This window comes from Sardina pilchardus, chromosome 11 (assembly GCF_963854185.1).
Source record: "Sardina pilchardus chromosome 11, fSarPil1.1, whole genome shotgun sequence".
NCBI lineage: Eukaryota > Metazoa > Chordata > Actinopteri > Clupeiformes > Clupeidae > Sardina > Sardina pilchardus.
In genome coordinates, this window is record NC_085004.1 from 21225972 (window position 1) to 21367721 (window position 141750).

Sequence of the window (141750 nt, forward strand, 5' to 3'; positions counted from 1 at the left end):
GAATATCTATGTCAAGATGTTTTGCCTATTCATGTAGTTCATGCCTGCAGAGGCATAAAAACAGAGTGGGGAAACACACAAAGCTACAACCAATCAGAATTAGGGGGTCTGCCTCAAGGACTATACAGATTTTTCATTAGCCATGTCTTTGACACTATCTCGATCTGTAAATGTAACAATGCAACATTTTGGTAAAACATGACAACGTTCAGAGCGTGGCCCTTTAAAGAGAAGTAAAATGGAGAAACATTCAAATAAAACACACCAGACCCTTCCTGTTTATTCACAGCCAGGGTAGATTACTCTAAGATTTGTTTTCATTGTGGTTTCCTTGTATGATGGTTTATGTTTTCTCTATTTTTGCATATAGATCCTGGACCACATAGAGACTGAGTTTGGTTCCTTGAATAAGACTGATACACATTTACCTAATTATGTTTTCTGTATTGATTGTCAAACCAATCTAACTTCTTTTACAAACAAGACATCTCAATCCAATTGCTTACATACAGTACTTTCCTGAACACATGCAGTACTGTATCTCACTCAGCTCATATTTTAAATAGACTAAACATTCCTTGTTATCACTTATTTTCTTGGCATTAAACTTCAAACTATTACTTGCTCTTCTGCTTTTTTAATTTGTAGTTGTTGGTGTTGGAGAAAGTGTGGAAGGAGGTCACAGCCCTGTGCATCTTTGTTTCTCTGCCAATTACACACAAATGTGTATTATTATGATTGTTGTTATTCTCTCTCTTTCTGATGGGCATGCTCTCCAACAGCACAGTGATCTGTTGGGTTCATACAATATTAACAGAACAGAAAACCCAGTTAAAGCAGTCCTTGATTAGAGTCTGACATTGATTTAAGACTAACAGAGCCCTCGACACCTGGGATGCCAATAGTGATAGATTGCAATTACAACTCTAAGCAGACAAATAGCTGTGCAAATAGACAATCATTATTGCTATCCAATGATTGTTGGCATATTTGTTAAAGAAAAAGGAAGTTACATGTATTTAATACTTGTATTTTCTTTTCTCTCTGTTATTTTCTCTGATGTTTTCACAGGGATTTTCTGGTAGCACACACAGCTCATCTACTCTTACACATGATGGCAGACTGATTATTGTTCTTGTTCTGTGACCGTGATTAATTGTATCATATAACAATTCTTCTCCGAATTATATATCTCCTCCTTTCACCTCTCCTGCCAGTAGGGGAATGGATAGCCGGTTTTGTATATTTAGTTGATGGGGTGTAACTAGACTTTTAGCTGGCCTGTGGCTTTGCTCTTGAAACCAGAGAGCACTCCGAGGTGGGGAGCGGTGGGGGGCAGAGGAAAGGCTAGATGAGGATTGTAAGCAGACCCTCAAAGCACTCTAGCTGAGAACGTTCTCAGGTTTTCTAATGCGTGACTGCCACATCCCATTACCGGTAACCCAAGTTGGAGGAAGAGGCCAGAGGATGTGAAGGAGGTTTGAACATGAAAAACAGCCATTAAAAAGTGATGGACTCCTGTCCCCATTCAATATTCAAGTGTATGTTTGCTTCACTGAACAGAACTTGTTCATGCTTTTTTTCAATGATCTTTATCTCTACATGTATGTCTATACCACCACCCTTTTAATATGACAAGTATAGGAAAAATACCCGCCATCACCTACAGCAAAGTGAATGCATACATACACACAGTTCACTGTCAGATGAGCTTCATGCATGCTATTTTAAGCATGAATACAGAGTCCACCCAGCAATGGCAACTTAAAAGACTGGTTGCTTCCCAGGAGCAAGCTGTTCAGATATCGTCATCCGTCTGGGAGATTACTTGTAATCCCTGGCTGATATGCATCAGGGATCAGGAATCAAGTGATTGCCATTCAACTATTACAAAACGTAGTATACATCTGTTGCCATTGTTCAACACTACACATGCGATACATGTGGCATACAATGCATAGTCAAAAAGGCACACAGTCTAATATTTTCTTCTCTGAAATAATGTTGTAGAGGTCTAAGCTAAGCATTGTGATTTTCATTTGTCTTTATCTTTTGATATTGTTGCAAATTCCCCCTCAAGTTGCATAGCTGTATACAAAGCTACAAAACAAAAAACAAAGAACAAATTTGTTTTTGCACTACATGCTGAAATAATGTTTAATTACAAAAAAGGCAGCAAAGTATGTGTGTATCTACGGATCACTGTGTCTACATTTGGCATCCTGTCCCACTGCTGCTCTCTCTCTCTCTCTCTCTCTCTCTCTCTCTCTCTCTTTCTCTCTCTGTGTCACACACACACACACACACACACACACACACACACACACACACACACACACACACACACACACACACACACACACACACACACACACATAATTCTCCAGATGACACATGCAGTAGTGGGTTTTTGGAGGACACGGGTGTTGGATAATCGTTTTTTATCCCTGACCGTTTGCAATGCGCGGATATGTCCCTCTCTCTGACTGACCCCGGACAGACAGAACCAATAACTTGGGGGATGCTGATGAAACAGGCAGATTAGTTTGATTTGATCACCATGTAGTCTGCGAACGCTGTAAACTGTCACAAAACAGGTGAAAACACGATACGTGCGTTAACCTGCCAATCTCTGGAGGAGTACTGTAGCCTTGACGCATACGGGTAAGTTACGCATCTTGTTGCACCTTCTTTCTTTTTACGACTTTAAAATGTTGCTCATATTCGTCTGACCTCATTGTCTATTAGGAATCCCAGAAGTGTGAAACAATGTTATTTCTAGCCGGACATGCAAAAGTGAATAGGATGTGTTCTTTTAAAGGGGCGCATATGAACCTGAACGATCGACCACGTCTAAGGCAGTGAGTAAATAGTTTAATAGGCCTACTTAAATATTCAGGAACAATGTAATGTTTCGCCTAGAGTGAACTGAAAGAATGTTGAGGAAATATCCCGGTAATTAATGCATCTTCAGGACAAAAGTTAAGCTACTATTCAATATTCATCATGGCGATGATTCGTTTGTGAAGTGGTGCCCTTCATGTCAAGACACTTGTTATAAAGATGCAACAACTTACATTTTACAGAGATATTTCCCCTAAGAGACACGTGACGTGAAAATGATTGTTCAGTATTTCCTAATTAAATTTCAACTTGCCTGTTATAAATACAGCAGGGTTGGTATGTAGCAATCAAAATCTCACCTTCCTGCTGAAATTCGGCCGTTTGCTTGGCGACATCCCACTTATTTTGAAAACATCAGAAAGGATCAGACAACAGAAATAGATGTCATCCGAGTTTATGAATTAACAGTCAGGATTGCTTTACCATGCCATTAGAGAAAGAGAGAAAGGCTGCCCTTTGTTGTTGTTTTTGAAAGTAAAAAATCAACATTATATCTTGAATTGAAGACCATTGCGTTTTATAATTATCTAAGTGACATAATTACTGCAATTGCATGATATTCATAACAGCTGAGGAAGCAAGGGATGGGGGCTTAGCTCTGGGGGATTGTTGCCCAATTGTTTTTTTCCGTACCTAATAGGATATGCTTTTGTTTTGCTGCAATGATTTGGAAATGCTGGATGTAAGTTGTTGTAGGAGAAACCATGTCGCGGGGCATGTGTTAAAACAGTCCTTGGCCTCTCCGTGGTACAGAATCCCTTAGTTTGGATGCTGCTGCTGAAATAACCTGCGAAGAGAATCACAAGGCAAGTCTGCTATATAATCTTTCAAGACATTCAGTAATGGTTTGCCTTCATTTCATGGCAAAACGTGTCAGTATTTTGTATATACACTTACAAAAGGGATTCTTGGGGTGCTACAGTATATAGAACCATGCAGGCTAGAACCCTGAGGGGTTCCTTTGATGGATCCTTCAATGGCTTAAAGAACCATTTAGGGTTGCCATATATAAAGCATGTTTTTTTTGTTCTATAGCACCTTTTTGAGTACCTTAAAGGATTGATTGAGAATTATTTTGAGTTTTGTTTGTTTGAATCTCCAAGATCAATAATGTTGTCCTTTATGGAGCTTTCACTTATCCTTGTGGTTGGTAAGAAGGATCTGTAATGTTGTTTCCACTCTTTAGTGTTGTCTGCAAGGGCACCATCCTGTCTTGGTGTCCTGGTCCAGAGCACAGATCTAGATCTCATCTGACTGAGGACACAGACGCAATCCCTCCACCGGCACCATGCCCATTATCAGCAATGCCAACCGGGACTTCAGCAACCTCTCCGTCAGCACAGACAACAGCAGCCTCGACCGCTTCTTCACCGAGATCCCAGAGACCGAGAGCGTCAAAGGGGTCTACTACAAGCGGGCCCAATTCCTCCGGGAGCCCAAGGCCCTGGGCAAAGTGGACCACGAGCAGCTGGCCCTCATCAACGTGGGGGGCGACCGCTACGCCTTCCCCTGGAGCACGCTGGAGGAGTTCCCGCTGACGCGGCTGGGCCAGCTGCGCTTCTGCCGCAGCCGCGGCGACATCTGCCGCCTGTGCGACGACTACGACGAGGCGCGGCGCGAGTACTTCTTCGACCGCAGCTCGGCGGCCTTCCGCGTCATCCTCAACTTCCTGGCGGCGGGCCGGCTGCGGCTGCTGCGCGAGGCCTGCGCCGTGTCGCTCTGGGACGAGCTCAACTACTGGGGCGTGGACCCGGGCCACATGGAGCGCTGCTGCCGCCGCCGCATGATGACCCACGTGGAGGAGACGGCCGAGCGCAAGCGGCGCGACGAGGAGCTGCGGCAGCGCCGGCAGGCCCTGGTGCAGCGCCCCCTAGAGGAGAAGGGCTGCCGCAAGGCGATGACCATGCTGCGGGACATGGTGGAGAACCCGGAGTCGGGCTGGCTGGGGAAGACCTTCGCCGTCTTCTCGATGGTGATGATCGCGGTGACCGTCATCAGCCTGTGCATCAGCACCATGCCGGACCTCAGAGAGGAGGAGAGGAAGGTGAGACAAGCAGCTGTTCAGTCATCACACTGCTGTTCACACACCAGATGTGTCAGCGATATTCAGAAACGTTGAGATGAGTGAAATGTCAGAATCCTTAAATTTGTTACGTTTTTGCATCTCTGAGCCATGCCTACATCAGTTAACTACTAACAACACTAATGGATTTTTTTCCTCTATCAAATTTGAGTCAAAATACAAGATCGGCCACCTACTTGATGTCAAATATCATTAATTAAAATGTTATTAATGGCAGGTTGTACTGCATGCTGTTCATGCCCTCATTGTTTTTAATGCCACCCTGTTTTTTTCTGTCTTGCATAGGGTGAGTGCTCTCAGAAATGTCAGCACATGTTTATAATTGAGACCATCTGTGTGGTTTGGTTCTCGCTCGAGTTTGTGCTCCGCTTCGTCCAAGCACGCAGCAAGCTGGCCTTTGCCCGCGGGCCGCTCAACATCATCGACATCGTGGCCATCCTCCCGTACTACATCTCCCTGATTGTGGACGAGCGAGACAAGACGGAGGACGAGGTGGTCGGCGGCGGCGGTGGGGGCGGGGGCGGCCGAGGCTACCTGGACAAGCTGAGCCTCCTCCTGCGCGTGCTGCGCGCCCTGCGGATCCTGTACGTGATGCGTCTGGCGCGCCACTCGCTGGGCCTGCAGACGCTGGGCCTGACCATGCAGCGGAGCACGCGCGAGTTCGGCCTGCTCCTGTGCTTCCTGTGCGTGGGCGTGGCGCTCTTCTCGCCGCTCGTGCACCTGGCCGAGAGCGAGCTGGGCACGGCGCCCACCACCTCCACGGCGGGCATGGGCGCCCAGAGCTTCACCAGCATCCCCGCCACCTACTGGTGGGCCATCATCTCCATGACGACGGTGGGCTACGGCGACATGGTGCCCAACAGCCTGCCCGGCCAGCTGGTGGCGTTCAGCAGCATCGTCAGCGGCATCCTCATCATGGCCTTCCCCGCCACCTCCATCTTCCACCGCTTCTCCCGCTCCTACCAGGAGCTCAAGCACGAGCACGAGCTCATGTACAAGGCCGAGCTGAAGGAGGAGCGCATCGCCAACCTGGCGGCCCTCGCCTTCGAGGAAGCGCTGAGAGTGGACGAGAGGTCTCTTCCGTTCCCGGAGCAGGTGTGCGAGGACAATGCTGTGGAGCACTGGGACAATGGGAAGGCCCCACATGAGTATCAGCCACTTAAACCAAGCTACGGAAATTGCTATTCTCACTTTTAATACACTCTCTGCTGTGTCTGCCACATTTTAGCATGTGATTTTATAACGTGCATGGCTTTGATAGAGATGTAGATTGATGGACATTTGTTGATAAACGAATGAGTATTCCAAGCTGACCTTTATCAATCTGACCCTTTTCATCGTAGTCGAGCTTAAGGTCTTGTGTTTGAGTGCAGAAATACTGTACTGTACAGAAATACTGTATTAACATCGATACAGCAGGTATACTCCTACTTTAGTATTGGTTGGTATTTGCAGAATGCAAATTGTCCATTGTTACTTCCGCTGCATTATTGCTTTCCATCACTGATTGGTGGAAAATAATTTAAAATTGGGCTGTTTTTTTATTATTGTTATTTGAGAATAATACACTTTGCATGTTTTTATTGCTTGTGTGTTTAAGATTTCAGAATGTATTTTCTGAATAAAATGAAACATAATAACAATGAACATAATGATGTATTAACTGTGAAGATGTCATCAATTTAGGCTAAAAGTTTAAAAACAGGTAAAAAAAAAAGCTTGATTTTCTTGCTTTTGGACAGTCTTCCCTAGTCATTTAAATAAGCACAGTGTTTTCAGAGATTACATCATCACTGATTCAAACTGTTGCATAAAGACAACAGTGAGCTATGTTGAACATTTTAGGACTGAGTGAAAAATTGTGGTTATGAAAAAGCCATGTAACACACTTCAAAAGAGTCCTTAAGACAGTAGAACGACAGTAGTGTGGAAAAGCTGAAATGTATTACATCGATATACGTCTCTCTCCACGCATGTCAGACTGTGTCATAGCAACATGGAAAGATGCAGAGCCTTCTAGATGCTTTTCCCTCTCAAGGGCCTGCCCTATGGTAACTGAAGGTGAAGCAGAGAAGGTCTCAAGTGTATATCTGTGCAGGAGCTTGTTTTTTATTTTAAATAAATGTTAAGTAGGACTCTTTTATGAAATATAGTTTCTGTGTGTGTTCTCAATATATGTTTTGAATGGTAATGTATCAGGGAACTCCAGTCTTTGATTAATAATATATTTTTTAAAGAATATGTCTTGGGCTGTACTCAGATAGGATAGTGAAGAGTGACAGGATACGAGTGGAAGGTGGGGTGGGATCGGGAAGTGACTGCGGGTCAGATTCAATCCCAGGTCCCCATGGGCACTTAGAATGGACTGTGGTACTGATGCTTACACCAAATCACCCCCATGTAAACACAATGTTTTGTTTATGGAAAGAGTCAATTTCAGTATCACAATAGATTGTTGGTATCTGGTATCAACAGCCAATCAAACCACGTCCCTCCCTTCTGTGCTCTTGAAGCACTGTGTGTGATTGGTCAGGATCGTATGGTCTGAGCCATTATGTCTGTTTCCACAGACCAGGACAGGACAAGTGTTTGAGAGGATAGGATGTCACCAAGAGCATATGCAATTTCATTTTACTTACAGAACAGAACTAAGGTAAAAAGTAAAAAAAAGTTTTACATCAGGGCATGTTATCTGGTGGGGCTTTCCCTGTGCCTGCATCGGTATTTTAGGGTTGGGCTCTGAGTTCTCCATGGTATCAGCATTAGGCCAATAGAAGTGGCCAAGCATATCAAAGCTGTGCACATAGAGGCTGTTTACCTGTGTTTGCACATTAAACAATCCATCTATGTCAACCAGCAGGTGTGGGTGTATATGGGCTGCAGAAAGGCCCCACACAGGCCAGGCCCCCCAGTAAGTGAGCTACACTGACACAGGAATGACGATTTAGAAGCTGCAGACAAAATACAGATGGATGAGAAAAGCAGAATAAGAAGACTGAAACTGGCAAAACAGGATGCAGTAGATTGACTTTATTCAAAAAGCATGGTTACATTGTCAGTAGTCCTTTACCTTCATCATGCGCATAGAAACACACTTCCTGATCAGGAAAAGACCGCTAACCAAACATGCTTGCGTATATACAGATATATTCCCCTTTTATTTTAGAAAATGCACATTTAATTATAGAATGTTACATAAAAGTATGAAGCCTTAATTCTTGTCCTTTTCCAGTTGCCTTATCTCACAAGTAAAATAGTGTTAAAGAAATCAGTTAAGGAGGACTTTTTAAAGTGGCTTCGAGACACATTTGTGAAACAAAAAAATCTAAGGCACCATTGTGAAATACAAAAAATAATTGCAGCCAATTGTATGTTCTTCAAAATAACACATGTAGTATAATCTTCGATCATTGATGCTGTTGTTTACTTCATAAATTATGTGTGACATGCATTATATTATATTACACTACATTGCATTTCAAGGTAATGCTGGCATATTTTAGTGTTCCAGGTATTTCCAAATGCAGAACATATAATATTGTTTTTTTTTTGCTTGATTGTAAAATACTATTGTGTGATTTGGATTTTAGATGGTAAACAAATGCTACCTCCTAATTTGTATTCCCAAATCCATGGAAATTAATGGATTGGTCTTTCAAAATTATAGTTTGGGTTGTGTCTGAGGCTGTGACAACCTGATTGCTATAAAATTAAATGTGTCTGGCCAGTACAGCAGGTGGAGTCATTGAGTAAAGTTGCATCAGTGCTTATCTTATAATGGACTAATTTAACTCACAGTATAGCTCATTAGTAAATGAGATGTAATGTAATAATAATGTAATGCACAAAACTATTCAAACAAATGTATAGAAACAACAAACAAATAAATAAAATAAAAAAATGACAAACAAATACATAGCACTGTTGCTATACTCTGAATTTGCGTAAAAAGCAAACAACAAAAAATGGTGCCATGACTGCAACACACTAAAGTGTAGATTAAATGAAAAAAATCAATACTGACTGAATTTCTGTCACAGAATATGTTCTCTATACATAAGTTGACAAGGCACATTATAGCATATCATAACTAGTTGAATACAAGCTCTTGAATACAAGAATACCAGAGGCAGATGAAAAATTCCATTCATCGAAAATCATAAAGTCTAAGTCAGCCATTACTAACGGGGAACAACACAAGTGCATGCCACAGGAACAGGAAGAAAGTCTACTTCAAAACAGTATCGCCTTCGCTTGGAGGGACTATGCTTTCTTTTCAACACCATCTGAGTTTGGAACACTGGAACGGAGTTGAGGCTTTTGTCCTCCAGTCCGTCGATAATGCACCCCTCATACTTACATTCAGCAAAATATATAAGAGATGGAAACCTGTCTTTGTCATAACACTGTCTGAAAATAAATATCAGGAAATTAATGCAGTTTGATCCAGCTTACACACCGGGAAGTCACCTATTATTAGCCCCAGGTGTAATTCTTACCTGTACAGCCAGGGGGAGATGGAGCGGTTGGCGTAGTCAGGGTGAGAGGGTACCCAATTATGAGGGGTTGGCCCACGACGCCAACCTTTCATCAAGTCATTCTCTCTTCTTGAAGTTAAACATTTAATCTTTGAACTGGATGTCTTCACCCAATGCAGTAGAGCAAGAAGCACCAAGAACTAGATGTAAAAAGTCCAAGTGTGGAAATGCGTTTAGAACAAAGATTAAATCGATAAAAATATCAACGGTTCCAAGTATGAGTCAGTAAAAGTTTTCATGTATCACTACAAAGGCTCATCTCAAAACAAACAAAATCTCCAACCCACCCTTTTCATCTCAGGTGTTTGAATGGTGTGACGTAGCAACCCCCTGAGGATGGAGACCTAGCGGTACAGCAGTGTGATGATTCTGTTTGATGATTGTCTGTCCCATCTTGTCCTCATCCTTGCATTTATAGTGGCACAACTACCCTGGGGAAATCCAAGGAAACACTTCTGTCAAGGAAGCGGAAATCTCATTGGTTACAAAAAAAAAAAAAAAAAAAAAAAGGTGAGCTCATCGAAAGAACAGCACCTGACTTGCAGGCCAGGTTGAAATACTACAGCTCTCTGGCACACATATGCAAATGACATGCAGGGGTGCAGCCAGATGACACAAATAACACTGCTACTAAGCACATGAGAAACATCATTGTGATTTAATGAATTGTTTGATTTAATGTCTAATAGTTTATGCAGAATGCAAAATGATCAGAAACACCTCCGACCATAGTCATATACACTCTCTAATAAAAACAATGATGCATTCTTTATATCCACCTTCCAGAACAAAAAAGCATCAGTAAGAAAGCCTATCTAGGCTATAAGTTAAAAATTAAGGGCTTTAACACATTCAGCTTTAAATTCAACCTTTAAACTTCCTCATAGGACCTGTTTACTATTCATGAGGTGGGCATGATTCTCCACCCACCTGTTTAGACATGTATATATATTTGGAGGCTTAATTTAGAAATTCCCACAGCATGAATCACTTGCTGAACAAGGTGAACCACACAAACCAGAACTCAAGTAGTAAAAGTAAGGGACAAGCAATTACACATTAACAATAGTACTTGTTTATCTAAGTACACTGAACAGAAAGGCAAACAATCGTGAAAAATGCAAACAGTGAAATGACGTTCACAGTAAAACAAACAACGTTTTAAGGTCAATGTAATGTGAGTAAAACAGAGTCATTATGACAAAAATGAACCACATGTGCATACAGTACATTTCTCTTTTTTTAGGTTCCAATTCAAGTTAAACTGAAGAAATTCAATACAGCAGATGAGAAAGGAATGACCTTACTAACACACAGTGTAAATGTAAGAACTCTACTGCAACTTATTGCACTGTGGATGACCATGTTAACTTAGATGAAAAGCAGAATGCAACAAGAAGGGATTTTGTGTGATTGAGTGTGCTTGTTTCATTTTGAGTTATGTCCCTTGTCACTGATTACACTACGGGAGAAAAAAAAAGGAAAAAAAAAAGCCTGAGTCCAAGCTCCTCCCTAGGCCATCTGTGGGTAAAATAAAAGCCAGCAGGAGCTATTTTAAAACCAGACTAGCGGCAAAATGCCTGGGATGCAGGGACAGTACCTGAGTAAACACTAGGCCTGCTAACACAAACACTGACAGCAAGGTGCATTCCGGCCCATTGTTGCCATGGAATGTGAAGAGGTATGCACTTTATAACCTTCTTATAAATACCTGGGAAATACTGAGAAATACACCTAGTGTGTTTTTATAAGAGGCCTTCCTGAACACATCTGATAAAAAAAAAAAGGAAGCATCTGGAATTACCTGTAAAGGTGTCCATGACCAAGCATTTTTGCCCCTCAACAGACTCTATCCCCCTGCATATGTGATATTCTTCCTTCTAACATTAGAGTTTTATTGTTAACACATAAAGCAATGGGGATAAGCCATTCACTTTTTGGAGGCCTGCCTTTTAATGCAAGGACAGATGAACCCACTGAACAGTTGTTTACGAGACAATCAGATCTGGTGGAAAGGGATGCCGGTTTTGGACAGGTGGTAAGGTGATGGAAACTGCTACGCCCTGTCTCGAGAAAAAAAATACTCTCTAATCTACATCTTGTATTGTTTGTCTTGTAGGTAATGCTGAGCACAGCAGGTAATAGAGCCTGTCCTGTTCACCCACACACATTGTTACACAATGTAGGAAGTAATGACGTCATGAGGTTCCCTGCTTGCTCCTGATACGGCGCTGAGCTCACACTACAGATACACCTACGACACACCCACCACTTTAGACAAGGCCCCTGAGGATGAGAAAGTTCTCGAAGGTTAACAAACGGAAGTTTAACAAACGGCTGCTGTGAGATGCACTTTCACTCACTGCAGTGCAGTACATACTGTTAAGACGGAAACAGTAAAGCTGAATAATTAGAGTAACATTTCAAAAATATCTTTTTAAAAAATCCACACACAAAATGCAAAACGCCACATATCTGCTGCAAAATGAAATACAGCATTTAAAATATTGTAAACATATGAAAAGCAAGCATTTTTCTCACATTGTTAACACTTTGTCATAATGGATACATCATGTACATACTGTTGCTCAAAACCTAAAGGTCTTTAGTCTTTCAGGAGCTTCTACATTATCAAGAGTAAAAGTAATCTGCAGATAGACTGTGATCCACACATGTAAGCAATATTGACACCAAAAATCTTGATTTTACCAAATGATTTGCTGTTATGAATACAGTTACAAAAAACAAAGCAAACTACAACCACCACCACATGTAGTTGGACAGAAACCAAACACATTTTTGAAAAGGCTGATTTTTCCAATGACATTACTGTATATGTGTGTGGCATGGTTTCATGATGCTCAAACACTTTTGACCATTACAATTAAACATTCCAGTGTGCAGAAATGCAGTAGGTGTGTGCCTGTTACTTATTCTACTGCTGTTGGCCGGTTGCACACTCTACCTTGACATAGCAGAGCAGATAGATATATAAATAGATAGATTTTTATTTATTTATATTTTTATTGAAGGGCAGCGATCCGCCTACACCCTTTACAATGGTCTTACAAGTCCAAAACAGCTCTAGGCTTGACCTCTCGTCCTGATTTTGTCTTGTAAGTGGTGGTCAGAGGTGCAAATTCTTTTGCGGTCTGTGAAGTAGGAGATGTGCTGTTGTGTGGAGTCTGTGGTGCGTTGTCCTCAGGATTCTTGTCAATGTGAGTGTGTTGTTCTTTAGTCATCTGTTTCTCCTGTATTCCTGTCCTCCTTCAGTTGATCGTATGTGATGGGAACGGTCATTTTCAGCCGTTCGGATAACTACTGCAGGTTTCCACTGACCTTGCTCTTGAAAGCGGATGTGTTGACCTTACTGTAGTGGTGACAGAGGTCTGGCTGACCTGTCGTAGTACGTTTCTGCTGGTGGACAAGCCTAGCATGACCTTCTCTCGAACTGACGACCTTCGGCTGAAGCTGCTGGTGGGTGCTGGAGACCCCACTGAATGCAACCGTCTACTCATGAGCAGTTGCCCAGCAAACATGCCCGTGTGGGACCACAATGGGCAATTGTGGGTTTACTGTGGGCAAGTGTGGGCAGGGCTAACCCACACTAATCCCAAACGGGCCCCTAATGGGGTAGCCCAGTGGTTCTCAAACTTTTTCTTTCATTCCCCACTTTGATCAAGGGGGCTTTCTCGAGCCCCACCTGTCCATCATCGCTCTATAGAAAGTATAGGTCAAGCTCAAAATTGTCACATTTATAACGTCACTTGCTAAATAGCCTATACATCAGTAGGCCTAACAAATAACAGTTAGGCTACTAAAGATAAATATCAGTTCAAAAATAGAGAAAATAAAAATCTAAATCAATAACGTCAGTTTTTGTCATTGACAAGGTGTCAATCCTTGCTTCAAAAAAAGCTGATTTCCAAAAATACAGCAAAAGGGCCAACTATATGCTACCATTGTGTTATAAATGAAGTTCAACACTCTCACAACCTCGTTCAAAATCTTATTCAGGTCAAGCCTCGACGCGAGCGCTTCCCTGAATGAAACAGTCCGTCTGTTGCGCATCGGGCACTATACCCTCTTTATCACGACGATAGTATTTCTTCACCTGCTATCGTCTGTGCGCCAACCGAGCAAAGTCCCTCACAGTTTTCCCATCTGATGTCCTGTTCTGCCAGGTAGACTAATTGTTGAGATCAATGTTGAATAGTTCATCTGCAGTGGCATACTCGCAGAATAAAATATCTTCGGCCGCTGTCAAGTCAACAAAGCGGACATAAGCAATAACTTTGGAACTGTCGGTGGCCTTGTCCACTTATGCAAGGCAAAACATGAGTGTTTGCGTTTGTCAAGCAGTTGTTCTTCGAGATCGCAGAACAGCAATTGTGTCGTCGGACAGATAGCCAAGATATCCTTCAATTTCACTGCGCTCGTCTCGAACATGAACGGTCTTTTTTGTTTCCGCTGCAATTAAAATTCCGACGTCAATAATTTTTTTCGGACTATGGTTCTAGGACAGACTAACATTTTCATCTGGTCAATGATAGGCCTACAAGAGTCTAGATTACCTTGTTTGTGTTTGTTTTGTGAGATGGAGGTGCATTCTCGTAATTATCAATAAAGGAAGACACAGGCTACAGATTAAAAAGACATCTCCGGTTTTTCACGTCAGCTCGCGCCCCACCTGGTATGTCTCTGCGCCCCACAGTTTGAGAAACGCTGGGGTAGCCCATGCGGGGCCCACAGGTGTTTCCCCCTTTGGGGTCCCACTTAGGGATCTCTGCGGGCAGGCCCACCGTGGGTTTGCCCACACTTTGCCCGCATTGGCCCCATAAGGGCAGCCCATGCGGGCCCCACATCTGTTTTGCCCTTTAGGGCCCCACTTAGGGATTTCAGCGACAGGCCCACTGTGGGTTTGCCTACACTTTGCCCGCATTGGCCCCATAAGGGCAGCCCATGCGGGCCCCACATCTGTTTTGCCCTTTAGGGCCCCACTTAGGGATTTCAGCGACAGGCCCACTGTGGGTTTGCCTACACTTTGCCCGCATTGGCCCCATAAGGGCAGCCCATGCGGGCCCAACAGCAGTTTTGCCCTTTGGGGCCCCACTTAGGGATTTCTGCGGGCAGGCCCACTGTGGGTTTGCCCACACTTTGCCCGCATTGGCCCCATAAGGGCAGCCCATGCGGGCCCCACATCTGTTTTGCCCTTTAGGGCCCCACTTAGGGATTTCTGCGGGCAGGCCCACTGTGGGTTTGCCCACACTTTGCACGCATTGGCCCCATAAGGGTAGCCCATGCGGGCCCACATCTGTTTTGCCCTCTAGGGCCCCACTTAGGGATTTGTGGGTTTGCCCACACTTTGCCCGCATTGGCCCCATAAGGGCAGCCCATGCGGGCCCCACATCTGTTTTGCCCTTTAGGGCCCCACTTAGGGATTTCTGCGGGCAGGCCCACTGTGGGTTTGCCCACACTTTGCACGCATTGGCCCCATAAGGGTAGCCCATGCGGGCCCCACATCTGTTTTGCCCTTTAGGGCCCCACTTAGGGATTTGTGGGTTTGCCCACACTTTGCCCGCATTGGCCCCATAAGGGCAGCCCATGCGGGCCCAACAGCTGTTTTGCCCTTTGGGGCCCCACTTAGGGATTTCTGCGGGCAAGCCCTCTGTGGGTTTGCCCACACTTTGCCCGCATTGGCCCCATAAGGGCAGCCCATGCGGGCCCCACAGCTGCTTTGCCCCACTTAGGGATTTCTGCGGTCAGGCCCACTGTGGGTTTGCCCACACTTTGCCCGCATTGGCCCCATAAGGGGAGCCCATGTGGGACCCACAGCTTCTTCCCTTAGGGTTCCCAGTAAACCCACACCAGTTTTGGTGGCTTTTCTACGGTTTACCCGCATTAGCCCCTGAAGGCCTAAAGCGCAGCCCATAGAAATCCCAATGTTGAATATCTGTGGGCAACTTATTGAAGACGCTGGCCGGAAAGAAGCTTATTTTCATACTGTGTGTGTACACTATATATATATAGAAAAAGAACATCAACCAACAACCAATCATTTCAGAATTTAAACAGTTCAAGCAATGTTGAATGCCCACACAGTAAGCCCACACAACCCCACAGTAAACCCACAGTAAGCCCATACTACCCCACACTACCCCACACTAAGCCCACAGTAAACCCACACTACCCCACAGTAAGCCCCACAGTAAGCCCACAGTAAGCCCACAGTAACCCACACTACCCCACACTATGCACACACTACCCCACACTAAGCCCACAGTAAACCCACACTACCCCACAATAAGCATACACTACCCCACAGTAAACCCACACAAGTGCGGGGGTAGTGGGGGATTTTGGGAGGGTATGGGAATATAAGGGCCCATAATGGGTCCCACTGGGGGCCCAATGAGCCAAATGTGGGCAAGCCCCACACTCTGCCCAAACTGTGGGTTTGCCCACAGGGGCCCCACCAGGGTACCTTAGTGTGGGGCCCACATGTGCCCCGCATTTCACAACGGTAATGGGGCCCACACGGGCATGTTTGCTGGGTGAGCAGGTGTTCTGAAACAGTCAACAAGAGTTTTGCAGTACTCAATAAGACTTACAGTAGGTAAGGATCTCTCGTCACATCTGGCCTTTTCCAACAGTGATATTACGATATGTACTGATTTCTCTGCGAGGCCATTGCTTTGTGGATAATGTGGACTGGAAGTTATGTGGGTAAACTCCCATTTGTCAGCCAAAATGTCAAACTCTCTGCATTTGTATTGAGGGCCGTTATCTGATACAACAGTCTCAGGTATGCCATGTCTAGTGAGCGCTGCTTTGTGGATAATGTGGACTGGAAGTTATGTGGGTAAACTCCCATTTGTCAGCCAAAATGTCAAACTCTCTGCATTTGTATTGAGGGTCGTTATCTGATACAACAGTCTCAGGTATGCCATGTCTAGTGAGGGCTGCTTTAAAGGTGATACAGAATGGAAACCATTTTTGTCTTGGTTTTGATTAATTAGGTTGTGCATAAACATCAAGATCCATCATGAACGTGAATCATGGTTGTGCACTCCTTCATATAAAAATCTTGAATATAGAAATAGACACACAAAAAAATGGGCGAAATAGAACAAAGCCTACTTGTGATGTCAAATATCGCAAATCCATTGAAGTTCAATTGGGATTGCCAAAGAGGGCGCCATTTAGTCAAAAGGACCATTTCAATACCCAGACTGTATGTAAGGTTTAAATTGGGCTTGTAAAATTGCAATTGAGTTTATGTTTTATGAATCAAAGTTGAATATATACTAGCCTATTTCATCAGAGAACACTGTACGATACTCGATTCATCCATTCTATGTCCTCTTCAAGTTTGTGTATTACAGCAGAGGCTGTTGTGCTGTGCAATTTATCAAGCTCAAAATACCTGCTGTAATAGTCCACTGTGATGATGTATTGTTCATTGTTCCAGGTGAACAAATCCGTAGCAACAGTCTGCCATGCCCGATCAGGAATCTTGTGGCTGATCATGGGCTCTTTGGTGTTGGAGGGTCTATGTTCGAGGCATGTGGAGCACTTTCCAACTGTTTCCTCAATGGGCCCTTTTCCACCGACAGAGAACCGGCTCCGTTCCCGTTCCCGTTCCCGAACCAACATTTGAACCGTTCGTCGTGTTTCCACCAAACAAAATCCGGTTCGGAACGTGGCACCTTGGTTCGGAAGTCGAACCAAAAAATAGTTGTTTTTTCCTGCGAACCGGAGTGGGCGTGTCATTGCGCAATTCAGAGGGGAGAAGGCTAAAAGCATGAGTTTTCCATCCATATCAACTGTTGCTATGAGTAAACAAAACGATTCAACTAGCATTGCACTGCTGACGTTGACTAGCATTTTAAATACCTAGTTTTTGCCCTTTTTATGGGACAACTGCTTGGGATCTGGGCTTTGGCTAAATCACCGGACCAATCACATTGTGTAAAGAGTCGGTGGATGGGCTTAACATAATGATGACTGACATGTGACCAGAGGTTGTGACCGTTAAGCATCCTGCTACTTGAAAACAAGAAGATGATTCGTTTAGCGCTATCCTATTGTGTGGAGAGGGAATTTGAAAGACAACTGTTTATCCCACCCCTCCAATTGAGCCCTCCCTACGGTGAGTTCCAGACCCTACATCTTGATGTGGGTCTGGCTGGTCAGGCTAGGATTCCAGTGGTTTGTGGTCATTTTCCACTGTGATGTGGTTGCCAGAAACGTACTGATGGAAGCATTTGCATCCGAACAAAATGGCATAAAGCTCCTTTTCAATTTGTGCTTAATTGACTTGATGCATATCCAATCAGTCTGCCGTCTTGTAACAAAACAGCACCCAGTCCATATTTACTGGCATCAACTGGTGGGGTGAGCTTTTTTCTGGGGTCAAAATAAGCTAAGACAGGACCTGGTTCACGTGTGATGAGCTCTTATCTTCTGAAATGCTTCTTCATGCTGTGTATCCCATGTGAACTCATTGGTCTCTTTTAACAGGTGACGAAGAGGCGCATTGATGCTGGCAAGACCTGGAACACATTTTGACAAATAGTCCACCATGCCTAAGATTGTCTCCAGCTCACCTTTGGTCCTTTGGTGCTTTCATCTCTTTGATAGTTGCATTCTTGGCTGGATCGGGCTTGAATCTATCTTTGGTGATGAGGTGCCCAAAGTAGCTGACCTCAGTGGCGCAGACAACACTCTTTTCGTGTTGAACTTCGCTCCTTTCTCTCTGGAACGTTGCAGCATGGCACGAAGGTTTTCATCATGCATCTTGTTCCTGCCATATAAACTGCTCACAAAAAGTAAGGAAACTTGACTTTGGCCCATTATATCTCCCCTTTAGTAATACCAACCAGTAAAGTGTTTCATATCATTTTTATCGTTGATTTGTCACCTTTACAATGAGGTATAGGTTGTAAGCATAGGGCAATCATGGAATGAGCAATACAGCCAAATGTCTGAGTAGTGCCAACCAAAAATGTGCCAAAATGGCCAGTAATAGGGTTCTGCTGCCAGACATCTCGTTTTTGGGCCACCAAGTGCTACCAGGTGAGTTTAGATACCGGGATGAGATTCTGGAGCCAGTGGCACTTCCATATCTCCAGAATATTGGACCAAATGCCATCCTCCAGGATGACAACGTTCGCCCCATAGAGCTGGGATCATCAGAGAGTACCTCCAGAATTTGGGGAGTGGAGAGGATGGAATGGTATGCCGTGACGTGAGTCCAGACCTCAACCCAATTGAACACTTGTGGGATCAGCTTGGGCTTGCTGGGCGTGCTGTACGTGCCAGAGTCACCAACAGAACCAGGTTGGCTGACAACAGATCCTTATCGAGGAATGGAATGCCATCCCACAGCAGAATGTAGCCAGGTTGGTGACCAGCATGAGAAGAAGGTGCCAAGCTGTTGGGGCTGCATATGGATCCTCTACATGCTACTGAGGACCCCGACACCGAGTATAAAATGAACGAATGTATGCCTAACATGTTTTGTTTTCCTCATTTCTGTGGGAGAGTGCAATCGTCAATGCTTGAAGTAACAAAGGTGAATTCCAACAGCATAACAGGCCATTTTGGCACATTTTTTGTTGGCACTACTTACACGTTTGCTTGTGTTGCTCATTCCATGGGAGCCCAATGCTTACAAGCTGTACCTCATTGTAAAGGTGACTAATAAACGATGAAAATGACATAAAACACTTAAGTGATTGGTATTATTAAAGTGGAGATATAATGGGCCAAAGTCAAGTTTACTTACTTTTTGTGGGCGGTTTATGAGAATGTCGTCTACAATCGCCATGACACTTCATAGATCTTCATAGGTCTCATTCACTTTATGCTGGAACTCATCCTGGGCAGATTTTACTCCAAAGGGTAACCGCAGGAATCTTTACCGTCCGAACACTGTATTGAAGGTTGTCAACTTGGAGGACTCTTCTGTAAGCTTTATAGCCCAGTAGCCTGACTTGGCATCCATGACACTAAAGTAGCATGCTCCAGCTAACCTGGATGTGATGTCATCGAGAGTTGGTAAGGTAAGGGGTAGTGTGGTCGTTTGATTACCTCGTTCAAATCTTTGAGATCAAGGCATATCCTCAGCTTGCCTGCATGTGTGGTTTTTCTGCTGCTACCATTGAGTTGACCCATTTGGTTGGTTTGGTGACTTTTGGTGATCTTCTGTAGCTCATCCCGCAGGCAATCACGTAAAGCAATGGGAACACGTCTTGGTGGGTGAACAACAGGCACCGCATTGGGGTCAATGTGAATGGTACATTCACCAGGGAAAAGTCCTATCCCTTTAAAAACATCTGCAAACTCCTCCATTACCCCGCATTCACACTGTCTCCGTCCGTCGACGGATCTCATTCACTTTGCATGGGGCGGACTCGAAATGCATTGTGGGTCCGTCCGTTGCCTCATCTCCGTTGCCTCCGTCAAGAAAGTTGAGAAATGTTCAACTTTTCAGGCAGCGACGGATCCGTCTGCCAATCAGATAGCGTGTATGCAAATACACATACGGCAGATCCAACCTCTGTGATCCGTTGACGGACGGAGACAGTGTGTACGCGGGGTTACAGACACTTCTTGTTCAGCAGACAGAGAGAGAACTAGAAAAGCACTCAGAGAGCGCAGGCCTCCGCCTGTATTGTTCTTCCTCAGTTGTCTAACTACAAGCTCTCTACCAGAGCCATAAAGCGGGCGCATTGATGTGTGAAGCATATTTTGTATTCTCAATCCCTTGGAAATACGTGTGGGAATGACATTAGCTGAGGCCCTGGTGTCCAATTTCACCCCGTTTTGATTTGGTCTCACTTTTTGCAAAAGCCTGCTCGGTCTCTTGAGAACTATTTCCCTCTGTTACTGCATCAGTGAACAACTCTTCACTGTCTATGTCTTCGTCTGGGTCTTACCACGGGGCGCTACTCTGAACCGGACGCCGACCCCACTCCTCCGTGACGGCCGACTTCTGGAATAGTGGGCCGCGAGACGAACCAACGAACGAACTCCTCTACGCACGCAAGTATTCCCTTAAGGGACGTAATTCATCCTGTAATCCGTTTTTGATGATCGTCATATTGCTGAGGTCTTCCTATTTACGTTTGCAGCGGGAGCCCACGGCCTGCTGATGAGAAGTCTGATCATCCGTCCACTTAACTACTCAACGAGGGGTTGCTGACTAGGAGCACATCACATGTTCCCGACAGGAAAGTCATTTTCTTCCTTACCTGCGGCTGGCACTGTTTAGTTAAGAAGCACGCATCAATACTGCTGAATTCCGGTATTTGTGTTTGTATCAAGGGAACTTTGCCAGGACTCGGGGATTCCCACCGTCAACGTCATTGACCACGCCCACGTGGGGAAACCCTCTCAAGCTGCACCGGGAGCCGTGGCTTTCAGTCTTTAAAGGGACACGTGGACATTAGGGGGGAAATATTTGATGAGTTTAATTTTGTACTGCTTTCTTGAATAATACGTGTCTTGTTATTTATTGTGACCTATTTGTTTGTGCCTGTTGTAGTGTTATATCTGTGAAAGTAAAATAAAATTGATATTTTAAAAAGAGGAATACTCGGTTGATCTCTGGTTCCTGGGATCATTTATGTGTTTGGTGTTTCTATCACATGGACTCCTTTACTTTGCTTGGAATGATATTTTGCAAAATGGTTCCACTTGTTGCATATCTTGCACTGTTTCCCTTTAGCTGGGCAGTTGTTTCACGTCATCATGAGCCTTCCACAGTATCCGCAGGTTTTAGCACGATTGCGGAAGTCGGCTGACTGGTGCGCATCTTTGAATTGTCCCTTTGTTCTCTCTTGGCACGCTCCCTAAGCACCTTTCTTGTGATACTGCTTGCCAATCGCATGAACCGGTATCCGCCGTTCATTCCGACATACCAGCACTCCGACATTAACGTCCAATTGTCGTAGTGGAGGCATGTCTCTTTATGGGAAAAAGTCCCACCACTCCGACATTTTTTTTTTTCATGGTCGCAGTGGCGGTATTTAACTTTTTTTTCAAACAACGTGCCATTCCGACATGAGGTCATTAATAGGCTATTAATGTCATAACTATATCCAATTGTGTAAAATAATAAAGATTCATATTTAAAATGTCATTGTGAAGACTTCTTGATATGGTTATTATGTGTCTGTTGCGTGCGCGACTCGGGGAGGTGCGCAGTTCTGTACATGGCAAGTTCTCATTATTCGCGGACTAAGTGGAGCTAAATTAAGTTATTATTTTGCTGTCACTTCGTCTGTTTTATGGCCTAGAAGGTTGTATTTGGTATCTGTGGATAGCTCTAGCTCTCCTCTTTTATCTGACATGCAAGCCATATATTTTTGACCACGGTTTCACTAGTAGGCTAAATCAGACGAAAGTAGCGGTAGCGGTAGCCGAAGCTATATGACATTCTTATTTGTTTGTCACTTCGTCTGTTTTTATAACACAAAAGGATCGATGTGTTTGGTATCAATGGAAAGCTCTGTTTCTTCTCTTTCATTTGATATGCGTGTCATGCCTGTGCGATGCCTGGTCCCGGAGTAATTCAAGCGAGAGCAGTGGCTGTGGGTGAACGCAGAGCAAGACTGTAAATATGATATACTTTGATTTAAATTCATGATTTTAATTTATTTTCATACTTGATCGTACAGACACGTGTCTAGTCTCGTTGGAAAGCCCCGGTTCTGCTCTTTCATGCAATATAGGTCTCATCTCGCTGTGGTCTAATCGCGGAGCAATGTAACAGAGAAGAATGGGTGTGTTTTTTGACGCACTTTGCGTCCGTCGGGCTCATAGGGTCCGTTAAATTGACTTGGAAAAAAATAGGATTTGTAAACTGTCGGAATGGGGGTACTAAAATGTGTCGGATTGGCAGCATGTCGAAATAGCAGCATGTCGAAATAGAGGCATGTCTAAATGGAAGCATGTCGTAGTGGTGGCATGTCTGAGTGGCAGCATGTAACCGCATGAACCGTCTGTTCCTGTGAACTGTTACTGCTATCTTATTGTCTTAAGTTGCAAGTTTGTGCTTTTTCATAAGACCTAGCAATGCCTATGCTTTATCAAGCGTCAACTCAGATCCAATGTTAAAGGGATATTCCGCCATTTTTGGAAATACGCTCATTTTCCACCTCCCCTCGAGCAAAACAATCGATATTTACCTTGTTCCCGTTCATCCAGCCATTCTGTGAGTCTGGCGATACAACTTTTAGCTTCAGCCTAGCATAGATCACTTAATCGGATTAGACCATTAGCTTCTCGCCTGCTAGCTTCATGTTTAAAAGTGACTAAGATTTCTGATAATTTTCCCATTTAAAACGTGTCTCCTCTCAAGTTAGAAAGTGCAATAAGACCAACTGAAAATGAAACCTGGCGTTTTTCTAGGCTGATTTGACATGGAACTACACTCTCATCTGGCGTAATAATCAAGGCAACTTGCAAACGTACCATAGGCGCAGTGATATCGTACGCAGCATCTGAAAATAGTCCCCATAGACATCAAGCAGTAGTAGTGCCAGTAGCTGCAAGTTGCCTTGATTATTACGCCAGATGAGAATGTAGTTCCATGTCAAATCAGCCTAGAAAAACGGCAGGGTTCATTTTCAGTTGGTCTTATTGCACTTTCTAACTTGAGAGGACACACGTTTTAAATGGGAAAATTACCAGAAATATTAGTCACTTTTAAACATGAAGCTAGCAGGCGAGAAGCTAATGGTCTAATCCGATTCAATGATCTATGCTAGGCTGAAGCTAAAGGTTGTATCGCCAGACTCACAGAATGGCTGGATGAACGGGAACAAGGTAAATATCGATTGTTTTGCTCGAGGGAAGGTGGAAAATGAGCGTATTTCCACAAATGGCGGAATATCCCTTTAAGCAGCTTTTCATGAACTTTAGGTGAATAAATGCCAAACACCCGATCCCTTATCCTCTCTCCACTGTTAGCATATCCAGTCCTTCACAAGCAGTCTCAATTGGACATTAGACTTTGGCATTACACATACTTCAAAAAGATCATCGATTTTAAAACTTTTGCTTCTGCCACCGTCAATGTCCATGAGTGATAGATATCTCTGCCTTTTTCTCCGACCCACAGAAGGAGATAGCTAGTCTGGTTTTCACCATACTAAGCCCAATCTTTTAAGATTGAACATTAGTTTGGGGAAGACGCGCTTTGATTCTACTGCAAAAGAGGCGTGATCAATGTGCATCGTTCAAATGACTCGGTATGAAATTGCCACGAGCGGAGTTGGTATATTAAACTTTTAGCCTACCAAAGCCGGTCAGTAGAATCGCAAACATGTCCTTCTGCTGTATGAACTGTTCCAGGGCACGTTTTTGTTCTGTTTTCAAAGAAAACTTGCCTTTAACATCTTCCAAAACAGAAGCGACAGCGGCCGCTGCTTTCGTTTTGTTGCTGCTTAAGTTTCGGTATCGTCATGTCACCGGCCAATAGCGTGCCAGGACTAGAGTATGGCCGTTTCTGATTGGAGCCAGAGATTCTGGCAATGAAACAGCGAAAGTAGATCTGGTAGTAGATGCTGGTATACAGCCTGAGCTGCCGGGCGAAATTCAAATTTCCCCCAAGTTCAGGCAGGGTTCACCCGGTATCCGCCGTTCATTCCGACATATCAGCATTCCGACATTGACGTCCAATTGTCGTAGTGGAAGTGGAGGCATGTCTCTTTATGGGAAAAAGTCCCACCACTCCGACATTTTTTTTTTCCATGGTCGCAGTGGCGGTACTTAACTTTTTTTTTAAACAACGTGCCATTCCGACATGAGGTCATTAATAGGCTATTAATGTCATAACTATCCAATTGTGTAAAATAATAACGATTCACATTTAAAATGTCATTGTGAAGACTTCTTGATATGGTTATGTACTGTTGCGTGCGCGACTCGGGGAAGTGAAAGCAGTTCTGTACATGGCAAGTTCTCATTATTCGCGGACTAAGTGGAGCTAAATTATGTTATTATTTTGCTGTCACTTCGTCTGTTTTATGGCCTAGAAGGTTGTATTTGGTATCTGTGGATAGCTCTAGCTCTCCTCTTTTATCTGACATGCAAGCCATATCTTTTTGACCACGGTTTCACGAGTAAATCAAACGAAAGAAGCGGTAGCCGAAGCTATATGACATTCTTATTTGTTTGTCACTTCGTCTGTTTTTATAACACAAAAGGATTGATGTGTTTGGTATCGATGGAAAGCTGTTTCCCCTCTTTCATTTGATATGTGTGTCATGTCTGTATGATGCCTGGTCCCGGAGTAATTCAAGCGAGAGCAGTGGCTGCGTGGGTGAACGCAGAGCAATATAGACTATAAATATGATACTTTGATTTAAATTCATGATTATATTTTATTTTCATACTTGATCGTACAGACATGTGTCTAGTCTCGTTGGAAAGCCCCGGTTCTGCCCTTTCATGCAATATAGGTCTCATCTCGCTGTGACTAATAATCGCAGAGCAATGTAACAGGTGTGTTTTTTGATGCACTTTGCGTCCGTCGGGCTCATAGGGTCCGTTAAATTGACTTGGAAAAAAATAGGATTTGTAAACTGTCGGAATGGGGGTACTAAAATGTGTCGGATTGGCAGCATGTCGAAATAGAGGCATGTCTAAATGGAAGCATGTCGTAGTGGTGGCATGTCTGAGTGGCAGCATGTAACCGGTTCACCCAGCCTAGGAGATAGCTGCACTTCTCGTCTTCTGGTTTCTTCTTATATGTGACCCTGCAAAGCGAAATCAGTCGCTTTGCGCACGATTCTATTGTGAAAAAATCCACAATAAACAAACCTCAGAGTTAAAATGTTGGATTTCACATTTTTGCATAATTCGACAGTATTCAGTCTGCAGTTTCATATCGTGAACTCATTTCATGGAAAAATATACGTTTTGACTGTTAAACCCAGTGAAGATTCAACACATTAGCAGTCATTCCCGTTGTCCACGCCACTTAAAAAGGTGATTTCTCCTCTTCTGGCATATTGTGAGGGGAGAACCATGTCAACTTTGGATGCAGTTATCTTAGCAATAGTTCGTGTAATATACCCTCGATATACATATCGTTGGTGTCAGGTTCGACTGGGGATCGAACTCGGGTCTCCTGCGAAGCAGGTGGAAGCTCTACCTCAGTGCCACAGGGTGGTGTGTTGGACTCAAATGCAGAGGCAGACACAAAACTTCAGTTCAAGGATTTTTACTTGAAAACACAGGCAGGGTATCCGACAGGGCAAACTCAAAATCCAGAAAAAAGGTTACGTCGAAAAAACAGTCGGAACAGGCTAATAGTCCAAAAAATCAGAAGGCAACTCTTAATCCAAGAAACAGAAAGGGTACAAGCCGTAACCGGCAATAGCGTAGAGACAAAAATACTCTCAGGGAAAAACTCACGGACACAGGAGTGTCAACTCAAGACTGAGCAATGAACTCAACATGACAGGGGGTTTAAATGGGCAATTTAACAAGACTCAGGTGAAACTAACAATCAATAATGAAAACATGTGACTTGAACTCATGACATGCATCAAAAGAAACACTGAGGACCTCACATGGCCAAAAAAGGAACAACAGTCACATAATTCATGACAGTTGGGAAGCTTAATTTATGGCCGTTCATGTGAGCACAATAACTTAATTTTGTATATGTTACCAAGGCGACTGGTTTCGCTTTGCACGGTCACACATGGGCCGGTAAACATCAATTCCACATGAAGTTTGAACTTGCGCCATGCTACAGGCAGGTTGCTAGCATCCCAATCCATATGGGGTGAAGGAACTCCAGCGACGTCCATTCTGTCCATTCTGTCCATGCACACACACACTGAGCATGCATTGCACATCATACACAAATTAAGTGCATTGATTGGCCAACAGAAAGCATTAATTAATGAGATCCTAATTTCCATCCAATGATATTCGATGTGAATATTACACGTGACATGACTGATATGATATAGATTTTCAGTCTTTTACATCTTTGGAATGGACAGATTCGATTGGAACCTTTTAATTCATGTTTTAACTGTAAATATGGGCATCAACCAAGCATCTACTTTGATCTTTCAGGGAGATCTAGTCTGGAACTAGCCTGGCTAGCGCCTACAACTTCTCAAATGAGATGTGGTCTGGCAACCAGACGTTCATTTTCTCGTATTTGAAAAAATGCCCAGATTCGTTCATTGAGCGGCACGGATGTCTATCAAATGCGTCTGTGCACAGCTCATCATGGTCTTGCTTTTTCCCATGTTCTGTGATTGGTCGCCAACATCAGGCGAAAATGTGGGTGTTAGTTTTCAGACTGCCTTAGCAGCGTGAATGAAATCACAGCACAAGGCAGGATGGGAACACCCAGGCTAGTCTGGAACACCATTAATAACCATATCCCTCAGACAGGAAAAAGGCGAATCAGCGACGAGAGGGGAAGGGGAAGACAAAACCAAAACTTATTGTGCTAACTGCTAACATAAGCTAACCTGACTTTCGCCAGATCCTGTAGTTCGCTGTCTGCTTCACACAAGGATCTGGGACTTCTCGATAGGAGATGTATTTATGAAGGCGGGTCCTTGTAAAACATCCTCAGCATGTGATTTGATAAACCACTTGCCTGTTATCTTGAATGACGTGCTAGGCTTCTTCAAGCTCTTGCCAAACCCGGTCGGAAGAAGAGTAAAAACATCCTTGCCACCAATAAATGTCTTCAAAACTATTCTCTGTTAATCTTTTAAAGAATGAATACTCGATAGATTCGACAAAACGGTTGAAATAGCAGAATCAATGTCAGCACAAGACTCCTCGCTGCGTGCCGCCATTGTTATTTGAATCAAACACTCGCTTCGGTGCTCCTGATTGGTTGATCATTTTTTGATCACTGGAACGAGTTTGGATTGCCCTCGCGTCCAGACCCTTGTGTGGAGCTCAGCGAAACGCCTCTGGTGGAGCATGGCGGAACTACAAGGGTCTGGCGAGAGTCAGGCTAAACATAAGCAGGGCACCTGAAAATGTCAAAGAATGCCGTTGAACAAATGCAGAAATGTATTTACAACCGGGGTGAACCAACATACATTGCTTCCTGACTGTTGATGCTGTCGATTTTTCAATTGTAAAGTTTGGGGCGAAGTACTAGGAAGGAGTAGGCTAGCAATCGAGAGTTACCAGACTCTATTCTCATCGTAATTAAGTTGGGTGGGGTCAGGCTAACTTTGAATAGCCATTCCCCAGGTCAACATACTTTCTTCTAGATATTAGGCACTCTCCTTAGAGTCAAGGAATTTAAAGTTTAAAAACCCTTTATTCAAGTCATAGGGTAGCCCGAAGTAAAAAACAGCAACCGGTTTCAGCCATCTTGGCCTTCATCAGGGCGTGGTCAAAGACAGGTGCCTGAGTAGCCCAGGTAAGTAAAGGTTTTAAGGCCTATTCGGACGGGATTAGTTTTATGGGGGGACGTACAGTAATGCAGGTTTATCATATGACCTCTGTAATATAAATGTCCAATTCGGACGGGACTAGACATCTCTGTCATTTTACTTGACATGGGAGGAGTAACCACGTTTACGTTCTGCCGTCACATCTTCGTCGCCGTGCACGTGATACTTTGCGTCAGGTACGTGCGCCATTTTCAGATTTGAAAGACTACACAAGTTGGTAAAACCAAGGGGGCAGGCATATTCCCGGAAGTAGAAACACGAAATGAGCTGGTGATCAACACTCTGCTAACTCCCTTGGACGGCCATATATTTCAGATTTTTTTGCGATCCCATAACTTCATGTAACATGTGCCCTTTGTCTCCCTTATAGCTTCTGTGTATTCTATATAGGGTATCGAAGGCAAAATTAATTCACTTCTTCCCCGTATATTACGTTGGTTTCCCGTAAAGAAGTATTTTAGCATGTCTGTTGTAGGGAAGCTAACGTTCGCCCGTAATGTTTGGATAAGAAGCTGAGTGAGCCTGCACGAAAACCATGACGGAGAGTCATTCGCAAGATCAGTGAAAATGCGTGTAGCCTACGGTAACCTACTGTTTGATATGGTAAAGCATTACCTAGAGGCAAGTACACATAATAATAATATTAAAAAACGAACGTTAACAATTTCAGAGGTTTTCGATCTATCAGACGAGTTACAGCAGGCTAACGTCACGAACTGAATACGAGTCTGCGCAGTACGACGGAAATTTTGTTTCAGCCCCCTTCCATTGAGAACAACGGAGTCTGTTTGTCCATTTCTTTTAGGTCTATGGGTAAAACTAGCAAACGTAGCTTTATGTTATGCCATACGTAGTTTGAAATGGCTAACAATATGAAGCTATTAGGCAAACTAGCTAGCGTCCTATTAGGAGCTGCACATCATGTTACGTTTTCATTCAGACTTTGGTGGAATTGTTTTCAAATCAGGATGTGACGAAATATTACAGACATCTTTACAGAGGGTCGCGTTCGCACGGGATTAATATTACCCAAGGTAATTTCTCCGGACCGTTTTACGGAAGGTAAAAGTGTCTGTAAATGTCACCGACATACTCCGTTATGTTTACTGACATGGCGCGTCCGGACGGGACTACATTACCTGGTAATTATTACTTTACCTGATGTCACCCCATAAAACTAATCCCGTCCGAATAGGCCTTTTAAGTCATAGGGTTTTAGTGCTATGATCAAGTAGCCAAGGCTTGACCTGACCTGCTTTGGAAAGTTAATACAGAGATATACATTGCACAAGACATATTGGCAACAGTCATACAAAATATACACAAAGCATTTACAGTATGTTTACATTTACAGTGTGTATGTTTGGAAAGACATTATAAGAAGGGTCTAAAATCTATTTCCTCGTTTAGACCAGAGTTATAGGTATTAAAATTATTGATTCAAAACGTCTCTCTTTGTAATAATCTGTTGAGGTGTTCACCTCCCCTAATGGGTTTCTCTATGTGTACTACGCCCTCTACTTTTAAAAGACTGTTATCTTTATTGTGGTGAGTAAAGAAGTGGCGTGCCATAGGATAATCTTCATTGTTAGTTCTAATGGCATAGTTCTGCCACTCTCTCTATGTTTTAATCTCCTTTCTGTAAAGCCAATATAGAAACAGTTGCATGGGCATGTAAGGCGATGTACTGTACTAGGCTACAAAAGATGTATTACAATTTATAAATTGGTTTATTTTATAAACACTGTTTGTCTTCAGGTCTCTAGACTATTTTCTTTGTAGTAGCCTATATTAACACAGTGATTACATGAGTTTTGTAGACATTTGTATGTCCTGAATGTTTTAGCCAATTGCCATTTTTAGACGGTAAGTATGTGAAAGCTTTTATAGTATAAAGTTGGAAGATTTTGAAAGTCTTATTGTGTAACAAGGAATTATGGCTGGTAGCTTCCTTATGTGGTATATAGGCTATGGTCATTGTTAAATCCAAGGGGTTGATTCTTTCTTTTAGTATTCTAAAGATAGCATATGATTTTATAGAAACCCATCAAATCATCTTTCTTTTAATTTGAGTTTAGCATATTTACTTGTTTTTCCCATGTTGAAAAATGACTAGATTTAGTTTCCGTGCCTTTATTTTCATAGTGAAAGAGGAAGTCATTACTGCTGAATCAATCAATCAAATCAAACAACCTTGATTTGTATAGCACCAGATTGTAATACAAGGTGCTTCACAGTGAGGTACTGATCTTAGAATAGAATAGAATATATACTTTTTTGATCCCGTGAGGGAAATTCGTGTCTCTGCATTTAACCCAATTGAACGGAATTAGTGAACACACACAGCACACAGTGAACACACAGTGAGGTGAATCACACACTAACCCGGAGCAGTGAGCTGCCTGCCCAACCAGCGACGCTCGGGGAGCAGTGAGGGGTTAGCTGCCTTGCTCAAGGGCACATCAGCCGTGAACTGATCGGGGATTGAACCGGCAACCCTCCGGTCACAAGCCCGAAACCCTAACCAGTAGGCCACGGCCGCCCCACTAAATCGAATTTAGTTTGCAACTGGTTTTGAGAAACACACCCCAGTTCAGTTGAGATCTCGTTCAATGTCATCGTCAAAGTGCAATGAACCAATGAGCCTAAAAATCTCCAAATCAAGACACTCTTTTATGATATGCGTCTGGTCTTGCAACCAAGATAGATAGATAGATAGATAGATTGATAGATGGATACTCTAGGGACATGTCGTTAAACAAAATAATGAACCTGGTATGGATTAAATGTATATCAATTCTTTCATATTGTTAAAATAAACTTTTTCTGAATGCTGAAATCTGAATGCCTGTTCCAGATTTTCTCTAGGCTTTAAAAATGTCTGCTGGTTTGTGTATTTAACACCAGCAGGTGGCACCATAACCATTTAACATTTAGGCCCCAAGTTTGGCAGCGAACCTATCTTTACTGTAAATGGAGTGCATCAGACAGTATTACAGTGCAATCTCAATGTTGTCATCTGTCTTATTATTTTTTTTCAAAGAATAGTGTAGCATTTCTTCTGCTCTTCCAAGCAATTCAGTTCTCGAAAACATGGTTGTAGCTTTTTTTTCGGACCAGTGTTAAATACCATATCACTTCACATCCGACCAGGCTGTTATTTTGTTAATCCAAAGCAATCCAAATCTTAGGCTAGAGCTAGAGCTACTGAATGGAAGAGAGTTTGAAGTTCGAAGAGAAATTACACAACAACTAGGCCTTCTGCCTACCCGCTTGAAGTTAGGGTTCTGTTGTTCTGTTTTAAAGCGATAATCCATCCATATTGCTTATTTGGAACTTGCAAAAAGCGGCAATTGTTATTAGCCTACATATACCAGCAAAATGGTGTATATTAGGATATTGGAAACAGAGGGTGGAAACAGGTGGAAAGTATCAAAATACATTTAGGCCTACTCAAGTTACTGTAAGTATTGAGTTATTTTGTGTATTTTGCATTTTATACAAAAGTAGTATAGTAGTATAGTTTTTAAATCGCTTTTTTAAATTTCACTTGATTACATTTTTAGTGAAATATTGTCTTTCGCTAGCCTGGCAAACCAAACTACACAGAAATGTATAGTCTGGGGTCGGACCATTCACAGAGTTGAAGCCTGTGGGTGGGATGAACAGTTGTCTTTCAAACTGCCTCTGCACGTAATAGGCCAGCCTTTGTGACCAATCGTAGCCGGTCGGCAAAACGGCAAATACATCCTTCTTTAAAACGAATGACTTAAGTGCTTCTTTCTGCTCAAACTTCAAAGAAAAGCCCAAGTCTAACTCTTCCAAAGCCGATTCAAACAAGCGCGCTTCGTTAGCCTCATCCATCTTTTGTTTTTGGCAAAAAATTTTTTGACTGTCAACTCAAAGTGTGAACTTATCAAGAAAGAGGCAAATAAATGTTACACAGCTCTGCAACAGGTATAGGACAATGATAGACTTAGCAGCCTTAACGTTAACTTGGAAAATCAAGGAGAAACAGCGAATCAAAAGTGAACAAAAACTAGCAGAAGAAGAACGTTAGAACGTTTAAAATCTAATTGTCGGAGTCGGCGCTGTTGTGTTTGAAAGACAAGTTAGAGGCGCCAAGACCCGCCTTACGTTGCTTCTGATTTTTTTATTTTGCGTGATGCCTTCTATGGTTGGTGAGATTTAGGCACAAAGGACTGATGGATTGGTTATTGCTGTCAGTCAATCAGAGCTCGAACTACGACAAGGCAATGACCAAAGTTTATCATCATGAAAAAAATATATATATAGTGCACTGAATAGGGAAGTATTTTGCGTGAGAAATGACTTGGCAGCCCTGGTTGTGCGATACGGTTATAAACCCAACTCGTTGAACGAGGACGCATGATCCAGCCCCCTGGCGTCTTATCGGAAGCTTAAGGTGAGCTAAGGCGGGCTCAAGGACTCCGTACACAGATAGAGCGTTCTGATTGGCCAGGCTGAACTCGAGCCTGGCGCAGGCTTGTCCTCAACGGTGCGACCCTAGACCATCCCGCTAGGCAAAAATATTTTTGGCCGCTAGGGTGCGTCTAGATTTCTAGGCTAGTCTTTCGCTACATCACTACTCCAATCCGTACTTAAAGGGACACTTCAGTCATGTTTTTGAATGGTTGTGCATCATTCCCTCAGTTTGCCTTGAGATGGGAGAAATACGGATTTCAATGAAACCCATGAATAGGACTTCCTGCTTTAAATGATGTAAAATGATTATTTGTACATCATTGAAAGCAGGAAGTCCAACATTGAAATCCGTATTTCTCCCATCTCAAGGCAAACTGAGGGAATGCTGCACAACCATTCAAAAACATGACTTGTTTTCTAAAGATACAAAGCTTAATGCTAATCGGTGAAGTGTCCCTTTAAGTAAAAAAGAAACAAAAAAGAGAAACAAACAACAAAAAAACCTAATCATGCCCAGAACCTCTAACTACTGTAAGGTGACAATGATCAATCAGCATGTATATATATACTTGAATAATATTTCATCAAAGTATCGGTACTTTTACTTGAGTACAATATGTTGGTACTTTTCCACCTCTGTGGAATTATAGGCTAAAGCGGGAGCACCAGCAAGCAGTTGGGATAGCCTACAGTACAAGACCTTTTATTCATTATTCTCATGAACTTGAACTGTCAGTTTGGTTAGATAGGCCTAGGCCTATTGAATTAATGATTGTCACACATGAAATTGAGATTAGAGATTAGTTTGAATAATGAGGTGAGACTTCATTGCACTCCAAATATTACTTTAATGATGCAATGACATAGGCCTGCAGTTTTGGAGACCCTGCCATTACATTTCAATTATAGGCTATTTACAGAGCGGTGTAGGCTACTACATGTGATCTCATTTTACAAATATAAATAAATAAAATAAGCACACTGTAGTATTAAGTAAAACCTAAGCATTATTTGGTCAATTGTCCTCACAATTTAGTGAAATATGCGCACAGTTTACATGTGTGCATGATTAAGTAAAATGAGCAAACGTTTTCTAAACACCAAAACTCAATCTTGCCATCTTGCATTATTATTATTATTATTATTATTAACTCCGCCAAGGAGGTTATGTTTTCATCAAGGTTTGTCTGTCTGTCTGTCTGTCTGTCTGTCTGTCTGTCTGTCTGTTTGCAAGATAACTCTAAAAGCTACAATTACATTTTCAGGGAAGGTTCGAAATGTCCCAAGGAAGAAACGATTAGTATTTTGTGAGTGATTCGTAACACCGTCTGGATCCAGGAGGGGGTTATGTTTTCGCTTGGCGGAGGTCTGCGCTCTCTCAGTGCTTTTCTAGTTCAAACTAATCTCTAATCTCAATTTCAGAGTTCCATAATATAGCCTACCCTGTCCTGCTTAGTGTTTCACGGATAGCAGAATCCCATTCTAACGATAAAGGGATGTTTGCATTTATTTGCTGATAGACAGGTCAGAATTGGCTAGCCTACTTCCTGTTATCGCTATCGCTCTGTTGCGAAACTCCTCCATTTCTGCTGGTTCAAGAACTGTCGTGAACTGATATCAGTGTTTGTATAAAAGAAAATTACTTGATACTGTAGCCAACTGGTCCTATATTTCGCGCTAATCAGACGCATAATGGGTTTTCAAAGTGGGTGTAACCAGAGAGGGTTAAAGCGGAGCTTAATCAAGGATCTTGTCAACAGCAGTTCGTTTGTTCGTTATTCTGTATTGACAAAAGGCGGAGTGCAGGTAGGCTACACGCAATGGTTTGCGTGTAGCCTAGTCTACAGGTCTTCGAATTTCACTGCATTCTTTGATTTACTAATCATATGCATATGCGACAAATAAACCTCCTGGTATCCTTGTAGGACGGGCGGTGGTGTTGTTCCGATAGGTCTACCGTGCATGTGGCTATTTCTTTAGTTGCCGACTTGCTTGCAAAATCTAAGCAGTTTACACTTAAGCAGAGTCACTCATATTACTAGTGTGCAAAAAATGCTAAAGTAATGCTAGGGCCAATTGCTGCTAAAGAAGTGGAAAAACTCCAGTGGCCATTGCCAGATCGCTAACGTGAGATACATGGATGAGGACAAATTTACTGAGAATTTTATTTGGCAAAGAACTGTACAACCATGTTACCTACTGGAGATGAGACGTTCAGGGTGACAGACTTGTAGGCTTACTTGAGGAACCATGATTTTAGCTGGGATATTTGCGTAGGTGTTTGCACTGACGTGGCGGTCTCGATGATGGGTCGGGTGACTCGGGTCAAATGCTTCTTAGCCAAAGTCAAGCAGAAGAAACGCTGAGAAACGCGTTTCACGGTGAGAGCGCCCTCCGGAGGTATTGAGCACTTCCGTTGTAGGAGCTGTACTTATAGCGTTTAGCGTTTTGCAGCGTTTCTCTATCTGTAGCGCATTTCATGAAGATGCAGCGTTTTGTGTTTTGCATCGTTTGTCTATCTGCAGCGCATTTCATGAAGATGCATTTGCCTTTGTGTCTTGCAGTGCATTTTTTTCATTTGGAATTTGCATCGTTTTGTATTTGAAACTGCTTTCTTTAACTGAGCGCGTTTGGCCCTTCTCGTAGATTGGAGTAGTGATGTAGCGAAGTAGGCTACTTCCCTAAATGCAATCAAGTAAAATTTAAAATACCGATTTTAAAAACTACTTAAGATGCAAAATACACAAAAAAACTAAATACAGTAAATTTCGTTACTTTCCACCTTTTTCCACCCTCTGTTTCCAATATCCTAATATACACCTATGCTGGTATATGTAACAATGTGCACACAATTGCCGCTTTTTGCAAGTTCCAAATAAGCTTATATGGATGGATTATCGCTTGATGGAAAACAGAACAACAGAACCCAAACTTAAATCGGGTAGGCAGAAGGCCTAGTTGTTGTGTAATTTCTCTTCGAACTTCAAACTCTCTTCCATTCAGTAGCTCTAGCTCTAGCCTAAGCTTTGGATTGCTTTGGATTAACAAAATAACAGCCTGGTCGGATGTGAAGTGGTAAAACTGGTCCGAAAAGCTACAACCATGTTTTCGAGAACTGAATTGCTTGGAAGAGCAGAAGAAATGCTACACTATTCTTTGAAAAAAAAAAAATAAGACCAGATGACAACATTGAGATTGCACTATAATACTGTCTGATGCACTCCATTTAAAGATAGGTTCGCTGCCAAACTTGGGGCCTAAATGTTAGATGGTTATGGTGCCACCTGCTGGTATTAAATACACAAACCAGCAGACATCTTTATAGAGAAAATCTGGAACAGGCATTCAGATTTCCGCATTCAGAAAAAGTTTATTTTAACAATATGAACGAATTGATATACATTTAATCCATACTGGGTTCATTATTTGGTTTATAGTCTTATGAGTTTAATGACATGCCTGTCTGATACTGCTGCAATTGTGTACCCTAGAGCTAAGCTAAGCATTATAGATTGTGCATTATGAGTTAGCATAAATAACTCATATAATTAAAAAATATAATTAAAATCAGTCAAAAACATAAATTCACATAGATATTCAGTGCTTTGGACATCAGTTCTGACAGACTAAGAGGGACAGACCAAGAGGGAAGTGTACATGAAATATTGTCTGTCAAGTTCTCCTGTCTGTCCCATGCCTTGAAAGTCTTCCTCTGGCCCAGCATGACAGAACTGTACTGATGACATTCCTTCTTATCAGTCTCAGCCTAAGCTTGCTCAGGCAAAGTCTTATGTGGAATGAACCACTGCAGCTACAGAAGGTGTCTAGGTCACACCTGTGGTATATAGGGCAATAACATCTCCCCTACATAAATGCTTTAGTCAAGTTCTACAAACAAACTATTTGCAGACTAGACATGGTTTGTACTTCTCGCAAATGCTCTGAGTAGCAATGCACTGATCACAAGAGTTTTTTTTTTTCAGTTACCTGTAAACCCCCAATCAGAAAAGTGGAATGTGCGATGTGTGGAACTTGTGGAACGTTTGGTTTGACTTAGACCTGTGTCTGTCTTGTTACTCTCCTGTGTACGTGAACCGGCATCAGGCATATCTATATCAGACTTCCTTTCACAATGCTTCTCACGCAAGTCGGTACCAGGGGCTGTATAAGAGCCGTGACCACAGCACTCAGGCATTCCCTCAGAGTGGCGAGTCGAGATTGCAGGATTACAGTCTGTTCCGGAAAGCACACAATGGGTGAGTCTGCCTTAAGTACAGCAGGGACTTCCTGTGTTTTTTGTTGTTAAGTACCAGGTTATAAGTGCATTTCAAAAATTATTTTTTTTTTAAAATCTATTCTACTTAACTATTTATGCATTATTTATTGATAATGCATCGACCAGGTTTAATCCAATCCAAATCACTGCTTGAATTTGTGCACAGTGCTATGTCTTCATAGCTCATAGTTCAGTTTCACTTTTTTTCTTCTGTTACTGTTTTTATACTAGCTAGCTGGTAAAGTGATTTATACATACAGTAGTTCACAAGTAGGATTGTCTGTAGGACTATCTTTCTCTTATTTGAGTGTGCACTTCATTACTGTTCTAAAGAAAGATAGTTTCTTCAAAAGCACATCAGATGTCTTCCAAAGATCCTCCAAAAATTATATAGTCTCAAATCAGTGTCCTGTGACTGGACTTGTCTTTAAGGATAATGTTGATGTACCTCTAACTGCTTTGGATACTCTGGATTGGGGAACCGCAGTCATATGCACATCTTATTTTCTCCATGCACTATTGCCGTTATATCCATGATATAGATCATGAACATTCTCCACTTCATATTACAGTATTACAATGTCTGCTACTGTACACGTCTACTTAAATCATGCTAATCATGTCTATCGAAACTGCAAAAATAGCGGCATTGTTACATGTGCACTGGAATGTATCTACAGAACAGACAAGTGCTTGGTTGGTTGTTTGTTTTCTTGTCCTCTTCTGGTTTGGTCACACTGTTTCTGTGTGTGTGTGTGCGCGCGCGTGTATGTGTGTGTGTGTGTGTTACAGCTGGCAAGTCTGTCTTGATAGTTTATGCACATCAGAGCCCCACTTCGTTCAACTCCGCTGCTCGTAATGTCGCTGAGGAAGCACTAAAGGAGCAGGGCTGCAAAGTACTGGTCTCAGACCTGTATGCCATGGACTTCCAGGCTTCTGCAACCAGAAACGATATCTCGGGTAGACACCATTCTAATTCATTATTGGCTAGATATGTATTGATAGATTATACAGTATATACGTACACATGGAGGCCTATATGTATAAATACTGTAGCACACTGAGATTACGCAATTTTGAATCCATTGTTAAGATGTTTGCTATCTGATACTGAGCCAGGTGATCTGAAGGAACCAGAGAACTTCAAGTATGGCGACGAAACAATGGCTGCTTGGCAAGAGGGTCGACTCTCTAAGGACATTACAGAAGAGCAACGCAAGGTGGAAGAGGCAGAGTTGATCATTTTTCAGGTTTGCTCTCTCTCTTTCTCTCTCTCTCTCTCTCTCTCTCTCTCTCTCTGGTGCATATATTGGTCTACAATGAAAGGACAACACTTCTATAGCAGTAGTTATTTGACCTGTCTGATTCCATGTGTCTTTGCAGTTTCCTCTCTATTGGTTCAGTGTCCCTGCCATCATGAAAGGTTGGATGGACAGAGTTTTGTCACAAGGATTTGCTTTTTCACTCCAAAACATGTACGACAATGGCATTTTTAAGGTACTTACTGAGAAAGCTTTTTTTTAGATATTTCTGGAATGTTAGCCCCAGATGCCAAAGGTGGTGGAGGAGGCATGTTTAGGCATGTTGTTTATCTTGACGTCCATAGCATTGAGTGATGTGATACTATCTTTAAAAACACTTGACTTGTTGTCTTATGGAAGTATGTTCTTGATTTACAAATGGTAAAGATGAACTTTGAACTGCATCTAATACTTGTTGGTGCGATGACATGTTTTTCAAGGACAAGAAGGCTGTGCTGTCTATTACTACCGGGGCCATGGAATCTATGTTTTTCTCTGATGGCATTAGTGGGGACATAAATGTAACGCTGTGGCCATTGCAGGTCAGTATTCTATCCAAGTTCCATATTGCTGCAGAAATTCCCCTATAAACATGATTGTCAGTTTCATTAGATCTCTGCAACCAAACAGAAATAGGATAAAGTTTAAACACATCAGTGGATATCGCCTTAGATTGTGTAGCCTACTTAAAGTCACCATGGCATTAGGACAAGACAAAAAAAAATCATGCTGTCATGTCTTTGTCTCTTCTAGAATGGAGTCCTTCACTTCTGTGGATTTAAAGTTCTTCAACCGCAGATCTTTTGGAGCATTGCACATACACCCCCCAACATAAGGACAGTCTTGTTGGATGCTTGGAGAGCTAGACTGAAGGGGATATGGGAAGAGAAACCACTGTCCTTCGCATCCTGTGCACTCTTTGATCTTAGCTTTCAAGGAGGGTTTCGCATGACCTCTGAGGCTAAGGAAAAACTTAGTGTTGCTCCTTATGGCCTCACAACAGGGCAACACATGGGCAAACCTCTTCCTCCTGATAACCAGACCAAATCAGAAAATGAGGCTGCAAAAAAAATATCCGATATTCTGACATAATATGACAATTAGACAAGGCATTCAGACCTACAAGTAAAAATCTATTGATGATTCTCCCACACACATCTGTGTGTGTGTGTGTGTGTGTGTGTGTGTGTGTGTGTGTGTGTGTGTGTGTGTGCGTGTGCGTGTGCGCGTGCGTGCGTGCGTGCGTGCGTTCGCACATCTTTTTAAAATATCACCAAAGTCTTGTATTCATTCTCTTTACTATTAAACATTTCATGTGATAGCTATGCTGAATTTAGTGATAAAGGATGAGCATTTGATATCCATTTGTCACTGAACGCGTTTCTATAAAAAATATTGTCATATCATACCATGGTTAGCCAGTAAGGCTACTCATTGAAATTGGTGAGGTGGTGATTGCTGACCACTTGTCGATGGTGTTGACTCATTTTGCATAAACATGCCTGTTTTGGTGAACAGTGATAAATAAAGAGTGATTTTAGACGACGTGTATTGCTTTCATTTCATTCGCCACCACCTAGTTTTAAGGTTTACATAATGCGTCTGAAGAAACGCCCTCCTACTTTTGGAGAATGGTATGCTCCTATTATGACGTATAATTCTGGGCTGAACTGTATCAAGGAGGCCTGTTTTGCTACCTTGTTTATGTCGACGTTCTTACTTTGTATCAAGTGAAGTAATATTAGGCCCGTTAGCTATTTAGACCTACGGGAATTTACTTTTTTTTATCCGAATATCGCGTCATAGAGGGAAAGCAGCAAAAATGAAATGGATGTTTAAAGAGGATCATTCTCTTGGTGAGCTCTGCACTAATTATAAATGATTGTTCAAATACATTTCTGGAGTATAAGATTTGGGCTGTAGCCTATATCCAAGATGTTAAAATAAATCATATGTGGGATTGGCAAGCATGTTTACGAGTGGGTTAGACCTTGACACAACATCTGACTGTTCCACCGTGAACTCTGGCTAACTGTAATAGCATTCAGCCATATAGCTGGACAGGGGGTTACATTATAATTTTAGCATGTGATTAGCGCCGTGTGCAACTTAAGTTTTCTTTATTCATGGACCTCTCGGGGTATAACAAATGTAAGATTATGAAAAATTAGTCTGGTGTTGACAAAACGCACGCCAAAAGCCCCACAACCTTTAATCTCTGATAGCCTAAACGAATGTTGTTTTGCTTGTAAGAGCACTCAGTTTTGGAGCCCTTATATAGGCTGTCATATCAGTGTGAAGCATAATTTAGCATAGGCCTAATTTAAACTGTCAGTCGACTCTTTTAGCCTACTTGAGTTAACTTAGAGGTTGAAATGAAAATCAAAACGATACTGTGCTTTACTAGGTTACTTTCGATTTGATAATGTCACCATGTTGTGATGTTGACACTGTGCGTAATCTTCTATTTTGAGGTCATTCCTTAAGGCACAGGCCTACAACTAACGCTTAAGTCTTATGATCCTTCCATTCCAAAAACAGTTTGTCAACTTTTAAAACGCTAAGTCATCATGTGTTGGCAACGACTTGCTACGGGCCTATCACATTGCCAAACAACAACAAACTTCAGTTTGGTTAAGCTATGTTTATGACTTCGGACTGCGGAGGGAGAGGTATGCCACCCAGTGGTTTAAGACCTACCTTGCTGAGTTTTGTTATTTGAGAATCAGTCAATCAAACTTAAGACAGCCTACATCAGCCTATATTAGCTTCAACCATATTCATACTGTCAATTCTAGTCAAATACACAAGACCTAACTCAGAGTTTTTGATAGGCCTACAATAACAAGTCAGCACATTTTACTTCTAGATCAGATGTGTTTTACACAGGACCAGGTCTCTAATAACCTGCTACCATTACTCCCTGTCTTTCCACAGAACATCGATGTGTAGAGTCAGCCAAAATTCGCAACAAATACCCTGACAGGGTTCCAGTGAGTATTTGGCCCACCCATTAGTACAAATAATTTGTTCTTGTATCTCCCCCACCATTTTGCGTGTTAAATATCCCGTACCCTGTTTTTCAGGTAATAGTCGAAAAAGTATCAGGATCTCAAATAGTGGATATTGATAAACGGAAGTACCTGGTTCCCTCTGACATTACAGTGGCTCAATTCATGTGGATCATTCGAAAACGAATCCAACTGCCATCAGAAAAAGCCATTTTCCTGTTTGTTGACAAGACAGTGCCTCAGTCCAGGTAAGACCTCAGTCTACACCAAAATAGCAAAAATAAAAGTTTTGTCACTTCTGGTGAGAGAATGTATCATTTTAAATATACCATGCACAAATTGTTGATAAGTATGGTCATTTGTCCTCTTGAACTCATTTGACAACATATGTTGTATTTTGTTTCAGCATAACAATGGGACAGTTGTATGAGAAGGAGAAAGACGAGGATGGTTTTTTATACGTGGCTTACAGCGGCGAGAACACTTTTGGCTTTTAAATCACCTTGGCTACACCCACAGACTCCCCCCATCACCCCTTCCTCCAACTCAATAATGATAAGCAAATGTGTTATGTGAAATGGATGACACAATGTGGTGACCATAAAGATAGAGAATGTGGATGCACCAGTTATTGCTGCCTCGTTTGTGTGTTTTGAATTTGTGCACATTGACATTCTGTTGTGTAGAGGTTTGAAAGAAGAGTGTTTTGTTTGTGTGTGTAAATAATTTGTATTTTTGGTTGGAAGTGCTTTTTATGTCTCATCAATGATGTAAAAATATTTTGTTTGATATTTTGTGGTCTTCATTTACTATAATATTTAACAGCAAAATATTTTATCTATAATGGATATATAATCAACCAATAAAGGTCTGTCAGATTATGTTGATCTATTGCTGTGGTCAGACTTCTGAACTGGAAATTATTACTTTTAGCAGCCCCGGTAAACATAAAGGTGCATTTCAAAAGGTAGAATATCATGAAAAAGTGAAACTTTCATATAATCTAGATTCATTACACATTTTTGTTTTCATTTTGATTATTCTAATCTTGATTATTGCAATTCACAGCATGGAACTCAAGAAATACAGTATCTCAGAATATTATAATAAAGAATTTATAACAGAGATGTTGACCTGAGAAGAGCTCTACTCAGCTAATTGTGCCAAAACACCAGCAATGGTTTCCTGGGCTTTTGATCTCTCAGTCTGGGCAGGGCAATGGACTTTTCCACAATATTGAAATTTGCTGAGATGCGCCTGTAAGAGGACAACTCCCATTCAAAGTGCAGAGTATATGCTGCGTTGGGCTGGGCCTTCTTTAAAATGTAGTGTACACTTAATGTGAGCTAGAATCTTCATCAAACACTGGGAGAAGGAATATTTCTTGGTGTAGGTAAATGAGGTGTAATATAGGCCTAAAGTTATTAAAATATTAAATAAACAATACATAAATAAATACACAAAGTCAATCTTTACATAAGCAAACAACAGGTAAATACATTAGGCCTATAGTTGCAGCAACAACTAACTGTGCAAAAGCCTACTTAAATGTGTTTTAAGTAATAATATAAAGGTGCAAAGATATGTCAGGTCTGAGTGATGAATGTTATTTTAAGGTGTTCCTGGTAACTGTGCCCTGAGGGAAGAAACTTCTTCTCTGTCTCTCAGTCCTGGTTCCTGAAGAAAGAAAAGGAGAAGTGGATTAAAACGCCTTTCTTGATTGATGGCCATCTCCACAGTATTTCTGTCACATGTATCTGTGACGAAGAATAGAATCATGTGATGTTATCAGAACTGAAAACATCATCAGACTCTTCTTGATCTGATTCACACATAAGATAATAATGATGGTCTTTTCAACTAGGCTTGGCCACTCTGTTTACGGACAGATACTTGGCTTTAGCCTGTGAGGTATTTTAAAGTAGGCTACTGTTTGAATAAAACGGGCCCGTCGGCAAATCCATTTTAAAACATGAATTAGGTCTTTAAGGTCTGTGTGTCGGTGAAATTGAGCGTGCACTCGCAGAAAACGTTTCTGCGCAATAGGTCATTTTGATGCGCCGGGCCGCACTACGCGTCACTTTCCAACAACGTATTCCCGTATTCGGATGCCTACCGTCTACCGTAGACGCCTATCGTAAATGTACCGTTAGCCAAATATTCAGCGGATCCATCCACCGGAAGTCTAACCACCATTTGTACAGAAGACCAGGCAGTAGTAATGGGACACTATGAATGAGCACACACATCGAGTCGCTCATTCCCGAGAACGCTGCATAGTAAGTAATTACTTTCTCCTACAAGGCCGTTATAAACATTGATTCCAACCTATTATGGCTAGTTTTACGACCTGGTGATACTCGTCATATAGGAGAGCATTGGCTGCTTCAATTGTTGCTCAGACAGGAGCCTTCATTCGAGGAGACGTTCCTCATTGTTCACCAAAATCTCCAACTACTTTCATTGATCCTCTATTTTTATGAAAATTGGAACTTGTTAGATAGGGATGAAATCATATAAATGCTGTGGACCTACTCAGGCAGCGTTGCCATAAGCTATAGCTTGCTCTTTGATGTTGCTGGCTAGCTGTTTGAAATTCTGCATTGCTTACCTCGCCCTTTTCATATAAACCGCGTGGATACTCATCCTGACGTCTTAGATTGTTGCCTGTGTAGGCTCATTTGTATGCATACTGAAAACAATGTTGCTTATTGTATGCCTTAAATGCAACAGTTTGTATTCGGTTGCATGTAGTTCTAAACTCTCAGATACAAATGTAGCCAACGGAGTCGACAAGTGTTACGTTGACATGGATACAGTAAAGCTGTACGCTGACCAAATACACCTTGAAAACACGCACAGTTTAAAGATATGAAGCCTCATTTCGGTGGTTCAGAATTTAGAAACAGTTCAGGATAACTATAGGCTACTTACAAATTGTAGCCTACAGCACACAGTAACATTAGATACTTTTTGTAGATAGATATTTAGATTATGATACCTGTTGCCAAGTTAATGTTTTACTTTTACCTCAGATACATAGTAGCAGACTTTTGCTGTTTTAAGAGACAATCTGATGGTCTAAAATTCCTTTTCAGGTGTGCAGCATTCACTTCATGAGCTGTTGATGTTGCAATGGTGCTGGACCTGGGTGATAATTGCATGGAGCAGACAGAGGGCATGGGTGCAGTCAGGAACAGCACCGATGGGATAGGTCCTGAGGCCCAGCCTGACAGAGCCAAACCCGTCAGGACCCGAGCTAGAACCAGCAGCATCGGCCAGAGGGACCGCCTCTCCCACAACGGGCTGCAGCTCAAGGCTTGCTCCGGTGCGGGCAGCTCCACAGACACCGACCACAAGGTCGGCGCCGGGGAGACTGTGGTTCGTCGGGGCACAGCGGAAGCCGCGCAGTCGACGGGTCGGAGAGCTAGTGGGCGGAGGCCCCTCAGTCTGGAAGTCACCCCACAACGGCTGAGGACCAGCCAGTCCACGGACAGGAAGATCCTGCAGCCACCATGGCGGAGTGGCGCCCCCTCTCCGCCCATGCGCAGCCTAACGAGCCCCAGCCTGGGGCCAGAGGGGGGCTGGATGCGCCGCAGCGAAAGCACCTGCACCATGAATGCCAGTGTGACCCCGAGGCCCAGCAAGGGGCGCATTCGGTCAGCCACCTCCCTGCCCCATATTGCCAAGCTAGGCCTCCTCAAACCAATGCCCTCGGCCCCCTCACCCAGGGTGCCCTGTCTACTGGTGGCCCTGCGGCCAATCAATCTGGAGCAGGAGCGCCAGACTTTTTTTGAGTCAGACTACCAGTACGAGCCCCAGTTTGAGTATGTCTCTCCAGAACCAGTGAGCGTCCTGGAAAAGTACAAGGAAGGTTCTGGTCTTTTCCTTTCCCAGGTGTGTTGCATCGAATATCAACATAATTAACAGGAACAGGAAAGAACAAAAACATGTAGTGCATGTGTCCTTGTGTGAGGAGAAAGAAATGCTATTTTTGTAATTATCTGTCCTTCTATTACAGGCTGTAGGCATCATGGAATGTGTTCTGAGGAAGTTTGGCACATATGAGGACTTTGAAGAAGTCACGGGGGGAAGTGTGCTTCCTAAAAGCCGAGTGTGGGCAGCAGCACGCAAATACTTGCAAAAGGAGAGCTGTGTGGGAGAGGTGGGTGTTTGTTTTTGTTTGTATTTTTTGCATGGAGATGTTTCTTTCTGTACTTTTCTCCTGTGACCCCTCATGTGTTCTGTCTCCCTCTAGGTGGTGGTGTGCCTCTCTGATGAGCTGCTGTCCCAAGCAGTGATGATGGTGGAGCGCTGTCGGCCAACACTGACCATTAACCTGCAGGGAGCTCGTCAGCATTGGCTGGAGGGAATGCTGAGGCATGAGATTGGTATGCTACGGCCTATGAGTAAAAATGACTTCATATCAGTAATAACAGTGTAATTATTGAACTATATAATGGTTGGCCATCGCCATGTCACCAAAACATGGTCAGAGGCCCTTTCCAAAACGAGTTATTTTGCCCTCTCTCTAGCCACTTTCACTCCGTCCGGTTATGCATTCAGGAGGAGGATGTAGCTTATTAAGGGCCACCCAAAACCAACTACTGTTAAGTGGTAGAGTGTTATAAACCCTCTCGTGTGTGTCAGCTAATGTGGCACGTCATTGAGGACATTTCATACTGTGTGTACCCCTGTAAACAAAGCCATGGTTCCGTCACAACCTGTTTCAGCTAGGGAGAGTGAAATTCGTCCCAAAGCTGAGCGCGGTATTATACCCTACGCCTATGCGCTAATCAAGGGAACTCGTGTACACTCCGTAACATAGGAGGAGTGGGGAGGGACTAGTTTCGGAAAAGCCTATTCTCTTGCAATGTATAATACATACAGTATATATCACACAGATAATATTGCAAGAAGACCATGTCTAATGTAGGCTACTATTGTAATAGAACTTACCCTATCTTAAGGCAATGAAAGAAATATGTTGGCAAGGCAGTTCTGTCACAAATATGCGGCATACAAATCTTTTCAGAAAAAAAATGCTAATTCACAGTTGTGTTAGGGTGGCATGTTTTATTTTAAAAGTATCATCATTTGCAGTTACTCAGATTTGTTAAGGAGGAAAGGTAGTGGAGTTCTATACTGTTACATAGTAATACCCAGTGTGAATTTCCCCTAAATATGGATCTCAGTCCCTGTGAATGCTTACTAGTAGGCGGGATACGTTTGAGCTTTATCCCCCTTAATCTGCTTAAGCCATCCTATAATTCCAGAAAAGTTATTGCAGTAAATTAGTGAAAGTGTGGTGTATATCCCCGGGTCTTTGTGCCACTCAGAGTATTAATGGTCTGTTGGAGGTGTTAAGATGGGTTCACTTCTAGGTCTTATTTATGCTTGGTACAATACGGATTATCTTTGTTAGGCACTCACTACTTGCGAGGTGTGAACAACAATCTCCAGCCTTGGAATAGTGCCGTGGGCAGGAAGAAGTTTGGCTTGAAGCCCGCCAACCCCACCGAGGAGGGCCTTGCCAGTTTACACAGCGTGTTGCTACGGAAACAGCCCTACCTGTGGCGTGCCGCTCTGCTCTACTACACGGTGCACCACGCCGCCAACATGAGCTTCAGTCAGCTCTTCAGCCACATAGCCCGCTTCGTCCAGAACCCTGCAGTGCGCTGGGAGTACTGCCTTCGTGCCAAGAGGGGACAAACTGATACCTCCAAACCAGGTCTGTGAACATGCCGTATGTTAGGTTAGCCTCCAGTTAATTTTCAAAATAAGCAACATGTGAGTTTAGTGATGAATTTACCGATTTAGTGTGTGCAGGAATTGAAGCCATAGCTTGTTTAAAATAACTGAGCCTTTTTAAAAGTACTGAACCAAGATGAAAGGTCAATTGAAGTCTTATCATGTGTTTTTTTTGTTTTCTACAGGCTGCTTCAGTAAGGATCAGGTATATCTTGATGGAATCCTCAGGATTTTGCGACATAGGAGAAACATTGACTTCAAGATGTTGACCTCTCTTGGCAAGGTCAGGCTCTCTGAATTAAAGTATTCTGACGGCATTATGCTGGCCTTGATTTGGTTGCTGATGCTTTTTAAAATGTCTTCACAGGTATCTTATGAGGACGTGGAGAGGCTCCGGCCACTGGCGGTCCTCCACAGGACCAGAATTCCTCACTTTATGCAGGATGAGGAGCGTTACCTTCAACACCTTGACTACATTGTTGAAGTCAATGAGCTGGATGACGCAGAGCTCCAAAATCTCGTACCTTAGGTCTTTTTCCAAGGCCTCAGAACCAAGGACTGTTGGTGATGACAGGGGCCAAGGTTTTTACAGAGGACCAGGATGCCTGGAACGGGGGCCATTAAACCAATATCTACATCTTCACTATAAACATACTATGATATCATAGATGTCATTAGAAGTAGCCTATTGGTTTCTGACTTACAGAGACTTACATGGCATTATCATATACCACTATATTATCATGTTTACGAACATTTACGAACTGTTGCAAGAAAAAGTTTCTAAAAACCTTCACAATTACCTATCCTATTGTTGATCAGACTGTTTATTACTGCATTTTAAATGAAAGAGATCATATCTTGGAAGAAATCCTGGTATGTCCAAAGGGTCCAGAAACTTTTTCTTACAATGACAATCCTAAACTCTCTTTAGGGTCATATCATTATCATATTACAGAGATAGTACTCCATAGCCAATCCATTTACTATAATTATGAGGGAACTATGATCAGCCTTACTTAAAACAAATGCACAACCTACTGGGCAAAGCCATCAGCAGTTTTTTTTATAATTGTCCATTTCTAAGTGATTCCATATCTCTAAATGGCACACGTGATAATGGAGTAAATTTAAGACCACGTGTAGAGAACACAATCACAATGCAGTGTTATTTCCTCTATGAAGTATTAAATTCGATTTTAAATGAGAATTTCTTGGGACCCAAGACTCAAAAGGAGTTAGAATCATGTCACTACCGTTAAGTCACATATCAACAGGTGGCCTTGTATTTGGGTCAGTGTACATCTAGTGTTGTATGAAAGCATGCCAATGTTGAACTAACATCAGTAGTTATTCATCTGTCAGATGGACCTTGTGCATATCTAAAGCAAGTTGGATAAAAAAAAAAGTGACTGAGCACACCCTTCGCTCTACACCTTTTCATGTACTCGCAAAGGCACTCCATTTAATGTATCTCCTGAAATGCCTGTCACGATATTGCTACCGCTTTGTCAACATTTCAAGATACTCATGTTCTACATATGTATGCAACTATTTATTTTATTTTATATTTATTTTCCGTGTGTACTTTGAAAACGAATGTTACTGGGTATTAGCTTTATATCTCCATTTTGAAGGAGTACATTGTTTCAAGCCTTAGTATTGTGAACAGAACTAAAGGGCACCAAGGATGACTCTTCACGACTAAAATTTAAATTTATTTTGCCACATAGAAAAGACGTGGCAGATGTTATCAAGATTGTCTCAAAACACCAACAAGTGCCATTGACTTGTGTCTCCTCGTGATATTTACAGTATACTGTAGCAGCAGCTGTACACGGCAGCCTTTTATATGTATTATACACTGAGTACAGTGTTCTGACCTCTTTCAAGGCATTAGATTTTACTTGATTCTGACTGTGCCGTGCACACCTATCTAGTATGCTGAAAGATAATCGAGAAAAAAAGAGAAAAAGACGGGACAGTTTACTTCTCAAGAGCAACCTTGGTGGACTTTAACATTGGCATATATACGTAGGTTGACTGTGACTCATCCAAGCAAGCCTGTTACTGCTGCAGCTAGGTGCAAAACAGCTATAAAAAAGCAAGTGCTTTCCATAGCTCCCTCATGGCTGTGATTTTGTTTTAGCTTATTTGTTTTTTGTAGTACCTGTTTGTAAATTGAAACGTACTGGGCTCAGGGGTAGAGAGCGAAATATCGTGTCATGTGCCTTAGGAAGGCGCAGGGCTTATTATGTAGTGGCTACATTTGTTTTAGTGCACTCAGACTTGTAAACACTTCTCTGTACTGTCATGTTACACACTGCACGAATATTGCACATTTTGTGTTTGATGTGATTAAGCTGGAAATCCCAGTGTATTTATTAAAAGACTACACCCAATTTGTCACCACCAGCACAGAGGCTCCTCATTCAAAGATGTCAAGAGTACACTCTCATACACTAGATTTGTTTTCTTTTGAGACCCAGTAGATTTCAGCTGTCACACGTAAACACAATGGAATCTCTGGAATTCACTGAAACTGTTCATGGTATGTTCTGTCATTTCACCAGACTCTCATTACACATGTATTTGGTATTGAACAACTTTTTTTCCCAGATTTTATTAGAGCACATTTTCAATTACTAGACCGACGAACTAAAATGAATGCAACTTGTTTAGGTTTGCTGCAACACTCCCATTGGATACCAAACCAATCCGAAACAGCAAGTCAATAAAAAAAGAAGAGAATGTGCATGTTTACCTTGCAGTATTTTGCTTTTGTTAAGCTAGCACGTTTTAACAATACAGAAAAAACGAGATATTTGACACTAAAAAGAGATAGGTCACATTCTCAGACTTCTAGGCAAAGGTAGAAATTGTTAATGCACACTTGCGAGACAAAATGAAACCACTGCAAGGTAAACATGTTTTTGGAGCCAAAAACAAGGTTTTACAAGGTTTCTTACCCCTGGTACCATGATTACCATATAAATACATTGTTATAGACATTTCATCAATAGTGTGACAAACATTACATAATGCACTTTAATATACTTCTTAAACATCATATATATGCAATGTCATTTTGGAGGCTTCTGTTGCTGTATAAATAATGGCATCCCTGCACTATAGTAATGTAATGAGGACATACATACAACAAATAAAATAAAATGTATTTATTCTCATTGATAGTAATTCTCAATCCAACCATAGCAGAAAAAAAAAATTCTCCATGCCACTCAACACTACAGCTTCGGATTCTGACCTCATATCAGCAGGTGAGAACCCCGTCCAGCAAAAACCCCATTGGCACTGCTAGGACCGATCCCTCTTGAGATACGCAGACCCAATGCAAGGGGGGAAAGAGCAGGCATTCTTTCCTCCGGTGTCTGCCAAGCTTATTTTAAAACTGGGAGGGGAGGGGGGAAACAAAAAGAGGGGAGCGCAGGTGGGATGGGGTTCAGTGTGTTCTTTTACAAAACGTTTTTTTTTCTTCTTTCTGTCTAACTAAAAATAAAAGGAGTGGTTGGAGAAGGAGGGGGAACTACTGTAGGTTGTACTGTTCCTGTTGGGGGTCTAGAGCAGCGGGTAAACAGTGTGTGTGTGTGTGTGTGTGTGTGTGTGTGTGTGTGTGTGTGAGAGAGTGAGTGTGTATGTGTATGTGTATGTGTAGGGGTGTGTGTGTGTGTGTGCAGAAGAGACGATTTGCCAGTGTATGCACATGTATGTTTGTGTGTCTTTGTTCGTTCTGTACATGTCCGTGTGCTGGATGACATTTTTGTTTTTTGTTTTTTTTTGTTCCAGTAAAACTGTCCTCCTGAGGGGCAGAGAACTCTGCCACCAAAAAAGCTTCAAGAGTTGAGGTAAAAACAAAAAAAGACGAAAAAAGAATCATAATAAACTGGGGTGTTTCCTGGGAAGAGAAAAGGAAGAGATATGCCAAACCATCTGGTGAGTATTGAAAACTGATGCACAAAAAAAAGTGAAAAATAGAGCAAGAGAGAAACCTTATGAAGCAACAGAAATGGTAATACCTGCTCATCATGTTGCGTTGGAGCTGCTTATTGCAAGAGTACTGTCTGTGTTGGAGAGAGACTGTCCCTTCAGCACAGGATCTGTTGGGAGAGACCAGAGGTCACATAGGATCACACTGGACTACACTGGACTTCACTGAGGTAATGTGGTAAATACACAGATCGTCAACCCATCCATCCATCCATTGATGGATTAATCAATTAATTTCGCACAACGTTATTTTGAGAAAATCAACAATAACAAACTTCAGGGTTAAAATGTTGAATTCCACGTTTTTGCATAATTCGACTGTATACAGTCTACAGTTGAACTGCATTTCACGGAAAAACATATGTTTGGACAGTTAAACCCGGCGAAGATTCAACACATTTGCGGTCATTCCCGTTGTGCACGCGCTGCTTAAAAAGGTGATTTCTCCTCTTCTGGCATATCGTGACAGGAGAACCATGTCAACTTTGGATGCGGTTATCTTAGCGATAGTTTGTGTAATACCCTCGATATACATATCGTTGGACAGCTTAGTTTATGGCCGTTCACAGGAGCACAATAACTTCATTTAGTACATTTTACCGAAACGACTGGTTCCGCTTTACAGGGTCACTTATATGAGAAATGCAGACAGGGAAGAGAGGACAGGCAGGGGGATACAATTGGATAGGATGACAGAATCTTACAGAAGTAAGGGTGCTCCATGGCTTCGGCAGCGGTCAGCCTCTGCTGATGGTCATAGCGCAGAAGCTTGTCCAAAAGGTCTAGGGCCTCTGGGCTCACCAGGTGCTGGTTCTCCGGCTGAACAAACTGCTCCCAGCGCTTGCGTGTCTGCCTGCACAAGAGCCACCAAAACAGCGAGCTGTCACCAACCAAAACATCTCATGGGGAAAATACTCAACCACATCCACGTCTGATTACACTAATGAATTAATTTAGTGTAAACTCACGAGCCTCTTACTTCCCTACAAGTCAGCCCTATGGATACTCACTGGCCCAGTAGATCCTTGAAACGGGTGTCCAGTTCAATGTGGTACTTTTGCAGGTAGTCATAGAGTTCCTCTGTTCCCAGGACCTTGGCTATACGGACAAGCTGCAAGAACAATGGCCCAGTCAAGCTAAACATGACACATTCCTCACATAACACCAGCCTCTGGGTGTGGAGGCTAAATGCCTCCCTTCAGCTCATCGGAGATAGCAAAGATAAATACCTGGTCATAGTTATCTTGTCCATGGAAAAAGGGCTCTTTCTGGAATATCATACTGGCCAGCATGCAGCCCAGGCTCCACATGTCCAAACTGTAGTCGTACATCTGTAAAGGGGAGAGCCAGACAACACTGGAGTAAGACAACACAGTCGGACAAATAATGCACTTAAGGCATTATCATCAACTGGACACAGAGACTACATGAATCTAAATGGATCAGCAACTGGCTGGAAGAGAGACACAGACAGAGGCTATTTCACCTGATAGTCCACCAGCAACTCTGGTCCCTTGTACGACCTGGACGCCACCCTGACATTGTACTCCTGAGCAGGGTGGTAGAACTCTGCCAGCCCCCAGTCAATGAGACGCAACTGTTGCCAACACACACACACACACACACACACACACACACACACACACACACACACACACACACACACACACACACACACACACACACACACACACACACACACACACACACACACACACACACACACACACACACACACACACACACACACACACACACGCTCAATAAGATGACAGCAAGACACCCTGAACGCACTGCCACACTAAGCCAGAGCAATAGCAATAGGGAACACGGTGAATGTTGCGCCCTGACCATCTGGTCTGTCAGGGCCTTTTTATGCTTTCCGAGGTTGAAAAATATAGTTTATATAGTTATGAATATAGTTATGAATAGTATAAAATAGAATACATATGCTAAATACAACAACACAAGAATGAATGAGCATAAGAGTGAGGGCATTTCTTGTTTCAGTGGCACAGTTACTGTTTGTTTGTTTGTTTGTTTGTTTGTAAGTAAACTCTGTTTAAGCAGATCAAATACCCAACACAGAGATCTGATACTACATGGTAACAATTACAATACCAAGGTGTCTCTTCACAGTGGAAAAGGAAATATTCTCTTATACGAGTTAGCAGACACACTGATGATTTTAGAAAATAACACTAGTGGGCACCTTTCTCATTTGGTGGTCTATCATCACATTGTGTGGCTTGACATCCCGATGCATGATCCCCATGCTGTGACAGTAGTCCAGAGCCTGTCAGAAACACACACACACACACACACACACACACACACACACACACACACACACACACACACACACACACACACACACACACACACACACACACACACACACACACACACACACACACACACACACACACACACACACACACACACACGTCATTCACAATGTGCTGGACTGGATGAAAAAACAAGTGTAGCATTTAAAGTCTTGGAGTCTAATCACCTTGAGCAGCTCATACAGGTAGAAACGTATATCAAAATCTGTTAGCCTCTGATACAGGTCCTACAAAGACAAAAAGGCAATTATTAACCATTAGGAACACTGACTTTTCTGAATTAATTCGATATATTCAGTCATCCATTAAAAAAGCCTTTACCTTAAAATCTGTGTTATTGATGCACTCAAAGACAAGTGCTGGTGTCCTCGACTGTAGGAAGAAGACATACGATTACAAGGGTTGTCATACATCGCAACTTTTCTTTCTGCAGTCTCAGTGGTGGCCTCAAATGGGTTAAAACGAATGGAATTGCACGAACAGCTGACTCCAATTACAATGCATAGTGAAATATAACCACTTGCTTCTTATTTCAACTGGGAAGCATAGGACAGACAATGGCTAAGAGGGCATACCACTGGATCCTTCACTGTGTCCACCAAACGAATTATGTTGGTGCCTCCTTTCAGATTTTCTAGGATTTTGATCTCACGTTTGATCTTCTTCTTCTTCACAGGCTGAGGGTGTTTAAATAGTCGGTTAGACACAGGAGACACTGAGGTAAATTCAGCAGTCAAGAAGATGGCCACCCATGTTAATAAGCAGTGATTGCAGCAAACAGTCATTAGGCTTTACCTTGAGGATTTTGACAACCACCCTCTCATTGCTGTTGACGTTGATGGCTTCAAAAACTTCGCTGTACTTCCCTCTGCCCAGTTTACGTACAAGCTGATAGTCATCCTGGTTGCTGAACGTTACAAGAACAAACAATACATCATATTAACTTCAACAGCATCATCTCACCAGGCAACACCCTGAGGGGGGAAAAAAACATTAAACAAGGCACCTCAATCACATCCAATAGCCTAAATATCAGAAGAGGTATATCGGTCCAAGACTAAGGCGGTGCCAAAACCTATTCCATATCATTAGCTGTGAAAAACAAATCAAGCTACACTTCAAGAACAGCTCATCCAGTTAGAGCTAAAAGATCCACGTCTATTTACTTCCTCCAGCACCATTTCCTACTTGCACATATTTAACCAAGGAGACTCCACTGTCACTCGTAGAGACTCCACTGTCTGACCATCAACATCTTTGAGCTTGTGACCGCTTTTTATTATCTCTAAGCTCAGGCTCAGTGAGAATGTATTATCTGGAAGTATCCCAGTGATGCAGCCTGTGGTGTTCCATGAGATTAGATTATAGGCATGTTTCCTTTAACATATGGCTTTGACCAATAAACTCACATTTTGAAGTTCAAAACATATATAGAAAGATATGCCTTTGACAACTGTGTCTCCCCTGATTTTATCTATGCATTAATAAACTTTGCTAGAACTTTCTATATGAGAGATGTCCATGAAAGATGTTTGTCTTATTAGAATAGGTCGCATAAACATCATTTTATCAGTAACTGAAATGCATTGCACAGAATCCAAAATATAACTGTCAGTCATAATAAATCTGATTTGGGAATATAATCACGCCTTGCTTGCAATAACCCGTGAGGCAAAGGTGCAACTGACATACTGTTAATTAACGTGATGTTATGTGATGGTGGGTGGTAATCATTTGAGGCGTGGCTGTGGAAAAAGCCTCTGCTGACCACTCGGTGCTGTGTGATTGACGGAAAGAGAAGGGGAGTGGGGGAAGCTTCACTTACAGTATTCACTGCTGACAGTATGCAGCCGTAGCCCATGTTGTAGGCTTACTGTTTAGCCAGCTATTGAGGGAATGTAGGATGCATTTTCGCACATCACTGGATGATTATGAATGACCATGGTCCCTATCAGTCAATCACATCTAATCCGATTGACATTCTGATTTCAACAAGCCACTAGAGCACTGATGGCAAAATCAAAAGACTGAATTCTTACCTCCAGCTTGGGACGTGAGCTTCATAGTCCCAGTACTCTTTGCTCTTCAGCTTGTTGACATCGGCATACACCCGTGCTTTGCTACCGGCCGCTGGACCGGGCATGGCGGGCTTCAACAATCGATCTGTCCGAGACCCCCCTACCGCAAGACTCTTATCTATAACCCGAAAAGCAGAACACCTACACTCTGGCGTCCGGACCTTGGCTGCTTCAGAGTAGGGGTTTCTCCTCACGACAAATTTCGTCCGTGGTTGGTGGCTGAACAGTGCTGGCCACCGCAAACTCTCATTAGAGCTAGCAGTGCGGATTGTCAGTACAACGATGAGCGAGTGTCCAAGCTTGCTGAACAGGCTGTTTGGCAGAATATGGAGAGCCAGTTTAAACGACGCGTCGGCGTAAGAGAGAAATAACGTTAATATGATGAGGTAGAAGTAAAATATATTGTGCAGCAGGGGTTCAATCGCGGATAAACTATGTATCCTCTGAAAATAATAAATAACTGGAGAATAGCCACAACGTGTGGGCAACGGAGTTTTCTGGTTTCCACTTATAACCTATACTAGCTTTACTAGCTAGCTAACTACATTAGTCAGCGACCCGCGATCCAGTGTGGGGGAATGCAAACGGAAGAGACTGGTTAGCGGGCACAGTGGACCTTAAGCTAGGAGTCGTAACGTTAAGGCCCGTTGCAACTAAATTATAACGAAGCTGTCACGCTAACTCACCAAAAAGACTAAATAAAACACGATATAATGCAAATCGAATAAACATTAATTACAAAGAATACTGACCGCACATATTGTCCATTGTGGCATGATCGTCCATTCGTAGACGAACAATAACGTTAAAACAAAATAGTGTAGAATAGCTTTTCGATAACAAGCTAACGCTAGCTAGCTAACTGGCCCTGTGTTTAAGGTAATGTTAGCTACGTACAAAGTCTTTCGCACGAAATACACCGATTCACGCCCAAAACACCAATTCCCTAACGGCGTGCTCAACTCTGCCAGGGGAACCCCTGGTATCGTTAAAATGAAGGGGTGTGGGGATCCCCTTATTGGAATCCCCTTCGGTTCATTCTTCAGTGCTACGAGTGTTTGCGGGGACAGCGTTAGCTAGCCAGCTAACTAAATCAGTGAGAGACTGGAACCAATATGTCCATGGAACCAGCAGCCAGCGTCATCAACGACAGATTTTTGGTTCCGGGTCTCAAAACGGCGAAATCCGTCGGTCTACTTGCTGATTAATTGACTTTAATGGTGCGCAACGAATTAATATGGCCCAAAAATCGCGTTTATTGCAAAATGTTTAACGTGTAATATGTAGCCTTCTGCAAACGGAAAATGAACTCGATGTGAACTTTATTAAGAACCAGTCTTGTCACATTGACACACCCACATTCCGTGACCAGGGCTACACAATGTTATCACTTCGCAAAACTGCTTCAGGCTACATATGCTGTGTAATACAGCAATAATGTTGTATTGTAATGATTAAGAAAAGTTTGAGTCTGACAGTCTGCTATTGTTGTGAATGTTAGCTACTATTTGTCTAGAAGCAATTTAATTTCATGGGCAAATCAGATTGCAACCATATGCAACTCGGTTCCGTTGCAGAACAGTCTCCGGATGCAACTAGGCTTCAATTTGCATGTGCCCTCGTTAATGGACAGACATACATTGATTTGGTCTCTCCACGTGATAAATCAGCATATCACAGCTCTTGATCGCATCATTGCTCCTGTGACTAGTGTGTCATTCTGGATCAATAACTACTACGATGCATTAGGCCTATGCATGCTTCATTGTAAGGCCAAGCTGATCGTTTAAGAATTAGGTTAGATTTTCTGCTGAAAACAGACGGTAAAAGAAAGGTTGAAACCCTAATTGTTTATTTTGTTTTATTATCTCCGAATTAAGAAAAGGCAACTGGAAGTGAGCAGATATTACAGTTATCATCCAGCAAGAGGTCGATCTAGCCCACAATAAACTGGAATTTTTTAAATGAGGCCTAATATTCAACAACATACACAGGTAGCCTATGTGACTTACAGGTGGTGACTGAGACTAGATGCAAAACCTGCAGGTCACAACAGCTTGTCAAGTAAGCAGAGATCTGGTAACATGTGAGACCCCATAATGATTTTTAATTGATTTCCACCCACACTGACAAGAATAGCCACAAACAAAGTCACTTATTTAGTAAATACTTCAAATATATAATATTATGTTCAAACAGCCTACTATTTGCTCTGAATACAGTCTGCTCTGATGAGATAAGCCTTATACCAGAGACGGTTGAAAAAGCATTTAAGGATCTTTGCTTATACTAATAGAATGAAACTGATGTTAAAGCACAGACAAGAAGAATTTATATTTACATGAAAAATGTTTTTATTTGTAAGTGCTAAGTACTTGATGATGGTTACATACAGTATATTGAAGATCACTTATACATTTCACTCACGTTACATGGCTACACAGTTTTCGAGAAAGTTAGAAAAGCTGTAACACGATGTTATGAAATCAAGTACGACCATGCTAGAGATTCCAATACTAGTGTTCGAGTGGCAACGGATCACATACAGTCCTTTGGCTTAAGCTCAGTCCCTAATAACTCAAAGCTCCTTTTACTCACAATCATTTATACATGTTTAGTCAGCTTATGAAAAAAACCTATTTTTTCTCCTTTTTTAAACACGTTACTAGACAGAAACACAAATATTGTCATTATACTCAAAAGAAAATCACAATCTTTTCTGAGCAGAGAGACAAGAAATACAGAAACATAAGCACTGTTACAAGTTTTTTTTTCTTCTTTAAAAAACTTTGAGCAGACGCCCCACTTGTATGCTTGCACACTTCAAGTATGCTTTTTCTATAAGATGCCTCGTGAACAGAGGGTACTCAGTAACATGTCTAAAGCTGTAAGTAGACCTGCGTTTAAAGACTGGTAGGAGGAAGAAACTATAGGGGCAGCAGAGATGATCCAGGATGAGCTGAGAGAAAGAGAGAGCGTAAAGTCATGCTTAACATTTTTTCAAATGAGAGAAAAAACAAACATAGAGAGCAGAAATTAAGTTTGCACAGTTCACAGCTGATATAACACAGATACTATGCAAATTCTACCACTGTCTGTGAAAGTTGTTATAACACATCTATTTACAGACATTTTTTGACAAGAACCCAGCTATTGCAGAACAGATGTGCTTATTTTATTCTGTCCTGGTTGGTTTGTCCAAGTGGCTTCAAATTTGCCACAAATAATCCCTTCTCAAAATTCAACAGGTACAAGGTGTCAAACATACCTATATGTGGTCCAATAAGTGAAACAGCAAAAACTGTTGAGGGAACAAACTGCTGAGTCAGTACTAAGTATCATATTTAACAATACTTGTGATGGAATACATTTAAGCACTTCCTAAAGCAACATGAACAATTTACAGGCATTTTTGGATGAATGTCTTTTACCTTTAGACTAGTATGCCATCTTTATCAATGATCAGGTGAGGACACCTCTTCATACATGTATTGTACATTCGTGCAAAGATATCCATTGGATTTGGGGATAGCATCATAGCACTGGATAGGTTACATGAAATAAATGTATCTTCACTTGTATCACAATGAAGGACACTGATGTCATTGTTCACAGGTAAAAAATAAGTCAACAATATATGATGAATACGATAAAATACACAAGTGCTTTCTATTCATTCTGTGTTCATGGCACTTGAAGATTCCGTAGCCCATACGTTGAACCTTCAGAATTTGGATAAGAGGCCAAGAAGTACTGCACATGTCACAGGAGATTACAGATAGTATGGCTGTCACACTGACAGCACAGTATGAAAAATGATTTTCTGCAATTCCACCAAAGTCTTACAGTTTGTGCTTAAGATATTTCCTTTGTGAAGAAACGACCAAAAAGGAGGGGGCAGGCATAAAACTTGGCCTGATAGAAGTGCATAAAACAAGAATATTGTATAATGAGGCAGTGTGTGAATACATGGCCGGTGTAACACTGTAATTCTAGATATCAAGGAAGTAAAGGTGCTACGTAAGTTTATGGGTTCATTTATTCTAAGACTGGTGTATACAGCCGTTACTGTATGCAGGGGGCCACAGGGTAGCCTCCACCTTCTGCAGTGTGCTGGACAGTGTGCTCCTGGAGTGCGCACAGGTCTCCAAAGCGCTCGCCACACCACACACATTTGAACTGGGCCTCTCTGGAGTGGACGCTGCCATGCTTGGCCAGGTGCTCGCGCTGCTTGAAGCCCTTGTCGCAGGTTGGGCATTTGAAGGGCTTCTCGCCCGTGTGGACGCGCCGGTGACGCTGCATCTCCGAGGAGTATTTGAAGCGCTTTTCGCAATCGGAACACTTGAGCGGCTTCTCGCGGGCCGGGTCGCAGTGGTGCTGCACGAACTCCGAGGACGACACGAAGCGGCGATCGCACAGCGAGCACTTCAGGGGCTTCTCCGTGCAGTGCGCGTTGTTCTGGTGGCGCTGCAGCGTCGAGGACTTCTTGTAGCCTTTGCCGCACACGTCGCACTTGTAGGGCTTCTCGGACGACGAGGCAGCCGCGCCGCACTTGTGCTTCAGCAACTCGCCCGACTGGCTGAAGCCCTTCTGACAGGCGGCGCACTTGAACAGGCTCTCGATGCCGTGCACGTGCTGGTGGTAGAGCAGGTGGGAGGGCTGCAGGAAGCCCTTGTCGCAGAGGTTGCACTTGAACGGCCGGTCGGCGGGGTTCTTGTGCGTGCGGCGGTGGCGGACCAGGGCGTACTGCTGCTTGAAGCTCATCTGACACTCCTCGCACTGGAACGGGCGGTCCTCCGAGTGGGTGCGCTCGTGCTGGCGCAGGTCGGACTGGCGCTTGAAGCCCTTGTCGCACGAGCTGCAGCGGAACGGGCGGTCGCCGGCAGGCTGGCACTGGTGGTGCAGCAGCTCGGACGACTCCTTGAAGTGCATCTCGCACAGGTTGCACTTGAACAGGTGCTCTCCGGAGTGGGAGTACATGTGACGCACCAGGTGCGAGCGGTGCTTGAAGGTCTTCTCGCACACGGCACACTTGTAGGGGCGCTCGGAGCTGTGCGTGCGCTGGTGGTGCTGCAGGTGGGAGGCCTGGCTGAAGCTCTTGTCGCAAACGGTACACTTGAAGGGCTTCTCGCCCGTGTGCACACGCTCGTGGCGCGAAAGTTCAGACAGGTGACGGAAGCTCTTGTGGCACACGGAGCACTTGTACGGTCGGTGAGGAGCGGAGCCGTCGTACGTGGAGGTGGACGATCCCTCGCCGGTGTTGGCGGAGGATGAGGAGCCGGGGTTCCCCGAGGAGCCCGGGCGGTACGTCTTCTCGCAGATGGAGCACTTCATGGGGTTGCTTCCGGTGTGTTCCGTGTGGTGCTGCGCCAGCGAGGTGAGCAGCGAGAACCCCATCTTGCACACGCCACACACAAACGGCTTCTGCTCCACCTGAATACACTGGTGCTCCAGGAGATCGGTCGCTTGCTGGAAGATCTTCATGCACTGGGTGCACTGGAAGGAGCGATCCTGGTTCACCATGCACTGGTGCTCGTGCGGGTTGGCCAGGTGTGAGATGTCGTGCCCGCAGGCGCCACACTTGTGGCTGCCCTCGCTGCCCACCTGCAGGGAGGGCTGCTGGGCTGCCACCGGGTGTGGCTGGGCGTGTTGGCTGTGCGGAGGCGGTGCCAGGGTAGGATCTGGTTGCAGGACTATCCCGTAGACGGCACTCCCCAGTGGGTTCTCTGCCCCGTGGGGGAGAGTGTGCACCACTGGGGGAGGCACTACAGCGTGCTGCTGCCAGGCCTCCGTCATCCTGCCGCTGCGCACGTATGGATTCAGTTTTGAAGATGAGAGAGGTGGACCGTGGATCATGAAAGTTGTCCCTGATGGGGGAGAGTGAGGACCAGGCCACCCGCAGAGCAACCTAAAGTATGACTGTCCAAGTGCACTGTGGTGTCAGAGCCACCTGTTTTATTTTTGGTACACCAACACCATGTGTAATTAATGTTAGGAACAAGATGTTCCACTAGTGCAGGTTGTGTCCTTCTTTACAGGCAAAACCCCTGTGAGGAAAAGGAAAGGTATAGGCTACTAAAACAGGATGTCTAATGTATAACAAAATGTCTTGTTTATTTAAAAAAAACTAAGTAATTGATTAATATTCAACTTGGCAATGAGGTGCTAAATGCACCCGTTTGAATTACAGAAATTGCACATGTCCATACAACCAAGTTTCACTACAGACGGCATGTCCAAATCTTCATGAATAATTAAATCACTGGACTAATTAACAGCCAATTTTTATTTTTGAGCGGCATGGCAACAATTTAGCAGCTGTTCTTGCCACACAGTCGAACTAGCCTACCTGGTTCTAAAAGCGGCAAGCCTTCATAGCAGTGGCATATTTTCATCTTGAGACAAACAATAGTGTCACCTTTTCGCCATGCATTCGCTCGAATACGTTTCATGAAGAAACAAATCATAACGTCGGTGTGCTAATGTTAACCAATGTCGAGACGAACCCAGGGTGCTGGCGAAACTGCAAAATTTCATTCAAATACGAGACGCTTGTCTGTTTTTGATGTTATTATGTGACCAGGTTATTGAAGCTTGACCAATTAGCCTTCAAGTATAAAGACTGGTTTCTCGAAAGCAAACTGATGAGCCGAACTATGGACACAACTGCACTGTATAGCCAAAAAAACATCCATATACGTCATTTTTTCATTCGCTGCACAGCAAGCTAGATACATTGTTTCGTCTGTTGCAGGAATGTCTAGGTGGTTTAAATAAATAGTTATTGTTACGATTGCCTACCTCTATCTCGCCGTTCGATGAACCATGGCAATTCGGTGAAATAGGATGTAAGTGGGCAAATACTATTTCTCCGAGGGCTTGCGGCCCTGATGGTGATCCGAATCCGTGGACCTGCCCCCGAACACGGCCACCCTGTATTCAGAATCTCAAAAAAATAATGCATTGCATTTTAGAATCCTATCCTCATATCGCAACGTTATATCGCCATGCATTTCTACTGAAATGGCTGTCCATAAATTACTGTACCTTCAAAGACGGGAATACTGAGGAGAATATTGTGCAAGTTTGCAGACGACGAGACGAGAGTCCATTGTGAATGCACTCACCGGAAACAGAACAGTGCCAGTTAACACATTCTTGAGATATTAAAATTACAGAACTACAATAGATCACTCGTATAGATGAAGTAATAAAACTGTATTTTGGGGATTTACAGTATTCTGTCATATTAAATGCACCCGTTAGCCATGTCTGTTTCCAAAACATCCAATTTAGGCTGCTCCTTGAGGTTTTTGTGCAAAAATGGTCGATGGAAGTATAGGGATACGTCTCGTTATTATCAACCACTGTCTTACAGTATCAGGTAGCCTAATTATCCCAAATAATTATTCAAGATTTGTTCCCCAAACGCACTTGGCTGATATGCAGGTTGTTTTGCCGCCAAATTCCATTGCATTGGCAACCAAGACAGAGAACACTAGACTATTGTCATATCAGTTAAGATAAATAATATTAATGTCGCCAACAGAGCTGACACAACTGAGGGCTATTGATGTGGTAAACCGTTCAGTAGACTACCTGACCGAGACTGGATGCATTAAGTGTCAGCACAGGTCATGTGACAAATGAGACACACATTAACTTCAAACATATTTATTAATTTTCCACATAACTTGGAAACAACCTCATAAATCATTGAGTAAGAAAAGGCATGCTTTGGCATGCAATGATTTCACAACATGATGATGTCACTGGGTGAGTAGTATAAAATATACAGTAGCAGTTTTATCATTCAGTAACTCAGATAATTTCAGTCAGGTTCCACTGAGAAACGTAAGCTGGCATTTTTACACTGTTGTCCCTATTGTCGCCTATGTTGCTGGATAGAGAGACAGGCAGAAATTCACACAGAGTAACACCAGAAGAAAACAGGCTTAACAAACATGCTGTAAAAATCTCCTCAGGCTCATCAGATTTAATAAGCCAACTCTAAAGTAAACAGCTTTTTCTAGTTTTATCAGTTCAAATATGTATTGGGATAGAGACAGATCGTTCCATGCCCCAGCCTATGACCTCAGAATGCCACCTAAACAAAGCCTGCTTGCTGGGATGATTTTTCAAGTAAAAAAGGCACTCAGCATTTTCAAAGATGTCTTGCAAACTGTTAAAAGATGCTAACTGTTGAGTAATATATAATATATTTTTTTTAAAGCAGTGGTCATAAGATAACAGTCTCAAACTTTACAGAGCGTGAGCCAGAATACTCCACCAGCAATGTTCCGTTGTGTGTATGAGAGATGTAGGATGGTGAGGTGGTGAAGTGTGTTTTCAGGGAGACTGGATATCCAGTGTGTGGATGTGGGTAGGGGTGTGTTGGGGCAGGAAGATATAGTGTCCACGGTGCGCCAGTGTTAGCTGTGAAGTGAGTACAACAAAATGTTTTGATGAGCTTGTGCTGACACATCATAATATCGATGATGACCCGGGGATTGTGTTGGGTGTGTGAACATAATGGATGTGCACTCACCCAAATACAACATACATCTATACATTTTTTTTCCCTTAGCAATGCAGAGTATGACGATGAAGCCCTTTCAGATACAGTAGATCATACTTCTTACACTTAATAAATTGGTGGTGTTGTTTTGCATGTGGTGTGTGGAGATATGGGGAAGCTATGGGTTCATGTAGTCTTGGCCTGGCTAAACAAAATCCTGTGCTATTTGCCCATGACCAGCTTACATGCGCTACAACGTCTTTGTACAAGGGACCATCTGACTATACTATTCTATCTTGCTGCTCAGCAGGCCTGAATCTCCTCTCAAAATTGATAAAGAATTTAAATAAATAAATAAATAAAAATAAATAAAACATTTCATTAAGAGAGTTAAAAGTTCAAATGAATAAGGTATAGGTCTAATATTTTAAAAACTAAATGTCTGTAGTTATCGCAAAGCTTAAACAATACCTTACATGGGCCTTTATATTGAGCTGAGAGGAAAACAAAGTTAGAATACTAAAACTAATGGAACGGTGACAGAAATACTTAAATACATCGGTGAGGATGTAGCACTTAGCCAATATGAATTTTGTCCAAAAAGTGGACTTAAACTAAAATAATGTGCAATTTATGATGGCAATGCTTATATCATTAATGCAGGCCATACATGATGTTAAATGAAGAAATGGATGAATAAAATGGCGACCCCGATGTTGAGTAAAATCACCATGACCACTAGAATGGAGCTGGAACCCTGCAGACAGAAAAGAGAGCATTTAGTCAGTTACTCATGAAGTCCAAACCAACAGTTAACAGAAATGAAGTTGTTCATTAAGTAACTGTATTTCCGTCTATTAGTAGCATTGCAAGTTGACAGATTATAGGTCTTGTAACAGGACTATGGATTAAAAAAATACAAAAAATGGACACATATAGGGCTTGCTAACAGGACTATGGATTAAAATAATGCATACAAAAATGGCATGTACTGAGTGAAAGGACTGCTTACTGAGTTTGATTTGATCAGGTTTAGATGCTCCCCCTCGTGTTCCAGTGTGATGGGGGATGATGTGAGGGGCGGGGAGAGGGTGAGGTCCCTGTGCAGCGGCCACTCCTCCAGGTCCACCCCTACATTCAGGCTGTCCAGCATTTGTACCGAGTCCATGGACCCTTCTCTGGCCGAGAGACCCCAGTCTTTGCTTTCGTGGTTCCTCAGCCTCAGTCTCTGTGAGTTGTGCCCTTTGAGGCCCGCACACTCGTTGCCTGAGCCCACGTGTTGCTGGGGGAAGGACTCTTGGGGCTGGAGCCTCATCTCCACCCTGTAGTCATCCGCCCTCTCTTCGTCTTGCACCAGCAGGTGGGAGCGGGAGGGGCTCCACTGGGTGGCGGTGTTCTCGGCGGCCCAGCCCACGGGGGAGCAGTCCCTATCCGGCTCGATGGGCTTGAAGTCAGACAAGGCGGGTTTGCCCACGACGTGATTGGACGTCGGCTGGCTCGGTTTGTGATTGGAGTAGACGTGGTCATGGGGTTTGCGATAGGAGGAGGGTGCATGCTGCTGCTCTCGAGGGTTGTAATTGGAAGGGATGTGATCTTTTGGCTTGTGTTGTGTGGATATGTACTCCTTTGGCTTGTGATTGGAAGAGGCGTGCTCGTGGTTCTTGTGATTGGGCAGACTGTGCCCCAAAGCCTTGTGATTGGAATAGATGTGCACCTGTGGTTTGGAAGAGTCACGCTCACAGGACTTGTGGTTGGAAGAGGAGTTTTCCCACTCCCGATGGTTGGGCGCCGAGTACTGCCTGGAGCGGTGGTTCGACGGTGCATGCTTCCAGGGCTTCTGGTTGGAGGGCTTGTGTTCCCACAACTTCTCGGAGGGCGAGTGCTCGATGGGCTTGTGATTGAAGGAGACGTTCTCCCGCGACTTGTGGTTGGCGTTGGTCTGCTCGTGGCCGTTCATGTGGCCCAGCTCGGCCTCCTCCAGCAGCGACGGCGTGGTCGAGCGACTGCTCTCCCCCTTGCTCCCTCTCCGGGTGGGGTACACGTCGGCCGACCAGCCGTTGCCTCCTCCTCCTCCGCCGCCGCCGCCCCTCAGGTGATCCACGCCCCCCCTCCCTTCCACCAGGACCTGGATCTCGGCCCCCCCTTGCTCGTCCACGGCGCTCTGGCGCATGAAGCAGGCGTTGCGGGCGCGGTGCGACGGCGGGCTGCAGGGCGGCGACGACGGGCTGCTCATCACGGGACTCCGGTCCGGCGTCAGGGCCGGCGGCGTGGTGTCCGGCGTGCAGAGCTCCGGGCTGTCCGTGCCGGTGGACATGACCTCCACGTCCTTCTCCTTCCTCTCCTGCCGCTTGGGCCGCTTGCACTCCAGCCCTGCGTACAGACAAGAGGCGACAAAAAAATGAGAAGGAGGGATGTTAGGTCAGAAAGCTACAATACTGCCGGGATGAGATAACAGCTTATGGATGACAATGGAGACTTATGAGCCAATTAAGCATTACTCCTACACTCAAGAGAGAGCTGAACGGGCTGACGTTACGGAGAGGAAGGAGCTACGCAGCCCCTCAAACCAGAGCTTTGTACACATGATATCACTGGCATTCTGTGGATGCATTTAATCAATTGTAAATCACACATTCAATTATAACCATCTACATGACATGCATTAACATGGCCACTTTGTAATTTGCCAAATTTCTGCCTTTTTGTGATACACCCGAATATGGACTGACCATTCCCATAGTGATTGAAGGAGGGGGAGAGTTCTTTGGCAATGACCCTGGCTAGACGGCATTCCTCCAGGGCTCTCTGTGCAACACCCTCGGCAGCCTCTGCTTTCCCTCTGGCATGGCTCATTCTGAAAAGACAAAACAATCAACATTTGTTTAAGTGCTTTGTACATGTGGTTAGAATCTAAAAATCAACTAGGGAGTTATTATTATTGTGTGTGTGTGTGTGTGTGTGTGCACAGAAATAACAATATGTGAATATCGAAACTTGCTTGAGCGTTACTCGTATCATAACACACTGTATATAGTCTCACAAGTTAGTGAGGCCTATTTTGCCCATTCTGCCCATTCAGCCCGTACCTGGACAGTGCTATTTCGGCCTTCTGCTTGGCGGTGTCTGCAGCCTTCTCCGCAGCCTCCACAGCACGGTCCACCTTCTCCCGGATCTTGCTGGCGCGCAGCGGGATGAGGTTCTTCCTCTTGCCACTTACCAGTGCGTTCTGCTTGTACTTGCCCTCCTCCTTGGTGCCGTCGGGGAAGGTGGTGCAGCCGTAGCCGTGACGTTTGTTGGCCAGCCACTCCCCCTCGTACCGCAGGCCGTCGGAGCGCCGGCACACCCCCCAGCCTGTCCGCCAGTCGTTCCTCCACTCGCCGGCGTAGGTCTCGGTCACCGTGGCGTCCACGCTGTTGCCCAGCTCGACCTCGCCCAGGCTGACGTTGGAGTTGATGTCGGAGGCGGCCGAGCTGACGGTGCTCATGCCGGCCTCGCTGCAGAAGGAGCTCTGCTTGCTCAGCTGGCTGGCCAGGGAGCTCTTGGACTCCGACCGCCGCAGCTTCAGGCCGCTGAGGATGGACTGCCGGAAGCGGCCCTTCCGTTTCCGCTGCCGGTCGGCGTCGCCGTGCGCCGACAGCACGAAGCCGCCGCGCCCGACGGGGCTCCCCGCCGTCCCACCCACCCCGCCGGCGCTGCCGTCCTCCAGCGACGGCCCCTCGCTGTGCTCCGAGCGCAGGGAGTTTATGGAGGTGCGCAGAGGGGAGAGAATGACAGCCGCCATGCCGTAAGGCACACTTTGTCGAACTCCGTATCCGTGACGCATCCCCCCCAGCCACTGGCCTTGGTACGTTCCTAGGAAGGAAAATAGTTTTCGAGAGAGAGAAAAAAAACTGTTGTTAAACAGAAAAAGAAATCTCAAAAGCATACTAGATTCAACAAGCATACAGTTATTGGAGACTGTAATTGCAGACGTTTCAGGCATTGGTTGTGTTTTTGGATTCTGGGCCCTTGTTTTTTCTGTTTTTACAATAATGAGCTTAACACAGACAGAGGTCTTTCTCTGTAGGGTTCCATTCCACATTCTTAGACACTAATAACACACATGTGTATGATGCATGTAATTGCAAGTGGTAAAAACAAGCTGTATAATTTAACCTGCACTTTGCCCCATAGGACTAGCCTAAATTGTATAGCCGTTTTAAGGTTGCAAGTTGTTACTGAAGGGCATTGCTCAATTCGATCCTTCTGTCCCTAGTAAAATATTTCGACCCAAATTGGTATAAAATAGGGTCCAATTTGAAAAATTCTTAAGTTTTCCAAGCTGTGGCCATGGAAAGTTTTTTTTTTTTTTTTCAACTAAGAATGAAATATACTAAATAGGCTACATTTCTTATTTACACATGAAATAATATAGTAAAAGCGTTATATTCTGGCATTGATTCTTATCACTGGCTTTCTACGTATTTTAGCAGCATTCCACACACGCCGCCGAAGCCTATTGAACAGTTCCGGCATCTAATTATCAAATTGACCCATGAACTGTCCTAGGTCCTGAAATTGAGGGAGGCACGTGGAATCACCATGGGAAGCGCCGATGTGTTGTAGACCTACAAATCGATTAGCGCAGTGATGAATAGGGCATCCGAAATAAATAATCGAAATGAGTGCAAGTCTCCCAATTAGCCAAACATATGGGCCGCCCGTGGAGTAGAACGTTTTTTTGTAGCGTTCTTTGCCGTGCGCAAAATCAGTGTTTTGCAGCTAAGAATCAGGCGTTTCCTCCCAAATCGAGTTGCGTTTAAGGGGGTTATGAATCAGCACGGCAACGAAACGAGGACTTGTTTTCGACACAGGCTACGGCCGGCGCTTCTCTTCACCGGTTAATGCAAAAAACCCACCTCTCCGACAATAATTATCAAACAACTATGGCAGCACCTAAGTCAGCAAAAGACACGAATATTGCCAGACGACCAATCAGAGCTCAGAACAGCATTCTCTGGTGACACGATGACCTGCCTGCTGTCTCTACGTTTCCATGGCAATTTACTGTACAGAGGCGTCTTCAGACCAATGCAGAGAAGCCGAGTAAGCTGATATGGTGGAAGGGTGAGATCCATTTTAGTCCAAGTTGGACAGGCATCTTATCACTGTCTCCCTGCATGCAGTACCGTTAGTCATTATATAAGGCCATACATGTAGAAAGCCTTTTGCTGCCTAAAGGTATACCTATAGTAGGCTTATTCATGAACAGACTGCAGTCTTATATAATTGCAAAAAGCAGTTCCCGATGAGTGTAATTCCTGTTGTATCTTAGCCTACAGTGACCCCAACAGTGAACCAGAGATGCTTGCCTCACAATGATTCACACATTGGCATGCCTTAAGGTTATGGGGTGTTTCAGTGCTAAACTTGCTCCATATATGTGTCTCCCTACTCTTTAGCAATACAAGATGATAGATGCTACTAAAAGACAGAGTCTGAACAAGCAGAAATGAGCAGAAAGGGTGTTTACTAAGGGGTTCATACTCACCTCCATCAGAGTATGTCTCAGTGCCATATCCATCTTGTAAACCATTGCTCCAGGTCCCCTCATACTTAGCTCCGCTGCTTGTGCTCTCCAGCTGCCCGTAGCGGCCTTTAAATCCTTGAGTCCACTCGCCCCTGTAGTCCCACCTGCCTTTGCTCTCCACGCCGATGCCGTGACGCTTGCCTTGCGCCCAGGTGCCTTGGTAACTGTTCCCGCTGGGCCAGGTGTACACCCCCAGGACCTCGAAGCCATGGCTCCAGGCCCCGGCATACTCCCCCTGGCCCTGCGGCCCCGTGCAGACCCCCCGCCCGTGGGCTTTACCCTGTTCCCACCCTCCACAGTACGACCCCCCATCATCAAAGTCAAACCTGCCTCCAGTGGACATGCATGAAACAGGTTTTGGCAAATCCTCAGAATGTCAAGGAAAACAGGTACTAATCAATAGAAGGTAGGCGTGGGGATAATGTGGTCGAGGTGAGATTAATTTTTTTGCTCCTTTTTTGGGGAAAGGCGTAGCTTTAAAAACAAACAAACCAAAAAAAAACAATAAAAATACAAAAAGAAAAAAATAAGAAATTAGGAAAGAGCTGTCTCAGATAAAAGCTGATGTAGAAAACTTCTCAGAGCATGTTCGTTATTGTCGTCTCCTCCTGGCTCCCTGAAAGAGAGGTAGGGCCTACTGTAACAGCGGCGCTGCTTCCGTCATTGGGCCCCTCCACCCGTGGGCATGCTGATCGTGAGCTTCTCGATCCCTCTCCACTCCACAGTCCCTCGGCTCCGCTCCCGTCTCCCTTGCTCTCGTTCTCGTTCTCTCTCTCGCTTGCTCTTCTCCGTTGCTCTCTCGCTTACACGCGTTGTGGAGATCTGTAGGCAAACAAGGCCTGTTTTTTTCCACAGCCTGAGATCCACACAGCAGCACTGATATGCTCAATCAGACATTACATCGCCCCCCTCGGCGTGCCGCACCGGCACACAAAAATGGAGAGATACAGGGGAAAGAATTGCACCACACCAGGCATTTAAAAAAAAAAATATCAATAGAGGTATATTTGTTATGAATATGTAGCATGCAGTGAAAAATAGGATCGGAGGCCAGCTCTGTGTACAAACCTTTACATCCAGGTCTGGAGCAGTGTTCCTTCCATTGCTTTGCTTTTTTTTCTGCCTTCCTCTCTCCTTCCTCTCCAAGCCCCTGCTGCGATCTGGAGGTGAAGCCTTTTCCCTTAGAAGATGCTGTGCCGGAGTCACAAATATCACCAATATTCCTCTCTTCAGCCTTTTGTATCTTCCCCTGTAGGGTTTTGTATATCCCAATCTTTGTATTTAACCCATATCCATCCTAGCCATATGATGCTCAGTGTCTAGATTCTGCTCAACACAGGACTGTTCCACCCCAGCCAATACCCCTCCCCCACACATGCTCCCTCTCCCTCTCTGCCTCTTAAAGAGATAGAAACTGAACCACTGGAAGCACAGTTTGCATTTGAGCTCCACTGCGTCCCTGTGGGTATATGCTGCTTTTCCTAATTACGTAGCCTAATTTCTCTCCATCCTCTCTGGTTTAAAAAGAAAAGAGAGATTGCAAAAATACGAGGGCAGGTATCAGGATTCTTTTGTTTATTTGATGCATTAAATCAGCCATTCTAAGCTCACTTTGGGGATGCATTGCTTTTTTCATTGGTGATTGTTTTTTGTATTTAGAATATTGCAATTTGTTTATAGCTTTTCCTTTGTATTTGGAACACATCAAGGGAAAATAGCCTTGTGATGTTTTCCATAAATCAGTATATTTTTGCTTCTGTATTTGTTTTTGATATTAACCACAAATTATAGTTTGTGATGTCATTCTACTTCAGGACGTTTTTTTTTTTATCATTTCACCTTATTTTAAAAATCTCAACAAGATCTAAAATCTAAATAAGTAGTAATCATAAACCTTATTCCCATGGTCTGACATTTTGTACAACAAATATTTTGAAACCTTTGATGTGCAAAAGTAATGTATGGTCTTTCAATGCATTCAACTGCATCAATTCATCTTAATTTAAATACGGTATATATATTAAAAAAAATGCCTTAAGTGTAGACAAGAGATGAAAAATGGTAGCATCTATTTTGTGTAGAGGTCTACATCAAAGCACGACTCAGCTGGTACTGGCCACGGACATGCTCAATTACATTAAGTAAAGAAAAAGTTATCAGATTTTTATAGAACAGTGTACTACATTAAATGGTGTTCCATCTTAACATATACTGCCAAGGTTCTTTGGCAGCATTAGCTATAGTGAAGGAAATTAATAAAAGAATCAAGAGGAAATCTAGTTCACGTAACTTTTATTTGAGGTTTTAGGTTTCATCTTTCAAGTCATTGGCAACATTGAACACTGCATGCACAAACATGTTAAATGGACCGTTCACAGACAAGAGCAAGAACTGGCAATGTATTAATCTGGAATGAATGCCATTTCCTCCTGCACACTGTTGTAACACATGTAATACAAGTGCAAGGAATGTCAACCCATGTTTGTAGTGACGGATCTCTATGTGAGAATGTCGTGAGCCTGATGCTCCACCAACACCGCCATGTTCTTCACGTCTCCACACCAGCTCTCCAGACGCTCGTGCATGCCCTTTATCTGCAAGCAGAACAACCACATTAACACATCACATCTTAAAGGGATATTCCGCCATTTTTGGAAATACGCTCATTTTCCACCTCCCCTCGAGCAAAACAATCGATATTTACCTTGTTCCCGTTCATCCAGCCATTCTGTGAGTCTGGCGATACAACTTTTAGCTTCAGCCTAGCATAGATCACTGAATCGGATTAGACCATTAGCTTCTCGCCTGCTAGCTTCATGTTTAAAAGTGACCAAGATTTCTGATAATTTTCCCATTTAAAACGTGTGTCCTCTCAAGTTAGAAAGTGCAATAAGACCAACTGAAAATGAAACCTGGCGTTTTTCTAGGCTGATTTGACATGGAACTACACTCCCATCTGGCGTAATAATCAAGGCAACTTGCAAACGTACCATAGGCGCAGTGATATCGTACGCAGCATCTGAAAATAGTCCCCATAGACATCAAGCAGTAGTAGTGCCAGTAGCTGCAAGTTGCCTTGATTATTACGCCAGATGAGAATGTAGTTCCATGTCAAATTAGCCTAGAAAAACGGCAGGGTTCATTTTCAGTTGGTCTTATTGCACTTTCTAACTTGAGAGGACACACGTTTTAAATGGGAAAATTACCAGAAATATTAGTCACTTTTAAACATGAAGCTAGCAGGCGAGAAGCTAATGGTCTAATCCAATTCAATGATCTATGCTAGGCTGAAGCTAAAAGTTGTATCGCCAGACTCACAGAATGGCTGGATGAACGGGAACAAGGTAAATATCGATTGTTTTGCTCGAGGGGGGGGTGGAAAATGAGCGTATTTCCAAAAATGGCGGAATATCCCTTTAACAAACCGTTTTCAGTGAGGTCAAGGCCCTATGGACATTGTATTATTATTATTATTATTATTATTATTATTATTAGGTCTACCATTTACATCTACTGATTTTGGTTCAAACATTTTTCTTTCCATTCAGTTCGACCCATCTCTGCCAAGATCTGGTCTCATTCTGGGATTCATTTCAACTACTCCTACATATATATTGAGTGGATAATGATAAAAAAGAAAAAGGATATATACGTCGTACATTTCTGACTTCGCATTCAAGAATAACTAACCACCATTTCTTTCTTCACAGCAAAATCTATACAGCATTACAAGTATGACACAAAATTACATATGCCTCTATGGAGAAAAAAAAATTAGACATATTTTAATTTTTATATTCATTTTCAGAAACAATTGATTAATGTAATGGAAAGCAGAATATGTTGTAAATTTTGTTATGGAAAAAATAAGAATTTGGCCGATAGTTGTACACCATTAACATATAGGGCTCAACTTTTATAACAGAATCTCCCTTCAATAACAGAAGTGCATGATCACAGGATGCAAAGTGTGGCCAGACCTAAGTCAGACGCACAGAGTGAGCAGAGCCAGGTTGTTTTAAATGCCGTATTACATCCATTCAACCAGGCAGTTATTTTCCCAGCATCAATGTAGCAATAACATTTTGAGCCAAACATATGTGATATTTCACATAGGAGTCACGTTGTGTTAAATGGGAGCACATTTGCAACCTCAAAGCATGGCAGTCTATGGAAAAGATACAGTGCCTATAGAAAGTCATCATACCCTTCTGAAAATAGTTACTTTTTTTGTCTTACAGCCTGAAATCAAAACCCATTTTAAAAACAATCTTTTTCAGTTTTATTCACAAATGTAGCTGCACAACATCAAAATAATGAAAAGAAAGTCAACAGTTCTGAACATTAATAAAAAATTAAAAACTAGAATAACAGGGTTGGAAAAGTCATCATACCCCTGACTTAATACTTTGTATAGCTTCCTTTTGCCTTCATTACAGCCCTCAATCTGTTTGGATATGTCTAATATAGCTTTGCACACCTAGATTGGGGAATATTTGCCCAATCTTCCGTGCAGAATTGTTAAAATTCAGTCAAATTCTGTAGGGAACGGCGATGGACTGCTCTCTTCAAGTCAATCCACAGATTTCTATAGGATTTAAGTCAAGGCTCTGACTTTGCCACTCAAGGCTAGTCACCATCCTATCCTTAAGCCACTACTTTGTTCTTTTGGCAGTATGTTTAGGATCATTGCCGTGTTGGAAGGCGAATGACCTGCCCATATTCAGCTGTCTAGCAGAGGGACGCAGGTTTTCCTCAATCATTTGGGTGTACTTGCTAGCATCCATTTTCCCTCCTATCCTGACCAATTGCCCAGTCCCCACTGAAGAGAAACATCCCCACAACATAATGTTGCCCCCACCATGCTTCACACTAGGTATGGTGTGTTTTGGGTGTGTTTGGGTGTGTATACTGTGTTTGGTAAGCGCCTGGAGCTCTGTCCAAAAAGTTCAATCTTGGTCTCCAAAAAGTTCAATCTTAGTCTCCAAAAAGTTCAATCTTAGTCTCATCTGACCATAAAAGCTTTTTCCACATGGTAGCAGAATATTCCAGATGTGTTTTTGCACTGAACTCCAAGCGCTATGTTTGGTGAAAACCAAACACAGTACACCACCCAAATTTTTTTATTTTTTATTAATTTTCAGAACGGTTGACTTTTTTTCCATTATTTTGATGTTGTGCAGCTAAATTTGTAAATAGAACTGCAAAAGATTGTTTTTAAAATGGGTTTTGATTGATTTCCTATGGAATTAAAATGACCTTAGGCTTACAGTAGGAGTTTGTCTCTGATTACTTCGATAGGCCAACTATTGTAGTATTCTATTCTTGTCTGGCATTGGTATAAATTGGAAAGACATGCAAAAAGAGATGAATGAATTTATTGACAACATAGAAAGTTTTGATACATAGGAAAATTGGTTTATCTACTGTGCCAGATTGATGTTTGTAGCCCAAACTACCACATTTGATCATTTGTGTTGACCATGGATTGAAATACTACACCACCACCTACAGATAGACCATGGTTGGAAATAATGTAGCCTAATTGATGTAGTCTATTTATTAGTAGTCTAGAGTGAACAAATAGTTAGGAGAGATATTACAAATGCATACCTGACTTAAGTTTTGGGTGTCAAGGTTGTTCCATTTTCAGCAAGCGATAACTCAATATACATTTGGAACTTGGATAAGGCATTTGTTTGCACATTCATAGATAAACTAGCAAAATGGTAAATCCTATATTGGAAATATTGGGGATTAATATAAGCGTCTAATAAAACAGGATCGGCAGTGAGGACTAGCCTACACAATAAGACCGGTCTAGGTTGCGTTCTCATGAACTTGACCGGATGTCAGTTTGCTTAAATATTTAACTAACAATCGTCATGCATGAGGTTGAAATCAGAGATAGCATACTTTGAATGGTGAAGTGAAACCTCTGAACTCCAAATATCAATTCAAGGACGGCAGAAAGACCCATTCTTATAATAAATCATATTTAAAAAAAATTATACGATACATAGATCACAATTTAATGCTTTTAAAGTCTCGCCCTCCTGGATATTCCATTATCAAACTTGGGCCCTCACTCAACCAGGGGAAAAAACAATCTAGAGTTTAAAGCTCTTTTACCTGATTCAGATCAAGGACTCTTGGCTGGACCCACGTCATCTGAACTTTTTGGTCTACCTCATCTATATTGCCTTTAATCAGTCCAACGGATAAAGCTTTCATCACCAGCAATTCAACCTGAGATCAAATACACAAATCATTCCATTATCAACAAAAAGAAAACTAAAACACAAATCATTCCATTATCAACAATAACAAGTGGAAGTATTACTCAGCCATTTACTTCATTGACTGGGAGTTTAGCACTCTGGGCGATCTCCTGAAAGGTGAGCTGCCGATTATTGGCTGGACGGGTAAAGGTCATCTGTGTCAGAGCAAAGAATGAATAATGGGTCATTTTGGAGTCGTAAAAAAAAGCAAATTATATATATTTTCCTTTCTTTGAAATGTGTTTACCTCCATCACACAAAGCAGTTGGATTTTCTGCATCAGCTTGGCTTCATGGGCTGCAAGGTCAGGCTAGAACAACCAGAAATTCCACTCTCCTTTAACTTTCAGAGAGAACTTTTAACAGGAATCGTTTAGTATGTTCGAACACACATTACTGTATGTATTATGATGATGATGTTTAATATTATGCATAAAATGCACATCCATGACATAAACGGAAACAGCCCCCTTAAAGATGACACAGACTGGATGAACAGTGTATTTTTACCTCTCTGATGTTAACACAGAAGGTGTGCAACTTCAGTGTGTCAAAAACACACTCAAATGCTATTTTACAAGCCAATTTACAACCCTGTAATTAGGCTGGGGAATAAAATGGCCCATTTTAGCAAATATCTAGAACCCTCTTGTGCTTATTTAGCACCCACATAAATAATTAAGAGAGCATTACACAGACCGTTCACAATAGGCTCCAGCAAGCTCTACCTGAATCTTTAACTGGGAGTGATAATGTAACATGTGGAAGGAGGTAGTGATCAGAGGGATGGTTTGCGTCACACTCTGTATTTGTGTTAAAAGTCTGTTTTTATTCAGATTGGCCCATTTTTTTGTGGCCATTTCAAAGTCCGGGATTTGCATATGAAAAAGGAAACATGCCACACACCAAAGTCTACTTATTCAACAAAGTAAAGGTAAGATTGGTTTTCTATTCCATTTCATTTTCATAAAGGGGGAAAGTTTGGCCAGTCACATACAGTAAGCCCCTAGTGGTCAGATTATATTAGTATACTTAAATTATACTTCCAATACAAGACATTGCTTGCAAGTATATATATATATATATATATATATATATATATATAAACACATTTCAACTTCTGAGTTTACTTAATGATTTTGCACTGCTGGTTTCTATTCTCCCTGTTATTAAACCAGGACACAAATGTGTTGGCTTGCCTGCAGCCTATTACAGCTTGGCTTGCATACTTGAATTAAGCGCACCATGGTAGATGCTGCTGCCATCAGCCAATCAGTCTGGTCCCCATGTAATTTCCCAGTGTTTCTAGCGAGATGACTCATGTGACATTTGCTGCTGAAATTACTGGCTCAAATTATGTTTCCTACTAATGTCCCCATGGGGAAACTTAGGCAATACATGTCTTTGTTGTTTTCATGTTGTTTATGCCATCTGTGCTCCCACCAAAAAAAAGGCAAAGCAAATCAAAGCGCTCAAAAATCAATGAGGAAAATAAAACAAGTCCAACTAGAGGCCCATATCAGACATCACCTGTTGGCCCCATGAGGATTTCAGTGCCTGGAACTTCTCGACATTGCCTCCATTGAAGGCATAGAGAGTGTCGATCAGCCACTGCTTGTCTGTCTTTCTCAGAGTCTCCAGTACAGGGTGCATGAGCTATTGAGACACAGATAATGATAAACAGTGAATAGGACGCCTTCCTTCAACAATAGAGTAAAGGGTGAATGTTTAGGATGTGAAAAGTACTTACAAGTTCTCCAAAGTTGTAAACACCTTCTCCTAAAAGTCCCGCAAGGCCAAGGGTGAATGCCCTCTCTTGTTTCTCTGTCTCTACAATAACAGAACATTATATGATTACACATTCAAAGCTCTAGTAAAGGCAACCATATAACCTGCTATACAGCCAACAAGTATTTATGAGGTAAATATTCACTCACTACACTTGTTTCATCACTTCATAATGTACAAAGATGAGTAAGGTTGATAAGCCTAAACAATTACGGTGTGGTCATTATGGACTTTAGAATAAATCTCAGAAATAAATATTACCTGGAATGTCTTTAATATCCACACAACCCAAGTATCGTAAAGCATCTCTGTAGTAGAGGGCGTGGTTCCCAACGAAGCGATAGTATTTGCTGGATAAATCATAGAAGCGCCCATGAACTGAAGTAACACCTGCCAAATTATTCAGCGTCTCCTCCACCTCCTCAACAAGTTTCTGTAAAGTTAGCAACAAAGCACACTGTGGTAAGACAGAATCACTTAATTAGAATCACACCAAATATAACTAAATGTCTGCGTACCTTTGTGGCAGGAAGATCATTGATTTCTAGTTTAAGGCTTCCGATGGAGGTCTTGCAGAGAATAACTGCCTCATCATTGCTCTTCACCTAATAAAGTGACCAAGAGACCAAAAAGTACAATGGCATGTATTAGGGCGGTGCAATGAATTAAATTAATTGATTAATCATGATCATGACTTCCATGAGAACATAATCTAAATGTAATGATTACTTTGGTACATTTAGTTTCATAACAATACTCTCCCTTTGCCTTGAGTTGCTTGAGTTTTTTCTGATGGATTATTTTTAAAATACAATTTAAACATTGTAAGTTCTGAAAATGGATGATGGTTCCAAAATCACTGAATAATCATGTTTCATATTTGCGATCTCTTAAAATATTGAACAAAGCAATCGTGATAATCAAACAGCCCTTGCATGTATTGCATGTTTGATGCTTTATCAACTCTCCATTTTCAGTGGGCCTGCCCTGAACTTTCCTCCATGCCAACAGTACCTTTTCTCTTGTCTTCTCAAGGAATGTTATGGCGTCTTTGGGATCTGAACAAAAGGTATTTCATTATAACATCAAGTCTTTCATTTGGCAACATGTGTGTTGTACTAACAATATGCAGTAAATATTAAATAATTACCTGATATTGGTCTAACAACATACAGAATTATTTCCATCAAGGAGAGTGGATTGATTCTGTAGATTTTCAAAATAGATCAAAGTGGATGTTAAAGGAGATGGCAATTTAGTTATATTTCAGCAATTATGGAAAACTGGTTGAGAGATTATTTTACCTGTGTTCAAAGTCACTCAAGAAGTTCTCATGGAGCTACAATAGTGTAAAAAAAGCAAGTCAAATACCAATGGCACACTACACCCAAAGTAGCAAAGTGTTGCCCACATCAGTTTCAGTTGAACTCGTGCGTTTACCTGAATGAGGCCATCACCCGTGCTAAAACAGGGTTCTTTCACAAAGTCGGTCAATTTTAGGGTCAACTGGTGCCACAACCTGTAAAATGGTTCAAAAGTTCAACATCTGACAGCAAACCATACTTAACCATATGAAAGAAGGTACAGTGAGATGTGCACATAGACATAACTCTGAAGACAAAAGGGGCAAGCGACCTAGACCAGTCACAATCATAACTTCACATGTAATGGGTTTGCATTGCTGCGGAGTCACAGTGTAGATAGTCGTGGCCAGCTAACAATATTCCCTTTCAGACTAGTTGGGGACAGGTGACCATAAGACCTGTGAACTAGGGAATGTGTCAACGTAACATCACTAACTTCGACTGAAGTTACTTGTAAGATGTGCTGAGTCTTTCTGGCTGGGGTAAAGCTATTCTTTAGCCCAAGCTAGTTACTTAATGTTAGCTAGCTAGCTAAGCTGACATGCTGACATTTCCAAGTTTGTTAGATAGGTAGTAGCTACCATGGTAAGCTCATCGGCACGGACATAGAGATAAAATAACGCTGAAGCCTCACTTTTTATTATACAGGTCCTCCAGTGAGTGCCATTCAGCCGCCATTTCGGGGGTTGAACTGATGCTCTGTTGTTGGTTGAGGTACCCTGCAACATCTTTCATCTTGAAAGCTAATCTAACAAAAAAAATGTCGCTAACTGAAATGCGTCGCTGCCAACTGGCTAACCAATTAGCTATCTGCGGTGGGTAGTTTCCAGTCTAAATTTGACTGAAACTTTTGTTCGTTCTCTCAGAATTAATACCACCGATTTTCTCTTTTTTCACTTGTGGTCCCTGTAGTGGTTGTTCGTTCCCCAAACTCTGCTAGCAACTCATGGCAGATGACGTTAAATAACCTTACCACGTAATCCGTAATATTTGAGCAGAATATTGTATAGTTTTTCTTTGGTATCTGACTTTTTAAGAGCAAATGATGGACTTTACGTATTGTATTCAAAATATATTATGTTGTAATTACATTCTATATTATAAACCACTCGTAATCAGAGGTTTTAATCGATATTCCTTTTTATGTAGTTTCTCCTCACCTTCTATTATAAACTTTACGGTCACCAACGTCAACCACGAGCGACCAATCATAGGTTGTTTATTTCTTGCGCATTGACCAGCATGTCCTCTCCGGGTTTGGGCCTCTGTGTACAGGCTTTGTAAGCATAAAGAGTTAGCTGAGAACTGCTCAATACCAGTATTTCTTGTACCTTCCTGTTTAGATGCGACTTGCATTTTAGAATATACTGCATTTTCCTCATGGCTTCCCCTGCAGTTCTCCAGTACAGGTTGTGTTTTTATCAACACATAATGAGGACATGTTCTACAGCCAAAGGTTAGTGTTTCTTTTCAGATCCAGTCACGTTAGGTTAGCTAGCAATGTGTCTGTGTTGCCGTTTAGTTGTAATAATAATGAAACGACATGCTGGATATTGAATATGAAGTTCATACTCAAGTGTCCTTCATTAGTTTAACTTTCATGTAAAACCATTGATGTGGAATATTATGCTCCCATCTTTCCAGAACACCAACCAACGCACCTGAGTTATGCACGAAGGAAACATAGTTGGTGTGTCATTCAACAAGAACGAAAAGCCATATCTTCAAATGCTATGCATTGCTGGTAAGTGATACTGGTAAGATGAAGTGCAGTGTTACACTTAATTAAACCTGAATAAAATAATTAAGCTTCGTTCTATTTTAACATCAGGAGACGTTTTTTCAATGGCCAGTCTCGAGGAATATTTGGGAAAAGTGGTGGTAGCTCCAAACAGCAAACTCTTGAGGACATTGCAAAAGGCATCAAAGAACATGAATACAAGAGGGTCGTGGTGATGGCAGGAGCAGGGATCAGCACACCCAGTGGCATTCCAGATTTCAGGTCTGTGCACACACCTGCATCCATGCCAAACCTCTCCATCATTTGTGTGAGATGAAGATTTAAAAAATGATCATAACATTATATACGTAGTTCCTTGAACCTGGACTAGAGGAAACAGTACCAGATTGAAATTTGCATTGTAGTTTTTCTCCTCCACAGATCTCCTGGCAGTGGTCTTTATGACAACCTTCAGCAGTACAACCTACCTTATGCAGAGGCTATTTTCGAAATCAACTACTTCCACCACAACCCGAAGCCCTTCTTTGCTCTAGCCAAAGAGTTGTACCCAGGAAACTATCGACCCAACCTAACCCACTATTTTGTTCGTCTTCTTCACGACAAGGGGCAGTTATTAAGGATGTACACCCAGAACATTGATGGATTAGAGCGAAGTAAGTCTCATTTTGCAAGTAATCATTGCTTTCCTTGATTATGTTTCAGATCTATGCGTGAACAGGCCACAAAATGCACTTTGCTAATATATATATTTTGTTTTTATTTCCATAATGTATAATAGATAAATTGTTTGTGTGTATTTCAATAACATTATATAAATACATAATTTGTGTGTGTTTCCACTTATTCAAGTTGCAGGCGTTCCTGCCAACATGCTGGTTGAGGCACATGGAACATTTGCCACTGCCACCTGCACTGTATGCAGACGAGATTATAAAGGTGAAGAACTGTATGTAAGTGACCTACATAACAAATAATGTTTTAATCATGTTTTCACATGTTTTTTATATATATATTTCTGTCATACAGAAGAGTCAAAGAAGTGATTTGTTTGCCATTAAATTGCGTGGGTCTGATTGAACAGGCAGATGTGATGAAAGGAGCCATCCCGAAGTGCCCCACCTGCAAGGGTGTGATCAAGCCTGATATTGTGTTCTTTGGGGAAGAGCTCCCCCAGAACTTCTTCATGTACCTCAGAGACTTCCCTATGGCTGATTTGCTTATCATTATGGGTACTTCCCTGGAGGTAAGCTGATGTAGAGTTTATGCAGAGTTAAGCTGATGCTGATGCAGAGTCCACAGTGTTGCACTAAAGGAGAAAGCCAGCAATTTTTCACGTATATCTCAGTTTCTCACAGTCACAGTGTCAAGTCAAGTTTATTTATATAGCACATTTCATACACAGAGGTCATTCAATGTGCTTTACATAAACAAAACCAAACAGTAGCAGATAAAAGCAAAGATGGGCAGCAGTCAAAGCGTGATTAAGAATGTCATAATAAAGCATAAAAATAAAGCATAAAACAAAGTAATTAAAAAGAAAGCATAAAAGACACAAGGTGGAATAATTAAAAGGCAGATACGGAGTATTGTCGGTATGAAAAAAACTCAGAAGAAACCGTTCTACCTAGCTCGAGTTGCTGCAGCTAACAGCTAAAACATCCAGGCTGCTTTAGCTGGTGGAACTAGCAGCTAGAGCTAGGTAAAAGTGATTGTTTTCAGGGGTTTTTTCCCCCAACTGGCAGTACTCAGTGACATTGAGAAATTGAGATCTATGTGAAGAATGGCTGGCTTGGGGTGTGTAAGAAAATATTCAGATCTCTCTCTCTCTCTCTCTCTCTCTCTCTCTCTCTCTCTCTCTCTCTCTCTCTCTCTCTCTCTCTCTCTCTCTCTCTCTCTCTCTCTATGTGTTTGTGTGAATACACACATTTCTTTAGCATACCTAACAAATGGGATTTTAACTGCTATTGTATGTGGTCCTATTGGATACATACCTGAAAATTGTCATACGACCTTTTCACCTTGGTTGTTAAATATGTGTTCCATTCTCAAGAAAGAAGGATGTTAGCCAGGTACCAACATGATTGTGGACCCCAAAAAAGACCTGGTAAAAACGTGCATTTCTATTCTATGACCTGCAGGTGGAGCCATTTGCCAGTCTGGCAGGTGCAGTGCGGGGCTCAGTGCCACGCCTGTTGGTCAATCGGGACCTGGTGGGTCCCTTTGCGTGGGGATCCCCACGGCCCAATGATGTGACGGAACTTGGAGATGTGGTTAGTGGGGTATCAAAGCTGGCGGATGCTGTGGGCTGGACAGAAGAGCTGAAAGCCCTCATTGCTGCTGAGACGAAAAAGGTGGACAATTGAAGTGTTCATGAGCAACATTACCTCACACTTACACACACACAAACACACACACACACACACGCTCAAAGAAAGTGATGCTTATGTTAGCAACTGGAAATAAATAACCATTTTAAATAACCAGTAAATCTTTTTAAGCCTTTTGCTGAGTATGATGTACCACTGAGTAAACCTTACTCAAGTCTCATAGATTTTACTGAATTATCTAAGAATAACACTTAAGCTGATGAGGCACAAAGCTATTTTTGAGTAATGTTCCTGAGTATTGCTGTTTGGCCACATTCCCGTTAATATGGGGTAACATTTTTGTACTGTAATCTGTAATGTAACTAATCATCAGTAGGCATATGTAATGATTATCCGAGTAGAACACATGGAACCAGTTGTGTGTTTGCCCCATATATCACACCTTCCTCTAATGATAAAGGGACAGGTCAGAGATCAGAGTAGTTACATTTTGCCCTGCAGTATGAATAAATAAATTATCCATGTGTCTATGTGCATTTTGCCATTCTCTCACAATACACCATATGCCCAAACTTGATTGGCAACAAGGCTGGCAATGTGAAATATCTCTCGTACAGTACCTAGAGCTAATTTGATTTTGTTTATTGCAATGCTCATTTCTTAATAGAAGCCAGATTTAATGCACAAGCATGGGTGGGTCAGCAGCTCAATGCTGAAAAGTGTCTATATAGTTTCACTTCCTTTAAATCAACGAATTGTCAACCTCGAGTCCATTTCCAATTGAGATAGGAAATTGGTTATTTGCTCCGTTCTAGAATAATTACAGAGCTCTGTATGAGCATTGATATGGTATAGTTGAATTATTATGAGGAATGGCTCGCTATGGCCACATGCACTAATTAGTCAACCTAGTTACGCTTGATGACATTTAAATGAGTAAACATAGGTTTCCTCTGCCTCTCTCACTGTGTAGTTGGTGATGCACGAAGCCCATTCACAGTGTTTGTTATGCTTTCAAATGAAGGCCCAATGTGTGCTATAAGAAGAGGAGGGACACATTTCTTTCAAATTTACAAAAGTAGTAAAAAAAAAAAAAATATCTTCCTTTTCCCTCCTTGGTAAGTACATGCACTGCTACTGAAATCTCAAATATAAATCGCCTTTTTTTGTTTTTTGTTTTCTCTATAAAGGAGAATGAAGAATGAGATGCTGGATGTTTCCTTTTCTGCTAACCAGTAGGCACCAGCCTAAACTCAGGATCCAATCACATGGTCTGTTTCACTGTAATATGCACACTACGGCACATCTGGGGATAGTGTACACTTATCCTCTTCTTTACTCTTCTTTTTATCTGTCTATATTGAGGTGGAATACACTGGGATGATATGAAGGCTCTCCCTAGCTACTGTAATAACTAATCTAAATCTTTCTCAAGGATCAAGCATGCTAGCTCATGGCACTCTTCCATGCACATATTTTGGAATGTTGGTTTGTGATTTAAGAAGCTTTGAAAGTATTTATGAACACACTTATGAGCTAGTGAGCTATGTGAGCATGTTCTAGTAAGTCACTATGAGGACTGTGAGGTGCAACTCCCTTTAAACAGTCATTTTATCGCTGAAAGTAAATGAAGGAAGATGCTTTCATTGTGGGTTGGAGTAGCCTACTTAGAGACTGTGCTGATCATCTCACTACAATGAGATCTATTTCTTTAATGTATGTTGAATTTCCTACATAATTTAAGGTGCTATAGGTTTTTTTTTTTTTTTAAACTCATTTCAAAAGGGTGCAAGATGCTCTTCATTAAGACACATTTCCCCCTTCAATCTTCTCTCTGTGTCCAGTGGCTAATTTCTTTTGCACAAATATGGTGCTGCACCAAAGCATTACTGGAGGTATGTTTGGGTGATGAAGCCTCTTGCCTTGTCGTCGTTATGCCCTGAAAAAAGTGTGATGCAATGTCTTGGCAGGCTTTGCTATATTAGAGTTTACTTCATCACACATTTTTAAACATTGTAATACTGGAGGATGGCGGACATTCCAGGCTTGCCAAACAAATAAAAACTCATATCTATTTTGGTCGTGTGTTTATGTAGTTTGTAGTGCAGGAAATGTGGAGAAGTTTGAGCACTCGTTTAGGATAAATAGTTCTGCTTGGTCATGAAGCCAAAATGCACGGCATAAGCTGACCCTTGTAGCGGTAGGACCTTGTGCTTCTCATGTCCACAGGGAGGAGCCGGAGAATATCACCGTGGAGACGATGCACTCCATTTCTCACATATTCCACCAAGCAAGGTGAAACTCAAACGTGTAATTTGCAGAGGTGATACATGATGACACGTGTAACACACTGGATTGACCCACAGCCTATCTCGTAGAGTACATGAGGCTTTTATCCAGCATGTATACTATTCATCTGAATACAAAAGGTGTTCCAGTGATTCTAAGGCAGGGTGAGGTGACCAGTTACATGTTTTATACTGTATGTTATGTTGAGATAAGAGAAGTCAGTTACAGTTCACCCAAGGTCAGAAAAAGCATTTCAAGGACATGGGGCATAGCCAGCAGTGAAATTAAACTTAAATTGGTACATGTAACTCTTAGCAAATCTTTTTAGAAATACAATGAAGACATCTTTATTATAAACAAATGTTTTAAATGCAGCTTTACAGCACATCCATGTCGTTTAACACTGTTGTCTTCATCACAGCCCATTAATTTTGTTGAACAACGCTGATAACTCCTCTGTCAGTCATCATACAAAGCTCAACCCACGTTGGATAAGCATTCCTACCTTTTTGGTGATCGGAAATTGGCATGAATGGGAAGGTCTTTAGACGGACCTGCAGAGCCAATTCAAATGTGCTGGTTCATTTGGGTTCACCCAGGCTACGTACATCAATTTAATTATCTGGGCAGAAAGAGACAGATGCTTTTATCTATTCTAGACAGAATGAGAGAGGTGAATTTATAAACAGCTTTTCCCTCATTCTGGTCTTTATTTTACGTGGACTTGTGGCTGAAACTGAAATAGCATACAGTCTCTAGTCTACAGGACATTGCGTGGGATGCAGAAGCACTGACCTCCACTTGATTAACCTTGACTTGCATTTTGAAATTCATCTATTTCATCTATTATTCAATAAAAAACTTGTGGCAGGTTCTCCCAAGCAGTCATTAAGAAGTGCACTTTCAACATATTAGGTTAAACCCAGTAGGCACAATTGCACTCAGTATTTCTGTCTCAGAGTGGTTAGGTAAATGAAAGCTATGAGTTCAGTTGGCCTGCTGGTTCTCTTATTCCAACAGGCAAATTCATGCTTTGATAAAGGACTGCTTTAGAGATCACAGAGGTTTTGATGAATATTGGTCTTCTATCTGCAAATCAAAATATTTTTCTTCTGTCCTTTTTATCCCAAACTTCAATGCTCAAACAAGGTGTCAGTGGTCTCTGTCTCTCATACCAGTTATTAGTCTAAGTTCATTGAAACATTATGATGAATGTATGAAATTGAAGAAAGGAATGTTCTAACAGAAAAGAACAGTTGGATTTATGGTCCAATTTATTAAACCATTCCATGGCACTGAATAAATAAACAATTTGTTCAGGTCATATTTGACTTCGTGTCTTCCAAAAGTTTTAGAATTTAAAGTTTAGGAAACAACAATGAAAAACAACTTAACTTGATTTTGTTTTCATTAAATCTTTCACAGGATCTTCATCAAGTACAGAACTGTTTACTGTTACCATTGTCAAGAACTGGCAGAGAGAAATATAAACTGCAGTTTTTTCCCCTACAGTTAATTATGTAACAAACTGTAGCATACTATCATGCAACTATACATAAATATAGTTTCATAGACCAGGCTGGTGATGGGATGGCAATGCATAATAGATTAAACAGTATGATGTGTTTTATATGAGCAGTTGAGTATTGAATATTATAGCAACATCCTATAGTCTGTGGTGTTTTATCTCTACTGTGAATACTTAAAAATACTTGTTTGGGTACAGCAGGAGCGTACACTGAAGAATCAAGTCATGTTCTTACAGCAAAACTAATAAATCACTATGAATCAGTTCTTATGTATAGTGTCCAGCGTCCATGTGTTGGCAACACTTTTCTGGTGCGTTTTCTTGTTTCGAGGGGAAAACATCATATTAATGGATAGTTTTCCACATAAAACGTGGATGAGCGAGAGAACAATAGGCACCTTTTAACAAACAAACTTACATTCTGCTGTCACAGACATAAAAAAATAGTAGCAAAGGTAGAATGGGTGACAGATCTGTACAAAAACTAAATATATTTATCACGTCATGCAGCACTTGGCCCACAATGGCCCATAGTATCACATAATGCAGTCACTTCATTTCAAGAATTCAATGACAATATGTGCGCCGTACAAAAGCAAAGGAGCAGAATAATCATCACACAGCTGGAAGATCTGGTCCACAGTGCTGCATAATGCAGTCACTGCAATTTCAAGGATGCGGAAACATTTTTGCGCCGTTCATCATTTCTCCATTCACCAACAGGTGAGCACAAACTTGCGGAAGAACTTCCTGAACTCTGTGTTGAACACTGTGTAGATGATGGGGTTGAGAGCGCTGTTGACGTACCCCAGCCAGGTGACAGTGCTCATCAGGTAAGGGGAGATATCACAGGACTCACACATGGCCCTGGTGGTGTGCACAACGAAGAAGGGCGTCCAGCAGAACAGGAACGCACCTAGAAACCAATCGAGGACGGGACAACAGGTATAAATGTTGGACAGGTCACAGGTACCAGATTTTGACATCTTTCTCAGAGTGACATTGCTAAAAAAAATACAACTAACTTCACGTTGCTCTACCGAACGACCCACAGGCATACCGTTTGTAAAAAGAAAGACTGACTGTGTATAAATGAGGTGGTAGTAGACATATCAGGCATTTAAAGGGTCACAGTCTAAGCCACTACCGCTGCTCATGTGACCACGTGCCACATTCCGACACAGACACAGCGAGCTCATCACCTGAGACCTGTTAGCACCTAATGAGATAGCCAGGAGGACAAATGCACACCCAAGCAAAGGTGTTGCCCAGGAGATTATCATGAGTAAGGACACACGCTTCTCTTTTAAAGATCTGAATCTGAATAAATAACCTAAAAAGCATCTATGCCACAGCATTCAGCATCTGATGTTGCAACACTTCCTTCCTGCTCTTCCTTAACAACAGCCAAGTGTTATACAAGCCAGTGTCTATAGTCAGAGAAGTGTTTGCACAAGCTACCACCATCTAATGTGTTTGATGAAGTAAAGCATAACAGCTCATGTGGACAGTCTGGCTCTTTACTTGGCTGTAAAGTTAATTACTATGCATCTAAATGTACTGTTCACTGTTATATCATGCCATGTTACATATTTTATGATGTCCAAGGTACACCTTGAAGATATTGCTGCTGCTGTGAAACTCCAGGCATCTACTCCACTTAAATATTCTGTTGGAACAAGCTCTTAAAATAAGCATGAGCACACTAGACAGTGAATGACAGAGTGAATGTGACATGGAAGGTGGTATTTTGAGGACAAATGATATGGCAACATCCTCTTGCAAGTTGCAACCCAACAACAGTTAGACTACCTGGTGTAAACCGAGTGTTAAGTAGATATATCTGATGATCCCCTAAGCTGTCACTGATCACTGTCTACTAGTGGGCAATGATACTTTCACTGTGATACTTTCTGTGGCATCATGATACGTTCACTGGATTTCACATGAGAGTCAGCATTGTTACTGATGTCTCTTAGTATCCATGTATTGAATCACCACGGGGCACAAGTTTATGGGGTTTTTTTGCTTGGTTTTTTTTTGTAAGAAAAATAATGTTCAGAAACATTACAGAAGTCAATTCTGTAATATAAATTCAGAAATGTGTGATAATTCTCTTAAGTTACACTGAAAAGTTCAAGTAACCCCCAAGCTTTGAAACGTCTGAAAGTGTAACATTAGATTACACGACTATACAAAGATTATGTGGTAATTGGATTTAAAGATTAAGCCTATAGTTAGCTATGTGTTTGGGCATTAGGACAAATGTGAGTGTCAGTGTTGTGTGTCACTTATGCACTTGTGTTCACTCTTGTCAATCTTTGGTTCTGTGCCCCTGCCTGACCTTACAGTATTTCACTAAAGCTCACTCACAGTTTATTGTGGACATATTGTCAGATAATTCAGCTACACTTAAAGTTTACAGTTTTACCATGCATTGCAATTTTACCATGCCGGGTCAACCAATGCTTTCTTTGGGAATGTCAGGTAGTGGAGAGAGGAATAACGTTTCTCTAAAAGAGAGTTACTATCGATATTGAATTCAAAACAGGCCCTTAAATTTAATTGAGCTATGAATGCATCAGGAGCCTACACTCCTTTTCATAGGCAGTCATCAGTCTAGTGTGTCCACAATCACATAGTCTCAGTCTAGTGTGTCCATGTATATGGTCTCAATCCACATACATCTCAGGTCACAATTAAAAATCCCACCTGTTCCATAGTATAGAAACCATACTTGCAATGATGCCTGAAGCCAACCATCTTCTTTTAACAACCTAACTTCTTAATCTACAAACTAGTAACTACTAAATAACAACCATATGAGTGAATCAGCCTTTACCTACCTACAATCACCGGCAGCACCTTCATTGCTTTCCGCTCACGCCCGTTCAGTTTGGCCCCCTTCTTCTTCCTGCGCGGCGAGGGGCTGTATGTGACGTCCGGGTACGACACTGTCTGAATGACACTGTTCCTGTACTTAAGGGGCAGCGGGAATTCTGGGGTGGTCGACTCTTCATTGTCCTCCATCCTCGCTTGGGCCAGGTCCTTCTCAATGACCCGGGGCAGGCGTGGTGGTTGCACCGGTTGAGGTTGAGACGGAGACCGAGGCTCCTGCTTCTGCAGCTGTGTGGCCGAAACTGAGGGCTTCTGGACAGTCGCCCGGGCCGCGGGCGCCTGTAGGGTCCGGCAGGTCTGGATGCTCTTGAGCAGCCGGGCCTTGCGGGCTTCCTCCCACTGGCGCAGGCCATAGAACATGCGGCAGTACAGCAGCAGCATGATGGGGCAGGGGATGAAGAAGGAACAGACGGACGAGTAGACCACGTAGTTGTCGTCCTCTAGTTTGCACTCCGACTGGTCGCGGTCAGGGACGTTGTTTATTCCAAAGAGAATGGGGGAGGCCACAGCAAAGGCCAGTAACCAGGTGCCGGAGAGAAGAATGATCTGCCTGTTGTCAACGTGCTTACGGTTGTAATGCAGAGGAACTGCAACAGCAATGAACCTGCCGAATGAAAAGTAGGCATTTTAAACACATCCACTGCAACAGCTCATGATATAGGAGGATAGACATGTTTAAACACAAATGTGTGTGTGTGTGTGTGTGTGTGTGTTGAAATTCCTACCTGTCCAGGCTGATGGCACACAGGTTGAATATGGAAGCCGTACACAGCATCACATCCATTGTCATCAGCCCATCACAAACCATCATGTTCAAGGACCAAATGCCGCCCTGAAACTGAGAGGAGCATTGAGTAACTCAATCAACTCAACAGATCAGACCAACTAATGCATCAGGCACCTGCTTTCCTATCTTATTCCTGAAATGTGTAATGTGCGAAACAGAGAACATTATTTAACTCCTTCGGAAAACCTACAGTACATAGCCTACAATAAAAGTTGCAATTTGGAAGGACCAGTAGTACCCTGTGCCAAAATTGAACATAAGGGGCAAACAATTGCCAAATGATGTGATATTACATTAGCCATCTCCCAAAGAAATGAAGGGCCATTTAAACTAGTTTAAACGTCACTTGACGGGTTACAGTAGAAACAGATAAGGCATACTGTATGACGCCTGTCCCACGGTTACTTGACCCAGTGAGATACTTATGTTGAGCCAGTGCCAAGTTACTGATCCTTTCATGGTGTCATCTCCAGTGATCTGAAAACCATGTCCTTAATCGAAAGGTTGTTTCATTTAGAGCAGAAATGTAGTATGAAATGTTGTACTGTTGTCTAACATTTTAAGGATGCTTACCTCAGAATAAACATACAGTGGCAAAACCAACACAGCCAGCATCAAGTCTGCAACAGCCAAACTGACAATAAAGTAGTTTGTTGTAGTTTTTAAAGCCTTTTCCGTGTAAACACTAAGGCACACAAGAGTATTTCCACCAATAATGACGATTATTAGCAGTATCCCAAATACAAGAACAGGAAAGTTATAATGAACGTCAGTATCCTGCGTGCTGCAGTTAGAATTTGTAACGTTAGTGAGCATCGCTGTTCTCTCCCTCGTATGGACCGATGACCACAAAAAAACTTTCATCCAAGATGCCAGGCAAGATGATCGAATAGTGAGGTCTCATCTATGTCTTACACGGTCATGGTGCATGTTTTGAATGTTTACTATTTGAAGTCCATTGCGTTCTCCAAGGAAAGTCAAAACACAGCCACCAAGATCTGCCTCCAGAAGCGCGTATCCGCATTGGCACCTTGGAACAATTAAGGGACCCACTGAGATGATATTCCTTAGAATGTAAAATCTCAGTGAGTCATGTCGGAGTCATATCAGGGAATAAACGATTAACTTGGCTGAAGTTTAAATCGGTGGCTGTGCGGTGTCCTGACTGGAAATGCCAGAGACCGATATTCCGAAACCGTTTCTTGCATTGTCAACTCAATTGTCTACAGTTTCGTAGAGAGCGATCTTGGTTCACAGTGCAAAAAGTAGCAAACATCAGAGTCCAACAGAGAGGCATATTCCGTCTTCGAGGTGTTCTCCCGGTGCTGCTAAACTGAAGTGTTTGGCCACTAGTCCTGCGCCGGCTGAGCGCTTTTAAGATATTAATCTCTCCATTACGTACGGCATTAGGCGGCAAGCCTGGGCTTTATGTGGGTCCGTTCGTCGCTCGAAAAGTAAACAATACGCCCATAGTATGAGAGATCACACTACTGGCCATTGCTGTGATGATAGTTACATGCAACAAATACATTTGAATACATAATTACCTTAGTTCCCAAGTTTAACCTGGAAGGAAGCTATGTTTTTGGTCACGTGATGGCAAGGCCAAAGGTAAGTTGTAAATGGATGTCAAGGAAAGAACATAAGATAGTCTGAACATGTTCTAGAATTTGTAGAAATTGTTATTCTAATTCAGAGTCTTGCTTTTTCCTTACTGCTGTTTAGCTGATTTGATTGATCCTACAACTTCAGGTCAGATGAAGAGAAAGCTTGTCCCAGCTGCTTGTTCCATAGTAAATATTTTAAACATCTCTGGTCCTCAGCCTTTTGCAATGACAGCCTTTCAGACTCGAGTGACTCATCTACTCTAACAACCTTTGTCTATATTTTATACTGCAGCACTTCGGTTTCTAATAGGCTACCTTTGTGATGGAATTTGTCATTTAGTATCAAACTATAGCATACATGATGTTAAGACCTAGGCTAAGGCTAGTTTTTTTCAAAAAACAAAAACAGGACATGTTATATCACCCAGAATCAGGAGGCTCTTTCAACTCAATGCTGGGGAATCAAGAAGGGACCATTTGAGATCACTCTGCTCCTTAGGCTGCACAGGCACAGCAACTGTCAGGCGCGCATCTGCCTGGGCCCTCATTTGAATTGTATTAGTCCCAATGTTGCTGGAGAAGCCAACAGATGCTCCCCCAGCCATCCTGCCTGGGGACCGGAGGGGGGCACGTGTCAAAAATGAATTGGTGATAGAATTTTAATCACATTCATGCCCAGGGTATGACCAGAACATTTTGTAGCATCTTGCAAAAATGCATGAAAGGATCTTACAATTGAATGTTCTTACAATTAAATGTTCTTTCACCCCTAATGTGGCATAAGTTGCATCACCAGAATGGTAGCAGAATTGAATTATTGAGTCATATGATTTCAGGCGAGTTGCTTGACATACATAGCTTCCATGTCAAACGGGCAGCCTTACTATTTCTATGGTGTACGGACAGCAAGAATTGGGCACCACCTCTCTCTCACACAGTTCACCCTCACCTCACCAATTATCTAGCCTACACCTCTAAGTCTGCTGTCCAGAGAAAACAGCACCACCCTCCCAATCCTCCACACCATTAACTATGATCCCATCATCAAATTACTGCTGCAGGTAGCAGCACTGAAAACATGAACTTGTATGGTGGAACCTGTGAACTCCACATTTATTGGATTTGGCACGACCTGGAAAATCTGGGATTACCCTCTATCAGGCGTAATCAACGGAATGGACTGAGCTGTGTCGTGGCCTAGTGGACAGCACGAACCCCGAGCAAATATTTTTACCAAGTTTGGAAACAAAAAATGCTAATTTTCCCAACTGCTAAAAAACAAGCCTTTGATAACTGTCTGTGCTGCATTTTTCTTGTCATTAAAGCCAAATGTGTTTGGAGGACTTTTGAACCCAGCAGGTTTCTGAGCGAGCAGGCCATCACTATTTGTTCAATGATGTGCCTATGGGAATCTCATTAGTCTATGCCTCGTTGGGTCTGATAATCCAGAATAATTAACATTTGTCTGCTGCTTGATGTTGTAATCAGTGTGTAAGTGACAGGGCACAGTTCACGGAACTGTTTACACAGGTAATCCTGCATAGTCAAAGTGCCCAGGCAGGCAATGTGCATGTTTCAAAGACTCCAATTTTGTTTTTACTTGAAAATGACCAGAAATTGCAGTTTAATGGAAACAAATTTGCTCATCCAACACAAATTGGAGACACTCAAAAACCTTAATGCTGCATTAACTTTCGTTCTTCATTTAGCAGACATTTTTATCCAGAAACGAACCAAATGAGGATTATAAGATGTTTTGCGAAGGAGACATCAGGGAGCAATAGATGCTACCATTGAAAAAAGACATGAGACTACCAGATGATGAGACTGAAGAAATTGATGTACTAATCCAAGTGTAGTCAGGCAAGATGGAGGTGGAAGAGGGAGAAGGAGGTAGAAAAAGAAATGGGAGAAACAACAGGATACGTGCTTTTTAGTTGAGTATTGGCTTCCTCTGGGAGGAGTTGGGTCTTCAAGAGCTTCTTGAAGATAGAGAGGAATGCCCCTGTTCTGGTATCACTTGGTTGTTTCCCCATTAGGAGACTACACATGAAAAAAGTCTGGATATGTATTTACTTTTATACATTGTAGTTACATACTTTATTATACCTTTTGACATGTCTATTTCTTAGGAAAGACTGTAGGGTGTGACTGGATAGGGTTGAGGTTGGATGAGGGTGGGGTGGGAGGTTAGGTGTTTTAACTAATACTATACTACTATGTTATATTACTTATTTTACACTTTTGTACAACCAAGATTTGAACTTGTTCAGAATTGTGTTTTTAAACGTGTGAATGGGCAGCAAGGTGTGTGTATGGGCAGCTGTTCCACATGATGTTCCTTTAGAAGAGCAAAGTGGTCGAGGGCGTTGCATAAACCTTTATGAGAGCATTTCAGTAAGTGGGAGCAGACCCAGCAATCACTTTGTAGGCGAGCATTACTTGAATTTGACGTGGGCGGCTAAGGGTAGTCAGTGGAGCTCAGTGAACAGTGGGGTATTGTGCCCTTTTGGTTGATTGAAAACCAGACGTGTTGGCACGTTCTTGACCATCTGTGGTAGTTTCACTGCAGGAGCCAGGAGGCCCATAAAGAGGGCGTGTGGCGAGTCGAGTAGGCCAGCCCAGATAGCCTCGCTCTGTATGGAGAGTGGGGTGGCGGGTCGGGTCGGGCATGGCCTGATTTTTCTGATATAGAACAGTGCAAAACGCTACTACTGGGCAACAGAGGTCAGCTGGACATTGATTATGACGTCCACGTTTCTTACAACCTTCCTACGAGGATAAGGAGTCAGTCTTGATGTTGATGCTGTGATGCTTAGAGCAGTTTAGTTTGGAGTGATGTTTCATCCATATGGAGACATGGAGGTATTATAAGAACTGGAGAGAGGGACTAAGTCCCGCCCCCATTCATTTCAATGGCCGATGCTAGGCTAGCTACTTCAGCCAAAAAAGTTTGAAATTGGCCGCAGCCATCTTTGAGAAAATGGCGTTCCATGGGTGTCCATTTCCGTCACCAGCTAGAATGAGCCAATTAGGCTCCACGTTACAACGAGACAACATAGGTACATCGTTGATGAAGATTGGAGAGTGAGAGAAGGTGTTCGTGAACGCGCTCCTATCGTTACAGGCGCAAATGTATTTAATTATTTGAGTTGGGATGGTGGTGGAGAAGTTTGCCCCTTGTCTCGAAATCCTATAGCCTAATGTGATATTCATATGTCATGATATAATAAACATGGCGAGTCAATATTGAGCAAGAATTCACTTAGCATACACATAAATATGATCCCCACAGTAAATGCTTTGAACTGACTGTAGCCTAGGATGTTATGTGCGCAATAGGCTGTCTACCCGACGAAAATGACTCATAGTAAGTAGACATGGGATGTAAACGTGTGGATACCAGATATGCTATTTGTGCTGCACCCAGTGTGAATTTGCAGTTTAAACCTACATTTGTAGACAGACGAAATGAAGCCAACGCATATTATAGGCTTACCGGTAGAAGCGCGCATCCATGTGTTATGTTTCGAGCAGCATGCATTTTAAGTCTGCTGTCACTGTCGGAAACTTTTACCGTTATCTACTGTAGGCTGTGACCCCCAACGCTGCGTTGTTATTAACTAGGCTACAGGTCTGCAGCTGAGCGTTTTAAAATAGTTTTCCTAGCCTAGCCTACACGACAGCGAGTAGGTTAATAATTGGGTTTAGTTAGAGAATTTCTTCACATTTCCTAGAATGTCTTATCATACCTTGCCAACTCATACATAGTCTAATGCAAATAATAGTAACCTATTAGAACGACATTTGCTTTTTTCTTTTATTCACAAAGCCTGGTATAATGATAATGCACAGGCATCAAGTATCGGTAACTTAATCCTAGTCGTCAGTCATTTTATTTATGTCTTCTAGAATGCGTTATCAACATGGACGCGCGAGGACGCTCGTGCCGAAATCGAAACTCGTGCATGAGCTGAGACAGCTCGTGCATGAGCTGTCTCGTGCATGCGCTGGTGCCAGATATGGTACAACCATGGAACGCCATTTTTTCAAAGATGTCGGCGGCCAAATGACATGCTAACTGGCTGAAGCTAACCCTCCAAATCCTGACCCCCTGTATGGAGACAATCCGAGATCCAGGCCAAGTCCATGGAGTTGTCAGCCGTTAATGACAGGTAAAGTTGGGTATCAGCTGATATGACATAGTACGCAAATATTCGGGCCCAGTACAGTGGTCTATATGATGTGAGTGAGATGTGGCTGTTTATCCCAGACAACAGAGTTGTTTCAGTGGTGTGGCGTTGATTCAAATGTATTTGTTTTGCATGTAATTATGATCACAGCAATAGCCAGTTGTGGAGGTCATTCTATGAGAGGAATCCTGTGCTTGATATCCACTTGATATCTTCAGTGACCAAATACTTGATATCTTCAGTGACCAAATGTTCTCATTTTTACCAAATACAGCCCATGGGTTGTGAGTAATGTAAAGAGGAAATGACTAAGCACTTTTTTATCGAGAATTAGTGAGAAGACCGCCGACTAGGATACATGTAAAGGATTCGCCCAAAGAGGAGAGTGACTTATGAGTCTGATGCCTTGCCAATTGGCTTTGATGGCTCAACCATGATACCATGACAATGCAAACATGTAAGTGGTATAGGTATATCCTCTGTAAGGGTTTAAACATACCCATGTTTTAGTTCAAGGTTCAAGGTTCAAGGTTCAAGATACTTTATTGCCATTTATGTAAAAAACATATTGGAATTTGTTTGGTTATGTTAGGTTAGGTTATGTTCAGGCTGGAAATTAATTTGGACAATACAGTGGGTATAGGAGACATGAACTCTGGATATAATAATGGTAAATACCAAGTGACGGATTTGAGTTATATAACTTACCATAATAATAATAAAAAACTATGCTGACGAATAATTTCCTCGAGATCATCAGCTCAGCGTTTCTCCTGCTCTCTGCCATTGTCGTGGCCTCTGGGTCAGATCCGGAGCAGCCAACTTGTACTTCTCTAATTAATAGACGCAACACTGGGATGGGATTCCTCTTGTCAGAAGCATTTAAAAGATATGAATGGGTAGCTCTGACAGTCATTGCGGGATGAGACCCAGCCTAACCCTGTTCCATTCAACCCGGCACTCGACAATCTCTTGCCATCTCTGTTTGGTCTTTTCACTGTATTGTGTGACTGCCTCAAGCATATTCACTGTTTAAATAATTTTCACTCATGTGCGTCGAAGAGCAATTAGACTTTCCTCGTGTTGACAGGAATGGCACAGAAAAGAACAATGTGTACATACGCTGCTGTGTGTTTTTTCCACATGACTTGGTTTTCATCTGGGATACCGTGATAACTTAATACCATGGGTAGTTTGGCTTTTTTATAAAACAGACAGATAGGAGCAGGCTCTACACTTTTTTGTAATTTCTATTGTTAGAGTCCTGGAATTTAATTTGTGACTTAGTAACGGAAAAACAAGACTGCCCTTCGCATGAACTGGTTCTCAGAATATCTGGAAGAATCATTTAATGCAACAAACAACCCTCTCTTGTTTTCTGTTTGCCCTTAATGTGGATTTTCTTTTTAGCCAATTCATGGGTTTCATCAGGTCCCTTTGCAAAGGTGTATTAATCAAGCACCATGCAGTCTGCATTGATAATCAAGGTGCTTGATTTTATACACCTGGGGACCTGAAAGGGACCTGATGAAACCCATGAATATCATATCAGATATAGTACAGATTCATTCTCCACAGTATTGCTCTCCTGTAATCACTGTAGTACACATTGCAAGCACGTTGGCAGTTGACTCTGAGAGTGTTAAGAGGGTGTGCACATATCACATATGCACATATCAGAGTCATACGTTCAGTTCTCAAAGATTTACATACTGTAAGTGTGATTTGGCTGTCTTTCTTGTGCATTTTGTTTAAACAGAAACACAAACAATAAAACCCTGACCATCTAGAAGATGTCAGTTATAGTATCAATGGCATGTCGGTCGGATTTTGCCCATAGCTTCCATCTAGTCCACTTAGCTTCCATCTAAACAAAATTACTGGAGACAAAAAGAAATGCTTGTGTATACTGAGTCTTTATGCTATGCCAGTGATGCGGCAAATCACATGACATGTAACCCAATTGTGTCTTCCTGCATATAGAGCAAGCCTGCACTATTCATGACCCAACACCTCTCATACAGTACAGTATATACTGTACCATTGCATCACTACCACCAGCAACAGAAAACTCAAAGTGGAATATCGCAGGATCGCAAATAGCTCACTCTTCAGCGAGCTATCAGTCTCTCACACCCGCAGAATCTTGTCTAATTAGGAGAGGGAACAGGTAGTACATTTCTTTGCTGTGACTTTTGTGTGTTTGGTTGCGTCACACAGCTGCATGGATCACACATACAGTCGTGAAATACAGTTTACACGTGATTAGGTGACAGCTGTTAAAACACTGCCATAAACTCAAACACACGCACACACACACACACACACACACACACACACACACACGTCACATTCACATCATGTAGAAGATAGAGACAAGATAGTGTGCAGTGTGTGCACGCTTCTCCTGAGCTACTTGTAAAGTTCAAGTCAGTGTTAAGTCGTGAGAAGGGGCAGCCTGTGACCTGGCAACACACACAGCGCGCACAAGAAGAATCTCAGTGAGCATTAAGCAGCTTGGAATTATAGGCTGGTCAGTGAGGAGTATTAACCTGGTCACTAAAGGCCTCTTCATTGTTTTCAAACTGTGGACTATGGTCACTGCTGTGCCTGACGTCACAGTCACAGCTGTTTTCACATTATTTTTTAGCATTTTTTTTGTCAGTGTGAAACATTCTTTGAAGACACACATATTGCATCAAAGGGAAGCCATCAAGACAAACACTAGAGGGCGCCCTATGAGTGCTAAATGAACTTTGGTTGCTTTTTGTTGAGTAATAAAAACAAACTGCCAACAAAAATCCTTAAATCCTTGGATATTAATGGTACAATCCCTTATGAAGCAATATGGTCCATAAATAAGAGGGTGCTACATTTTAGAATAAAACGTTCACAATCCTCAATTCTGGGATTTATTTGTGGCTCCCAAACTGTCAGTGCAGTGAATCACATGACACCACTGTCAAGGGGAGGAGGCCTACAACAGATGTTGTAATATGGATTGGAGATGGACCAGTGCTCACAAGATAAACACATTTAAGCTTTTCTCTCATTTAAACTTTTCTCTAAACACATGACTCAGTAGATCATAATGGACAGTTTACATCAATAACCTCTAAGTCTTAAGTCTAAGTTACTGTAAGTTCCATCAGAATAATATCAGAAAACCTGGTAGCCATTTTAAACATGTAAGTATACATTTTTGCCAAATGTTTGGAAATTCTCCCCTCTGCTGGTCATATGTGCTCATAACAACCTGTTCTCGTCATGCTATGGTAGGCCGACTGTACCTCCATGCTTGTCACATGGATAGATTTTTTAGTGCTCCCAATCCTAAAAACAGCCATTTATGATGTTAACTTATTTAACAGAATAGCAGCTCTTGAACATAAATAACATCTTTAAATTAGATTTCAGATTACAATTATTTAAAAAGCCAGTATGCATACAGGAGCAAAAGCTTTTCAAGTGCCAGACAAAGTTAAAAGAAAGGAACGTCTGCACATTGTGACTCCACAAAATGTGTCTTTTCATTTTCTTCAAGGGCAACTTTTCAGTTCCCCCAGGTCTGAAAAAATTGGCCTTCTAGAAAATAAAAAGACATATTTTGTGGAGTCACAGTGTGCAGACTGTTTAAGACTCTTACAATAAGACACTAATGAGAAATCAATACTAAATGGTATGATGCTCTAGACCTTACTGAGCCACAGAATAAGGCTTCTTGCAGATGTCAAGGGTACTAGCGGCTCCTATACAAATGCATGACATTAGCACGCATGTATGTGGCTGCACAATGTGTCTGCTTCATGTAGGACTGTGTCCCCTTGTTCCCACACTGAGTCTGTGTTTATGTGTGTCTGTGTCTGACTGTGTGCACGTGTGTGTGTGTGTGTGTGTGTGTGTGTGTGTGTGTGTGTGTGAAGAGAGAGAGAGAGAGAGACGGAGAGAGAGAGAAAGGGGGGATGGGCAGGAGCAGAGGGGGGAACCATGAGGCTGTACTTGTCTCATATACGTACAGTATCGGAGCAGCCTCACTCCAGGGGTGTGCTGATGGACAGAGAGGCACGGCAAAAGATTGGGAGGCACCGGCCAGACATGCTGGGATAACAAAGGATTCAGTGTGTCAGTGGAAACTGGCCTGTGGACACCTGTGGGGAAGCACATCCACCAGGCCAAACAGGCGTGTTAGCTGAGGGCTGACCCTACCCATGGGCAAAATCATTTTCGTGTTCTCCTTAGTACAGACGAGACTTGGCTTGACACACTAGGGTTTGACATACATATGGCATTATAGATGTCTCATAAATCAGCAATAGATTAGCATATAATACTTAGTCTGGCCATTACAGCCAAAATGTTAATGTTTCTCATTTGTAGTGCAGACACCTGTATCACCTGTGGGAATGAACTGTCCATCGCTGGGAGATGACATCATCACATAGGGACCAGGGAGAGACATTAATAAAACAACAAATCAAACAATTGGGCTTTTGGGATATTTATTCTATGACTAATTCTTTCATAACCACATCCCAATGGTCCCAGGGAGCCCACTAACAGATGGGCTGGAAACAATCTGGACTGATTTGAACAAAGAAACCACTTTCGTTTATACCTGGAACTGTGTACCATTTTTACATGCATGAAGTGACCTGCAAACACAAGCCAACAATTAATGTCCACAGGCAGAAAGAGACAGACCAGGTATCTGGGCAAGGGTCAATTTGGCACATTGTGTATTATATAACCCCTCCCCCTCAGTCTGAGGAAAATAAAGACATTATAATAATTCAGAGGACCTGTCCGTAGGGCTGCAGAAGCAGTATGATATATGAAACCAGTGGGATATGAAAACTGCCTCCTGCAGTTGTGACATTTCAAGCTTCATCAGAGGAAGACATTTTTTACTCAGCAAAACCACAAGAAATCCTTCCAATAACGCAGCTAAAGCGGGCACATTCCTCCCAAAGTTCCTTTGTAAGTGGAACGTGGACACTAATGCAGAATGACCCCTCAAAAACAGATGCAAGTATTTTAGTAGGAGGGAGCAGAGCTGTCCACTGCTGGCTAGCTCTTTAGGCAATATATGACCGTAAGATGAAGTCACAAACATTGCGACTGGAATCAACTCCCACTCATGAGGGAACACAGTCAGTGCTTTATGTGGAGAAGTACCAGCTGGTACCACGGCCTCCCCGTCCTCCATACTTTCATTTGTGTGGATCAGATTATTGGGGACATGGAACAGCACAAATATTACGGCAGATCGCTAAATGGCCTCCTCTGCTGCCTCCTGACAGTGTGCCTTCACAAACTTAGCCAGTCGCAAAAACGTAAGTACAGCTTTGACCGACTACTTCTCGTTGTTGACATGTACTGTAGCTGAGCTCTTGTGATCTGTCCTTTTCTTCCCCCCACTGTGCATGTAGTGTTGTCTGGTCAGCACAACACACATGAATGCTATTGTATGTTATATATCAATGTGGAGGCATTGTGTTGATGCTAAGCTCCATATCTTAATACTGTACGGATCTAAAGATAATCTCATAATTGGATTCCAAACCTACTGGAAAGAATAAACACTTATATGTTGGACATATGACAGATATTGGCATGACACATACAGTATGCGAGTATGTTCTGATCAACATTAAAAAACCCCTCTAAGGCCTGTGAATTTAAACTTTTTTGTCAGGGTTGATGAAATGAAGATGACTGTTGATGACTGTTTTCAACACTTATGTAAACTTTGCTGTGTTCTTTATTGCTCCAGTGTGCACGGTCCCCCCTGAGCCTGTGTCCATCAGGGAGAACAGCACAGTTGACACTTTCATCGCCACGGTCAACACCACAGAGCGGGACATCACGCTGACTCTCATGGACAACCCAGAGGAAGCCTTCGAACTGCGAGGGACAGACCTGATGGCCAAGAGAGGATTAGATTTTGAAGTAAAACTGATTTACTTTCAACAATGTTTGATGCTGTTGTTGTTGTTGTTTACTGTATGTTGTTACTGCTGTGTTTACATCGGGGGGAAACTATAAAGCTTACAAAATATTGGATATGAGTAACCAATAGAAATTAACTCCAGGTTTACTAGCTTTTCCTCTTTTGTCTAACTTCATTGATATATATTCTTACAGTTTCTGATTGTGTAAAAGTGTTAAAGCCTGTGTGAAGTCATGTAGAGTTTTCCACTCCATTTGACACCCATGTCAATAAAATAGATTGGTATTAAACTATGAAATATAAAATGTATGATTTAGGAGTTTGGGTTGAGTTTTCGTGTGAGGTAGGCTTATGTTTCCACAACTGTGTTCCACGACTCTTTCAGGCTCTACTAAGTGAAGATGCACTTACAGTCAGGATTAAATGCAACAAAACTGGCTTCAAAGCAGTAAGTCTAGTTCATTCCCACACACATATTGCAACATTGTAAGATTGTATTGTACATTGTAAGAAGTATCTATCTATCTATCTAACAGATACAGAAGGACATGCTAATAACCAGTATTATTATGGGATTTCTTCTCTTCAACAGGTTACCCTACCTCTTATAGTACAAATAGAGAACATCAATGATAATCCTCCAACCTTTGCCAAGGATGAATATGTCTTAGAGATTGATGAGGTGAGTACGTGAATCCTTCACATCTTAATCTCTGTAATGTTGTGTGTAGTTAAAATATGTATCTGCTTTTATGAATAAATATTATAGCGAATAAACTACTACATACTGTAACTACTACACCTTCACACATGTGACTTTCATAACTCTCTCACAGTTGATGCCAATAAATTCCAGTATTGGACTTATTGAGGCTTCGGATCTTGATTCAGATCTACTGTATTACTCTTTGGATCCATCCACGGTAAACATAATGATTATCTGGTGTTCACAGAATGTTAGTCCTACTGCAGTCACAGATTAACGAGGTGATAAATGTGTTTTACAGAGCAAATATTTCAGACTGCAAACAGAGAACTACCCTAAACTCTTGGTCCAAAAGATTGTGGAATATGATGTCATCCAGAAGATGACACTGATTTTATATGTCCAGGTACGTGCATCAAAATCTTCATGTGTAGTAGAGCAAATGATATGTCAATTACTGTCAATTAATTTGTTTTGTTATTGTAATAGGACACACCCATTCCTACAGAACCTGGTGAACCATCTTTTACAGCCACAACCACCATCTCAGTCAATGTGCGGGACATTGATAACCGTCCGCCTTGGTTCCAGCCGTGCACTAAGGCAACTATCGGCATCGCAAAACTCTGTTATAGCTCAGGATACAAGGGCAGAGTAAACTTAACTGAGAAACAAGTAAGTCTTTACATTAATTATACATTTAAGCCATGAATTCACTTATCATTGCGACCGGGAATAGCAGTATGTTCAAGAAGTAGTGGTATAATTGGTTCCTTTTTTTCCCCAAGGAAGGTCCTTTACAGTTGCAACCAGGACCAATATATGCAAAAGATGGAGATAAAAACAGAAATGAACAGATCAGTTACAAAATTCTGAAAGGTAACAAATTAAATAACTAAACCTGCCATAAAGTCTGTCTACTTGATGGCTGCCACAATGATGAATGTATTACTTTTCTCTGCAGGAAATGAGGACAGCATATTTCAAATTGACGAGAACACTGGAAACATAACAATGCTGAAGGCTGCTGACATTGCTGGCCCAATTACCTTGACAGTTCTGGTAAATTCTTAGCTTTAGCCGTCAAATCATTGTCAGGCCTCTTAAAAATGATATTCAAGCTGCTTCGTTACTTCAGGACAGCCCACTGTCACTAAAATAACTAACCACTTCAAAGCACCATTGGCTGGTGATGCTGACAGTGAGAGACAATGGACTGTGGTGGTTTGATAATGCTGTGGCGTTATATGTCGTTAATGCACAGGCCTCACAGGTGACCAATAGAGATCAGTTTGCGATCACCTCCGTCACCATTGAGGTGATGAAGAAGAGTCGGAATGCGCCGAGGTTTGAGAAGGAGCGTTACGAGGCCTACGTCTACACTACCTCTGGGCCAGAGAATATGGTGATGAGGGACAGGGCATCCAACAGACCCTTTAGAGTTAGAGCGCGCGATGAGGATTTCGCAACTGTAAGCATAAATATATTGCAATTATATTTCTTCCTCCAAACTTTTGCTCATCGTTATGCTGTGAAGGTGTTTGTTACACAACAAATGTCATTATAAGGAAATCTGAAGCAATGCTACACATTCTTTACTGTTGATTGATGTTGTTGATTCTGTCTGTTTGAGGGTACGAATCCTGACATACGATACGAGGTCCAGTACAGCAGCTATGTCAACGTGACCACAGATGGCTTTGTTCTCCTGAAGAAGGCAGTGAAAACAGACTCCTTTGCTCTGCAGGCAAGCGAGGAGTCTGACAGAGAACCCCCATGCATAACAAAAACAATGAAAATCCAAAAACAGTGTGAAACAATCTGCCAAAAACTTCCATCCTCTGATTTATTTATCTGCCCATCTGTTTGGCATTTCTCAGCTCCGTGCTGTGGACATCTCTACTGGGGAGTCAGGGACGGCCGCTCTGTCTGTACAAGTCATACCTGGTGAGATTAATACTTTTCAAAACTTTTAATAGAGAAAACAAGGTCAACATAAGGGCTTCTGTCAGAACACACTCACACACAATAACTCCCAGAAACACAAAGCTCGATGGTACTGACATTTTTGTCTTGTTGGTTGTCTGCTGAAGTGCCAGGTGTCCAGTCACCATCTGAAGGCTACAGGGCGGGAGACATGGCTTTGTTGGGCTTTGTCATGGCGGCTCTGCTTGTGATGTGCCTTATCGTCATCGGATTCCTCATCTCGCGCCTGAGAAAAGGGAACGCCAATGCGCTCAAGTTATCAGAGGTCAGCATCTTCTCATCCCAACTCTGTGAGTGAAGTTCTAGAATCACCCACTTTGACAGTCAGAACCCTTTAGACAGCCACAAATCTGCAATGATTTAGACAGTCACAAGTCTGCAATGATTCAAGATAAAAATGAGAAAGGGAATATTGTCTCCCAGGCTATCAAATATCTTATCAGTGACACCGAGTTTACAGTGATGCAAACAAAAAAAATTCTGTTCCATATGTCCAGTGTCTAGATCCATGCCTCAAGCTTACCCAACCCAGGAGGCGCCCGAGAGACAGCATGCAGTTCACCAATGACGGCTTCATGAACGAGGGAGGAGACCCCAATAGAGGGTTACCTCCGAGGAGACTCGTGGGCTCAGACCGTAGACCGGACTCTATAAAGACCGCCAGGGCCCGAGCGATGATCCGCGAGCGGCAGAAACCGCCATGTAGCTCCTGTGGCCATCACGTCCAGGCCAACCACGTCCACAATAGAGGCCCCGCGGCTCAAGCCAAAGCCCGGCCAGGGGGCGGGCAGGGAACGGAGCAGGTGAGGTCCATCCTCACCAAGGAGAAGAAGAGGGACGAGCGGCACAAGAGCGTCTGGTTCAAGGAGAGTGCCGACACCTCTGAGATCCAGGTGGAGATCATCCCGGACAACATAGGCCTCAAGCCCGAGGAGGATGCGCGGGACCTGGACGCAGACTCAGTGAACTCCGCTGCACCCGTGGAGAGCGAGATGGAGCTGGGAGACCTCACTGCTATGATTACGCAAGATCTGGGAGGCGCAGGGACCTCTGTTCCTGATAACAAGGAGGACGAGAATGGAGACAAACCTGACCAGTAGTGGATGCTAATTTACAGACACTCCAGTTCAAATATGACCCAAAAGGGAAGAAGTTTATGGGAGACACACAAAAAACAGATGCTCTTCTCTCATAGTATGTTGGTTATGATTCCCACTTTGGCTTCTAGGGAACTCTATGTCCACTGTTGCAAGTCTCTTTCTGCAAAACCGGTTGAATGCATCAGATAACTGTTCAAATGGTTCAGGTTAGATTGATCAGGTCTTTTTTCAGCTAATCATGGGCCAACAAAGGCTGGACTAAAGGCTCGTTCCCCATGGGCAAGCATGTGAAACTCATGTGTCTGCTGAGGGAGATTTAGGTGGCTTCTTAATTCAGCATTTTCAGTCAGGTGTGACAGAACAAAGTGAGGCCAGAAACATGCAAGACATGCAAAATACCAAAACATATGGGCCCGGTTTCTAGTGTATGGATTAAGCCTAATCCTAGACTAACACTTGTTTTCAGGGAAGATTATCACTGAAGTTCTCTTTTAGTCTAGGCCTAATTTAGTCTTTTAGTCTATAGGCCTAATTTTGAATCCATGTACAAGAAACCAGTCCATGAAAGCAAAAGATATGAGATGATCTGAAAGGTAAATAAGGTAACTTCTACATGTACAGTTTATTTGTAATTTTTATGGCACTTATTCATCTTAATTGGCAATGTATTTTTGTGCACTTTTTGACCACTCTATGCAAAAGTGTTTTAGGGTTAGGTACAGTGACAGTGTTCTTCATTTTTGTTATGTTTCAAGGCATTGTTAAATGATTTGCCATTTTTGAATGTATTTGACACATACTACTCTAACGCAGCTACCAAGTCATCTCAGTTTTATGGACATATTTTGATACTTCAACTTGTCAACCTTACTAAGCACATATTAAGCATTGGTTGTGTGTGTACTGTGTGTTTGTATTTTGTTCTTAAGGAATGTTACAGAAAGAATAACTTATTAAATTATTTTGAAATCAGGAACACATTTTGTTTTGCAGTAACTTCTATAATGATATGTTATGGACCTCTGATGTAAGCACTCCATAAGGAGTGTGGTGATTGGTTGCATCCATTATAGTGGCAAAACATATACGTATACTTTAAGGAAAGCCAGATCTTGCTTCTTGACATTTGGGTGTTCCTGCATTGTAAAAATACCCTGTTAAAGTAGATTTCATTACTGATCTTAAACAACTCATGAATCATCACTATTTGAAATGTCAAGCTTATGTGCATGAAACAATGTACAAATGATTAGATTCTTCACATTAAAAAATGATCAGAAATCTTTGGCAGAAAGTAAGGAAATTGCTAACTTTGTCAAAGCTCTGATCAAATGTCTTTGCTGTATTCTTCTGATGTCTGCAGCCACCACTCAGACTGTCAAAAGCAGTTAATTACTGCAGGGGCTTCAGTCTATGAGAAGAAAAATAATTGTATAATGTAAAATAATCAGCGTTAAACTAAAAACAAAGGTTATCTCATTTCAATATGACATGAGTTATTAAGACATTCTTCTCTAAATAATAATAATAATAATAATAATAATAATAATATCAAATATTGATAAATTAGCATAAAATAGATAAATAAATAAATGTCTCTACATTTCCTTCTACTACTAGTCAGACGAAATTAGATCTTCTGATGAGTTTTGGAGGAAAACTCCAGGAGGGATGGATCCCAAATCACAGGCGGTTATTGATCTGCTCTGTGAAACTGTTCGAGAGGCATCCAAATGCTGCGTCAATTTCAATCACATGTTTGGTATTTTAGATATACAGTGCATCAGGCCCTTTCAAGTTTTCCGCATTTGGTTATGTTTCAGACTCGTCTGGATTCAATTATTAAAAAATGGAATCAATTATCTTTTTTGCTCCAATACTCCACAAAAAAAACTGGTATTTTGAGTGTGTGTTTGAAATGCTATACATCTTGATTTAAGTCCACCTATGCTAAATGAATTAATTGGACATTATTAGAAGAGGCACACATCTGTCTAAGGACTCACAGTCGATGCTGTATGTCAGGAAGAAAACCAAGCCACAAGGTTGAGAGAACTGTCTGTAGACCTGCGAGACAGGATTGAGTCAAGACAGAGATCTGTGGAAGAAAGGATTAAAAGTGCCCAAGAGCATGGTAGCCTCCATCATGCACAAATGGTAAAGTTTGGAACAACCAACAGTGTTCCTAGATCTGGACACTCAGTCAAACTGAGTGATTCGGGACGAAGGGCCTTGGTCAGACACAGGTAACCAAGGACCCAAAGTATTAAGGGCAAACATCAGAGCAGCTCTGTTGGTTTCTTACACACACACCGTTGGGAGTTGTGGCCAAGTAGTTTAATCTTTGTTTCATCAGACCAGAGGATTTTAATAACTGACCTGATAAAGACAGATGTGTTCCTCTCCTAATAATGTCACAATGAATTCATGTAGGCCAGGTAGACTCCAATCAAGTTGGAGCATCTCAAGGACCATTGATAGAAGTAGGATGCACCAGAGCTCAATGTCAAGCACAACAAAGGGTCTAATTGAGAGGTTGAATATTAATAAAGCACAAATGTTAAGTTACATTTTATTGAAGACTTTTTATGGGTGCTGCCTGTGCCAATTAATTGTAGCATGTGTATTTTTGTTAAAATTATTCATTTTGTTTTCATTTGTTTGTTTCAATAGAGCATTTGCTAGTGACACCGCATGCATAGGCTGCTTTGTCAGTGATTTTGTGTTGTCTGCTTTGGTGCATTGTTGGTATTTGTTGTTAGAGAATCCATCATGAGTGTGAAGGGGGGTGAGCCAGACACCACTGTTGAACCTGTTGGAGATGTCGTGGACCTAGTTCAATGAAATGCCTATTAAGGAAAGTGCTAGGCTGGGTGAACCCTACCTGCCCGGCAGCTCAGACTGGAAACCTGCACATCTATCTCCCCTGCTTCCTGTCCACAACCTTTGGCTCCAATCACAAACTACCTTATCCAAGACCAAGAGATGCACCGGATCGTTGGTCTAATTGGTTACAGTAAATGACTATGAAAGCATACAGTCATTTGAACGATGCCCACTGATCATGCGTCTTGAGCAGTAGAAATAAAGCGCAGACTCCCCATACTAAAAAATATATCTTAAAATATTGAGCTTAGCATGGTGATAGCCAGACTAAAGTGCCTAATTCATAACCCCAGTGAAATGCTCTTGAAGGCTACCCTGTTTTGGCATTGGTGTTTTTGTTAGTGAATTGTGATTTGTTATTTTGGTTGCGACTTCTTGGTTGTAAATTGGTGGCTGTGCGATAGCTCAATGGTGTTTTTTGCCCCCAACCAACGGCACCTTCCAGGCAGCACAGCCTAAAAGGCACTACCTTTACCCTATTCCTAACCTTAACCCCCTCAACCCTCATCCTACCAAACTGAGGGGAGTAGTGCCTTGAAGGCAGCGCTGCCTGGAAGGCACCATTGAGGGCATATTATACCAAAGACCCTGTGTGATATCCCCTATAGCACAAGGAGTTTAACAGTAGGCCTATACTTGAAATATTTCACATTGTGAAACTAAGATAAGATGCCAACAGATTCTATTCTTTATACTCATCTTTTCCAGGGGTGCCAATAATGGAAGGTGCTACATTTCCATCCATTGGATAAGCAATTAGTTGACTGGTCTAAGGGTCCAAAGCCACCATGTTTTTCTCTTATCTAAAAGAGCTTAGGTTGGGTGAACCCTGCCTGCCTGACTTGCCAGCGAATTTGGATTTCGCCCGGCAGCTCAGGCTGGAAACCTGCTCATCTATCTCCCCTGCTTCCTGTCTACAACCTTTGGCTCCAATCACAAACTAGCTTATCCAAAAGATGCACCGGATCATTGGTCTGATTGGTTGAAGGACTATCCAAGCGTATAGAGTCAATTGATTAATGCCCATTGATCACACCTCTTGTGCATTAGAAATAAAGCGCAGATTCCCCATACTAATGTTCAATCTTAAAAGATTGAGCTTAGTATGGTGATAGCCAGAATAAAAAGAGCTCTCAACCATGTGTAGAATTTTCTCTTACCTATGAGAAAAGCAAAAACAATAAACAATTAGTGAACCCCAGAAATTAATGAGAACTCACAAGATAAGAACAAATGGGAGATATGAACAAAAGCAAGATGAAATCCCATTGTTTTATCTTCATCATTCATCAACCTTTCTGAAATTCAACACTGTGGACCAAGTCATCAAACTTCATAATGTCAGGACAACATTAAAATCACATGCCAATATGCCATGCAAGGATGACTTCAGAGGACAAAAGAACAGCTGGTCAGTGAGATATTCTGAAGACTGCATCCACATGCCAGACACCTATTTCATGCAACCAAAGCCTCCAGGTTGTGTTTGAAAAGCGTTAACAAGAAATGTGCTTTGAATATTGAAAGCATTTTTTTGTGTATTTTCTTTTCCTTAGGCATTCAGTCATCGAAATGAGAAATATTCTTATAATACTTTGCACTACAGTGCTTTTATGCATGCGATGCGGTATGACTGTTTAAACATGTACAGTAAGCCCATGGTCATGATTGAAATGACTTCCAACTGTACTGAATTTACAGGAATCTTCTTGACTCCATTGCAAAATTTCTCTATTATAAACAAGTAAAACAAAACAAAATATTAATCCTTCTTGCCCAACACTGATGTAAGCCACATGAGTAGAACTATAGTTATCTTTTCTCTATGCTTCAGGCTTTTTCTCCACTACTAGACCACATCACAGCAGACAGCTACTGGCAAGCTATTTGATCATATTGATAGTCATCATCTCAAATGTGTGCTAACTGCTAACTAAAAAAGCTCCAGGACAAGCATGATTCAATGCGGTGCACCTGCCTTGTGTTCAAGATTGACTTGTGGGATGATTTTTCGCTCATTATGGAACCAAAGGAAACGCCAGCTTCAAGGGAGGCTACTCACTCGCTTTCTTTCTCCGTATGCAAAGTCTGTGAACTACATACTCCATTCAACTATACATTCAACCACTTTGACTTTGAAGCTCCTGTTAAGGAGGATGCTCTTAGTGTTATGATGATGTTCCTGTCTATGTTTAGTATCACAGATGGCACTCATGGAGAGAAGCAAGGGAAGGCATATGCCACACTAAAAAGTGCCTTTTTCATCCTTTCATCATCTTTCAAGTTATGCCTGTACCGGATGCATAAATTCATCTTCTGACGGAGACTCACAAATTTTGTTATATAACCTACACACACATTTGAGTTTTCCTTATTGATGGTGCACTCTTAAAACAAACATATTTTCCCTATGGGTTAAAAAAAACATGCACGTTGTGTTGTTTTCAACCTAAGTTGTGTTATTTTCAACACGTATTGTGTAACAAATACAAAAAGGAAACAACTCAAACTGTCAAAGAAATCTTTATGTGGACACAGAGATGTGTTAAAAACAATGCAAGATGTGTTGTTTTCAACAAATTCATTTCAAGAGTATGCAAGCTTTAGAGTTCAGTTGAGAAAAGGTTTTCATTACTTCTTGATTGCCATCTTACTGTATGCAGGAATCACATGCGTTTGGCTGGTGGTTTGAAAGGTCATGGAACTGTGACTGTTTTATGTTGAACAGACATACATTGAACTTGTAAACCAATTTGTCTGCCCTGTGTCACTTAGCTGTCTGGCATCTCTCTGGGTGGCCCCTCTTACCTTCTCGCTTGTGTATAGAGTGGGACATCTGAAAGCGAAACCTGGACGAAGGCATGGCTCAGAGGGCGACCAAAGCTGTTGTGCATTCCTTGGCAGGAATAAAGTAGCAGGCAGGTGTTTACAATAGAAACATATACTGTACTTCTGAAATGCAAGCCTTGCCTGTTCTGCGAGTACCTTTGAATGAAAAACCTACCAAATGAATAAACGTAATGTTGGTTTGAGATGTTCACAATACAGCAGCCACCTTTTGGCCCAGAGAGAGAGGGAGTACGACAATATGACACCATTGCTTTATCATACATGGATCTACGATGTCCAGAAAATGTGTTGGCTCCCAGCCAGGTCCCTAACATCTGGGAAACTGTCCAAGGAGACTTCAAGGTGAGACATGATGCTGTTCTTCATCTTTAACATTGCATAGTCACAAGGAGAGCATGGCATACGACATACAACCAAGGGAGGCACCCGTAGGCTTTCTGACTTATCATATAACCATGGTAGCATAGCAACTAAAGTTTCATGGCGCTCTTTCATATAGCCATAACAAATGTGTGTATTTCTCACATTACTGGGTCAGGATACTGTCTGCCTGTCTGTCCCCATATACCTTCCTGCCTGTCAATCAAAAACCAACGCAGCAACATGTCAAACACACAAGAATTCTTTATTCTCAGTGTGACTGATCAATATTCAGAACCATATAATAATAGAAATGTCCATGTTCATCCACATCATTCTTGCCAAATTAATCACTAAGCAATAATTTAGATCAAAAGTTAACGAATACACTGCTGCATTACTTGAATTGCAATTATTCCAATCACTCCAACTGACTGAAATTATAATTGGTAGGGTACAAGATAGGCTTCTGTATGCGTCATGGAAACAATTAGTGTATAATGTGGTCACTGGTGTCTCCAACAGATACAGGACATGATGTCATAAAACTATGTATACAATTTACCCAGGAAGGCAATCAATGCCTATTTAATTTAGACAGCATATTTACATTTCAGTTGTATAACAGTCAAAAAATACATTTAAACTTGTGTACATTTCTTTGTCTACACAAGCACGCAACATGAAACAATATCATGATTACATCGTGATCTCAGTGGTATGACTTCTAAATCATTCTAAATCATATTTCACCACATTATGCAAAATGTCACAGTAAAATTACAAAAATAATCAACTGGTATGTACTATAGGTTGCTGTATGAATGATGCTTCCAGCACATTTCACATGTAAAGACAACATTACAGTCTTTGTACAGTCCTTCCTTTTGTTTTGTTTGTTCACAATCCTAAGGTGTGGCTTAGAATAAAACCTAATGACTTAATCCTTGAGTATTTCCAGGTCGTTCTACTTTTCTGTCCGTAAAACTGAGTTCCTCGGATGGTTGGTTGCATGCAAGAGAAAAGGATCGGTCAATGACAGAAAGTCTACAATTTTCGGTTTCCAGTACATTTAGCGCAATAATGCCTTGATGAACGTCTTCCTTCTCTGGTTTTGTTGCCGATGTGAATGCGCGTAATTTACAAGTCGATGCCATAACCGGTGAGGATATGCGCCAGAACAAATTCTTTAACATTTTTCTGAACTCGCGTCGCATTAAACAGTAAAGAACTGGGTTCAAACAACTGTTTGTATTGGCTAGGCAAATAGTAACGGGGAATACATACGTGTGCACAATGTAGTATGCTCTGTCCCAATGGGCAACATTTAGTTTTACCAAAACTCCCCAAAATGTTATTGCGTGGTTGGGCATCCAACAAAGAAAAAATGACAGAACCACAATTGTCACTGACTTCGTAACTCTAGAACGTCTTGCAGTATGGTTATTGTGCATACTTCTCCGGCGAATGAACCTTAAAAGCATCAAGTAACAAATTGACAATATGAGCATTGGCAAAACGAAAGCGATGAGAATTTTTTGAAGATGGTACAGTGCAAGCCAGCGCTGTCCATTTGGGAATTTGAGTAAACACAGCTTTTCCCCAGCAACGGTTCTTACCGTGGCAAAAATGGTTGTTGGTGCCGTGGCCACAGTGGCCAAGATCCATAATACCGCACTAACCCATTTCACAGAAAACATCCTATGCCGAGTGCGGTTTCTCAGTGCTGAGGCGACAGACCAGTAACGGGTGATGCTCATTGCAGTCAAGAAGAACACACTGGCATACATGTTCATAACAGTGACTGACAGAATAACTTTACACATGGCATCACCAAATGGCCAGCTAAAGTCCAAAGCAATGTCCACTGCCCAAAATGGCAATACGAGGACGAACTGAAAGTCAGTTACAGCTAAGTTAATGACAAAAAAGTTAATACTGGATTTCTTTCTACTCTGCCTTAACTTCATAAGAAAAAATACCAACAGGTTTCCAACAAGTCCCACCGCGCACACCAGAGAATACACAACAGAAATGATTATCCTAAGTATTGGGGTTCCGTCTGCTGGCAAATCTATGTCCTCAAAACTGTTGAATTTGTTATCCGACAGAGTTTTGTTATACGGTCCGTTTCCGGTCAGGTTGAGGATCTCCTCCATCCTTTCAGTACGCGTGACGGCAGGTGCTCTCATCAGCACCGGACCGTTTAATGTTTGCATATCACCACAACTGACTTCAGCGACGTCTCAATACAACCACTACATGTTCCCACATTTCTTGTCTAAAAAAATAATCAAATGTTGGGCAGCTCTTGGATCAACGAACTCTGTGTTCACTGTTGTTCTGCTTGGCAAAGTCAACCAGCTTTTTATATGGGATCCATTCGCCACTCCCGCCTTAGGTGAGAGCGCATTGGAGAAAGTTGTGATTGACAGTGTGTTCTCATGATGCAGCTAGTATCATTCTACATTTGATGCAAACGGTAGTCCTGTCCATTCTCTCACAATACCCCCTGAGATTCTAGCCAATTTATTACAAAAGGCAACACGTTTCTCTCATTCATGTAAAATTCAGATGTGACTTTAGGCTACTAGTTACACCAAGTAGTTCCTATCTTTAAATAGTTCACTTAGCCTAATTAAAATAACCACAAATAGCCTAAATTAGGCAATAACATATTTCGAGATTTGAGTCAGATGTGCTATGTACATGAATGTCCAGCAGAGGAGGCACTTACTGAGGATATTTCCATGCAAGACTGTAGGACCTTTTGCGGAGCAGTTCTAAGAACTACAATGAATATTCAGACTATGCAGCATGCGCCTGATTTGCACTTTGCTTAAGGGGACTCCAACAGACCGCGGAATGTTACATGGGGTTTCCCACTGATCATCGCTAATGGAGCCGGGCTGTTAGCTTTGAAAGGGTGAACTGTCATACGTGTAGTTTATTTCTGGACAAAACATTGGGACCCATTGTCCCATTAATCAATGGTTGTTGCTAGCTACCTCTTCTTGGGCCACATATTAGCCCAGCCTGTCTGAAAATGAAGAGTGAACAATAGAAGATAACCAATTCAATCCTTAAGTAAAATGGTGTAGTCATTTAGTAATGCATGCCCGCTAGGCTACTGCTCATGCACAATGATGCTCATTTATAGGAGTGTTGAAAAGTCACTCGGACGCATTTTGCTTTTGATACCATATTCCAAAACGGTTACCAAAGATACAGAAGGACAAAGGGTTCCCTCTTTGCCATTCTTCGCTCAAGTTTCCAGAGAGAGGGGCATTCTTCGGGCCCTCCCACCAACTCTTTCGGCGAGGGCGGTTCTATAACAAAGTTTGGGTTTGTAGGAGAAACTTTCTTCCTGTGCTGGGAGCAGGGGTAGATGCTGAAGAGGCTGTGCGCCCTCTTAATAAAGATTCACACGAGCGGCTTATGCATGGGGCATGAGCCCGGAGGAATGGTCCCTAAACTCCTGAACACCAGAGCGTCCGATATGCTTCTATGATTTGGTTTCAGTGTAGATACTATCCAAATTGTCAACCCGTCATAACAATGCATTTCAAAATGAAAAGTCTTTAAAATGACAGTCGTTACATTAGGGGAACGAGCTTGGTAAACGGTTCCGTTGTTTGCGTTAGCCTACAACATGATGCGATATGTGTACTGTGGAGTTCATAGGCTTCTGCGAGCAACTTCTTTTCACCTTTTAATCACAGCTGGAGTGCTCGTTATGCTTGGAAATATAACAAATGGATTTGTACAAGGAACAGGTGAGCAATTTTCTTCATGTTGATCAGAGGAGCCCAAAGGTCTCGTAAAAAAAAAAAAATCTTGAACATTAGCCTAACATTCAACTTGACATTTATTATTGTCCGTATTTATTGATATGTAATATTGAGTTCTTGTTTATTGATAGGCCTATGTATATTTAGTGCATGGTATAGCATACATAATAGAACGTTTGTTGTCTTACATGTGTGAGCCTTAACATGTTGTTTAAAAAAATAGGTAAATGTAGTTTGCAATCGCTTGATGTACTTGGAAAATAGGTCAATAAAACCTTAGCATGAACCTGGACCGCTCAGTGAACTGAGGTTACTGTGTGGGCGTGGCCTAAGAAACGGGCTGCAACTGCTACAAAGTTATGGTTGTCGAATCAGACTTTTCAGAGGTAAGCAGGGAAATGTGCACTGCTTGTAAGGTCGTGTTTTCTTGCGTCGGATATCGATTTCACATCATTGATTAGACACGATCTGTAAAGACAAACAAAAATAATGAATGATGATTGAGTATTATTCTCAGATATGAGTTATATCCCCAACATGTAATTGTGGATACATTTCTGTATACTTTCTTATACGCGTTCTGGGTTCTTCATCACAGATGAATCCAGTGTATTTTGAGGCCAGGCTACACTTTCCCTTCATCATAAACACCTTGGAATTTCTTGATATCAAAAGAGACAGACAGCTTAAAATAATGAAATTATGACATAGGTGATGCAAGTGGGAAATAATAAGTAGCTGTTAGAGTTATTCTAAAAAAAACCTCACGCTATAATGGAGACTGCCTTATGGTAAAGAGTTGAGAAACCTGTCATTTTCCCCCCACTTATAGGCCTACTGTCACTAGTTATTATGCTTCCGAGATTAACACTTAATGAAGAGACAGCTTCCTACAGAGTCCACTGTCATTGCCTGACAGCTAATGTGCCTGATACATAGGCCTAGCAGCAGTACTGTACTTTCTTATTTAATGCATGTCAATTCTATGAACAGACGGTCAGTTCACACGGAAAGTTTTTATTCATTTTGCAGTACATGCCATCGTTGCAATGATACAAGCGAAGAAGAACAACATTGCACTTACTTGGAAAAAGTCTTTATTTTGGTCTTTGGTTGTTACAGATACCCCCCAAGGACTTCCTCCATATGAAGTAGTTCACCCTCTCAGGGTGGATTCAAGGGGTCACTTCATTTCCAGTGCCGTGTCCTTCCACGTGAGCCGGATTCAAAGGCGGGAGACCCAGGAGGCCGGGAGGCTGGCTCAGGTTTACTACCAGCTGCAGTATGGTGGACGCAACTTGCACTTTAACCTCTCTCTCAATCCAAACCTTGTTGCCCCAGGGTTTGTTACAGAAAAACGGTACGGTGGCCTGCAGAGCTCAAAAGTGCACCGACCCCGCCACTCTCTTTGCCATTTCCTTGGGAATGTGTTGGAGGGCTCTGCCGTGAAGGGTCAAGCTGCTCTTAGCACCTGTGATGGCCTTGTGAGTGCCCTACACTGGATTCTGTTAGAATCTGGTTTTAGTTTTTCTGCCAGAGAAGAGGATAACCTTTGAATAGATATTTAACTGTGTCCCTCTCTTGTGGATTTTGACCTGATATGTTATTGTACTCCATAAGGTATAGAGTATGCTAACATTGTATAGTTGATGGCCATTATCTCAATTGAGATGATTGGAATGTCTGAAAGATGAGATGACATGCTGAGATGAAACTGAAAACATAATATCACAGTGGTTATTATTTTCTCGGGTTTCAGACGGGGCTTTTCAAGCTAGCAGAAGATGAGTTCTTCATCAGGCCGCTCGAGCAGGCTGAGGGCGAGGAGGCACCACAGGCTCATGTTATTTATCAGCGCCGAGCTTCTCAGGTGGAGGATGAACAGCTGTCTCCGCTCACTGGTGGACCCGCACTCAACGGTTCCTGTGGCGGTGAAAGACCAGGTGCGTGCTCCACGCAGCTACAGTAGCCTTCAAACAAAAACACGGAGAGTCAGGGTTGCGCAGCAGCATTCGTGGATTTAGCCCCCATTTGATTTGATTTATGGAATATTTGGAGTTGGAATATTAATTTAATTGGCTGTGGGCAGCCCTTGGGTTGTGAAAATGGAATGAGGATTTACTGAGCACTTCAGTCAGTCAGTGCACCAGTTTTTGCACAGCATGATTAAAGTGTATGACGATGGAAAGCTGAGCTGAGCCTCTAAATCACCAGTATAGTTAAGTTCCATTTTGTTTTAAAGCTGGAGGGTAAATTAGAGCAGTCTGGGTAATTGCGTTCTCTCTCCCAATGATCTTTAAATTGACAATTAATATATAATCAGCATTATAAATAGTAAATTATGTATACGATTTTATATGAATTTAACTCACCCTTGATCCAATAACTTTACCATTGCTTGCAACAAGAGCCTATGACATTACTCAGTTGGATGACAGCTCATTGATGTAAGGGAAATAAGAATTCCACCTGCAGATAACCAGAATAGGTGCCCATATTAGTCCATTTTCAGTGTTATTTCAGGACACATATTGCAATGAATAATGTATTGTTATGTTCCAGGTGAAAGATGCTTAAGGCAAATGTCAGGATATTATCTCTGTATAGACTGAGTATATACCCTAACCCTATAGCAATACAAATATTTCCTCGTGGGAGAGATTTTCAGGACAGAATTACTGTATGATTTATGGTGCTCTTAAACAGCTCTTGCAGCTCCTGTTTGGGCCCCACTACTTACACTCACACCACTGCCTTACACCACTGCCTCTCTAGCCTGGCTAGCGTCTACCACTTCTCAAATGAGACGTGGTCTGGCAACCAGACGTTCATTTTCTCGTGTTTGAAAAAATGCCCAGATCCGTTCATTGGGCGCCACGGATGTCTATCAAATGTGTCTGTGCACAGCTCATCATGGTCTTGCTTTCTCCCCTGTTCTGTGATTGGCCGCCAACATCAGGCGAAAATTTGAGTGTCAGTTTCCAGACCGCCTTAGCTGCGTGATTGAAATCACCGCGCAAGGCAGGATGGAAACACCCAGGCTGCTGCCTCTCTGCAGTGCCCAACAGAAATAAATCCCCCATTAAAGCAGGAATAAAAGTGCACACACTCTCTGGACATAATGGACAGACAGAGCATTATTGACAGTGGTGAATGGGGGCTGCTGGGTAGAGGATAGTTTGGATGATTGGATTGAATTGTCCCTCTGTGCCCAGATCCGTCCAGGAGCCTGCAGCGCTGGGAGAGGCAGCGGGAACGTTGGGAACGGCGACAGCACCGCAGGAGGATCCACGAGCGCTCCATCAGCCGTGAGAAGTGGGTGGAGACGCTGGTGGTCGCTGACCCCAAGATGGTGGAGTACCATGGAAGCAAGGGAGTGGAAAACTACATCCTGGCTGTCATGAACATCGTGAGTGCCGTGCCGTCGAGGGCTGGCGAGCAAAGCCAGGGGAAATGCTCCAGTTCCACTTCCACTGTTGCTGTCTGTCAGGGTTTATGCAGCACTTTTTTTTGGAGAGTGTGGTGAAGAAAATCCTCAGAATTAATGTCATTTTTTTCCTCCCCTCGATATCCCCCCTGACACTTGTATAATACTTTGATGCAGAGTTGAATCCTTCTGCATCCCTTCCGCAATCTCTGTTTATGCCTAGGCCTGCTTAAGCAACCTTTAGGCTGTTAGGGCTTCCTTGGGCTACAGCCAAGTCAGCTGAGCTGACCCAGTCCCAGCTCCGCTGCAGTCTGTTAGGCACATTTTCCAAAATACACCCATGGCATTTTGCCTAGCAGCTGTTACTAAGGGGTAGGCAATGGAAGACAGAAGGGAAGGCAGATTTCAAAGGCAGAAATCTTCCCCTCTTTGTTGAGCACGGAGGATGTAATGTGCAAGGAGAGACCTTCATTATTCTGCTCTTCCTGCAGTATCGTGGGGTGAATGTTTTTTTTCTTTTTTATCTTTTCTTTTCCTCACATCTGGTGTGCGAGTGATGTGCGTTGTGTTTGATGTTATGTTTTGAAGGCATTGTACTGAAAGGTGTGAGACACACAGAGAAAAATCACAGGAAGGAGCCATCATCTTTACGTTACTGATGCGTGCACTCTCGAAAACATCATTCCATTTTATTTCCTCTCCTGTGCCCTGCCTAGCAGAGAGAGAGAGAGAGAGAGAGAGAGAGAGGGAGAGAGAGAGAACAAGAGAGAGTGAGAGAGTAAATGAGTGAGGGAGAGAGAGAGAGAGAGAGCAAGAGAGAGTGAGTGAGTGAGTGAGTGAGTGGGTGAGTATTTGTAAGAGAGAGAGAGAGAGCGAGCAAAGTGTTAAGGAGCACAAACAGCCATGCCAGGTATAAGTGCTGCTGAAACAGTGGACCAGACCCAAGACGTGCAGCGATGGCGCGGTGCCATTTGTTCAACAAAGCATTGCTTACTTTCAGAATGGAGGGCTCTGAGGTGAGGTCAGTGACAGAAAGAACTGGGGAAGCAGAATAGTGAGGAATAAGACCCTTTATACCTATGAAACAGTCACCAAGAGATTGCCTGGTGAAGAGTTTTATGTGACAGGGTAGCCTTATTTAGGCTTGGAGGATAGCTGTATGTACTTTGTTAAGGTGAATGTAAAACAAGCAAAGTCAAAGATACTTAAACTTATGTTTTCAAAATCAGTTCAGTTTAGTAGACAGAAAGACAGTGCTTTAACTTTAGTTTTTTATTGACTGGGTGGGGGCATCTGATTTTATTGTACTTGGCTAGAATTAATATGCTTTTCTTTGCCACCCTGGATCAAACATGTGGTTAGAAAACCCATTGCATTATTCACATCCTTTTCCATTCTCTTGGATCACGTCAGTAATAACTGATTCAGAAAGTGAAGAGTAAGGATTACAAAGAGCTCTGGTATGAAAGCGATGTGTTGCCTCCCTGTTTTTCCTTGTTTTTGACACACAAACACACACACACACACACACACACACACACACACACACACACACACACACACACACACACACACACACACACACACACACACACACACACACACACACACACACACACACACACACACACACACACACACACACACACACACACACACTCATACACACACACACACACGCCTTCAGAATGCTTTTCACGGATCTAACTGCAGCAGGCGTTGGTCATTTTTTCCGACCCTTAGCGCACGTTGAAGCTCCGGTGGTGGTTTCCTGACATGCGGCTCACATGCAGTGAGATTCTCCACTGCTCATTTCACCCACAGCGGCTTGCTGCTCCACTTGTCTTTGATGTCTTCGCTACCTCCAGTCCGTGCAGCTATAGTACTTCCATGGAAGCACAAACACGGGTTGATCCCTGTGCAGATTCCTGAGTTTTTATAGCCTATTTTCGTCTTCCCTTTTCACACCGTGGCAGGGAAGGATGTGTTGACTTGTCTTTGTACCTCAGTCCTGTGGAGAGAGAGAGAGAGAGAGAGAGTGAGTGAAAGAGGGATTTCAATCCAAGTAACATTTCCCTGTTTCTACTTTCAGATGTTTTCAACATCAGTGCAGCACCTGAATTAATGAAGAGTTGCAGATGTGATATGTGCAGTCAATATGCAACATTAACAGACTTTGTTTGCCAAACTGGGGTTTGATCCAAAAGTCTGTTAGTGCACAATTATAGCACTTTGTATACTTCTACTTTTCCCTCTTCACATACAGTAAACTAGCCAATCATGTCGTTATTTAGTGGACCTACAGTAGCCATTTGAGTTGCATTTGATTGTCCAGCAGCAATCAAGTAAGTTCATTGAGGAGCCTTTTGCTTTGTTCAGCACACTTATTCCAGTAGGGGTTTTGGAGCTGGAGGGAGACACAGAGGCATATGGACGAATATATGGCTTGTTTGCCATCAAAAGGGCTTTGTGCTGTCGCTAAATTGACTTCTCTTGCCTTGATGTCTTGGAGGGCATCAAAAGGGCTTTGTTGCTGTTTGAAGTCAACAACGATCTCAAGGGCTTTTTGGCATTTACAGAACAAAGTTTCTGCCATGTACAGTTCTTTGTTGTGCATGACATTGTCATAATGGCCACCGCAGCTCTAGGTTTTCTCATAGGTTTTGTCCTTTTTTCTTCTTTTTTTCAGTTTGCTGGAAAATTGTTAGTCAACAATTCCCTGGATAAATGAAATTTAGTGGGCGTATAGCTCCACTAGGAAACTTTTCCCCCTGGGTAGCTGGGAAGACTGAAAGCAGCTTCCGTGAGATAACTCGAGAACCAATATGGGCAAGATTACAAATTGCCATTCTTAAATCAACTGCCCACACAGTGTGTTGTCGGGGGTGGTGGGGATGCTGTGTCCATACCTGGGTCCAGGTGCTCACACAGGTAATTTCTGGATCCCACCCCATCTCTCTCTCCAACTTGCTTTCTGTCAGTCTTCAATGTCCTCTATCAATAAAAGGCAAAAAGCCTGAAAGATATACTTAAAAATTGGCTAATATTTTGCGATATGATAGTTCAAGGCAAATAAAATTAGACATGCTACATTGCTATTACATTATTCTTGTATTGCACACCTAATTGTATGAAATTCTATCCATTAGGAACGCTTCAAACAACGTATCTAAAACAACACCAAAAGACCTGCATGTCCCAGTATGTCCCAAAAAGTGTATTACTGTAAGCTCAAACACTACCATAGTCTTGCACATCAAATGCACATCACATTTTGCACTTCTACACAATGGTAAAAATCTAAACCACAGCTACAACATCATGATAGAAGTATACTTGTGCAATGAAGATACAGACATGCATATTGATCATTTCATCAAAGAATAGGCCTATGTTGTCCATTGTTGCAGATTTGCCTTTGCCTTGCCTGTGAGGTAGTGCACTGCACACACATTGAGAGAAAACTGAGATGATGTAGCTGTAGAATGAACATGACCAAAGAGAACTAATCATGTTTGTCTATTCTGCACCTGCCCAACAATATCTTGCTGAAGATTGCTGCTGAAGTGCGCCTTGAGCATGCTTAACTGTTTTCCATGGATTTCACTTCATGCTTGTTTTCGCTGATATTGATTACTGGATCCTTGGACTGTGACAGAGTTATCTCCAGACACACATTGAACTCTGCTGGTCATTGGTAACTTCAACATTCCTTTTCCATATAATGTTACAGTTTAGACAACATACCCCAAGCCATTTCCTAACTACATTACAAACAGTTTCTCAAAATTCTCCACCTCTGAGACAAATTGACAAACTGTCTGAGACTATTTCATACACAGACAAAGGTCACCTGATGTGTGGTAAAAGCCCAAACTGTCAGCACTGAAACCTCAAAGAATTCTCTAAGCCCCAAAACATGTCCTCAGTTGCTCAATGTGGAATTGTCCCACCTACCTAAACTCTTCATCCAATTTTCCCACAATAGACAATATCACCTTGACATCAATATTTAAAAAAAATCCCACCAGTATCCCCCTCTCAATAGCTACATATGTACATTTCCTTGGATTCACCTTCATCCTTGACCATTTCAGATTATCGTTCAACTTGGCCAACAGCCGACGGGTACACAGAGCCAGCGTCATCACATCATCCATATACTGTAGGCTCAAATTAAGTAACAGTGTCCCATCATGCAGGCTTTCACCTCCAGCAGCCTATTTGAATGCCTTTATAATGATTTCCATTGCCACGGTGAAATGGTACATCCATCCATAATACCAGCCAAAAGCTGCGAGGATAAACGTGACTGAATGTCCTCTGAACTAAATGTCCTCTATTGAATATCCTCAAAATATGCTAAACTAAAGCCGAAATCTTCTCAGGGACGTGAAAGTAGCCGAATGCCTTCTGCAGCATGCTTTGAGGCATATCTAAAACTCATTCACAAGACTACTCACTCACTCTAAAGAAATGTTTTCTTTCAACATGTAGACTTATACATACATACACATGATGGACAGTCTCTTCTAGCTAAGAACGCTTTGATAAAGAATGCAATTTTCTGGGACCTCTTAGGAAACCCAGCTATACCAGCTAAAACATTAGAATAATGCTAAACAAATGCACTTTAGAGTAATTGGTTTGTTGAGCAGAGCCATTTTCTTTCCACCATCTCCTAACCCCTTTTTGATTTTGCAATGTATCAGTGCTACATTAAGGAATAACATTTTGCTCTTAATTCAGTCTATCTAGATTTAGATGTACTATTCTGATACTTTTATATTATTTATTATAATCTTAAAAGGGACTTCTGTAGTACAGTATATCACAAATGTCTCTATAATGTCAATATGTTTCCAAGTCATTATTCCTCTAAATGTTTGAATTTACCTTCCTCTTATCTTCTGTTCAATGGGTTATTCTGTTCCAGGTAGCTGGGTTGTTTCGGGATGCCAGCATAGGCAATGCTATCAACATTGCAGTTGTCCGCATTATTCTGCTGGAAAAAGACGAGGTAAGAATTTCCAGGCACGAGCTGAGCATTTTATTTGTATTTCATTGTTCCATGATCTGCATTACATTAGTTTGCTGGTATTTTTTCTGAGTTTTTTGGCGTTAAATACCATAATGCCTCAACAAGGTCCACCTGATTTTCCAATTGTGACATTTTCCAACCACCACAATAGAAGTTCTCATAACAGCTCTGCCCTCCCTTACTGACCAGAGACTGTAACTGAATTAGCAGAACTGCTGCAGGCTGAAACTGACTGGAAATGGGATTCCATTTTTTATCCCTGAAGAAAAAAAAGAATATGTGTCCCATGAGATGTGTGCATATACACAACAGTGTGGTGGGTTCAGTGCCATTTTAATACCAAGCGATCTGTCTTCCTACCAACTGCTAACATAAAAGCCTATTGCCTCATCTCAACATTTGTTTATTCACACACTGTAAATGCTTCCGGTTTCCTTTTTGGCTTGTGCACGGCCTGTTACATAACCCCATGTGGTGTTCTCGCGGAGAATCCCACCGAGAGAGCATTATGTGGCTGGGGAGAGAGATAACTACTGTTTGCTGGTCCTTTTGCTCTGCCTTTGCTCTTGGAGTGACTCAGGAATGAGCATGCTCCCGTCCGTGGAAACAGACAGCTGGCAGTCTCCTCTGAGAGTGGGGAAGCCATTACCACAGGAATTCTCCAGGTCTCCCCCGTGATTAGAGCTGACAGCTCGGGCCAGACACTGTTGAGATCTGTGCCCCACCTCGGGAGCTGTAATTGATTGATTTCTGCTATTCACACAGCAAAATCAGTGCAATGTATTCTACTCTGCAGGTAGAATAAACTTTGTGACGACAGTTGTGAAGATCTTGCTGTTCTTTCGGGAATGTGTTGCCTTGAGGCATGATGTGCACTTACAATTAAAGTTTTTTTTTTAGACCAAAGATAGGCAGCAGAACACCTGCTATTCGAAATGAAGATGAATTCAAGAAGCCTACCAGAAAGCCACCAATATTCAACACAGTGTAGATATATCTTAACATGACAGCTTCAATCTCATTCTGGTGCTACACTGACATATGCTATGGAGACTCTGACATTGCCAGTGTGCTTGATATTACACTACAGGCTAGGATCATCAATCAGTTTTTATATAAATGCTGTTACTGATGCAAGGTGCATCTTTATCAATTCTTCCAGCATTTTGCCATAAACCACTTTGTCTTAAAATAGCCTGCTTAATGAAACCCATAGATGTACAGGTTACAGCCATTCCTTGCTATCAGGTGCATCCAAGCTTTACAACAGTGCCATACATCACTACACACTTAGCCTCACCATTGTTGTATCTCCCAAGACCTGTTCCTTGAGCTGCACATACAGTCTTGTCTAAAGTGATATGTAGCTCACTACAGTGAAGAATCCTCACAGTTGCCAAAAGTCTGAGCTCCAACCTCTCCGCCCGGAGCCTTTATACCACTTTTTGAGCATGAGTCATTCTCGACCAAATCTGCAGTGCACACCGAGTCATGTTGAGGGATTATATTTTGACGTTAATATGGTAATAATTTAGTCTTTTAATGGCTGATGGCTCCTTTTCCTTAAGTGCCAGAGGTGGTGAAGTTTTTAGCTCAGCTTTTGATGTAATAGACCAAGGAGAAATCCAGTCATTACATCAGAGTGGTTAAGAGGGGTATTAAAATGTGAGGAATCCAGCTCGTGTGGGAGTTACAGTTGACACTAAAATGTAAATTTCCTCAGCAAAATATCAGGGATTTCTCAGAACGTGATCTGTGTCGGTGGTTTTTGGATGGCAGGTATGAGACGCCGTCTGGAAGTATATGATCTGCATACTTAAGCAGGTCTTGGCCTTAAGGGTGCTATAGCCTATTATAGATTGGAGGTATCTCAAACACAGTTATTTTTGTGACAGCACCCTTGCCTTGCCTCGTTGTTTTTGCTACAGTGACTCATTAGCGCCTCTTGAGGTATAAGTGGTATTATGAGAGAGGATGAGGTGGGGTTAGGTGGTTAGCATTAGCTTTGTTGACACAGAGCGTAGGCATTTATTACGTTTATCTGTAGTTCATTTCTTTAAATTGATATTTAATTATAATTGATTATACTTTAAATTGAATTGCACATAACCCCTTCACGTCTTCATTCTTATTCTTAATCTAAATCATGTTCATGTGCTAAACACCATTTGTCTTTAAATGTATTTGATCCTGCAAAGATTTTATGAAGGTGACTGATTGTTTGTTACCGTCTGTAATCATCAGGAGGACTTAAAGATCACCCACCATGCAGACCAGAGTCTGAACAGCTTCTGCAGGTGGCAGAAACGCCTGAACATGAAGGGAGATGAACATCCTGTCCATCACGATGTTGCTATCTTACTTACCAGGCATGTACTGTACACCTCGAATCAAATGTGTCCCCAGTCTGCAGCTTATTATTATCTATTCTAGAGGGTGATATTGCTTCAGGAAAAAAAATTGTCAGAACATGTTAACTCTGATAGAGCCTGCAAGTGTGTGTGTGTGTGCGTGCGTGCGTGTGTGTGTGTGTCTTTGGGGAGGGGGGCTTTGCCTGCATATGTCTCGCCAAATGTGCATGTGTGTGAGCTTGTGTACTCCATGTGTGCGCGTGCTTAGAAGAGGGTGGGCAGTGTGAGGAGAGCAATACAGGTATGGACAACTTTTGTGTGGCGACGGGTACGCAGTGGGTGTCTGTTGTCATGTGCCGCTGTTCCTCTCTGTGCTCAGGAAGGACATCTGCGCCTCCATCAATAAGCCGTGTGAGACGCTGGGGCTGTCGCACGTGGCAGGCATGTGCCAGCCCCACCGCAGCTGCAGCATCAGCGAGGACACTGGCCTACCTGTGGCCTTCACCGTAGCACACGAGCTTGGACACAAGTATGTCCCCGCTATAGTCGTACTCACAGGGCTCTGTCATGTGTACTTGGTCCACATGGACACTTGAAATAGAGATTTGATTGTTGTCAAGGCAAAAAAAAATGAAATGGTTTTTTTTTATGTATATTATGGCAGTATTGTTCCAACATGGCATGACCAGTAGAATGTTTCTGAGATGTACTGTACCATTTTAGAGAACAGTGATTTGTAAAGCACATGTTTTTTTGCAATTATATTTGCATTACATGATTACATGCTTCAAAGAGTTGGTCCTGGAAAAGATTGCAAACTCAGTTAAGGTCTGAAGTTGACTGACTCCTCTCCTCTTGCATACTTTGATAATTTGCTGGAAATACGGAAATGCCATCCATCTGTATCAGGCAATTTGAGACATTAAGAAACACATAATAGGTATAAACTGAATTACAGTTGCAATAATGCAATATTTTCTGTATTTTCCAAGAGAAGCCATACATCAATTTTGATCATCTGAATTATCATTATTGACGACATATAGCACAGTAAAACAATAACAACTTTGAGTTCACCATGTGATTTTAGCTGAAGAATAGCTGTAGATAGTAACACTTGAAAACAGATGAAAAAGATAGTGGATAGTGGTCATCTAGTGTTCCTATAGTCATTTTTGTAAAGGACTGAGCAGATTATTCCATTTGTAAAAACAACGGTACAAAAAAAAGGTACAAAACTAGACCTTTTGAAATGCCCACCTGCGTTTAACTGGTAGCTTGTGTATTTTCATCTCAGCTGCTGTCTTTGAAGGAATGTTTTTGCTTTCTTTCATCCTAACCTAGGAAATGTCTTAAGCTTCTGAGGCTGTAGAGTATTAACCTTTCATTTAGAATTCAGAATAAATTTAGGGGTGCGTTTTATGATGTTGGTGAGAAAAAAAAAACCCAACACTTACACTCTCCAAGTTAACATACAAAGTTTTGCCAAGAGGATATTTGGCCATCATGGAATGGGAACAGCCGCCACAAGACCACCAAATGAAGTGTGCATCCTACAATTTCCAGATGGATTACTGTTGTTATACACAACATAGTTGTTTCTTTGAGACCCTCGAGTGGGAGAGGTATTTCATGATTAAGGTTCCACTTTCAGCTGTAGTGCTGATATGGCTCTTTAATACAGAACTGCCTCCAAACAACCTTGATTTAAGAAACAACACAAGCAAACGAGAATTAGAGATAACACAAGTCAAATAGCGATATGGAACAGACGTAAACACAATAGTTGTGTTGAACCTTTATCCAGTGAGCAAACAATCAGAACGGCATATCAATAAACTGTGCAGCTCTTTCCATATTGAATGTATACAGACAGAACATCATGACTACAGCAGTCACTTGCAGTGATGCAGACAGACATCACTGCCACCCACACAGCCAGCTGTAATATTACAATCCCCTGGCCTCCCTTCAAGATTGTTGTCAGAAGCAGACATTCCTGGTTCCAAAGAGCAAAAGTCCTGCCATATATTCTTTCTACCTGTGCGCTTAACACAGGTGATATCACTAATTATCTGATCTACCTGGTAGCTAATTAGGATGTGCTGGTTTCCGAAATGTTTGGATCAAACACTTGGCAGGACTTTTACTTTCTGAACCCGGGATATTCGCCTCTTGCTTGTTGTACATTAGTGTTTCTCTGTTAGTGGTTGGGTGTGGAGATTTGCTAATGCGGTGCATTAAGAGAACCGAGTCGTTTGTGAATGGCTTGCTCTTTCCCCACAGTTTGGGGATTCAGCATGATGGCAATGGCAACGACTGCGAGCCAATCGGGAAGAGGCCGTTCATCATGTCCCCGCAACTCCTGTATGGCGCATTTGCACCCAGCTGGTCTCGCTGTAGCCGCCAGTACATCACCCGCTTCCTTGAGTGAGTCCCACACACACACCCACACATACACACACACACACACAGACATCCTCACATACCACATTGACAAACTGTTCCCAAAGCTTCTGGTTTCTTCCATTCATTCTCTCTGTAATCTGTGTCTCCTGAATACAGCATATGGACGGAATTTTAGAAGTGTCTCTTTGAATTAGACTTTGAATTATGCACCTGCTTGTTTCAGTGACTAACTGTGCAAATTGCAGCAAAACTGAATGAAAGTACAAAATATTTAACAGTCAGTAACATTATGCAATGAGGAAGTTTCATTCATTATTGCGGAACACTACATTTTCCATCAGTCCACCCAAGATAAAAGTGAGTTCACCAAGTTGGTACTCGACCGTAATGAGATCTGGAAACAGAGGAAATTGTTGCACTTATCCGTCCAAACAAGCTGTCTTGGACACGAGTGATGCCCAACTGCTGTGTGTATGTGTGTGTGTGTGTGTGTGTGTGTGTGTGTGTGTGTGTGTGTGTGTGTGTGTGTGTGTGTGTGTGTGTGTGTGTGTGTGTGTGTGTGTGTGTGTGTGTGGGTGGGTGAACACATTCTCAGTTCTCCCGCAGCTTTGACATCAAGACAACACTGAGCGAAATTGGCCGTCAGGGTCTCTCCAGTTCTCTGTGAAGCCTCCATGTGGAATGCATTAAGCATGGCTTGACGGCTGCAGCTTGACCCTGGAAAGCGGAGGAGAGGAGGAGGGAGGGGTCTCTGGGGTGTGTTCAACACGGCGGGTAGTCGCCTAAGACCCGAGGGAGACCCAGCAACACTATCAGGGAGCATGGGCTGATTTTTTTATTTGGAGCACAGTAATTGATTTATTTCTGCATATTTCTCTGAAAGCCCAGACCCAGAGCTTACAGTCCTTAACTCTTGGCCCTTATCTGTTTTTTTTTTTGTACCATTTTCTTAGGCTGTTTTCTCTTCTTACACAGTAAAATGAATCCCCTGTGTCTTTATGTAATCCTTGTGGATTTCCTCCACAGTTCACATGGTAAGAAACATGGCAGCACACTTATCCTGAACCCTGCAGTTGCTGCTATAAAGAGATTCACATTACATGTGGCTGAGTGACTAGCTCCTGTTGCAGCATCTGTGCGCCACAGAAGAAAGACACACGAATAGGGCCATTGTTGGTGCATGCAGGAAGTTTCTAGTCGTAGTTCTGTGGCTCAGGCTGTAAAAATAAGAAAGGCTTTGAAGTATCCCCAAGTATGCCCAAAAGGCACCAGGTAGCATACAGTACAGTACTAAGCTTTTATGAGGCCTAACTATGCTGTTGTTGTTCACTGGTTAGTTAGTTCACTGCCGCTTTAGCTGTAGGGATTACTAAAGCAAATCTTTGGCTTCATAAGATGATTTTTAATGCACAGAATGAGAATACTGAGAACTAGCAAGAGCTGCAATTTAAGAGCTGGACAGACATTCCAGATGGTGTTGAGTTTTGGTCATTGAACACATGCCAATATCAGCATTTCTTGCAAAACTGCAATACGCTTGTCTTGCCAGAATGTGAAATGAGACATTAAGCTGTTTATTGTCTTAATAGCTTAATAGCAGGAATAGTTTAAGATTGAAGCAGCAGTTGTAAATTACTTTTTTGCTATCAAAAGTATTCATAAGCACAAAGAAACATAAGGTTAAGACTGGTGTAAACAACACAGGACGTAATCAAACACACGGCCTCACCCACTTACAACAATTGGAAAGGAGCACTTTTCAAGTAGCGTTGTGGTGGCATGCATCTTGTGTGAGCCACTTGGCACAGCTTCGCTCGCATGAGGTCTGCAGACAGACCACAGTCATCTCTTTCACTGGGCGTGAACTCATTCTCCCTCTCTTGCCAGACCTCGGTGGAGGCCCGCTTCTGCTGCTGCTGCTGACCACGGGGGCCAGCGGGGGGGCGGCGGGGTCCCATGCCATACGCGCCTCCCTTTCATTTCTTACCCTTGTCTTGTGTGTGAGGCATCACGCCGCTGAAAGGTCTCCAGCTCAGCACAAGAGCGGCGAAACATCACACAAAGCTGCATTATGGCGCCGCACATCAGAGGTCTGTTGGAAGCTAACTGAATAGAGCGGCCTAATGAGATGCCGAGCGCTAAGTGCGTATGGAATGTAGGAAGAGTGGGCTGAGAAGCTGTGGTTTGCGTTGCGAAGAGATAGCCAACCGTTTTGGGGTACTTTTTGATGTCGTGCGACCTCCAGCACCATAACCAGTGTAATTGCATTGATAAGTATCACAGAGAGTTTGACTGGCTAATGGGGGATGCTGACGGCACGGCACTTTCATATGTTAGCTCATTTGAATTTGTGGAGATAATATGGTCATGCAGGCAAAGTCTTTTGTATTATTGTCTGTACATGCAGTCACATGCTGAACGTGTTCTTTTTCTATGAGCAACAACCCGAGTACAAGTGTTGCAGGGAATTCATTAGAAGTCATTAAGACCAGTTAATTGGATCAGTTCTGAAAATATGCATCGCATCACATCAAAACCACTGTGCACTGCACCATGTCTAACGCATGGAGAGCCTCTGAAGTATTGTCGAGATAGATTAAAGAGCTCATTGGCGGGAGAGTTAAATAAATAACTCGTTTATGTGGTCAAGGAGAATGCTTTTAATCACCAGAACTTTGCATAATCTTATGTCATCTCACATGAGGCATGTGTTGTGTGGATTTGAGACAAAAACAAAACTTTGTGGGGGTACAAGAACAGACAGGAAGTCTATCTGGGTCATCCTGTCCCTTTGAACTGTGTTTATTAAGACCATGAATGACAACATGACAAATAACTACAGTGTTGCCAGGCGGATCAGACGTAGTCCTGTCCATAAAAGCTACGATATGATGAATAGCCTTCCCTCCCCTGAACACTAAGGTATTTCAACGTTTTTTTTTGTCAGGCTGCTGAAAAAGAGCTAGTTGATGTCTTTTGCAGACCACTGGGTCAGTGGTGTGCAGTCTGGTGTAGGAGGATTGGTCTTCCTGTCGTACCTCCGCATATTTCCTCCAGTGGGTTTCAGCTTTGTCATTCGAACCAGGCCGGTTATGGCGCTCTCATCAGCTTCCTGCTGCAGTGCAGAGCACGCAGGTCTCGGGGCATCCTCTGGGAGGCCAGCAGGCGCGTTGGGAACAGCCCACTCCAGCTGTTATTATAGCTTACTAAAAAAGCCTGGATAATGTTTGGCTTCTTAAACAATCTTAACATAAGGTGGCCAGTGAGAAGGCAGGAAGTTCATGGAGCACACATACAGTATCTCCCCGAAATGTTATAGAGTAGCTGTAGTATATTAGCAGATATGACATAGATGCAAGGCTATAGTAGTAGATACAGCACAAACACATCAGACAAACGCTATCCTGCTTCTATAACGCACTCATAGATATGCCTGTTGATTGCCTCAGAGCTTCACTCGTATCGTACAGATTTCTCTCTCTTCCTTTTATAGTATTTCCTTTCCTTACATTTCTTTCTTTCTTTCTTTGAAGTGCAGAAATGACTAAACAGCACATGCAGACAGTCAATATTACTGTCGTTGATTTGTATTATAATCCTGTGTAAAAGAAAATGTTAATATTTCAACTTTGTTTTGTAATGTGAGAGATCAACTCATTGTTTTACGTCTCTGCAGTGATTATGAAGGAAGGCCAGTAAAGCAATATGAAGAAGTAAAACTAAATTAAGTATCTGGAAAGGATGTTCTAAAATTGAAACTTATTTTCAATGACTTCCAACAGAATTAAATTCCAAAGGATTATGATATCACTCACTTGCGCACACACACACACACACGCACACACACACGCCACACACACACGTTTTTTGAAGAAGTGTCTCATCAGCCAAAGAGAATGTGCTCATTAGTCTCTGTAGGAGGACATATAGCTCCCTTGTCAGCATGACGTCTGCATGCATTAACTCTCATGTCCTTTAATGGCCTGTTTATCAGCCTTTTCCGTTTGATACTATATCAGTCAGATGTCTTTGTCGATTCTGTAGCTTTATTGATGCTCCTACAGGAGTCTTACGGTACATGTCTGTCATAACGAGCTAAGAATGATTTGTATTATGTGGTAATCTCTTCTTGAAGTTACCTAAGGAAGGTTGCTATGGTTATAGCTATTATTGTTTCTGAAAGATAAGCTATATGGCATTATAAGCCATCATCACAGCACTAGCAATGTCATTTAGGTACATTACATATATACTGTATTATTATAGACTTTCTGTAGGAGATCGGTTTCCATTACAATAAACGTACTGTATAACTACAGCATGGCTTTGTCATGGTTCTTCATAATACAGCCCTTTGGACATTGCAAGGCTTGTAAAGTGAGCTCTCTTTCTGTGTTTAAAAGACAGGATACATCCTATTTTTTCTGGCAGACTATTCTGTTCACCCACATAGGTTTGTCTCTAGACACACTTGTGTATTTATGTATAAAATCACGTAAAAAGGTATCGATCTGTATGTGGCCGTCACATCTGAGGGTCTCGCCTTGATGTCTGACTCTGTGCTCCACAGTCGAGGCTGGGGCTGGTGTCTGGACGACCCCCCGGTGCGGGACGAGCTCCTCCAGCACGGCCTGCTGCCGGGCGCCCTGTACAGCGCCGGCCACCAGTGTCAGCTCCAGTACGGCTCCAGCTCTCTCCTCTGTGACGAAGTAGATGTGAGTACTTCCCTTTAGCATGCATCACACGCACGCACAGTGCTCGATTTGCACTTAAAAATCCTCCCCTGCATGTGTCAAACACCATGATAGCCTTGTCTACATCGAGGGACAAAATGACTGGGTTTAAGTTGAATAAGCCGATGGCCCACTGCGTAAATGGGGTTATTACTGCCATCATTATACGAAACAGATTGACATTTTGAATTCTCTCTGCTTTTAGTTATTTTGCTATTGCACAATAATGTTTTTAGGAAATGCAGCCCTGTTTTGAATCTAGAAAATAAGATGGCAAAATCCTGTAGAATGAAGGCATCACTGTAAGATGTAATTTTAAGCATATCACTTATCTACCATTTTCATACTATACATAAGTACTATAGTGCATTCAGTAGATTTTCTATATATTTGGCAACCAATCAAAATCCTTATTCTAATGAAATACATCAAAGCACTTTGAATCAGCATCTTCATGCATGTGCAAGTGTTTCCCAGAGGACAAATGCAGTGCTTCGTTCACCAAGACGCTTGAAAGAATAACTTTTGAGAGCATCAGTGGTGCCAGATGTGCCCTATTGAGGCTAATAGAATGATTACAGATAGGTGGGAGACAAACTCGCAGTTGGTGCACTTGAGGCAGAAAGACAGCCGCAGCTGAGATAAGCTGGAACGATTACGTTGGCAGGCTGGGATAAATGGGCATAATCTACACTGGGGAAGTTTTTCACAAGAGACACGCACCGGCTCCTCTCACTGAGAGACCATCTTTGTCAGATGTTGTTTGCGTAGGAGATGCAGGAGATGACTTTGGGAAGATTAGTTGGATGGCTTGTTGACTCAATTTGATCAAAACACCAAGCCCATGCAGTCCCCAAGGGCAGCGCAACAAAGTCAGCACTGTGTGTCTATTCATTTTTATTTACGAGGGGGTCGTTACACACAATGCTCACTCCCTGGGTCGTTACCTCGTTGTTGCTCATTTACACCTGAGGAAGCTTGTCCAAATCGAGCAGAATATACAGCAGCTTTTCAGCCCTTGGCAGCTCCTGGAGTTTTTGCAGGAAAAAAAGAGAGAAGGAAGGAAAAAAAGAAAGAAAGAAAGAAAGAGGGGAGGGAGGAGGTTGGGGGCGGGGGGCTTTGCGGGTTAGTAATGAGGCCACACACAACCCTGGCGCTGCGGTATGAGGTTTCAGGCGCTCGTTTCAATACCGTGCCAGGAGATTTCTGCGGGTGGTTTTGTAGACATGCAGCCAGACAGGAAAACAAGCAAGAGCGCAGGGAAAGCCTTCGGCCACAGGCCCTCAGTCATTACAGCACTGGTCACGTCAAATGCTTTCCCTCAGCCAAATCCCTCATTGTAAATATTTTCGATTGCACAGACCTCTTCCTAGCAAATATTTGTCCAGATTACAGGGGTAAACGCTTTTCACCCGGCCCCTTGCTTCCATTTGTTTTTACGTGACATTTATAGGAAGCCACAGTGTTGTGACGTATGAGGTAACAGTTTGAGGCTATTAACTCCCAGTGTAAGGTTACAGATCATTTCTTTTGGTGGTCACTGTGGACAGTGTTGCGCTGTGGTTCAAGTAGGCCATACAATGTAGGTCAGTTCTATCCCCTTGTGCTGTGATGGGTGATGCCATCTGGATCATTAATGGTTATGCTTCTAACTTGCCCGAAACTGTGCAATAACTGCTAAATAAAAAATCACTTTTCAGAAGACCCAGCACATTGCATTGTGATACATAAGTACATATAAATATTTTGGTATGTATTCTACTTGTATCGTTTATTCTTGAGATGCAATTTTGAATTTAATCACCCGTGCCTGCTGGAGTTCTCTGTTGTGGTCTGTGCTGAGAAATGATGGCTGTTTGATCCAGACCGGGACATCGGTTTATATCTGCAGCCTGGCACATCCCACACCAAGCTTTTGTCACTGTCCGATGGCCTTTCCTGATTATACACTTGGCAGACCATTGCTCTCAGCAACACACAAACACACATACAGTATTCACACACACACGCACGCCCACATGCACCCATACAAACACCCTCAATCATCACCAGAAATGTCACAGACCACAGATCATATGATTGCAGTCGTCTCCTAGTTCCAGATAAATTCTAAAATTGGCTTTTGGCCCTCTTATCTGTATCTGTTAGCAAGTGAGAGACTTATCAATGCACAGCTCTGCCAGGCTATTATTTCGAGCTGTATTCTTTGGCTCAGGAGGTTAAGAGCCCAGTCGATATTTGCTGCTTGGTGTGTTTGTTGCATTCCACATTTTTTTTTCTCTTTTGTCATTTAAAGTCTGATAACGATAACCAGATATGTGCCTCGAGTCTGTGTCTGCAGACAAAAAGCTATCAAGCACACAGAGCAGGAACTCATTCTACAGATAGGCATCTTTAGAAATGGCCTCAGAAAAGGAGATGAAATGAGAACGAGCTAATGACTTTGTACTTCAATTTGACATTGTGGAGGTGTATGTGCTCAGTGGAAGCAGTTGTCTTTCCTGGAAAATGTATGGGTGATGCACAACATGTTGATACAGAGACTCTGGAACTAACTAGCACATTTGCACCTGTTTTAGACATAATTGTGTTCCAATGTGCATCTGAAAACATGGAATTGCATAAACGGTACAAACACAGCGCAGATGGCTAAAACAGCATTCTGCCTGCTGCACGAGTGTCCAATCAGAGCAGAAGCAGAGTGTTACTGTATGCTTGTCTGATGTACTGGATGTTAATGGTATGGGAGGCAACACTGTGTGGAAAGTGGCAGCTTTAAGCACAATTATGGGAAGTGATGAACACTGAGCTGCTGATATATTCTTTTGTATGCGTTAAATACATACAGTATGAAATGTGTGTCCACCTTTGCCTGTAAGAACAGGTGTAATTCAGATTGCAGGTTTGGTGTATCCATAGAGCAATTTTATACATCGTTGAATCATTTGCCAGAGTATATCTGCCACACAGTGTTAGAGCAATACCGTTTTTTTTTTCTATCTCTGACTGACAGAACACTGTTCTGTTCCAGTAACAACAGTTACAGTAATTTGTCCCTTAAGACAAGCAAGGTGTGTTCAGTTTCACAGTAGTTAAAATATCTGCAGCAGATTATTGAAAGCTAGCTAAAACAAAACAAAACTCTATTCTAACTGTTGTTTATTTTAGAGAGGGCCCTGTAATTTTGGATAGAATCTAGCTGTGTATGACAAAATAAAACCCAGCAGGGCAATATAAGAGCCCTACGCGTGTTGTGGCTCCGGCAGGTGTTTATTTTGTGATAATGACCATGTGTCTGCAGTCGAGTCCCTAGTGCGTCATGTTCACACCAGGAATATGAGGCCGTTTCCCATGAGGACTGAGTGAAGCTCTGCTCTGGTCTACCTCTCTCTCACATAGAATATTTGCAGCACGCTGTGGTGCACAGTGGGAAACACCTGTCACTCAAAGCTGGACGGAGCTGTGGACGGCACTAAATGTGGCGAAGGGAAGGTAAGGAACATTCCTCTGGTGAAATAGACAAAAAAGATTGGCATACACATTAACTTTAGAAATGCGATTCAAATTTAAACTTTAAGAATTGAATTAGAAATGTGAAAACTACATGAAAACAATACAATAAAGCAGTCCAACGGCTATATGCACTGGAAGTTCTTACTGCTACTGTTCCCACTGTTCCTATGCTACTATATTTATAGTTATAGTAATGGTAATGATAGAAATAGTAAGGCATGCTCAAATGTGAAGGAACTGGAACTTTAGAAGTACATCTTCTGCTGAATGGCAGGTTAGAAAGTGTTTGCACTTTAGCTGCAAATAGAGCCAGCTCAGGAAAACATCAAGGCATTGTGTTCAGTCCTGGCTACCCTCAGCAAAGTGGTCAAGCTTTTCTGTGGCTTTTGTGAGTTGAATTGTGCATTTGTGCATTTGAAGAAAACTGGACTTGTCTCTTTGTGTCTTGGTGATATGTCCCTCTAAGTAGGGCTCGCTTGTCTGAACATCTGTGTGTGTGTGTGTGTGTGTGTGTGTGTGTGTGTGTGTGTGTGTGTGTGTGTGTGTGCGCGCACGTGTGTGTGTGTGTGTGTGTGTGTGTTTGTCAATCAGTGGTGTTTTGGTGGGGAGTGTGTCCCCGTGGGGGATCAGCCGGAGCAGGTGAATGGCGGCTGGGAGCCCTGGAGCGAGTGGTCCGACTGCTCCAGGACCTGTGGGGCGGGCGTGCAGAACGCCCAGAGAGACTGCACCAACCCAGCGTGAGTCACAGCCACGGCCATCCCTCTGGCCTCGGGCAACTGTCACATTGTCATGTTGCTACAGCAAATGCAGAATTCTTTCTCCCTTGTAATATCAAACAGTACACAATTTGCTCATTCTCAGTGGTTGTGTATAATTCAGCATTGTATAATTTTATGAGCAACAGGGTGGACACAATCTTTTGTTTTTTGCTCTAAAGAAATGTTTTGAGTCATTGACAGTTATTGGTCTGAACTTACTGCATCAGGAACCCACAGACATCTAACTATGCTCTAAGACAGGCAGAACATATTCATCACTGCATTCATCACACATGTATGAGTGTGTGTGTGTGTGTGTGTGTGTGTCTGTGTCTGTGTCTGTGTCTGTGTGTGTTTGTGTGTTTGCGTGTGTGTGTCTGTCTATGTGTTGTAATACATTTCAGTGTTGCACATTCACCAAGGGAATTCTTTGTCAAGTTATTTTTATCATGCAAAATGTGGAAAAAGGGGCATTGCCTAAAGCACTGTTTGGGAGTTGGCATGGTTTCCAGTTCCTTTGTTTACCTTTCCTCTCTGATTAGATATAGACAGATTTATGCTTAAGTGCAGCATTGGGGAATTTGAGTTGCATCTTTTTTTTTTAAGGTTAGCCATTACGTAAGACTGGGGTACATTTTTGACTTGGCATGCGTATTTAGTTCTAAAAATACAGACTGTATTCTGTCAACACAGAGGGCAATACAGAGACCGAGAGTCTGGTTTTTAAATCAATATGCCCCACCGATGTAATTACATTTTTCACATTGCCCTTGTCTTCATGAATTTTGCATTATCTTTTGCTAGCTTCACTGCTTCTTAGTTAGTGATCCACTCGTGCCGCAAGGATGGACAGTTGCTTGGTGTGTGTGTGTGTGTGTGTGTGTGTGTTAAAAGTATTAAAAGTTTCTGTCGAAGCAGTTCCTGGCCTGCAGAAAAATAGCCTCTCCTCTCCTCTCCTCTCGTCTCCTCTTCTCTCTTTTCACCTTCTCCCCTCTCCTCCACTTCCCACTGTTGATTTGCAGGAGGCAGGAACACCAGCTGTTGTTGTAGTTTGGATTAGTATTCAAAAAGAGCTCAAAATTGCTGCCATGCAGCACTGAATTAAAAAATAAATTAAAAAAATATTCTGGAGAAGTTCACTTCAGGGCAACCGGCTGCTCGGAGACTTGAGACAGCTCACATGGCTGGCACAGGATATTTTCAGTTAAAAAAAAAAAATATTCCAATAAAGGGCTACCAAATAACTCTATTCCCACTTACAGTAACAAGCCAAAAACACTTCAAGGCATCAATCCACAGAAACCAAAAGTCTGCATGGCCACCTAGCCATTTTTGCACTTATCTCTTTATGCAGAGTTATGAAGCTCAGTCCTCAGCAGTTCACCCTCAGCATCTCTTACATGTTTGCATCCTTCCCTGCCTCCACTGCTGTTGTGTCCCCGTAGTCCTCGCCATGGAGGACGGTATTGCCTGGGGGAGCGACGGCGTTTCAAGATCTGCAACACGAACCCCTGCCCCCCCGACCAGCTCAGTTTCAGACACATCCAGTGCAGCAACTTCAACACCATGCCTTATAAGGGCAAGTTCTACCAGTGGGTTCATGTCAACAACAGAGGTGAGAGCCTTCTCCCGTTATCGGTCTGAACCAAACGCTTGCAGACTCCTTCGCAGAATTGGGAGGGTTATCCATGTTATCTGTGCTAAGATTGCCTTAGACCCACTGCAGGGACTCGGGGCAGAATTCACAGCTAGTCCGAAAGCTTTCCCGATAAGATGGGGACAGGGCTGTGTGTGTGTGTGTGTGTGTGTGTGTGTGTGTGTGTGTGTGTGTGTGTGCGTGCACGCGCGCTTGTGTTTTCAGTGCAAGTGTGTGTATGCACTGCCGTAATGCGATGTATGTTGTGCTGAAGCATTCTTCTCTGTCTCTGCTAGTGAACCCTTGTGAGCTGCATTGCCGGCCCCTGAACGAGTACTTCTCCGAGAAGCTGCGGGATGCCGTCACTGATGGGACTCAGTGCTACGAGGGCAGCGAGAGCCGTGACATGTGCATCAATGGCATCTGTAAGGTACGGCCACAAGCACTAGGCTGACTATTCTTCCCTTAATTGGTCCCCTGTCACAGCCTTTATGAAAGAAACAGTGTGTGACAATTTTTTTTGAGGTATGTTTTTAATAGGCAACCGTTTGTGTCGTCATCATCATGTTCATTTTACATTACATTACATTTCATTAAGCTGACACTTTTTAACCAAAGCTTTTTCCCCTCACCATTACGTCTGGGTCTGATCCCATTGAACTCGATTTCTCAGGATGCATTCCACCGGACCAATCAGCGAACAGGGGGGATGGGGGGAGGCGGGTGTTAACGATGATGTCGAGCATATGCGCGTTTGCAACACGGGTCTCACACCCAACTTGTTGAACGAGGACGCATGGTCAAGCCCCCTGGCGTCAATATCGGAAGCCGAAGGTGCCCATGCGTCCTCGTTCGACAAGTTGGGCGTGAGACCGTGTTGTCTCTATAGCTGTCACGACCAAACGTTAGCGATTGGGTAAAATCAGGCCACAATCTTTTCAACCTTCAACAGAGTTCTCGCCTCCTGCCTGAAATCGATTCTGAATGGAGTAGGTCCAGACCCTCTGTACAATATTAGTAGCCTACAAGGGTTTGGTACCACCAGGCTAGTGGCCATGTGAAGGACAGAGAAACACACCTGTGATCTCCTCTCACCGCCCTGGCTAAGTAGCATGTAGTTATATGGGTTGGGTCGGAACACAACATGAAAAAAGAAAGAAAAAAAAACTTTCACATCATGACGTAGCTGTATCTCCAAAGGACACCTGTTTTGCATAGTAGCTTTCATCAGCTTTAGCACGCTTTCATCAGCACCAGCTGTGGTGTTGTTAGTGTTTATAGGCTTTTTAGTTGTTAGTTTGGGAAAGTTTTAGACTAAAACTTCTCAATGCCTCTATAAATTAAATGTGAGCTATAATGACATTATCAATCACAACCATACGACTGACCACACATCTGACTTTTATTGAAGTGTTGCGTATTACAGCAATTTCCTGTTTTATCCTATAAACTCATCTGAGAAGTTGGCAGTATCCTGTTACTTCCTTTGCCATGGTTTGCCTTGAACTACTATTGAGTTTATAGCTGAGAGGCTTTCTTTGGAACGGCTATGTTGTGCAATACCGTCTGTGGGGTTATTCAACACTCTGGGTTTAATCCAAGCAGATGCTGCTTACTGTTGTCAGGGCTCGAACTATGAGTCCCTAATTATGTGTGACTTTGCTATCTTATGAATGTGTTATTGCTTTGGTGGACTTTAATAGTGCAACCAGTGGGCGCATCAGCCTGACCTGCCTGGAGCGATATCAATATTTTTCTACCATATCTAACACCTGTTAAACATTTATTTCTGTCTGTGTTTGGGGGGGGGGGGGGGGGGTACATCCTTCCTTTTCAAATCTCTCTGTCCAAAACATGCAAACATGTGCTTTTCTGCTCACATTGCTAATGGAGTGGATGGCCTCAATTGAACCGAAATCCTCCCACTGTTGACTGTTTTTAATACATCTTGAGGCATCATTTGCTTTCTTCCTGAAGTCACTAATAGCTAACTTCCTGTTGATAACTCAAAGTTGCCATGCAAAGTATTGTGACCCAAGTTTGTTTGAGTGTTAGTGGGTATGGTATGCAATGTTGCTCAAGGCTTGCCCAAAGTTGAACCAAAGTTTATGTCTTAATTGGATTTAAGTCTTGGTGGGATTATGCTGTTTATATTT

The 141750-nt window shown here is 42.4% G+C and overlaps 13 protein-coding genes across 14 annotated transcripts in view; 7 read left to right on the forward strand and 6 right to left on the reverse strand.

The window, feature by feature from the left end:
• The first annotated feature begins 4192 nt into the window (after window positions 1-4192).
• kcng4b (potassium voltage-gated channel, subfamily G, member 4b) lies at window positions 4193-20962 on the forward strand. Its single transcript, XM_062548724.1, has 3 exons — window positions 4193-4948; window positions 5273-6135; window positions 20857-20962. Exons 1-3 carry the CDS (start codon window positions 4193-4195, stop codon window positions 20960-20962), a joined length of 1725 nt encoding a protein of 574 aa, XP_062404708.1.
• Window positions 20963-36687: 15725 nt separating this feature from the next.
• nqo1 (NAD(P)H dehydrogenase, quinone 1) lies at window positions 36688-39557 on the forward strand. Its single transcript, XM_062548725.1, has 6 exons — window positions 36688-36691; window positions 37504-37671; window positions 37831-37961; window positions 38095-38208; window positions 38453-38554; window positions 38766-39557. The coding sequence occupies exons 1-6, from the start codon at window positions 36688-36690 to the stop codon at window positions 39102-39104; spliced, it is 858 nt and encodes a 285-aa protein (XP_062404709.1). The 3' UTR covers window positions 39105-39557.
• Window positions 39558-39671: 114 nt separating this feature from the next.
• LOC134095689 (gamma-aminobutyric acid receptor-associated protein-like 2) lies at window positions 39672-41904 on the forward strand. Its single transcript, XM_062549356.1, has 4 exons — window positions 39672-39868; window positions 40950-41005; window positions 41099-41271; window positions 41430-41904. The coding sequence occupies exons 1-4, from the start codon at window positions 39835-39837 to the stop codon at window positions 41518-41520; spliced, it is 354 nt and encodes a 117-aa protein (XP_062405340.1). The 5' UTR covers window positions 39672-39834; the 3' UTR covers window positions 41521-41904.
• A 990-nt stretch (window positions 41905-42894) lies between these two features.
• kiaa0895l lies at window positions 42895-49177 on the forward strand. Its single transcript, XM_062549357.1, has 7 exons — window positions 42895-43302; window positions 44122-44920; window positions 45045-45188; window positions 45282-45414; window positions 46449-46754; window positions 46960-47057; window positions 47142-49177. The coding sequence occupies exons 2-7, from the start codon at window positions 44159-44161 to the stop codon at window positions 47301-47303; spliced, it is 1605 nt and encodes a 534-aa protein (XP_062405341.1). The 5' UTR covers window positions 42895-43302; window positions 44122-44158; the 3' UTR covers window positions 47304-49177.
• Window positions 49178-49938: 761 nt separating this feature from the next.
• On the reverse strand, window positions 49939-56471 carry csnk2a2a (casein kinase 2, alpha prime polypeptide a). Its single transcript, XM_062549358.1, has 12 exons — window positions 55170-56471; window positions 53926-54037; window positions 53706-53807; window positions 53452-53502; window positions 53298-53357; window positions 52995-53078; window positions 52269-52379; window positions 52012-52113; window positions 51793-51893; window positions 51487-51635; window positions 50812-50892; window positions 49939-50690 (listed from the first exon to the last, which is right to left on the reverse strand). The coding sequence occupies exons 1-11, from the start codon at window positions 55271-55273 to the stop codon at window positions 50819-50821; spliced, it is 1050 nt and encodes a 349-aa protein (XP_062405342.1). The 5' UTR covers window positions 55274-56471; the 3' UTR covers window positions 49939-50690; window positions 50812-50818.
• A 1067-nt stretch (window positions 56472-57538) lies between these two features.
• Window positions 57539-62336, reverse strand: LOC134095693 (zinc finger protein 319). Its single transcript, XM_062549359.1, has 3 exons — window positions 62256-62336; window positions 62010-62154; window positions 57539-61255 (listed from the first exon to the last, which is right to left on the reverse strand). Exon 3 carries the CDS (start codon window positions 61062-61064, stop codon window positions 59274-59276), a length of 1791 nt encoding a protein of 596 aa, XP_062405343.1. The 5' UTR covers window positions 61065-61255; window positions 62010-62154; window positions 62256-62336; the 3' UTR covers window positions 57539-59273.
• A 530-nt stretch (window positions 62337-62866) lies between these two features.
• Window positions 62867-70624, reverse strand: jph3a (junctophilin 3a). Its single transcript, XM_062549360.1, has 6 exons — window positions 70364-70624; window positions 69257-70117; window positions 66813-67578; window positions 66456-66580; window positions 64739-66096; window positions 62867-64483 (listed from the first exon to the last, which is right to left on the reverse strand). Exons 2-6 carry the CDS (start codon window positions 69636-69638, stop codon window positions 64403-64405), a joined length of 2712 nt encoding a protein of 903 aa, XP_062405344.1. The 5' UTR covers window positions 69639-70117; window positions 70364-70624; the 3' UTR covers window positions 62867-64402.
• A 946-nt stretch (window positions 70625-71570) lies between these two features.
• LOC134095973 (26S proteasome non-ATPase regulatory subunit 13-like) lies at window positions 71571-79674 on the reverse strand. Its single transcript, XM_062549694.1, has 13 exons — window positions 79362-79674; window positions 78804-78882; window positions 78668-78702; window positions 78514-78569; window positions 78378-78421; window positions 77882-77968; window positions 77625-77796; window positions 77326-77405; window positions 77106-77231; window positions 75824-75886; window positions 75651-75731; window positions 75428-75544; window positions 71571-71889 (listed from the first exon to the last, which is right to left on the reverse strand). The coding sequence occupies exons 1-13, from the start codon at window positions 79460-79462 to the stop codon at window positions 71794-71796; spliced, it is 1137 nt and encodes a 378-aa protein (XP_062405678.1). The 5' UTR covers window positions 79463-79674; the 3' UTR covers window positions 71571-71793.
• A 301-nt stretch (window positions 79675-79975) lies between these two features.
• Window positions 79976-85896, forward strand: sirt3 (sirtuin 3). 2 transcript variants are annotated; one of them, XM_062549316.1, is made up of 8 exons: window positions 79976-80183; window positions 80372-80471; window positions 80559-80729; window positions 80889-81121; window positions 81324-81418; window positions 81550-81711; window positions 82607-82819; window positions 83986-85896. In XM_062549316.1, the coding sequence occupies exons 1-8, from the start codon at window positions 80108-80110 to the stop codon at window positions 83998-84000; spliced, it is 1065 nt and encodes a 354-aa protein (XP_062405300.1). In that variant the 5' UTR covers window positions 79976-80107; the 3' UTR covers window positions 84001-85896. The 2 variants fall into 2 exon arrangements, with proteins under 2 accessions (XP_062405300.1, XP_062405299.1); XM_062549315.1 differs by having other exon boundaries at window positions 81318-81418; window positions 83986-85895.
• Window positions 85897-86345: 449 nt separating this feature from the next.
• On the reverse strand, window positions 86346-91600 carry drd4b (dopamine receptor D4b). The gene is made up of 4 exons (XM_062549314.1): window positions 90871-91600; window positions 90236-90348; window positions 89459-90114; window positions 86346-87528 (listed from the first exon to the last, which is right to left on the reverse strand). Exons 1-4 carry the CDS (start codon window positions 91159-91161, stop codon window positions 87326-87328), a joined length of 1263 nt encoding a protein of 420 aa, XP_062405298.1. The 5' UTR covers window positions 91162-91600; the 3' UTR covers window positions 86346-87325.
• A 9736-nt stretch (window positions 91601-101336) lies between these two features.
• cdhr5a (cadherin-related family member 5a) lies at window positions 101337-106808 on the forward strand. Its single transcript, XM_062548726.1, has 14 exons — window positions 101337-101430; window positions 101871-102046; window positions 102433-102495; window positions 102640-102729; window positions 102884-102970; window positions 103055-103159; window positions 103243-103428; window positions 103542-103632; window positions 103718-103815; window positions 104018-104224; window positions 104387-104500; window positions 104634-104700; window positions 104847-105004; window positions 105237-106808. The coding sequence occupies exons 1-14, from the start codon at window positions 101337-101339 to the stop codon at window positions 105837-105839; spliced, it is 2139 nt and encodes a 712-aa protein (XP_062404710.1). The 3' UTR covers window positions 105840-106808.
• A 5448-nt stretch (window positions 106809-112256) lies between these two features.
• On the reverse strand, window positions 112257-114094 carry rxfp3.3a2 (relaxin family peptide receptor 3.3a2). Its single transcript, XM_062548728.1, has one exon. The coding sequence runs from the start codon at window positions 114092-114094 to the stop codon at window positions 112868-112870; it is 1227 nt and encodes a 408-aa protein (XP_062404712.1). The 3' UTR covers window positions 112257-112867.
• A 1493-nt stretch (window positions 114095-115587) lies between these two features.
• The window catches only part of LOC134096094 (A disintegrin and metalloproteinase with thrombospondin motifs 7), a 58184-nt gene continuing 32021 nt past the window's right edge, over window positions 115588-141750 (forward strand). The window contains exons 1-13 of the mRNA XM_062549846.1: window positions 115588-115711; window positions 116849-117210; window positions 117486-117669; window positions 118942-119135; window positions 124090-124173; window positions 126439-126563; window positions 126925-127074; window positions 128832-128975; window positions 133525-133669; window positions 137087-137179; window positions 137792-137937; window positions 139404-139573; window positions 139891-140024. Of these exons, the coding sequence (XP_062405830.1) occupies window positions 115672-115711; window positions 116849-117210; window positions 117486-117669; window positions 118942-119135; window positions 124090-124173; window positions 126439-126563; window positions 126925-127074; window positions 128832-128975; window positions 133525-133669; window positions 137087-137179; window positions 137792-137937; window positions 139404-139573; window positions 139891-140024 (1971 nt within the window). The 5' untranslated portion in view covers window positions 115588-115671. The remainder of the gene's footprint in view (window positions 115712-116848; window positions 117211-117485; window positions 117670-118941; window positions 119136-124089; window positions 124174-126438; window positions 126564-126924; window positions 127075-128831; window positions 128976-133524; window positions 133670-137086; window positions 137180-137791; window positions 137938-139403; window positions 139574-139890; window positions 140025-141750) is intronic.

Excerpts from the sequence above, each read along its gene's own strand:
- kcng4b (XM_062548724.1), top strand. The coding sequence starts at position 4,193 with ATGCCCATTATCAGCAATGCCAACCGGGACTTCAGCAACCTCTCCGTC. Across the intron at positions 4,949-5,272 it reads TCAGAGAGGAGGAGAGGAAG|GGTGAGTGCTCTCAGAAATG; the intron begins GTGAGACAAGCA and ends TGTCTTGCATAG. Across the intron at positions 6,136-20,856 it reads AATGGGAAGGCCCCACATGA|GGAACTTTGCCAGGACTCGG; the intron begins GTATCAGCCACT and ends GTTTGTATCAAG.
- nqo1 (XM_062548725.1), top strand. Across the intron at positions 37,672-37,830 it reads AACCAGAAACGATATCTCGG|GTGATCTGAAGGAACCAGAG; the intron begins GTAGACACCATT and ends ATACTGAGCCAG. Across the intron at positions 38,209-38,452 it reads ACGACAATGGCATTTTTAAG|GACAAGAAGGCTGTGCTGTC; the intron begins GTACTTACTGAG and ends ATGTTTTTCAAG.
- LOC134095689 (XM_062549356.1), top strand. The coding sequence starts at position 39,835 with ATGAAATGGATGTTTAAAGAGGATCATTCTCTTG. Across the intron at positions 39,869-40,949 it reads TAAAGAGGATCATTCTCTTG|AACATCGATGTGTAGAGTCA; the intron begins GTGAGCTCTGCA and ends GTCTTTCCACAG. Across the intron at positions 41,272-41,429 it reads AAGACAGTGCCTCAGTCCAG|CATAACAATGGGACAGTTGT; the intron begins GTAAGACCTCAG and ends ATTTTGTTTCAG.
- kiaa0895l (XM_062549357.1), top strand. The coding sequence starts at position 44,159 with ATGGTGCTGGACCTGGGTGATAATTGCATGGAGCAGACAGAGGGCATG. Across the intron at positions 46,755-46,959 it reads AACTGATACCTCCAAACCAG|GCTGCTTCAGTAAGGATCAG; the intron begins GTCTGTGAACAT and ends TGTTTTCTACAG. Across the intron at positions 47,058-47,141 it reads TGTTGACCTCTCTTGGCAAG|GTATCTTATGAGGACGTGGA; the intron begins GTCAGGCTCTCT and ends ATGTCTTCACAG.
- csnk2a2a (XM_062549358.1), bottom strand. The coding sequence starts at position 55,273 with ATGCCCGGTCCAGCGGCCGGTAGCAAAGCACGGGTGTATGCCGATGTC. Across the intron at positions 53,079-53,297 it reads ACCTGTATGAGCTGCTCAAG|GCTCTGGACTACTGTCACAG; the intron begins GTGATTAGACTC and ends TGTTTCTGACAG. Across the intron at positions 50,893-51,486 it reads CATGGAGCACCCTTACTTCT|ATCCTGTGCTGAAGGGACAG; the intron begins GTAAGATTCTGT and ends CTCTCCCAACAG.
- LOC134095693 (XM_062549359.1), bottom strand. The coding sequence starts at position 61,064 with ATGATCCACGGTCCACCTCTCTCATCTTCAAAACTGAATCCATACGTG.
- jph3a (XM_062549360.1), bottom strand. The coding sequence starts at position 69,638 with ATGTCCACTGGAGGCAGGTTTGACTTTGATGATGGGGGGTCGTACTGT. Across the intron at positions 66,581-66,812 it reads GCCGAAATAGCACTGTCCAG|AATGAGCCATGCCAGAGGGA; the intron begins GTACGGGCTGAA and ends TTGTCTTTTCAG. Across the intron at positions 64,484-64,738 it reads ACCTGATCAAATCAAACTCA|GGTTCCAGCTCCATTCTAGT; the intron begins GTAAGCAGTCCT and ends TTCTGTCTGCAG.
- LOC134095973 (XM_062549694.1), bottom strand. The coding sequence starts at position 79,462 with ATGAAAGATGTTGCAGGGTACCTCAACCAACAACAGAGCATCAGTTCA. Across the intron at positions 78,422-78,513 it reads TGTTGTTAGACCAATATCAG|ATCCCAAAGACGCCATAACA; the intron begins GTAATTATTTAA and ends CCTTTTGTTCAG. Across the intron at positions 77,797-77,881 it reads ATGATCTTCCTGCCACAAAG|AAACTTGTTGAGGAGGTGGA; the intron begins GTACGCAGACAT and ends CTAACTTTACAG.
- sirt3 (XM_062549315.1), top strand. The coding sequence starts at position 80,108 with ATGGCTTCCCCTGCAGTTCTCCAGTACAGGTTGTGTTTTTATCAACAC. Across the intron at positions 81,122-81,317 it reads CATTGATGGATTAGAGCGAA|TTGCAGGCGTTCCTGCCAAC; the intron begins GTAAGTCTCATT and ends CACTTATTCAAG. Across the intron at positions 81,712-82,606 it reads TTATGGGTACTTCCCTGGAG|GTGGAGCCATTTGCCAGTCT; the intron begins GTAAGCTGATGT and ends TATGACCTGCAG.
- drd4b (XM_062549314.1), bottom strand. The coding sequence starts at position 91,161 with ATGAAAGTTTTTTTGTGGTCATCGGTCCATACGAGGGAGAGAACAGCG. Across the intron at positions 90,115-90,235 it reads TGTGCCATCAGCCTGGACAG|GTTCATTGCTGTTGCAGTTC; the intron begins GTAGGAATTTCA and ends TTCATTCGGCAG. Across the intron at positions 87,529-89,458 it reads GGTGCTGCCGGTGATTGTAG|GTGCGTTCCTGTTCTGCTGG; the intron begins GTAGGTAAAGGC and ends ATTGGTTTCTAG.
- cdhr5a (XM_062548726.1), top strand. The coding sequence starts at position 101,337 with ATGGAACAGCACAAATATTACGGCAGATCGCTAAATGGCCTCCTCTGC. Across the intron at positions 102,047-102,432 it reads AGAGAGGATTAGATTTTGAA|GCTCTACTAAGTGAAGATGC; the intron begins GTAAAACTGATT and ends CGACTCTTTCAG. Across the intron at positions 102,496-102,639 it reads ACAAAACTGGCTTCAAAGCA|GTTACCCTACCTCTTATAGT; the intron begins GTAAGTCTAGTT and ends TCTCTTCAACAG.
- rxfp3.3a2 (XM_062548728.1), bottom strand. The coding sequence starts at position 114,094 with ATGGAGGAGATCCTCAACCTGACCGGAAACGGACCGTATAACAAAACT.